Below are 144,179 nucleotides of genomic sequence, written 5' to 3'. Positions count from 1 at the left end.
TTATGAATATAGAATTAAAATAAATATGTCATAAAAAAACATAAATCGATCGATCAACAAAGATATAGCTTAAATGTAGCTTAAATATAGTATGATTACATATTTATATAAGTAAAGATCTCTATGCGATACGACAAAGAAGGAAGACACTGTATAGTGCAACTCAATTGACAATACTCACGTAAATAGTCTTGAACAAATTCGGTGAGCCATTCTATTTTTTAGTCTAGAAAATTGTATCGCTAAATTGAAACATAAATAAATATTGTACGTAAGAGTAAATGCTGTTTATCTTTTTTAATAGGGACACATTGAACTAAGAATTCCGCCCCATTCGCGGTGCATACTTGATTAAAAATGGAACGCACAAAAAAACTAATTCATATTTAAATAATAAATGTATATTTAATATATCAAAACTGTTTAAATAATTTATAATATTATTACTTTTTAATGGTTTTTGCAATTTTTTTATCATTTGTGTATCGATAAAAAAATATATATTGTATGGTAGAAATATTTACTCTTCAAAATAATAATCTGCGCATATTTACTCTTAAGTTTCTCTTTTATGATTTTTCCGGTATTTATCTATACTCTATTCCAACCATAACAGGTGAAAAACATCATTTGATAACAAATTGACGCGATATCATTGGCCGAGAGCTTAATTAATCTATGATATTCACTTTGGATTTTCGAAAAAATGGTGTTTTGTAAGTCAACGAAACTTGTCGGAATTTTGGAAGTTAAATTAAAGTGGATTAATATGGAAGCTAAATATAAGTAGTAAAGTGTAATAGTGTTGTATTATAAATAAAGATATATTAATCATAAACTCTTTAGTAATGTGCAATGAAGCTGACTTATTAACAAAACGCATGAAAAACTTGAATCTAAGGTTTATTTATCTTTATTCCTACTTCGATTGGAATAGGCTATGATGTGCTGATATGTGCAAAAATCAGGCCAATCCGCAGTTGCTTCGTCAAAGAAGAATATTCACATTAGAAGATTTATTATTTTTAAATTGTATATATTAATTACGTTTTATTAAAGATGTTTGTCAGATTCCAGTGTCAATTGTTGATCTTATCGACGTTGGGGATAATTTATATGGAAATCAAAAATATACGATGATTGAAAGTGAAGTTTATTTCGAGCCTTATTATCATATTCTGAAAGCTCTACAGGATCCGACATTTCCCGAACATATAGCAATGAAAAAATATATCGTCGATGTTGATGTAAGCTCAGTGATGTACCTACTTATTATATTGAAAGTATCGTCTAAAATAAGTACATTCTATTAATGAATTGACGTTTGTTTTCAGCCTGAACCTACTCATCCTGCGTATTTACAAGTTGATAAAACATATAAAGTAAAAATATCCGATTTTAAGAGCATGACATTTAATGTACTCGATTTTAATACGTGGCCATCTAATGATGACTTCGGATTTAATCAAAGTCAGTATGAAGCGTACAAAACCGCTTTGACCCGTGAGTTTGCCGTGATTCAGGGTCCGCCGGGGACTGGCAAGACATTTTTGGGTATTAAAATAGCACAAACATTGTTAAAGAATATTGACAAGCGCGGATGCGTGCTATTACTTGTGTGCTATACAAATCACGCTTTGGATCAATTTTTAGAAGGTCTTATACCGGTTACGAATTCAATTGTAAGGGTTGGTGGTCAATCTCGAAATGAGACTATGGCAACGTTTAGCTTAAATCAATGTAGGAAGCAATCAATGAGAAGTTCATCAAGTGCTGTTCGACTTTATCATGAGCAAAAAAACGAGTTAAAATCAAACATATTAAAATTACAGGCAGCTCAAAGTGAAATCGACTCCATAAACGAGTCCATAATTAGTTATACTTGCATGACAGAATATGTTCCAGGGTGTAGGGACCTTGGAGATTTATATAAAACAACTCTCAAAAGTGGAAAAGACCCATTATCTTTTTGGTTATTTGAAAACTTAGAATACGACTTCAAAGAACCTATTACATTCAAAGAAGATCAGACAGAAGAATGTATAAATAACGAATTCATGGACAATCATAATGAGGTCATCATGGATGATTTTGAAATAGATCACAATCAATTTTCTCATTCTAGCATTAAGAAAGCGTTTTCTTTAAAGATAGCAAAATGTCAACTATTATATAGCACTCAACAATATCAAAAAAGAAATTTGAATTCGACTCATAAACGTAATCTACACTTTGATATTGTTGCTCTGAGAGCCCGGATAAAGTGTTTTACTGTAAGTATTTATATATTATCTTATTTTATAGAAATAATAATAATGTAATATTATACCTTCTAAGTACTTACTATCGATCTTATCAGATATATCAGGTATATTAATAATAATAATGAATATATTAAAACAATTTCTGATACAAAATTAATTTATATTGGAATTTATTTGCTTTTAATTTAGAAGCTAATAAAGTTAAGCTACAACTAACGGCGTCCAAGACGTTATGTGGACTATGGTGTTAAAATAATTTGTTATTTCTTCTAATCAAATATTTGCTATTAAATGAGAAATTTTGTTTTCGTAATGCTTTAAAACCAATATTAAAAGTTTCAGTAAAAGATGTTTATTTATGATGTAAGAGCTGGTATCGGAGAAGGTATATAATTTTACTATTTAAGGGGACTAATTATTTATTTACAAATATTATATTTATTTACAAGAAAGAATAATAGTTATTATAAGAAAACATGAAACAATGAATTTACAATTAAAATTACAAAAAAATATCTAACGTAATGATGCGGCGAAAAGATCTACACGTCTGTATAGCATCAGGCCTCTGCCGGCAATTTTTGTACACGGCGTTTACGCACAAATACGTACGCATTTTGTTCGAAAATAAGAATATCTGATTTTAAAAAAAGTTATTGATTTTACTAAAAGAGTGACACACAGGTGAAATAGTATATTGCTTGTAGAATAATCTGACAAAAAACCAGAATTATTGAATGTATATAAGTATAGTTATTATTTATTAAAAGATTTTATTAGAGGTAACTTTGTGATTTTTTTCTATCGTACCAAATTAATTACATCATGTTTTCAAAATAACAAATAACTAGCATGTAACCTGAAGATTACCATATATTTTTTTCATTTGGTTTACTGCATTGGATCATATACTTTTTTGCATTATAAAACTTGCATTTAGCTCATGTAGTCCCCTTAAGTAGATGCGTAGATAATGTTGATGGTTAAATTTAGTTATGACCCCGCGTCAAAGTAAATCCTAAGGAAAAACTCACTATTACATAGAATGCAACACATTTACTTTTCTAACCTCAAAGAATTATCGGACCGCTTTATAAAACAAATGAAAGATATATTTTTTTAATTCGGTTTTTATATTAAACTTTATAAATGAGATGAAGCATTTTCATTGACAATAAAATTTACAGTTAATAATTTAATTTAGTTTTGAATACTCAAAAAACAAAATGTGTAGTTTTTACCCTACCCAATGTTAGAACACAAAATTATAATATATCTTTAAATGGTGGCCGTCTTGATGTAGCCGATACTTCGGTTTGATGGTTGGATTCCAAACTTCAGTGGAGTCCTCATTTATCGTCCCTGACAGGAAGGCTCAGCTCTGCAGCATACGCGGTTAGAAAAGTTAGACAACTAACTGATATTGATACCGCTCGTCTAGTACATTTTAGTTATTTTCACAGTATTATGTCATATGGCATATTACTTTGGGGTAATGCTGCAGATATTGAATCTGTTTTTATTTTACAAAAGAGAGCAATCCGGTCTATTTATAATCTTGGATCTAGAAACTCTTCGGGATGATTTTAACAAAGTAAGAATACTCATTGTTGCGTCACAATATATTTACAACAATGTTATGTATATTCACAGTAGCATTGATCACTTTGATAAAATCAGTGATAATCATTGTATGTGCACAAGAAGTAAGGATAAGCTTATAACGCCAAGTGTCCGACTCCGCAAAGTACATAAATCATTCTTGGGGCAAGGTATCCGTTTCTGTAATAAAATTCCGCAGACATTTTTAACTTCGCCTTTTCATAAATTCAATTCATTTGTAAAAAATACATTGGTAATGAGGGCATATTACTCTATACAAGATTATATAGATGATAAAAAAGCGTGGAGTTAATGCTTGTTGACATCCAGGCAGTAGACATACATTAATAATTGTACTAGCTGTTACCCGCGGCTTTGCCCGCGTAGAATATGAATATGTTTACAAATTACCTTAAAAATTACGTTAATGTAAGACCTCTTTGTATACCACATTGGTGTGTATTTCAGCCCTCAGGATAGAATATTCAGAAACGCTTAAATACGTATAAACTCATTTTTAATCGGTAGCCCAAAAATAATATTTCAAGCTTCTAATTTCAAACTGACGGACTTCCAGACTAACCTGTATAAGAAATGTCAACACATATTTTTCCCTTTACGCGTAAAATATCAAGAAACGCTTAAATACGTATCTATTTATTTTAATCAGTAGCCCAAAATTAAAGTTTCCTGCTTCTAACTTCATAAATGACGGTCTTCCAGACTATCCTATATACGAAATGTCAACCCAATTTCTCTCCTTAGGCGTAAAATATCCAGAAACGCTTAAATGCGAATCAACTCATTTTTAATCGGTAGCCCAAAAATAAACTTCATGCTTCTAACTTAAAAAAATGACGGACTTCCAGACTAATCTATATAAGAAAAGTCAACCCCTATTAAACCTCTTAGAGGTAGAATATCGAGAACCCCTCAATACGTATTTAATCATTTTTAATCAGTATCCCAAAAATAAAGTTTCATGTTTTTAACTTAAAAAATGACTGACTCCCATATATTTCACACTTTTAGGGGTCGAGTTTCCAAATATCCCTTCTTAGTGGGTGTCATGATATGTTATATATAGCCTAAAATGTAAGTTTTATGCTTCTAGTTCTAAAAATGACAATATTTTCAACAACTTACAACCTTTCATCCCCCTTTTCAACCCGTTACAGCACTTTTTGCCAATTAAAAAGTAGCCTATGTCCTTTCTCAGGCTCTAGACTATTTGTGTACCAAATTTCATTTAAATTGGTCCAGTAGTTTTGGCGTGAAAGCGAGACAGACAGACAGAGTTACTTTCGCATTTATAATATTAAGTATGGATTTATAATTGTATTTAACTAACTGTATTTTTTGATGTTAAAAAAGAGTAACTACTGAGTTTCTTGTCGGTTCTTCTCGGTAGAATCTACATTCCGAACCGGTGGTAGCTTTACTTTTAAATATTTTGTTAAATGACGATTCATGATTGATTTTTGATTTTGTATACCTTTCTTTATTATTACGGCAACGATTTTTCTAATTTTTTATATGTTTGTTTCACAGGAAATGAAAAACTATGATTTGCTAGGAACTCATACGACTCCAGTTGATTTACAAAATCTTCGCAATTTGCCTATGGTTGATCGGTGGCTATTGTACTTCCATTGGACAAAAATAGTTACAAATAAACTTAAAGAAGATATTAAACCTCTACAGGTAGGTAAACAAGTAAAAAGTATCTATAATATGCTCAGATATAGACTCCTAAACGGAATATCGTCTAAATTTCTATCAATATACCGTGCGAAATTCATGATCACGATTCACGAGTTAAACGTTTTCAAATACAAACGATTTCCTTGAATGGAACTATTTTTTATTTAAGCACTGAATAATTATCAATATCGAGTTCTTAGTCTTGTTCAGTTACTATTAACACTACATACTAATTCTTACTAGAGAGTTCAGTGACAGGTCTCTCTTTATCTCTCTTTCCCCCACTTGAAGTGGGGGGTATGTGGGACTCGCCGGTACCGGTGACACCTTGTGTGCCATAATTAATTATTGCGGGGAGGGGGGACGTGTAAAGTAGCCTCCTTGATCCTAAATCAGGACCAGTATGCATTGTACAAATTATTAATTATGACTCATGAAAAACGTATTTCAGGAGTCTGTGAAAAATGCGAATACTGCTTACGAAGAATCAAGAATGCTACTGGACGTTCAGTTGTTGCAGAATGTCAAAGTGATTGGCATGACAACTAGCGGCGCAGCGAGACTGAGAAAGTTGCTAATAGCGCTAGCACCACCTATTGGTGTGTTTTATATTTTTTTAGTAATTATGATTGTTTAGCTGACTGTACCAGTATTCGGAAGTAATTTTATAATAAAAACTACAACGGAGTTATAAAATTACCAGAGTTAGTCTGTAATAAAAACAATGTAAATAAATTTCATTTTACATTATTAGTTATCGTGGAGGAAGCCGCAGAAGTATTAGAACAGCATATTGTTACATCGCTCACTAAAAGTTGTGAACATCTAATCCTTATTGGTAAGAATTTTAAATATATTTCGTAAGTATCTCTTTTATGCTAAAAACAAAATTCCTATTAGAGTTTCACTTCAACTTAGACTTTTTATGTTCAATGTGAAAAGTTATATTTATACTAATATAAATGAGAAAGTAACACTGTCTTTCTATTGCTCTTTCACGGCTAAACTACTAAACAGAATTTAATGAAATTTGGTATGAAGCAAGCTTGAATCCCAAGAAATGGCGTTGACTAATTTTTATATCCAACACCTGTCGACCGACCCCTAAAACGAGAGCTAAGTCGGCTTCGTGACTACTAGTATAACATATAATACATAAGACACTGCGCGACACTACGCTCCGCACAACGCGACTCGCTTTAAAGTTTACGCAGCTCAATAACATGTAGATATATATATATATATATATATACATATACATAAACATTGACTATAACAACCGCTCAAGTCCGTGCGGTGTGGCAGGCGACCACCAGCAGCTGCGGCCGTCGGCGGCGCACATGCGGCTCGCCAAGCACTTCAACCTGGAGGTGTCACTGTTCGAGCGCATGATCCTCAACGCCGTGCACAGCCGGCGCCTGTCCGTGCAGCACCGCATGCGCCCGCACATTTCTGCGCTCATCGTGCCGCACATCTACGCCGAGCTGCTCGACCACCCGTCCGTCGCCCACTTCCCCGACGTGCGCGGCCTCACCGACAACGTCTTCTTCTTCTCGCACGAGTACCAGGAGGAGGTATGCGTTATAGCCTTATCTCATATTACCCGATACTTTATTTAATTGGTTTAATTTAATAATAAAAAAAATACCTAACCTAATATTATATACGATGGTATATTATATGATTATACTCTTTTTAATGGATAATTTTGTTACTTAATTATTATTTTTTAAATTATTATTATTATATGATTATGTTTAATTGTATAAAGTGTCAGCCAGTGGCGGTCTAAGCCCTACAGAAGTCCGGGGCGGCAAAGACGAACGAGCGCCCCCCCAGCTTTAAAAAAAAATAGATTTACAAGCTTTTTATTCAGTTTACATTTGTGTGTATGAAGAAGTTTTTGAACATATATAAACACTATATACATATATAATACATTATGAAGGTTCTAAGCATTTTTTTTTACTATCCGCACTAAAGTATCTAATTATAGTTAAAAGAACGTAATATAATATATTTTTTTAATAACAACAACAGCTTATAAATAATCCACTGACCACTGGGCTGAGGCCTCCTCTACTTTTGAAATGGAAATGATTTAAGAAATTATTTCACGACGCTGCTAAGGTGCGGGTTGATGACACACAGACTATTTTCATGCGGCACGTGTTTCCTAACGACGTTTTCCTTTACCTCATTAGAAACAAAACTGCAGGACGACGTATTTTGATTAATTAAATATTTTTTAATATAGTATGTGCAAAGCAATTATGGAAAATTGATTTTATCTCTAGTATGTTTTTTACTTTGATATAAAAACGTTAAATTTGATATTTTTGATATAAAATAGGTTATGTTAATAATATTACATTGACCACAACGATATGCTATAATGGGTGTTATACTTACGAGGATTTGGATTTTTGAGTAATGTAGTGTCACTGCCTTTTGCTTGTGATCTCGTCTGGTACGTTCGTAAGTGTTTCTTGTTATGAATTTTAGTTTTTCATCTAGGTCGTGGATGACAGTTCCAGTAAAGCGAACAAAAAAGAAGCAGACCTGACTCTTGGTTTCGCCAACTATATAATGCAACAGGGCTACCAGCCACAAGATGTCACCATTTTAGCCGCTTACTCCGGTCAAATGTTTTATTTGAGAAAAGTAAACAATCGTTCTAATTGTGTATACATAATTAAATATTTTAATGAGTTGAAAGTATAAATTTAAACCTTTCCAGTTTTGCAAATGTCATACTAAATAAATAAATGATATTATTTGTTAATACTTATTTAGTTTTTACTTACTTTATTTATCGGTATGCTCGACGCCTTTCAAAAAGAACATTTATCAATGCGAATCTGCGACTAATTTCGCATTTTGATAATTGAAGCCGTAGTCTTCTTTTGTACATTTATAAGTTGCAACTGTATAACTTCATATTTATTCATTTTTTAGCAAAGACTTTCATATGCGCATCTGTCTAAAGTGAAAATTACGGTTTTGGATAATTACCAAGGCGAAGAATCAAAAATCATACTACTTTCGCTCGTAAGAAATAACGATCAGAAAAAAATTGGATTTTTGGGAACGGAAAACCGTATCTGCGTTGCGTTATCCAGAGCCAAGGAAGGTGAAGCGTTATTTTGTTTAACATATACCAACATCATATATTTTATGAAATACTACTTTTAAAAAATCTATATTTATATAATATTAAGTTTTATTTTTTCTTTTTAAAGGGTTTTACATATTCGGCAACATCGATATTTTGAAAGAGAATTCAAAGTTGTGGACAAAAATCGCTGAAACCTTGGAAAACCAGGGATCATTGGGGACAAGCATACGTCTCAAATGTCAAAACCATCCGGATCAAGTAACGACCGTAAGTGAATCGTTTTAAATTTGTTACAAAATTCAAGATTTTGATAACATCTCTACCGCGGTACCTTATGTCGAAAACTCTTATTAGAAGTTTGTCTTACTAAATTTCAATAAACTCATTTAAATATTTGTAACACATTCGACATAGACCCCACTGTGTGTATATATATATTATAGTAGGATCCGTACATATTTATTTAATTTTTAAAGAATGTTTATTTCAGATTTCGTCAGTGAAGGACTTTAGTAAAGTACCTGAAGGCGGCTGCCTCTTGAAATGCAATTACAATTTGCCCTGTCTTCATGCTTGTCCACTTGTATGTCATAGCTATGACCGAGGACATGCTACTATTATTTGTCCGTTTAAATGTGAAAGGTGAGATTAATAAATTAAGGATTTAAATTTTTTCATTGATATGTGTTATTAAAATAGTTTAATTTGAATTTGTTTTGTTAATATTTGCCATAGGTCTAATTATATTTTACACATATATTAGACATCATTACCACACTAATCATATTATCAAGTAAGAGAATCGAAACAATTATATGCATGTTAACGTAAACATTGACTTGATATTATTTTTGGGCAGAATTATTTGTGACCTGAATCATGTTTGTCCCTTGATGTGCAAGAACAAATGTGAACCGTGCAAGCAAATGATAACGAAAAAATTACCATGCGGCCATAATAAGGAAATATTCTGCTATTTAAATCCCCAAGACCCATCGATAAAATGTCTGACTACCGTTTCTGTCAAATTAGAAAAATGTGGGCATGAGGTAAAATATTGATCTATATAGCTTTATTATTATAATTTTTATCTAAGCTTGATATATAACCATAACCATTACACCTATGGGTTAAAACCATCAGAATCTTCAGATTCATCATGAAAATAGTTACTCATTCAGTAAATCTTGCTTCCAACTGAAAATCGTTTCTCGTTTTAGGTTAACAAATCGTGTTATATGGACACGCACAGTGTGTTGTGCCCGGTGCCGTGCGGGCTGCTCGTGGAGCGCTGCGGACACGCGTGCGCGCGTTCCTGCCACGTCCAGGACGACCCCGATCACGAATTTGTAAGTATTGCAATAAATATGACCGCTTCGACTGACGGATGTTAATACCTTTGCGATATTGTCCCCTCGTAAAAACGTAAAAATAGACATGGGACTGACTTCAAATTGAAATAGTAATATTGACGTTTTTAATTGCAGTATAAATGTTCGAAACCTTGTGTAAAAGCTAAGAAAGGCTGCACAATGGACCTGGAAGGTGATCGCGGTGACCATCAGTGCAGAAAGCAGTGTCATGAGACATGTGACGACTGTAACATAGAAGTATGTTTTTTTTTCTTTTAGTTGAAGTTGAAAACATCCTTGAATATCGGGCTTAGAGTGTACCTTTACGATACATTCATATTTTAAGGAGTAAGATATTCCATTAAAATTACTTTAATAAATTGCATTAGCTATTGAAACTTGTTGTCAGATCAAAAACAAAAGTCGCTAGCTACGATCGAGTTCAAGATACTAAAATTATTGAACCTAAATATACAGACAGTTTTATCGTCCATATACGATGGGCATAGTAGTAAAAATATCAAACTAACGTCTTGCAATAATAAAAGAATGTCGTCTTTGTAACCTATATCGATATATGCAGAAATTACAAAGTCATGAAATTCATATATTCAGAGTGTATTTACTATATACTTATTATTATTATAGTCTGATCAACTACTGATTTAAAACAATGAGATTACGGTGTTTTACTACTTTTTACCAATTGATACAATATAAACAGGTTGTAAAGAAAAGAACGTCATGCAAGCACAAGGAACGTATCGCGTGTTCTAAGAACGTGGACGAGACGCTTTGTCGCAAGAAGTGCGCGCGAACGTTGCCATGCGGACACTTCTGTATGAAGAAGTGCTTCGAAAACTGCGGCGACTGCAAAATAAAGGTTCGCAAGCCATTCGTGTTACAATCTTTTTTTAATTACCTACTCTCTATCGCAGGACTGAGCTGCTTAAAAATCGGTAACTCCCAAATTACTGGATTAAAAAAATAAAGATTAAATAATGAAATTCATTAAGACAGGCTCGCCTTTCATATCTCGAGTGAGTGAGTGAGTGCAAAACTACAAAATATATTTTCAAAAGGTGAAGAAGCCGATCCCCGAGTGCGGTCACGAGGTGGAGGTGGAGTGCGGCGCGGAGGCCACGCGCGCGCGCTGCGGGCGGCCGTGCGCGCGCCGCCTGCGCTGCGGCCACGCGTGCCGCCAGCTCTGCCGCGACGCCTGCGACGCCGCGCTCTGCACCGAGCTCGTCCCGCACCACTTCGACTCCCCCTGCGGACACCGAGTGCAGCTGCCTTGCAACGCCTACTCCGCGGGAAATGGTGTGTAGTGACCTTGGAGTTTTGTTTTTATTTTTTGAATGAATATGATAAAGCTCATTAAAATTAAAAAACGCAAGGATATCGTACTAAAGTCTTAACGATATGTAATGCACTAGGCATACTTTCATCCGACACATGCAGTTTTCTTTACGATGTTTTCCCTCACTTCCTATAACGAGATAAATTATAAACACAAGTTAATTTCCTTGATTTGAACCCGCAATCTTTCTATTGCAATCACATTCTCTAGCCTCGGCTCATGTTCGGGTATTTAATGCAAATTCGTACTAACTAAGTGTGTCTGTATACGAAATGTCGCTGTAGCAACTATAATCTTCGTAGGAACCCCGAGCCACGAGACGCTATTGGAGCATTGCAGGGCGGTGTGCGGTGCTGAACTAGAGTGCGAACACATTTGCTCCGGCAACTGCGCGAGCTGTCTCCGTGGGCGTCTGCACCAGCCCTGCATGCAGCTCTGTAAACAGATCAATATCTGTGGACACGAGTGAGTAGACCGGAGTCGACAGTCGATTTTAGATATTTACCTTTTACATCATTGGCATCAATCAACAGTAAAATTTCCAAAAATAATTCATATCTTATGTGTTATTGTTATACTTGTTTTGTTATTGGCGATTAGAAACGGAACGATCGTATTTGTAGATGCGAGGAACCGTGCAACGAGTTGTGCCCGCCCTGCAACAAAATTTGCGAGATCAAATGCGTGCACGCGCGTTGTCCGCGACCCTGTGGCGCGCCCTGCGTTTCTTGCAAAGTGAGCGACAATCATATTTTGAAAAATTGTCATCCGAAAACCTTTTCCATTTATCATTAACTACGAAGCCGTAATTAAAGGACGCGTTGTAAGAATAATCTACTCGACTTTTGATGTTGCGAAGTTTAATTAACTACCGGAATTCGTAAAAAACATGTAAGGAGATTCTGAAGGGGAGATATTGTACGTACTAATTAACATGTGACAATGACCGTCGACGTCGAATATTGTCTAGGCATTCAATAATTGTTAAACAGTATAACAACAATTATCGGAAAACGTTGCCTTTTCTGTTTTCTGGCAGCAGAAACTCCGCTAATCATATACAATTCACATCGTAGGAGCAGTGCACACGTGCGTGCTCGCACGGGCGCTGTTCGCGGCGCTGCGGCGAGCAGTGCTCGCGCGCGGGCTGCTCGAGCCCGTGCCCGCTGCTGCTCGCGTGCGGACACGCGTGCCGCGGCCTCTGCGGCGAGAGGTGCCCCGACATCTGCAAGAATTGCAATCCGGACGACTTCCCAAAAGACTTTCTGGGAGACGAATTTAACGACGAAGCTTTGTAAGAAATGATTTTTTAACCAATATGCCTCGTTTATACTCTTTTCTACTTCTTCCTTCGAGTGACAAAAATTAAATTAAATTATAAATTTATGTCTCCATTATACATTTGACTAGTGTGTTCGGCCGTTTGGAACGAGCGATATTTCGAAAATCTCCCTTGTATCTAAAGAAAATAGTGATCTTTACAAACTCCCCTGCATCTAAAGAAAAGTGTGTCTAGCCGACTTTCAGTCAATTACCAGCAGTCACAGTACACTGATTACACTGTCTACTTATTCAATATGTTGTATTGGTAGCTTGATAAGGATGGGTATGTGACTCCTACTTGTATACCCTGTACAAGATAGTTCGATCTTTTTGAAAGATGTAAATTTTTCTGATCGACATAACTTTTCAATGACGAACATATTATTTTCTTAATTTAATGATTTTAAAAATTGTAAAAATATACATATAATACAAAAGTTCCTAAAGATTCAAGCGTTATCCGAAAATTTTAAGACCTTTTCTATTATATATTATTGCTTCAAAGTAAAATTTAAATAGAATCACTGAAAATATACGCTTGTACAATGTTACATTGGTCGGACGGTAGGGACGCGAATAACAGGTAGTAACTGCTACAAATATTGATTACAAAAATCCTTATTAAAGATCATAGCAAGTTATTGTTACGAACGGGGGTCCTTTTGGTTGGGGTCTCTTTAGCTAGTATAACTCTTTTTAGAAAAATAAGTAAAATAAAAATTGAATTGTAATTTGAATTACGCATTCCATCGACTGTTATATATGTTATATTTTCTGTTTCTCATCACTAGCCCGTCTGTCAAAAAGATCAAGCTAACTTGAACAGGGTATAGTAACAGTTGCTTCACAATATGCTTACAACAATATTATGTATAATTAAATAATATATAAATAATATTCACAATAATATAGATCTTTTTAAAATAAATGTTGACAATTATTGTATTAATACAAGAAGGAAAGATAAACTAATAACAATTAGTTACTTAATATGTCAAGTTAATACATACTTCTTGGAGTTATTATATTATTCGTTTCTATAATAAAATCAAAATATTCTTTATTCAAGTCGGCTAAGTTAATAAGCACTTTAGAATCATCATGTGTAACATGTGTTGATTTAAATGTAAGTTACCACCAGTTCGGTATGTAGATTCTACTGAGAAGAACCGACAAGAAACTCAGTAGTTACTCTTTTCTGCCATCTTAATAACAGAGTATTTTGATTTGATACAATTAGTGATTTTTCTTTAATTTCTATAACTCTGATATTGTGCTGAAGCTGTACGTTTGAAATACAAAATCATAATTTTATATTATGAAATATTGTGATACTTGTTAATAAGAGGATAGTTTTATATTTTCAACAAATTCATTATTTACAGATTTGTAGTTTTAGAAGATTGCGGTCACATAATGGAATTTGAGGATATGGAACATCTAATGAATTCAGAAACCGAATCTATATCTATTCGTGCTTGCCCGTTTTGCCGCAAGCCCATCATAAACACACCTCGTTACAAAGATTTAGTTAATAACAGAATGAAAACTGATATAAATCCTATCAAGGAGCGTGTTTATGGCAATGTAAAAAAAAATCTTGATACCCAAAATAGGTTACTTGAAAAGATATTAAAGTTCCAGGATGCACACCAAAATATATTATCAGGTAATTAATAAACTTTTTAGTGGCTAAGTTGGTAATTCTACTGCACAGGTAACTAATAAACTTTCTAGTGGCTAAAATGGGTAATTCTGCTCCGCAGGAAGTTTTGAATGATGTTCGTAAATATTAAACGAAATTCAAAAGTTTTTTCAAGAGCTCCATCCTTCAGTCTTAATACAATATAATGTTTTTTTTGCAGACAAACTACATTCAGATTGGAAAAATGCCTTCAAAATGTTGCAGATTTTCATTCGCAAATATAAAAAAAAGATTTCACTATTACAATTAAATATGCATTTTATGTATTTAAATGTTTTGGAAATGTTGGCAAAAATTTATGAAAATTTCAAAACAGCCAAATTGACAGAGTTGCAAGACGAGCTTGTTAAAAATATTTCACTAATATCTTGTTTTCTTATACGAAACGTAAGAAAGATTAGCCAACAACAACAAATGGATATCCGTAATGAAATAAAACGTCTGAATTCAATTGTACAGCTTTCAAAGCTATTAAGCAGCAACAGTTACAAGATAAGCAGATCTGATCCAAAAGTAAACGAAGCAATGGAAGCTGCGAAAAATATGGTTCTCGGAATTGGCGTTTACAAAGAAGATAATGCTATTAATGCACTCAATATATTTCAAGATGGTATAAAAGCGTCTGGTATAGTAACAAAGGCTGAACGTGATATGATTGTTCGGGCTATAGGTGCTAAAGCTGGGCAATGGTTCAAGTGTCCAAATGGTCATTTCTATAGCATAAACCGATGTGGAGGTGCTATGGTTGAAAGCATATGTATAGAATGTAAAGCACGTATTGGAGGAACTAATCATAGATTGCTTGGAGATAACAAGCACGCGCCTGAAATTGATAATTCGCAATTTCCAGCGTGGTCTGAAGAGGCTAACAATATGGCAAACTTCGATTTTGAAAATTTATGGTAGATTACAAATTTGAATTACAGACGCCGATTATGAAGTAGTTGTAAAATCATGCTATAGTTAAATATGGTCTACAGTGTATTGTAGAGATATTATTAGGTAAGTTTGTACTGCACCCAAATGTATCTGTCTTTTACAATCCTAAAACTTCTTGCGAATATCGCAGGACGTAATATAATTATATTAATGCAACTGCAAAAAGTACTTAATTGGGAAATTTAAATTTATATAAAATATATAATAGTTATTATGTCCCTAACAGCGGTGGCCTTACCCATTGCGAGGCTCCGGGCGGTAGGTCTTTGCGATGCGTCCTGTCCTCGGTGAAAAGTATGTATGTGATTCGAAAGTAGGTCTGGTTGTTTGGTTTGGGTATTTGTTATGCTAGACGAGTGATGGTAAAGTTATACAAATAAATAAAATTTGTGTACTTTTAAAATATTTTACATTAAAATAATTACAAAGTTAACAAATAAAGAAATTATATTTTCTTAAATTGATGTTTTTGGCGTCTTAGACTAAAATCTTTTATTAAAGCATGGGCCGAGTACTATGCGATTAAAATACCGATCTTCAAGTGTTTCGAGGTGCGATATATTATGTTTTGAATTAATAAATTAGTTTTAAATTTTTTATTTCAAACAAAAGTTTTAAATAAAAAAATCTATTTCAATTTTTTTTTTGCTTGGATTTCTGCGCGAGGCCCCTGCAAGAGCGAGGCTCCAGGCGATTGCCCCGTTCGCCACCCCCTATGGCCGCTGCTGGTCCCTAAGCTAACTAATACTTTAAGAACATAAATAATTTTTACTTATTAGTAGTTAAAGTGATACTTGAATAAGTTTTAACTATATTGCTTGGTTTTACGTAATTATTTAACAAACCGGTGCATTTTTACTTCTCCATTTAATTTTGAGAGATCAGTTTATTTCACCACTGCTACTTTTACTTTGTAAATTGTACTAGCGTTTTATTTAAATTTAATCAATTTGATTTAAATAAAAAAACCTTTAGATATATAGTCCCAAAAAGCTTAATTATAATATATTTCTTAAATTGGATTGTTTTAATTTATTCTTATTTTGTTATAATTTATATAATATTATTATTTTACATGTCTATTTCATTATTGTCTGTTTGCTTTCGCCTTTTCAAACTTACAAGTACATCTTTCCCTTGCATACTATATTCATATAATATGCACTCCCTTGCATACTATATTCATATATATTCATATAATGTCACTCCACTCCATATTTCTCTTCTTGAAATCTTACGCAATTTCATCCATTCTGATGCCTGAGCAAAATTTTTTTTTTTTTTTTTCAAAATTGTATTCTTCAAGTCTCTGTAATCTGTTCATTAGTTAATTTAAAAATCAATGTAAGTTAGATATAAATAAGATAATATAAGCATTAAAAAATACATATTTAAATACAATTATTCGTTTTTTTTTTTTATTTCCCTAAAATGTTGTTGGCACAAATAATCGATATTGAACATTGTTTTTAAAATTGAACATCGTTTAAAAAATCGATCGATGAATTATATTTCAACATCTTATAGAATATTTAACTTGATGGAAGACTAATATTTGATTTTTTTCCTTAACCACGAAAGAAACAACGAATTTTGAATATTATTAGAAAAAAAATTGTAACCGATTATTTTAATAAAATGTGGTTCGTTTGACGTCTGAAGTCCATTGTGAGAGTACGTTGTACTTGTTCCGCCGCCGGCCGCTAGATGTCTCCGTTTTCTCTCTTAAAGTGACTGTTCAGTGGCGCCCTCCTCTTACTTTGCAATGTTTAGTTCCACAAGACTCGGGCGAGAATATCCTCACAACCTTCATTAGAGGAAAATCTACAACTTTTCTCGTTAAACCTATCCCTGACACCCGCGGTGGTGACCTACCCGCAAATATTAATAAACTAATGGTAGGTGACATAGTCTTACTATCAAAGAACCAATAATTGCCGGTACAACGTTAGGATTTTGAAGACTGGAACTCTGTGCTCTATACCAATACACAAAAGAAGTACCTCGCGTTCCCGGGTTTCATGGAACTAAAAGTGAAGGAGGAAATGCGAAAGTTTGATGATCCTAAGCGAAGTTTTGCTGCGTTGTCCAACGCTGTTATGGCTGAAAATGAATCTGTAAATCAAGATTTACAGTCTCTCATTGATAAGTCGACAGAAAACCAATCTCAGCTCTCTCCTACATCCATTTTTTAGAAACTGAAAGAATTTTCGGAAGCCATTCACCCTATAAAAATGTATCACACGATATATTTTAAATAATCTGAAAAAAGGTGCAGAGGTATTGGAACTTTGTCATTGCGCTATTGTTAAGGCTATTAAAGGCACACACGTCTGGGAAGAAAAAATACCCCCTTAGCTGAATATATCTTTATCTGCATATGTGCAAAAAATAGGCGGACAAACTTCAGAAACACTATGCTGCGTCCACAACTACTACGGTTTCTCGGCCTAGATCCTCTAGCCCGTCAACTTCTAGGCAAGACAAGAATATTCGTATTCGCTCTGCAAAGTTTAATAAAAGGAACAAATACAACCATTACACAAGTAGGACTTTGTGTAAGCCCGTCTGGGTAGATACCACCCACTCATCACATATTTTACCGCAGTACTCAGCATTGTTGTATTTCGGTTTGAAGGGTAAGTGAGCCAATGTAACTACAGGCACAAGGGACATAATATTTTAGTTCCCAAGGTTGGCGGCGCATTGGTGATGTAACGATGGTTAATATTTCTTACAGCGCCATTGTCTATGAGCGGTAGTGACCACTTTCCATCAGGTGGCCCATTTGATCGTCCTCATACCGATATCGTAAATAAAACGGACCAACAATTGATCACTAGGGGATTCGCCACATTTACTAGAGCCCTGAGAGATTTGATTTACATCAACACTCTGAACACGATTTTTGAGTACGAAATTAAAAGATAGAGAGCGGCTTCTTTAATGCCGTAATGCCGAAGCTAACTTGTCTAGCCTGTATTTAATATTGCACACATTCAAAAACTTATAAGATAAATCTTACAAAATATCCCTTTAAGCATCTTGCGACTCCTCCCAGGGTCAAAATATTTTTAATTAGCTTAACACCAGCAACAGTTGTCGAATTGTACCCCTTGTCACATTTATTTTATAATCAGTCCTCTGCCCAAAGATTGCGTGAAAGTGATCACTACTTTAGCGAATAGGCCACCCGTTCCACCTCATGCAACTTTTTAAATCCAAATGTTAAATTTTGTTTAAGTATTGGGGTACAATAGAAAATCAGAGGAATGACGTTGACATTGGCTTATTATTATTGTATCGTTGACCTCAATGGTATATACTCTGTGTATCAAACTATAAATCGTCGTCTGTCATTTATGAAACTATTCAGTTTTAGAATTTAAGTAAGATATATTGTTTAATAACCTATTCAATTTAATAACAGTTTTAATTAAAAAAAAAATACAATAAAGTTACAATGGAAGTTGAAGAAAATGAAAACGAAAATAATGGTCCTATTGAAAATGCATGGGCTATGAAAATTCCTAAATTTACACCCGACGATAATCCGCATGGTCTTATTGAAGAAAGTAAATTTGCCACTTTATTTCCAAAGTATCGAGAGCAATATTTAAAGGAGTGTTGGCCACTGGTTCAAAAAGTGTTAAAAGATCATCATATTATAGCCGACTTAGACCTCATAGAAGGAAGCTTAACAGTAAAAACAACAAGAAAAACGTGGGATCCTTATATCATAATCAAAGCGAGAGACTTTATGAAACTGCTTTCACGGAGTGTGTCTTTTGAACAAGCAGTGAGAGTATTAGAAGACGAAATAGGTTGCGATATTATAAAAATTAATTCATATGTAAATAAAAAGGAAACTTTTTTAAAACGCAGGCAAAGATTGATTGGCCCAAATGGCGTGACACTTAAATCCATTGAATTACTTACAGAATGTTATGTTCTTGTTCAGGGTAACACTGTTTCTGCTGTTGGACCATACAAAGGTTTGGTACAAGTAAGACGAATAATTGAAGATACTATGAAAAATATACATCCTATGTATAATATAAAAAGTCTTATGATTAAAAGAGAGTTACTGAAAGATCCGAGACTAAAAAATGAAAACTGGGATCGCTTTTTACCCAAATTTAAAAGTAAAAATGTTCCAAGAAAACAACCTAAAAATAAAGTTAAAAAGAAGCCATATACACCATTCCCACCACCTCAGCCTGAAAGCAAAATTGATAAAGAACTTGCAACTGGTGAATATTTCCTTAAAGACGAACAGAAAAGAGCTAAACATTGTTATGAGAAAGAAGAAAAACAGGTGCAAGCTAAGAAGACCAAAGAAGAAGAGAGGAAAAAAGGTTTTATACCTCCTGCAGAAAACATTACTAAACAAAATAGTGTGGAAGAATCTACAGTTGACATAAACAAATTCAAAGCAAAAATGAAAAAAGTATCGAAACAGAACAAATCCCTAAACAAAAAAGTATAAAATTATTATGAAACAAGTAGTTTATGTTGTATATATATTTATAGCCTACTCAAAACACAACAGGAGTCAAGCCAAACTTTGTCATTGTATTAATGTGATGTAACTGGTTGAGATCTTAAGTAATCTATGATATAAATTCACAATTACAATCTGAGAAAAAATGCATGCTAAATGTTGACAAAGTTGTTGACAAACCTGAACTGTTTAAAGTATATAATATAGTAAAGCTATTAGCAAATCACATGGCATATTTTAATCTAAAGTTTATTTATGTTTACTCCTTTGATTGGAAGTTTCTTGTATCTAAGAGAATCTTGAAAGGAAAAAAAATTAAGCAAATTATTTGTAACAATTTGAACTGCTAGAGATTGAGAAGAACCTTAATTTATCATAATATGGTACAAGAGAAACAAAATTACACTTGCATATTTTTGTGTAGGTACTACTTTATATTATGTATTTACTTCAGTTTCATAAACATATCAGTACTACATTATTATATTATATACATTACAAATGCGATATTATTATATGGTACAAGTTAGCATAAAATTTAATTTTAATGTCAAATAAAAAAGGTATTCATTGATTGTTATTGAATAAAAACAAAGTGTAAGTAGAAATAATCAACATCTTACTTATTGTAGAGAATGAAGTTTAAGCATTGAAATTACTTTTTCTCACACTTAAAGTAACTCATTATAAAAAAAAATACATTTTCAATATTTAGAACTTGTAATAAGAACTGATTTGCTATTTATGGATTTACTACTTATGGACGCAAGCTTATTTTATGGATAAAATTGTAGGTCAATACATATTGTAACTTGTTTTTTTAAATGTAAATAAATACAAAATAAATTGTCCATTTATTATTTCTTTAATTTTATTAACTTTAATTTAGGTACTTTATTATTTTTTGTTATAATTTTTTTTCCATTCATAAATGGCTGTAATATTAATGGTATGTTAATTTTTCCTTTTGGATCTTGGTGAGTTTCAAGTAGAGTAATGAGCATCCTGGGAATAGCACAAGCTGTTCCATTAAGTGTATGTACATATTTCAGAATATCAACATCAAGATATTTTATGTTAAGTCTTCTTGATTGATAATCAGTACAATTGCTGCAGCTTGATATTTCGCCATAATTATTTCGTCCTGGCATCCACGCTTCAATATCATATTTCCTTAAAAATTTAATGCAATTTCAAATAATTATATGAGGTCCATACCACATGGCGTATTTTAAACGCGCAGATGACGCGCGTATACGCGCTTCAAACGAGATTTGAATGCAACATTGTAACCTCAACACATGGAGCAATCGGAAAACGTGCGGATACTGCGCATATACGCACAGATACATCAAAACAGACGCGCTTTAGTCGCTCGTAGCTTCCACGTTTTGGTCATAAACTCATCGTCAATTGTACAATGGCTACCTCTGCTCTGGCCCTTTGTACGATCGAGTTTCAAACGCATTATGCACGCGCGTTTGTATCGCGTTTTAAGCGCATTTTAATCTACAAATACGCAAAAATAAGCAACTAAGGCGCAGACGAAGCGCGTTTAAAATACGCCGTGTGCCTTGGCCTAAGGATCACAAAAAAATTATGTGAATATAGTGAAAACACATATGTACTTCAAATATATAAATAGAGCACTAAAACTTTAGTTATTGAATTAATAACAATAAAGTAACAAATAATACAGTATATTTCAATGAAATCACTATTTGCTATTTATCATTCCTGGTATTAGACTTATTTCACATTTCCTGTTTTAAATAATGTAAGATGATGCCTAGAACAATATTATAGTGTTTACCTATAAGCTGGAGCACCAAGGTCATGAGGTGGCATGTCTAAAACTTTCATGTGACAACCCAAAGGTGAAAACAGATCTTCCTGAATTTTTCTTAAGTACTCCAGCATTTCGTCTGAGTTTTCAGGTACAGTGACAGCAAACATTTCAACTTTAGTAAATTGATGAACTCTGAATGAAATAAAGATATTTCAATGGACCATAATTCTTACAAAAAGAAGTATACTTTTTCAGTTGTATGCTAGATCTATTAATATATAATAAATAAAAAACATTTATTATATTAATATTGCTTCACATTGATTTATAGTGTAATCAGGTATAACTTAACACAAACCTGTATGTTCCTCTTTCGTCAATTAAATTTGAAGTTTCAGCTCTAAAGCATCTACTCACAGCTGCTAACTTCAAAGGTAAATCTGCCTTAGAATGCACTGAATCTGTTAACAGACCAGCTAGTGACATCTCTGCAGTGCCTGATAAATATAAGTCTGGGCCATGATGCACAGGGTCTAATGAATATATCTAAAAGTTTTCCAAAGAGTAAATCTTTATCATAATTCCTAAAATTAATAAATTTCAAACATTGATTTTATAACTTTATAGTCAGTATCCTAAAATGTTCTGGTAGACTTAATATTTTGTTATAAGTCTTACACATATGTAAAACCTTTTTTTTTAAATCTATTACAATCAGTCATATATAATATTAAATACCTGGGTACGATCATTATTTATTGTCATTCCACAGCTTCTTAAAACATTGCTAGACAATATATCTGGAACAGACACTAGTTGAAAATTCTTTTTTAACAAAGATGAGATTGTGTATTTGATTAAAGCTTCTTCCAATTCTGCCAATTCACCTAAATAATAGTAACTTTTGTTACCACAAGTGTAACCTAATTTGTCTGTTCGCATTAGATTTAAGTGCTGTGTTATTTCACTAAATTCTAGGGGTTTATGTGTGCCAAATTCGATTTTCTGATTTATTTCACGCACCACTTGAGGTACTTCCTCATACTCTTCAACCTCAGGATGAGTTTTGTTAGGCAATTTTGAGAGTTCTTCATATAAGTTCTCCTTAATGGACAAATATTTGCGATCACTGATTGGCGTAACTTTGTACAAATTGTATAATTCTTGTACTCTATTAATATCACCTATACCTTTTCTACTTTTTATGTTTCTTTCTATGGGTATTATATTCTTTGTGTTACAGTAATAGTCAATATCGATATCAGGCAAAGATATTGTAGAAAAATATCGTAGCCGATTTGGTTTTTTTAGTAACCTCATTCTTTTAAGGTAATTTATCATTTTGGGCTTAACTAAACAATTTTCACATAACAGTTCTAAAGTTATAATGGCTTTGCTGAGTTCAGTACCCGTTACAAATATTTTTTTTAATAACTAAATAATATGTCTTTTTTGTCATTAACTTATGTATTATATAATTTGCATGTAATTGTAATAATAAATATCTTCAATCGTCGTTAATATTGTTCTGATAATCTGATTTCTGTCAAATCGGAAACGTCACTTTTAAGAATGATGTCGCCTGCGATTTCGCCGGCGCTTAAGTGGTTGGTTTGTCATCAAGTGTTAGGCATAAATTAAAAATAGGATTTGTATGCATATAAAAATAATAAATAATTAAAAATAATACTTAATCTAATCTATATTGGCTCATTTTTTATTTTGCTGCGGTGGTCTTAATAGGTTAGTACCAAAAGTAGCCTTCCCTGGAGGTCAATCATGCTTTATACCAAATTTCATCAAATACGATTCAGTGATTGGGCCATAAAATAGCAATAGATAGGCATACCATTAGTATAGCTTATTTATATCAAATAATATTAAATCACTTTATTTTATATTGTATGTTCATTAGTACAGCGACAGGGTAAAAAAAACTTTAGCTCAATCAGTTGGATGGAACAGAAAAATTAATAACTTTTTTATTTAAAAAAAAGTAAGGTCTATAAAAAAAGTCGACCAATAAAGAACAGAACAGTTAAAATAGCAAAAAAACATAAAATTTTGTCGCAATTGCTACCTGAACATAATAAATGTTATTTAATCGAACAATGTATAACCACTCAAAAAATATAAAGAGATAGGGAGAAAAAAAAATAGTTTATAGGTGACAAATTTAAACAATGTGTGATTAATGAAAGTAAGAAGTAGGTAGAGTAAAGTTTACTCTCATACCAAAAATAATTAGGCAAGACTGTTGAGCATTGGGCCTGAACTCGACCTGAATTTAGATTAAAAAATAAAATTGGCGCGCTTTTGGTTGAGTGTTGACTTGACGTGATTGTTGAGTCGTTTTGCTTTGACATGAAAAGTATTTTTTAATTAACTTTAATCGTAAAACTTTTTTTATATAGTTTCATACAGAAATATATAATCTAAAATGGATTTGTATAAACTGTAAAATTAAAATTGCCGGCTTCAATTACTATTTAGTAAAGTAAGTAATAATAAAGATAAAAATAAACACAACGATGATCAAAAATATGTTTCACATTCTCCAATACGCAAGTACGTTTGGTCCGATATTGTAATTGTGAACTTTTATATGATTATATATTTTGTACCTGTACGTTATTTGCAATAGATCTAACTTAATACTATTTTTAGCATACTTATTTTATTCTAGGTCAATACCAAATCCATCAATGAAAAATAATCAATTAAAAATTACCAATATGTTTACTATTAAACGCAGTAGAAGCCCTGATAAGGATTATGAAAAGAATGACTCTGTAAGTAAAGATTATTTTAATAAATTATTTCTAGAACTGTCTGAAAATATGAAAAAACACTCAATACTCCACTGAACTACATTAGTTAAAGTCTATACTTGTTTACTATTAAAGTACTAATAGTTTTTGGATGATCTTTACTTAATTTCAAACAAAAATTTTTTTTAAATTATATGTCAAAATTGAGGTCAGATACAATTTATTACAGTAAAAGTCAAACTTTTTTTAAAAGTTGTTAGCTAAATAAGATACCAAAATTTTACTTTAAACAATGTGTATATAATAGAATATAATGGAATATGTCTTTTTTTAAAGAAAAAAATAAAATTAGATGAAATAGATAGTTGTGAAACAAGTGGTGAAGCCTGTGATAATAAAAATGAAGAAAAGATTGATAATACTAATTCTTTTGAAGATTCCAATATCATTATAAAAAATAATAATGAAATTATTAAAGAAAATGAAATTACCAATAGTGATGTTAGGAGTATTAACAATGCTGATGAGAACCAAAATAAATTAAATGACATTGAATTAAATGTTACAAACAACACAAAAGAAGCAGATAAGTTGTTGAAGCAAAATGAAAAATTAAACATCTTGCCTGATATTGAGAAATGTGATATATGTGGGCAATTTTTGAACAACTCTGATATTATATACTACCAAGGACATCCACAAGACGCTGTAGAGGAATTTATAGCATTAACTAATGAAAAATTAGTTTTAGCCTCTGGTAAGAATACGCCTACTTTCAGGTTGACTGATAGAGAATATACTTATAGATATATCTTTAAGAATATAATTTTTTTATTCAAATTACAAATAAATTGTAAATAATGCATCAGGGCATCAGGTTCTTTTATTATCTGACTATATTTTATATACAAAATAAGTCTTTTCATATTTAATATTTTAATTATTAGATTGCAGTAATTTTAAATTGTATAGTTTCCTTAATAGATAAAACCTGTAATAATAGAAAGCTTTGTTATGAAATTTTACTCAAAAATGTATTATATAATATAACTCAGAATCGCCTATCAGCCATCCTCCCACTATTAATGGTAAATGGTCACGAATTATGGTACCTTATTCAGTCCTTTATTGTGCATCATTCAAACCGGAATGCAACAATACTATGTTGTGCTGTTTGGTGGTAGAACATGTGATGATATCAACCTACCTATTTGGTGGTTATTATTAATTACTAAGTATCATAAATACTTACACCCCCAAACCTCGCAATTATTATAAGTACTGTATGTTATAAATATATATTTCAGGTGAAGATGGTGATATAATGGAGAGACCACAAACAAATATAACAGGATTTTCAATATTTGATCAACAAGGCCATTTGTGTCCAATTGACGGAGGCCTGGTTGAAAGTGATGTAAGAATATACATGTCAGGTTACCTCAAATCTATTTGTTCTGACATACCTGATATTGATGAAGAATCAATACCAGTGAAAGATGTGGGGCCTATTATTGAATGGTAATATTTATTAATTTGATGGTTTTACAAAAGCAAAGTTATGAAACCTAAATTATTTTACAATTTTAATTTTTGTAGGTTTATACATGGTTTTGATGGTGGAACGAAAAATTGCATTACATTGTCTACAGAATTTGGTGAATACAACCTACTCAAACCCAGTAAAGAATATACTCCTTTAATGGACAATTTGTATGAAAAAATATGGCTTAGCAAAGTCGTAGTTGAGTATTTAGAAGAATATCATTACCTACAACCTACATATGAAGATTTGCTTGAAATGATAAGGGAATGTACTATTCCAGATTTGGATGATAAAAAAATGTCTGAGGAAATGCTGCACAAACATGCCCAATTTGTTTGTGATCAAGTCGTCAGTTTAGAAGCTGATGAAGACAATGATCCTTTAATAACATTGCCATGTATGAGAGAGCTTATAAAGTTAATGGGTATCAAGTTTGGAAAGAGAAAAGTTCGTGCGAAAATTGATTATAAAAAGGTAGACAAAAAAGCATGGACAAAAGCTACAACTACTCCTCTAGTAAGAAAGACGTTTGAAAGTTTCTTTACTAATCAGTTGGATAAGACAAACCATGAACTTGTATTAAGAAGGAAAAGATGTGGTGTATGCGAAGCTTGTCAATTACCAGATTGTGGAGAATGCAATGCATGTAGAGCAATGCTTAAGTTTGGTGGTCATGGGCGGACAAAAAAGGCATGTATTAGAAGACTTTGTCCTAACATGGCTGTACAACAAGCAGAAGACTCAGAGATTGAAGATGAAGAAGAATATCAACACGCTGCAGAAAAACGCCAGCTTGATAAAATTGATGATACTGTGCCAGTTAAATTAACAGGAGCAAACAATAAAAAACTGAAATGGATTGGGGAACCTATTAAAGCAGATGCCACTAAAGTATATTATGAGATTGTTGAGATTGATGGTGCAGAGTTAAAAATAGGAGATTTCGTAATGGTGGAAACATCACAACCAAATATTCCAGCATTAGTCTCAAGAGTCACTTATATGTGGAAAGAAATTATAAATCCCAAATCTGGTTATTTTCATGCTGAAGTTTTTATAAGATCTTCTGACACTGTCCTCGGTGAGGTTGGAGATCCTAGAGAAGTATTTTTAGGTAATAGATGTTGTCATGGTGCACCCTTATCGTCTATTCTACGAAAAGCACATGTGGAAAAAAGAGAAGCACCTAAAGATTGGTTTAAATTAGGTGGTAAAGAGGTGGTTGAAGATTATTTCGAAGATGATGGTAAAACATATTTTTATCAAAAATACTATGAAAGATTTACAGCTCGATTTGAAGATCTTCCACTTGACCCAGAATGTCCAAATGAACTTAGAAAACACAGGTTCTGTCCATCATGTGAGCGTAAAACCAAACGTGACGCGAAAGATATACCAAAGGTTTCTGTTAAACTATCAGAAAAATCTTCTGTTGTCCCTGAAATGAACAGAAGCGAATGGACAAGTGTTAGGTGGCGAGACCATGATTATAAGAAAGGATGTGCCGTATTTCTCAAACCTGGAACTTTTAAATTCAAACATACAAACAACAACAATAATAGTAACGGTAAGATGAAATTGGAAAAGGTTGATGAAGACATTTACCCTGAATATTATAGGAAAAGTGATAATTATTTACGAGGCTCTAACATAGACACGGGTGAACCGTTTTGTGTTGGTTATGTAGCTGCTATTACTGCAGCAGGTGAAGGTCCTCTAGTTGTACCTCAAGATATTTACATTAAAGTCAAGGTTTTATACAGACCTGAGAATACGAGTAGTAGATTTCCAAACCATGAAGATCTCAATGTCGTGTACTGGAGTGATGAAATAAAAGAAGTACCATTTTCGGCAGTTGTAGGTCCTTGTAAGTTAGTTTTTATTGATAATATTCCAGAACAAGACTATATCTACGATTGGCTGGAAAAAGATCCAAGTAGGGTTTATTTTAGAATGGCTTTTAATAAAGCTACCGGACAGATTGAAGATGTTCCACAACAAGCAAAAAGCATAGGACGTGGAGACAAAGGCAAAGATAAGGGAAAAGGTAAAGGAAAGTCGAGCAAACCATTAGAACCTAACATCGCGGCCATTCCGGAAATAAATATTAGACCTTTAAGAACTTTAGATGTGTTTGCTGGATGCGGTGGCCTATCTGAAGGGCTGCATCAATCTGGCGTAGCAGAGTGCAGGTGGGCTGTAGAGAACATGGAAGCTGCAGCTCACGCTTACTCTCTCAATAACAAGAATTGTATAATTTTTAATGAAGATTGCAATGCATTACTGAAAGATGCTATGTCTGGGGCAACCCATAGTGAAAGTGGCTTAAGGCTTCCAATGCAAGGAGAAGTTGAACTACTTTGTGGCGGGCCACCTTGTCAGGGTTTCTCCGGAATGAATAGGTTTAACTCTAGAGAGTATTCAAATTTTAAAAATTCCTTAGTGGCATCATACCTCTCTTTCTGCGACTTTTATCGACCTAAGTATTTTATTCTCGAGAATGTAAGAAACTTTGTAGCTTTTAAGAAAGGTATGGTTTTAAAACTAACACTCAGGACACTGCTTGATATGGGTTACCAGTGTACATTTGGTATCCTACAAGCTGGTAATTATGGGGTACCACAAACGCGAAGAAGATTAATAATATTAGCAGCGGCTCCTGGTTACAAGCTGCCATTGTATCCCGAACCGACACACGTATTCAGCAGACGCGCTTGCTCGTTGACTACCACTATCGACGGCAAACGATTCATGACGAATATTCAATGGGACGAATCTGCTCCACGGCGGACATGTACGATCCAAGATGCAATGAGCGATTTACCGCAGATATGTAACGGGGCCAACAAAATCGAAATAGATTATGGATCTATGCCCGAAACGTACTTCCAACGTTTAGTGAGAAGCAGAGACGAGACGACAAGATTGCGCGACCACATTTGTAAAAATATGGCCCCGTTAATACAGGCACGGATGAGTAGAATACCCACCACTCCTGGTTCAGACTGGAGAGACTTGCCAAATATATCGGTCACACTCTCGGATGGAACTAAATGCAAGGTAAGGATAAATACTTAGGAATTAACGCCACAACAGTAAAAAAAAATTGGCCAATGTAGTTAGGTTTTATTTATTTATTTATTATTGTTTATTTTTTAACCTAACCTGCATCTTCTGCATTCGCAGAATATTTTACCAAGTACCAAAGTCTCTTAAGCCGTGCTTACAAATAAAAGATCAATTTTAAGGTTATCACTATCGATACTATGTTCGAAACCTGAATATAAAAATCCTCGTATCATCTTTCTATTTATTTCTACAGAAAGATCACAACTTTTTTTTGCAAGGCAAATTGCGATAATTTTATTGATATGAAATTTGTGCCATTGTATTCAGCGTGTTTAGCTAAACATTATCTTCATTCAATATACTTGAACGTAAACGTAGCCAATAATTAAATAAGTAACTTAATAACTATATTATTAGTGGCGTGTTTCCGGACCTAATGAAAGAAAGTGAAGTAATTCCAATTTTAAAATCACCTATTATGATTGGCAATTCTTAGCAAAGCCTTTGAATAAAATTAGTACTTAATCAAAAGTTATTTACATTTCAATAAAAACTAGTTTCTACACGACAAATATTTTGGATTTACGGGATGTCGCTCGATAACTGTTGCTGGTGTGGAGCTAATTAAAAACAATTTTGAAGCCTGGGATATTTTGTAAGCCATCTAAAGCCTTCGATTGTGAGTATGAAATACTGGTTAGAAAGCTACGTCACTATGGCGTCAAAGAAGCCGCTTTCTGTCTTTTAATTTCGTATCTGAACTATCTAGTTTAGATCGTTTATGTTCCTACATGTCTTTAATATTTTTAATAAAAAAAATAACGTCAATTGGAACATGCCTGAGAAATAAATTATTGGCACTAACTGTATGTACAGTTATAATACTACATTGGTTAGGTGCTAATAAACTACTTCCATGTAACCAAAAAAAAACGCAATGTAATTTACTTCGAACGTATGATTTGTCAAAAGTAATGTCTTTTTAAACGAGGAATAAATTACAATGTTCCTCTCGTATTGTTAAGTTGGCAAGTAGTTTCAGATTTGTGGAATTTTCGGAAAAAAAAAAAGGATATCAAATGTTGTGGATACGGCTGGCCTATTGTGTTTTAGTTACTTTCATGGTATCATTATACTTTTTTATGAAAATTTATTTTGGGCTAATTATTAAAACAAGTTTTTCCTGCAGAAAACATATTTGCGGAATTTATAACATGGACTCTAAAGCTTCAAAAAGAAGTAAATTTATGGAAATAAAAGTATTGACTGTCGCTTATCAATATACATATACTCGCATTTTGGGGATTGGTCGTCAGGTGTAAGGTTTAAAATGTGGCCCATGCCCCTGTGTTTCAAGCAGCAGTTTCAAGAGCAACAGACAGCCAGAGTTACTTTCGCATAATTTATATTATATCCGTAAGAAAATAAATGAATCTCCTAGAAATCGTGTCATACCCGCTATTAATCCAAAAAACAAACAAACGTTTCGTCAGGTGCTACACTACCGCCACGAAGACAAGAAGAATGGTCGGTCCGCGCGAGGGGCGCTGCGGGGCGTGTGCGCGTGTGCGAGCGGCGCGCCCTGCTCGCCCGCAGACAAGCAGGAGAACACGCTCATCCCCTGGTGTCTGCCGCATACAGCCAACCGACACAACAACTGGGCCGGCCTCTATGGTACTAACTTTTGTTTTTTTGATTATTATTAGACGTGAGTTGAGGATGATATAAAAATTTCTCGGAACTTCGCATGTGTAGCGATCGTTGTAGTAATTCGGTTCTTAAGTTTGTTTTGTTTGTATTTATTTGTATGATAAATAAAAAGCTTTCCCCTGCAGGTCGCATATCTTGGGATGGGTACTTCAGCACTACGGTGACGGACCCTGAGCCCATGGGCAAGCAGGGCCGCGTGCTGCACCCGCAGCAGCATCGAGTCGTATCCGTGCGCGAGTGTGCTCGCTCGCAGGGCTTCCGCGACACGTATCTTTTTGCAGGCTCTGTTCAGGACAAACATCGCCAGGTAAGCCCTCTTTTAAAGATTATGTAATGATGAAGGATGATTAATAAATTTTCCGCGCCATTATTCATACTAGTATGATTTTATGAATAGTGTTTAAAGTAAGTACGAATGAAGTATTTTAGCTTTCTAGACTTTCTAGTTTGCATAAAAGTAACTAAGCCAAGATATGCATTTTTTAATTTTTGCCATTGTTTATTTTGTTAATTAATTTTTGTCACCTCTCTTTGTATACGAAGTTTGATATTTATTTCAGATGTGTTGTATTAATGTAGTGCATAAAACATTAATCAAAGTTTTGAAATATTTATGTCTTTGTCTTATCTACTAGTGATACACTGTCATATGTCAAAAACCAGCAGTTTTTGTGTATTTCTATTTTAACATTACTTTGAAATGACAATTATGATCTAAATAAATAATTATTATTATTTACCTCGGATAGAAGTTATGTGGCGATTAAAAATCGTCACAAAATATATCTTTAGTCTAAAATTAATATAATGTATTGTTTATTTTAACAGATTGGAAATGCAGTTCCACCACCATTGGGTGCAGCCTTGGGGAGAGAAATCAAAAAAGCATTAAGTAACTCAAATTTATAGCAGTGACATAGTTATTTTAATGTTTTATTATATAACTTATCACAATAATCATGCTACAATTACACTTTAATAATAGAATACGTCTTTTTTTGTTTTCACTATTTCATTAATTATAAGTTTAAAATTCCTGATATTGTCGTAAATTATTCAAATCTGATATCTGACAAACTGCAAAAAATCTGTATTTTTTTTGACATAAATTGTAAATAAAAGTCTAGTATAACAAAAAAAAAATTATTTATTTAATACATATTTTGTTTTTCTTTTAATATTTTTAACTAAAACATTTAGTTCAGTGTCTTGTTTTGTTTTCTTAGGCTTGTATTCAGATACTAAGTCCTGTTTTGGTCGCCTTTTTAATTTCTCTTGTATAATTTTCTCCATATTTTTTGTTTTCTTAAAGTTCGGGTCAGATGGATCAATGTTATAAAGATGGGAATCATATAAGGCAGAAAATCGTTGATCATTTAGATTTATTTCAAACTCGGGGATTGTTTGTTTTTGCTCTTTCATCTTTTCCTTTAATTTCCTTTTTCTTTTAGACTTCTTCGTAATACTTTCTGCTTCTTGAATTTTTTTCAGACTAAAATGTTCTTTGCCATCATCTTCATCTAATAGTAATTCTAATTCTGCTTTTTGTTTTTCTTCATCGTCGGAATTCGTACTATCTTTTATAGTAGGTTCCTTTTTCTTATTATTTTTCTTAAATTCTGGTTTATTGAATTCTTCAGCAAAGTATGGATCAGTCATGTCTACATCTGAAGGCAATTCTTCTGATGAATTATCATCATCATCAGATTTATTATCTTCTATTTCTTTTTTATTCTTTAACTTACGCTCTTTTTTTTTCTCTTTCCTCTTTTGCAATAGTTGTTCGAAAGGAGTTAAATTCTTGTCAACTGAAAAATATAAAAAAAACTTAACAAATTTTGTCTTTGTGCATTCTCATCGGTAGGTACAGCAGTATAATGTTTATTGTGTTTTACTTAATTTCGAACCTATTGTTTCCTGGAGACGATTAAGCCAGAGTATACAAGCATGATGACAATAATCAATAATGCACATCGATGGTGTAAGGAATATTTAATACACTTTATTTAATAGCTGATTTCTAGTCTATGGGCACAAGTTGTGATATATCATCAGGTCCATTGTGTCCTACTTGGTTGTCTGTATGTAAATTATGGTCATAACAACAGAAGCAAAAACATACCTTCATTAATTTTCTTTTTTACAAGTTCATCAGCTTTATCTTTAACTCCCAAGCCCCAGGTAATCTCCATTTCCATATCTTTATTTTGCTTTTTCTCTTCTTTTTTTTCTATATTTTCCAGCAACATTTTATATTTTTGTATAGGATCCTCATTTTCATCATCAGCCTTCTGGTCCTGCTCTTCTGTACTTTCATCTGTAAATAATTTAAACTCTAGAAAACATTCTAGAAAACAATGTATAATTTAATGATAAAATATTTTTGAATACCTTCACTACTGGAAGCCAAATATTCTCTTAGATCTAAATCATCAATTTTCCCATCTAATGCACTCTTAATAACTTCAGCTCTATTAGGATTTGTTGTATCCCATGTAAGATCCACCTTGGCCTGCTGCAAGGCGGTTGTCGTGAACAATCGAGGTTTGTATTTAGTCAAATCAGGCAATTTGGTACAAACTTCGCGTGGTTCCTGTGCATTAAAATATTAAATCATCACTGTAAGAATAATAAAAAGTAAAGTATGGAAGTATGTCAAAATTTTTTTAGGAAGTACTAATTGAAATAAAACCATTGAAATTGAAATTGCCTTATAATATTTATGTTGGTGTTAATGCATTGTGAGGTATCATACAGCTTCTGATATTTTATTGAACAACAGTGCAATACAAAAGTCAGAAGAATAACTATGATAATGAAATAAAATAAGTTGTCCTTTTTTTGCCTCTTTCTTTCAGTATATATTATATATAAATATAAGCAAATTAATCTAGGTCATTATTTTATTTATACTAATATTTCAAAGAGGTTAAATTTGCTTGTTTTTTTTTTGTATGCAGGGAATAAGCTCCGGAACAAAAGATCCTATTAAAAAAAAATCTTTTGTACTAAATTATTCCAGTGCCGTTGTCTACGACTTACATTTATGTTGTGCGTTTTAGTTAAGCTATTATAATTTTTATAAAAAATTAAATGATATCACTGATTCCAAATTATTGGAGTGGTTGGATGGAAATTTATTTTTGTACTCATACAGCTGGGGCCTGTGGCTAGTACTTATTATAAATAAATGATCACCTGGTCAAAAGTAGTATCATCTGGTATAAACCTCATGTCAAGCTTGGTTGCACTACTCTCATACTCCATGCCGTCACATTCGCTGTACAACTTATCAGAAGTTGTCACAGAATCACACTCCACTACAGCATAATAGTACTTTAATCTATTGAGCTGGTAACGACGTAGTTTTTCCATATGATATGTTGAACCTGAGAATGGCTTATGATTAATATATATTGACACAGAATTCACATTCATAGAGAATTTACATTCATAAGGTGAATAGAAATGGTGATCTTGTAAAATAAATATCTTTCAAAAGATTTTAACTCAGCCTACATGTATAAAGTATATTTATATCTTGAATTGCTAAATACTTATTTTGATTGTTCCAATTATAGAAGAGCCTTGATTACATAGCATTTTTATACATTTATAATGTAAATTTACCTTCTTCATTTCCACCATCATCTGAAAGATACTCTTCATCTACCTTTTGTGTTAACTCAATTGGCCCTCTTAATTCCTCCTCTTGCATCCTCTTTAATCCATATTCAGAGGGATAAATCTTAAAAATTAGAGTTAAATATTATTATATATTTTTTGTACCTAACTTGTGGAGTTATTATATAATATTTTAAGGTACCACACCCAAAAAATTATGAGATGACCCAGTACACAACACATGACAATTATAGCAGTACATTAAGGGCCCACTGAATTTCTGAAAACTGTGTTTAATGTGGTTAATTTATTGCTTGCTGTTTAAAATTCATTTTTTCCTTTGTGGTACAGGAAAACGTTTAGAGGAAACCTGCACATGTTAGATAAAATTCTGACACCCATCAACATGCACGAGAGAAGAAGAGATCTTTGTCCAGCAATGGGACATTTATGGGGTTTTTATTTTGCTAAATGTATTCTTAAGTATAGGTAAGGGTTACTTTGATTGTCATAAAGAGAAAATTAATCATAATATGGTTATTAATATTGTAACTAACAGTAACATGATGTATAAGTCCTCCTGGTGGTAAAAATGAACTGAGAAGAACCATAAGATCTGCTGCCTTTATATTATCCCAGTCCATATTGCAGATAGCAAGCCTGAAATTTAAAATAAAAACTAAGTTGATATAATATACTAATGAAATAATGTTTGGCCAAGTTTATATGGATCAATATTTGCCAACAGACTCTTGCAAGATGACAATGGGCAATGGTTTGAAGTATTTTTCTGAAGACTGGAAGATGGGATATATGCTACAATGCCAAATACATGTACATATACTTTATACTATATTGTATTGTAAAATACAAGGTTCTAGCAAGAAAACAGGAAGATTTTATTTGTCTTAAGAGTTGCAACCAATAGACTGTGTTGAAAACTGTTGGTAGAAGCCTGTATAGAGACACACTAAACTGTGAGATATTTTGCAAAGATAAAAATACTATAATATTAAAAAAATATAGTTATTTAAAGTACAGAAAACATTGTTTAGGGCTCCTATTCTAAGAAATCGTTAAAATATTTAATTAGTTAAGGTATTTAAGTCCAATAAATATTCTAAATAGGAAATCAATAAAATATCATAAGCTATGATATATATATATATATGATGCAATTGAAGTCTGTACCTTCGTGTTGATTCTTCAGTGGTTTCTGCATCAGCATCCAGCTGTCCCCATTCATGTTCTAGCTCATTTTCATCTTCAGATTCACTACTTTCTTCTTCACTTGAAGAGTCAGTCATGATCACTCCTGAAGTATTTACAAAAAAGTTCTTCAATTTACAAGAGGACAAAAGCTAAATAAACAACATTTGACATTAAATTGATGAGATATCATTGGTTCAGAGTTTGAATAATCTATGATATTTATTATGGATTTGCAAAAAATGACTGAGCGTACATAAAACTGTTGGTGGAATTTTGAAAGAAAAATAAATAAAGTTGATGAACTAAGTGGAAACATGTTTTATTATAAATAAAGATATATTGATCAAGAACTTTTAGTAATGTACAATATAGCTGAGCTATTCACCTATCACATGGAATATGTAAGTCTAAGGTCTGTTTATTTTCATTCCTTTGATTGGAATAAACTATATGTAACCACATTTATTCCATTAGAATATTACACAAAAATTATTAGCTTTCAACTAAACAAATTAGGTCTATGATTAAAAATGTATATTCTTCCCTACCTTCTCCACGAGCATAATCAACGTCTAAATCTAATAATCTTTTCTTAATTCTTTTGTCTAAGCTTCCCCGAATAAGTTTGTCATTTTTAAATATTTTTGTTTGATCATTCTTTTCGTTTTCACTCTCTTCGTCGTCACTTGGGAGTTTAGTAACAAAGCGACCCGGCTTTGATTCACGTGTATCTTCTTTCTCAACACTTTTACTCGTTTCTTCTGTTTTGTATTCGGCTTCGTCATCATCTTCGTTAGATACTAAGTCTTCATTATCAGTATCATCATTCGAATCATCCAAGTCATAATATTTTCGTAAATTTTCAGTGGATGTTTCGTTTATAGGTCTTCCTCGCTTATCCACTGTGTATTTAACTTTAAACTTATCATCTTTAAACATTGACTGAAATCTTTTATCTATTTTAACTTTTCGCTCATGTTTAGGGATTTGTCTATAACGAGGATCATTGAGATACTTAGCAAATCGGCTGTCTTTTAGTATATCACTCATCTTATTCGTTATTGCTTCTTTAAAATATAATTAAATACAGCTCAACCATATGACATAACCTTTAAGATAAAATATCAACATTCAACTCAAGGCAAACCGAAAAACCTATAAAATAACTCACTAAAACGTTTTCAACTCATGACTGACATCTTTCAAACTTCAAAGAAATTACAATGACACTTGACAGCATTGAATAAAGATAGTGTTGACAAATAAATTTCGTTATATTTCTTTTGGAAAAAGTATTTATTATATCCATTCATCCCTGAAGGCCCTATTCTATGACATTCATCACATCATCACAATCTCGAAATATTAATTTTGCTGTGAACTATAATAATTGCTTTTAGAAAAATGAGAACTAAATTGTCCACAATTTGTGCAAATTTTATTAAATTACAAGTATTAAGAAAGTTTACCGAGAAAAAAAAATCTTATAATAATTTAGCTTGGGTCTGACTTTGACAGAGCTGATACTCTAAAATGTCAAAATAGCCGATAAAAAGATCAACCAATATTTGCGATAATTATTGTGGCTAGTTATTTAGTTTATTATATAATATAAGAAAATAAAATGAATAGCATAGGAGAAGAGTGTACTGAATTAAAGAAAAAATATGATGATTGTTTTAATTCGTGGTTTTCGGAACGTTTTCTAAAAGGCGATCATGATGACTCCATGTGTGCTGGAATTTTTAAGGTTTATCAAGAATGTGTAAAGGTGACTCGTACTGTAGATTAGTACACATTATACCCTTTTTATCGATTCATCATTATTATTTTAATTTCAGAAAGCCATGAAGCAACAAAGTATTGATTTCAAAGAAGTAGACAAAGATGTTTTAGGGACAGATAACGAGTTCAAAGTTCCACCTTCCGAAAGTAGCAGTTGACAATCAGGAACCTGCAGCCTCCTATGTTCTTTTAGCCCAATTACTTTATGGCATGTATTTCATTCAGAAGTTTCAAATAATAATGTACTAAAGACGGCTATTACAGAAAATAAAAATTAATGTAGTTGGTTTAGAAAATTGAAACTATGCATTTATTTATGAAATAAAATTTTACAAGTACAAAAAGTATTGTTTAAAGTTGAAATAGTAAGTGCTTTTTATTGATTTACATTGATTTTTATTATGACAAAAAATATGTAATAATTTAATATTTCAAAATTTGTATTGTTAGTGTTGATGTTAAGATGTTTGTGCGGGAGCCTCATATTCAATTATAATTATTAATTAATGAACAAAATCCATGAAATAAAAAATTAAATAATGTACATTTAGTGTCTTCTAACCTTTGAAACAGTTTCTGAGGTTGTAATTTGTGTTAGATACATTTAAATTTTGGTGGCATTTTAAGATTAAATTTATCTTTAAAATAGACTTGTTTATTTAAATAAATATATTTTCAGCCTATGTACTCAGTATTATTATGACATAAACTGCTCACTTAATTGTAACCTGTGTACAAGAATTTATTATAAAATATCACTGATGGTAAAAATCTTAATACAGTTTGAATTGGTATTGCAAGTTCTACCCAAGTTTTTTAATTTTTATGAATTCAAAGATCCAAAACAAACAGTAATATATTAAAAAGATTTATTTAAATTGGTTAATATTGGTCAGGTATTGGTGTTAGTTATTTATCGTTGACTGGTATCCCGAGGTCTGTATGCAATTCCACGGCTTTTCATTTCCCTAATTACCCCTGCTGGGAGACGTCCAGATACTGAAATTGCATAAACTCCCTGACAAAATCGACCTGAAAAAAGTTACCCATTGTTTACATTAATTATCTTTGACTTGCATGTTATAAAGTAGAACATGGAGGATGATTGATTAAAATATTGTTAGGTTAATTGAAAAAGTATAAGCAGGTAAAAAAGTTTTTGAAAGTAGTAATGACACTATTGAGATTCAAATATGCTACTTACTAATTCTTTGCCATTTGCAAACCCAACTGTCTGCAGGTTTCATAACAGCAATCATACTGCAAATTTAAAATATATGTGCTATGTTATACATAGAACTCATAAAACAACTAGATCAGATTAAAAGTAAGTTAAAACAATAGGAAAATCTGTAATAACCATTTTCATGAATAAGTAATGTTTTGACTTATGGAATGAAGATTTCATGGCACTGTACCCAAATATTCATTCAAAAACTTTCAGAATGTCTAAATGCACTACCTATTCTCTAATTTACCTATATTCTAATTTACTTCTAAGATATTTTTGTAAACAATACAGAATACTAATTTAGAGCTGCCCTTTTTATGTTGATGATACAACATAAAAAGGGCACACAAAGGTAGTTTCACTTGAATTCTAAAAATATATAAAGTTCAAATAAAATTGGGTTGATAATGTGTGACCTTAGAATAAAAAAGAAAATGCATTAATTTATTATCCACCTCTAGATGGCATTACACTGACCCATCAAAATTATTACTGGTACAATCATATACATTATCCTTGTTATTTTTCATACGAAGAAATTCATCACAATTGTCGCAACCATCGTATTCGAATTGGTCAAATGTCTGAAAACAAACAAAGAGGTTATCAATAAAATACTTGAAACGAATTCTAAACTTAAAAATGTTTAAAATTACCTTAATTAAGGAACACACTAAACAGGCCCTTAGGCCTCGTAAATCTTTAGGTACTGTGTCTAAAGACATGGTAGATTTTAAGCACTAAACTAAAATATTAATACTTTGTATCCTAACAATTATTAGATCACAAATCAGATCATAAATTCTAAAATCATGTAGGTAAACCTTAAATACCATTGCCATATTATTTATGTCAAAGTCATCGTCAAGCTGACGGAATAGAGAAGTCTAAGATGGCAAATTTATACTATAGATTAAAAATAGCACAAGCAATGCTATATAAATGTTCTAAAAACTGTATTTATATCAAAAAAATTATATTACTTTAAAAGGCGTTAAAACTTTATTACAACAATTTATTATAATTTTATAAAGTAATAATTATTCATATTTTTGTCTCTAACAAAAGTCAAATGGAACTCGCGGAACACTAAAGCGGCGCCGTCAAAAAGTACAAATTCAAACTTCTGTTTGAATTTGACTGAGTTTATTTATTAATGTGCTCTCTTGTATTCAAATATTTTGGGAACAAGTTTTGGCAAAAAGTTATATATTATCTTTTCATGGATATTTTTTTAAATAATTGTTGATTATTTATTATTACTCACATAAAAAAAATATCGTTGGAAATAGGTTTTAGTAAAATAGAATAAAAAGCGTAGAAAAATAAATGGTTATAGACAAATTGTACTTGTTAAAAAAATTATTTAGCTGATTTAAAATGACAATATGTAAAGTTGATCATGTTCGGCTTAAAATTGGTATTTAACAATGGAGATCCAACGGATTCCTGTGTTGAAAATAAAAAATATATTAAGATACTATTTTAAGTAGCCTTAAAACATTCTTTCTACTTTCTATTGCAGAATTGAGATAGTGATATACACTCGGTGATACTAAAGTTACTTAAGTAATTAAAGCCTGCAATGTCGCACAGCTGGATAAAGGCCTGTTTTCGTTTTTTTAAGGAGCTTTTATACCTCGCAGTTCCAATGCGCGTTGAAACTGATAGATTTATATGAAATTGCCTCGTACAAAGCATAATTATACTTCCATATTCGAATAAGTGTTCCAGAACAAATATTAACAGGGAAACCAAAAAGAAAAATCGACTGTTATGTGTATTTACTTCCAAAGTTGATTTACAAGCTCTTCTTATACAAATCATCTTCGTGTAATTTTATGACTTGGAATCACCACTACATTGTGCTTATTAATATTTTTTTATTTGTCTTTATTTTTTTATTTAACCAAATTGATATAAGTACCAGTAGTACTGGAAGGTATTTTCTATTCACGCAAAACATAAAAATGGGCCCTTATAAGTTATAATAGAAGGCATAATAATTGGTTAAATTATTTAAATAAAAATTATTAGTGACAATTTAAGAAAAAATATATATTAATTAGATCTCTATCATATAATTATTAATAATTGGATTTTGGTTAAATTAGATCTTACGTTGAGATTTGTGCTTTTATGTTAACCTTACTTGAATTCTAGCGGCCTCGTTCAAGCCGGCTTATCTGCTCTCCTCTGATAACCTATACATTGATCGTAGGAGTAAGCTAGAAATCTATGAATGAATAGGTGAGAGGTCAAGCCCTCTGCTGATATAATGCGGGCACCGGGCAGCTGCGTGAGGAGGGCACACATCGTATCAAATTAAATCTAATACTGCGTAGTTTATTATTTTAATTGTACATAGTTTAATGGTATAAATAGTTTAATATTAAGAATTTAATAAGCTTTATACGCAGTTTAATATTTAATGATTTCATTATTGTACAGATAGTTTGTTATAAATAGGGCTGTATGTAAGTTAGTGTAAGTGAGGTTTTGAGCTCTAGACCAGAGACAATTAGTACCTAAGTAGGTATATTACAATTAAAAATAAATAAAGATTTAATTAAAACGACAAACACATTAATCCAATACTAGGTGTAATAAAAGTTATGAGTATCTACTTAATAAAATATTAAAATTATTACCTGACATACAAATCTTTAGATCTAACGGGATGAAAAATTTGTACAGGAATTCCTTAGGAACGTAGGTGAGAACTAAGGGGGTTTTAAAATTCTAAATTAATCACTTGAGGCGATTTACTTTTTAAAGTTTGTCATTTCTGGTGTTAGAAACACGAGAATGAGTGTTTGGACTTCGGTTTACGAGTAAAAAACAGTTTTGTTACAGCATTTTTGCCAATTAAAATAATTAAATTAGGGATAAAATTTTGTATGGATGTTCGCCATTTTTAATGTTAGAAAATTATTGAAAATAGTATTTTACTTAAGCAGAAATTCCTTCGCAGCATCTTGGCATGTATTATTGTGTTCCGGTTTTAAGGTTGAGTGAGTTAGTGTATCTAGAGGCACACAGAACTGAATATCATAGATTGATGATGTAAGAAATGGTTAATATTTCTTACAGCGTCGGGTGGTGGTGATTATTTACTATCAGGTGGCAAATCGGTTCCAACTACCTAATTTATAAAATATAAAAATGTGCCTGTTGTATAAGTTAGACGGTATTTACAGTGTTTTAAAAAAACAATCCCATAAGAAGGTGAATTTGTTGATAAATTCAAAATTAAATTGTTGATAAATTCAAAAGTTAATTTTTATTTAAGCTATGGAACAACCTTGCTTTAAATATTCGGGAGGCCAAATTCATAGATTCATATTTTTAGAAAACTTGTAAAAGATTTTTAGAACACTATTTGTCTGAAATGTCTTATCACCAATAATTTCTGTTCTTTTTTGTATTTTTCTTCTTTTTCTCTTTCTCGTTATGTTTGAAAACTTATCGTTTTTATTCATAAGTGTGTAACTGTATAGTACAGTAGGTACAGTACTTAGTGTGTATAACTTTATAGTGTGTATTTAGATTATATACTTGTAATTTTATATGTATTCATAATATATATTTTTTATTGAAATATAATAAGTGTATTCTATATTTAAATTTATTCATTAGTTTTACTTATAGATTAATGTTATTTTATTTATTATTACAGCACCACCCATCTCATATTATATGAGCTATCACCTACACCGTTGATTGCCTGGAAGAGATCGCTATGTAGTGATAAGGTCGCCAAAATTGTACGCTTCGTTTATTTGGGCTGTATCCACGTTTTATGTATTTATTTTCTCTTTGTGGTGTACAATAAAGTACAAAGTATTTACTTTAAATTATGGCATAGATCTTATTGAAAACGTGAAATGTTATTGATTGTTAGGTATATGATTTTAAAACTGAATATGCCTGTATTCAGCTTTAAAATAAAATAAATATAATGTTATTCCAAAAAAGAGTCCTTTTTTAAATCAGTATTCTAATTGTTTTTTTTTTGTATTTTCGGTGAATTTAGGTTTTCAAATTCTAATTCTTAAGAACACTCTGTAGTTTCTAAATGTTACCGATGGAATATCATATCGAATACCTACACAAGTTCATACTATAACTTAATATTAATAAATACCTTTCTTACCTAATAATGATGAAATTTTATAATAATTACCTTTTTGGAAAAATATTATTCGTGTGGAAAGTATAGTTTATTTGTAACCAAATTCCAAATATAATTTAATATTTAGATAATAATCGAATTAGTTATGATATGATTATTTTTGTAATTTCACATAATTGTTCAAGTCCACATACATTTTATATGTTGTTTTCCTGTATTATACTCTTACGCCTCTAGAATTAATATCATATAATTCATGTTTTTAGTTTAATTGTCATATTTGTACCAACATCAAAGATGTTTTACTTCAACCACTGTAAAAGTGACGCGATAACCGAGATTCCTCTTTGCTTATAGAAAAACAATCGGGGGGCGTGTGAAGTACGGAATTTAATGGTAGGTATTATAAAAAATAAATAACATGTAGAAGTTAGGCTTTAATAGTACTAATACTAACTTTCACCAGAATTTTGAAAAATGGGTAACCAAAGGCTGTAAACTAATGGGCTTGTGCTTTCATACACCTGGTATGATGTCTCCTTAGATTATTCATATATCTACATAGATAGAGTGTCGCACTATAAAAGCACTATAACAAACTTGCCAACATTATTATGTTAGTGGGCGTGAAAGCTAGGCTTTATACTCGCCAAACTTCATATTACTTTACTAGTGTACTAAGAACACTTAGTGGCCAACTATTGACCACTATTTTTTCAACGCGTTCTCAACTTTGACAATCCATCTAGACGTAAAAAAAATCAAAGACTGCGCACCTTGGGCTTTACAAACAACTCTAGAGGTATTGCAGACAAGACTATGCTAAATCGGGGTTAGGCGTGGAATTTTTCTACTTTTTATTTCATTTTCATTTGAAAATGAATTCTTAATCATGAAATTCGTGTTCAGCAAGTGACAATACATGAGTGTACAAAATTACAAGGAAAAATGTAGCAAAATTCTTGGACTGCAAATTTATAACAAAAAGTCTACATTGAAGTTGATGACGACGACTTCTGCATAGACGGAATTTTTCATTGTAGAATAGTCTTCCTTGGTGTTATTAGTCTCCGTGGGATTTGTCAGTTGGTCTGGATGGTGTTTCATCAGCTCTAAACTATTAGTGTTTTCTGTTATTGTTTTATGTATACTTTTTTATAATCCGTTTTTGTTTTTAATGTTAAATATAGGCAAGTATTTAAAGAGATGTGGTTCAATTTTTGTTAATTTTCTTTATGACACATATTTCAAATTGCAGTTTATAATAAAAAATTCTCTTATTTTTTTATCTCAGTGACATCTTTCATGACAAAATTGAGGATTTTTTTATGTTTCATCATAGCTACGTCGAATGACATTATTTTTAAAACATGTTTTTTGGTAAAGTAGGTCTGGTCTAAGTTCATTGGTAGTTAAATGAAATATAGGCAAATAAAAAAATTAAATAGATCCTTTAGAAATTCAACTGACAATAGCTTCGTTATGGTGAATATGAGATATAACACACCCACAAATTACATACGTTGAAATTAATGTTATATTACTTACGGACGCAATTATATATACAAGTTTCAGATAGCCGCTGAACCATAGCTTTTACGATAAGCACGATACTATACAGATAATAATTAATTATTATTTATTATCTACAGTACTATTACTGATATTTCAACGTTATTGAATATAAAATTAAGGCATTGTAATTTATGCAGTTCATTCAGATTCTATTGTTTTTTTTATGTTTATTTATTAGTATGAATATTAAAGGCGAGTTAAGACTCATTTTGAAATCATAAACTGAATCATCAAATGGATATGAACTGAGACCAATCAAGATTTTCCATGAGACTTCTCCATCTTCTTCAAAAACCTTTTATGCAAATAGCATAAAAAAGCGGAATGTGATAATTATTATATGATATACAATACATATATAAATTATATATACTTATTTATTTTATTTATTTTTATTAAACGTTCCATTTAATATTATATTATATTCCATTAAACCGTTTATCCTATACGACTATCTATGCAAACGGATGAACTATGAAATTAATTATACAAATGATGTGTTAATTAATAACAATTTGTTGAAAGAAAATCGACTAAGACAAGAAGATCTTTAATAAAACGGTCCCTAATAAAAGAATATTGAACGATATTCAAGTTTTTTTTTTCATAAAGGGCTAGTCGAGGAGTTTTACTATTTTACGCGTATTTTTAATAAGCGATAAGATGTTGCATGCTAAATTGGCCACTTTTTACGCTAATAAATTATAATCATTTTCAAAATAAAATGAATAAATAAAAAAATGTATGTACATAATATTTGACATGGTACCCTACATACACTACAATACCTACTAAAAAATTACGACCGTTGTTAGCTCGAATAAGACGTATATATATATATTTATACCTTCGGGTGTGGAATGTCTAAATGGAACTAATTTAGCATACAAGTTACATTTTCATTTCAATATTGTGGAGAAAGGTTGAGTAAAGGACGACTATTTTCGTGTTTAGATGCGCTTCTTTCATCCTTCAATAAGTTTAACTTAATGTGACCTCTCGAAGGAGAACTTCGATTTAAAATTCACTTTATATCGCAATCAACTAATCTAAGTATCTTGTTTAATATTTGCATTAAAAATTTAAAGGGTTATTGTGTCATAATAATTTAACATGACAATAGTTTATTTAATAAATAATTCTTTGTAATTTTACATCATCAATATTTATCAAATGTTTTAAAAAAATATATAAATATTATTGAATTCCATTCAATAAAACACATTCAGTCATTGAACTAACCAGGAACGATTTTTAGTTTTAAGTAATAAATAATTGATTATCTACCAAACCAATACTGGAGTAGAATAAAAGCCAACCTTCTTCTCAAAAGGGGAGGCCTTAGCCCAGCAGAGACTTTTAAATTTACATTTTATATTAATTATTGTAAAAAAGTACAATAAAATTCATTTCGAATTAATATTTAAAAAAAATGAAATATAGATATTTTAGTGCTGGAATCTAGACACGCGGTAGCGTGTCAGGCAAGTTCAAGTAACAGAACTGGCGAGCAGCACCGTGTGTAATATTACACGAACCATTTGGAGCCACTTTTGGCCACCTCATAACTCAAAAACTTTTTGAGATAAACGTGTCAAATTTGGCTCATATATTGAGACTCGCGTGATACATAGGTGTTCCAAATTTCATAAACGCATCTCAAACGGTTATTTAGATATGAACGTCTAAAAACCGTCATTTTTATCACTGATTGACCTATAGATCAAAACTATAACCTACTTCCAGGTGACCTAGAAAGTTCAAATTTGTCCTGCAGGTTGTTGTTGAAACTGGTAAATTTTTATCAAATATAACGAGTTGAATACCACCCTTAATTTTTTAATTAAAAAAATAGGTTTCGTGAGACTGTAGTAGAGTATGTATATCGTAATTGGGATAATTTAAGTATGTACTCTAGCGCTACAAACGGGGTTCCTTATAGCTTGGAAGAACAATATCGAGCAAGCATGCTGATGTCAGCAAAGGACTGGTGAATGGGTCCAATTGAAAAATAGAGAAGGTACATTGAGACGTTGACAATAGCAATAGCGCACGTAAAATAACAATTCAATTTAAACATAATTTAATTTGCGAACTAGAAAGTCAAAACAAGTTTCAGATATTAAGTAATGTATATGTTCAAAGGAAACAATTCTCTTTGCTCATTGACAGTGCTCTTCTCGACATAGGCTCCTCTATATTTAATAAAGAACAGGCTTACGTTGGCCTCTCCAGAGTTAAAACCTTAGACGGAGTACATCTTATCAATTTAGGTCCAAGTCAAATCAAAGCACAAGAGCGCTATATTGTAGAGTACAACCGTCGGCGCATGTTATACCGCCCCGACTTGGCCTAATTAAGTATAAACAGAAAACGCGTAAAAAAAATCCGGACACTGAATGGGCAATTCACTCGAATATTTCAGAGGTACAAGAAAATATAGAGCGTATCACAAAAAAGACAATTATACTCCGTTAACGTAGGAAAATAGAATAGTTTAACAAAAACCATTTGGTTTTCATTTTGTTATTAATAAGCACCTACTAATAATTTATATACAAAAAGTAGTGATATCCCATCAAAAACATAAATGTAAAAATGAGAGCCAAGTCCAATATTATGATATATACCTTGTTTGTTGACTTCAACGACAAAAGAAGTGAGATCTAAATGGGTGCCAAGTTCAATGGTCCTTTCTGAAATTTATTTATAACTATATAAAATATCATTTCTTCTTATAACTTAGGATAATATATTGTTGCCTAAGGTCTGACTTGGCTAGTTCTCATATACGAATTATATTATAGCCTTCGCAAGATCTAAGCCTGTTACAAATTAATTATAAACACAAATTAAGCACGCAAAAATTCAATGGTACTTGTCTGGATATGAACTCGCAATATCTGGTTAAGTTTCATGTTTTCTAGTGACTGGACCATTGCAGCTCTTAATGTTAATAACTAACTAACTAACTAAGCAATACTGAACTGTCCTCCATTCTTCTTAGATGTTCTGAGTTATAATTTGTTATTATAAACACAAACTACAATTTGTGTTTATGAACATATAGGTTTGTTAACCTTTTTAAGTTATTTTGAATAGACTTTTTTTCAAAATTATTTTGATAAAACAGTTAGAAGAGGATTTATCACAGTGAATCAACCGTTTTGCAAAACTGGGTGTACCGTTTACGCCTAAAATTAGGAAACAAGCCCTTTTATTTTGTGAGAGGTTTAAAATCAAGAATTCTTTCAATATGTTAACAAGAATGGCTGGACGCAAATGGCTCAATATGTTTTTGGCTCGAAACCCATCTATTTCAAAAAGAAAACCCGAGCTAATGAATCCAGATGGAGCTCAAAAAATGAATAAGCCCATTGTAAAACACCATTTTGAAGAACCTCACTTCTTAAAAAAAGAAATTGATAATAATTGTTAGTTTGGCTTTCTTAGGAACACTTTGGCCTTACAAAGTACGGACCCATAAGAAGGCCATTTTAGGTAAAAAAAAAAAGTTTTAAATTTTATTATAAAACGCGTTGGCACGTTATTTGATGTCAATATAATACTCATTACTACTATTTTTAAATAATTTCCATGAATATATTCTTAGTTATAGGATGGTGTTCAAGTAATGTTCGTTGAGTTTTTTATAGATGATAAAAACATATTGAGCATTTAATGTTTCGCTTAAAGGAAAAAGCTTATTATGTAATTTTAGTATAAGCAGTTAGTATAAATTTTTACAATTCTATTTTTAAGTTAAACGACTGATGTATAATATTGGCCTTGTTTGGAGCCGTGTTCCTTGCAAGGCCATTTGGGAGAGCTTAATAAAACTTAATTTTAGTAAAAAGTGATTAAAGCTAGGTTAAAAAAAGTGATTTATATGGTACACAATAAAACAAAGTATTACTTAATAATTTAGTTCCTTCATTTATTTAGTTAATAAACGAATAAAAAGTGCTTACTCGTTAGAGTGGCCTTCCATGGTCCACCCACCTTATGTTAAACTTTTATTTATAAGCTAACCGGTAAGTTCCTTTAAGTGAATGATGGTAACATTCTTTTGGAATAAACATTTTTTTCAAACCTAAAAAAAAACACTGATCCTTTTCGAGGTTTCTAATGTGATGTTGTAAATAAATATATTTTTGTGCTTACATTGCAAACGCTGGCTGAACCCTATATATAGATAGATCAAAATAAAGTACTACAGTATTGTACACCTTAAAAAGATCTACAAAAAAGACCTCGGTGGAATATTAGACATATGCGTCTTTTAGGGGTAACCCACAATAAATATTTTTTATTCTTTACTTTTTACGAAATATAATGGAAATATAAATAATACGATTTTAAGCAATATAGCGTTAATCCTTATACCTTAAATACATTTTGTATTTAATATAGATCAATATGGCTCTTTTAGCGTGTATTTTAAATGAATATTTTCGAAGATATTACAGATTTAAAATGCAGGGACATAGTCGTTTCTTTTGTGTAACGACAAAAAAGCTATGAACGTTGTTTATAAACATATTCTGTATCAGCATTGCACCCGTGCGAAGCCGGGGCGGGTCGCTAGTACAATATATAAATCTCGTTTTACCAGAGCAGTCGGTCCATGCTTCACATAACCAAATAGATGTTTGTTTATTATGAAATCCCAAAACGATTTAATATCTGTAATTTAAAAAATCGTTAATAAAATAACAACTTACTAAACTAAAATTTAGTTTTGATGATTCTATAGATCGTAGAAAGGCAAGAAATAAATAGACGTTTATAAGTTAATCGAAATCAAAGACTTCGAGCTACACGCATTTTATTATCCATGTATTCTTGTATTATGTAACTGAGTAATTAATGTATTTTTAATGTGAGATTTAAATTTATTAATGAACAAAAATAACTTTTGTTATGGACACTAAACGTGGTATCAAAAATATATTTATTCCTCAACAATTATTGTCGTTTTTATACAATGATTCCACAGATATTTTTAACTTGTAACTGATTCTATCAAAGTGATCTATACTATCGTGAATATAGTCAATATTGTTGGAAACATATTGTGACGCAAGGAAGTCGCGAGCCCGAAGTTTCTAAATATTCCGAACAACTTTCTTACAGAATGATGTAGTATATGAATAATATACCTATACTTATACGTAGCCTAAAACTTGTCCTAAAATTATTATTTATTATCAACATCAGTTAGTTGGATAACATATATATGTGTAAGGGGCAATGAGTCTTTCTTCAGTGGAATCCTCATTAATTGATTAAATTATTGAGGATTCCCCTGAAGTCATTACAAAACCTGCAGTATCGGCTATATTACGATCACATAACTATTTTTAAATTAACTTAAATATTTAATTGATCTCTTTTTTATATTATGAAGTAACACTATCAAACCATATATAATAAATAACTTTATTTTAACTATTGCCAGTAACTTAAAATTACTAACAAAGCATCGTGAAAAATTATTATCTATCAACTCGCAATGAACCAACACGGTGGAATAAGGAAATACTTTTTCTCAAAATATGTATAATAATATTTGAATTCTATTTCTCTTTCAATGATTATATACAGTAACAATAATATGTGTGATTTGTTAATTTAGATAGTAACTGGGGTTAATTTTGTCATGTCTATTTTCTGATACAACACTGTGTTGCAAAATATAATCAATTAATCAATCAGTAAACTCATTCTCGTCCAAATATTGCAAGCGTGTAAATCTATACGTATATAAGTATTGTATGATGTAAATTATATATGCAGTGTTTATAATATATGTTCCTATATATATTATAAAAGCTACTAACTAATCTAGGCTAACTAGCTGCTGCCTAAGTTTCACTCACTCGAAGATGATATTCATTTTATTGATAAAAAAAGTTGTTGAATACGAAGTAGTTTTTTTTTATTGAGATTATAAATAGTAGCGTGCTAACAATATTACCTTATTCAACACTACATATCTTAATCCTTTCAGGAACAGTACACAAAACACAGTGGCATAGGATATAGTCCTTTCCAATGGAAGTAGGAAAAAAGATAAACAAACCTTAGATTTACCTATTTCATGCGATTCGCTAATAACTCAGTTATATTGTGCACTACTAAGAGTTTATGATTAATATATCTTTGTATATACTATGCTATACTTAACTATTTATTACCACTTTAATTTTAGTTCCAAAATTCCCATAACAGTTTCGTTGACGTTCAAAATGCCATTTCTTCGCAATTCCATAGTGAATATCATAAATTAATAAAAATTATTATTTTTATTTATTATTATTAGACTTTTCTCCTCTTATGGTTGGAATAGAGTATATATTAATATTATTATGTCTTAAGGTGTATGATGTCTGAGAAAGTGTAAACAAAATTAACACTGTTATGTGAAATTTAAGAACTACTAAGCGAGCCCATTAGTTTTTTATTCTTTTGTTTAACTAACATTTAGTATATTTGATTTATTATATATGTAAAATATGACAGTACACTACAACTTATATCCTAACAGTTAGGATTCCGTACGCAGATATATTTCCATCTGCACACGCTTTTTTACGATGTTTTCTTTTACCGCCGAGCAAAAATCGACCACATGATAATTGTGTGGTGCGTCACCCGGTTTGTACAAGCAAACTGCGACTAAAACAACTTTATTTATAATTATTAAAGTTGTTTAGTAGTTGATTCGTTGCATGCAATGCAAGCAATGCTCTGTCATTTCGAACATCAAATCAATGATTACAGAAAGACAAAAGTGTTTAGCTAAACACTCGCTAAACGATGTTTATGTGTAAGACGGTATGTATTCATCTCAAAGTCGCTTAAATCATTTGAATATAACATTATATTTACCTAAGCTATAAGTATATAAAGGAAATTATTTATAATACTAGAAGACAAAGCCACTTCCGAAGCTCGACCTCTGGTTGTCCTAGAATGTACATAATCGAAGTATATAATTGTTGTTAATGTTGGCTGTAGACGTAGAGCCGGTATATCTGTGCGGTTTTGACCGACGCGTCGCCCTGCTGTCTGCGATCGTTTTACAAGTGACACGTGACTACCTATATCATAAACTGCCATCTCACAATCGGTTCAGTTAATGAATAGATTAATAATGCACGATAAGCTTACATGACTTCTATTCGTTTTGGTAAAAATGTATGTAAAATTGATTTACAAGAAACTTGGTACATTATCTATTTTCCGAATCGTGAAAAAATTTTTAACGAGCGAAATTTTGCATCCGAGATCTAACAAATATTTATTTCGATATAATACGAATCTTTATACAAAGGTATAGAATTAGTTAAGGTATGGTTACCATTTATTTTATTATCCAATATTTTTTAAAGTCATACCATAAGCATCGTATTAAAATGAAAATGTATACATATGGCAATTAAGTGCAAAATACTATTCTTAATCCTCTTTTCGCTTGTGACAGTCGAGAAACTAAAAGCCATTTTATAGCCAGCTATCTAAAATTAGTTAATAAGTTAATTTTCGATTTTAGAAATGTATGTAAACTTGTTTTATTAGAATCTACGTAATATATAATAAATATTAAAAATTGTGTTCCTAATTACAATAACTATTGATATTAAAGTCAATATTTTTTCAATTGCTATAAAAGGTGTATGTAATAAAAAATGTTTTTATTTCATCCATGATCAAGACATATAGTGGCCAATAATATATTAATACATTCGATAGGGCAGTGAACTGCAACAGTGAGCCAACTTATCTGGGTCACCTGTACGAATAAGCCGTCCAGGGACGTTTGTCAGACAGCCATGAAAAGATCATCAGGTGTTTGGGTGGGACGCCTAAAATTAAACCCACTCAATATAAGTAAACACACGAAGTTACGTAATGCGCAATATTATTTAACGGAGTTCTTTATAGCAATAGGTCTTTAGTCTGTCTTTTAAAACTATCATATTAAACATTGTTTTAAGAGTATCCGGGTAGGTACTTGACCGTACATTATATACATAGATACTGTCTATATTATTGTATTGGCGTACCTACTATAATAAGTCATTTCTGATTCTAAATTTGATGGATACCAATTTTTTACAACTTGGAAAATGGCATTTACGCGTTTCTACAAGCGACGTGGGATTCACCAGCGTACCATCTCCGTCTCTTCCGCCTCCGCTGAACCTGAACGATTACCGCTCGCCATGGCTTCCAAATTCAGTCACTGGCCACGACACCCGTATCTTTCTGCTTGATTTGAGTCTTTGGCGATCCGTTCCACCTTTGTTCCATCTCAAATATTAGAAAAGAGTACTAACTCTTTTCTAACATTTGAGATACAAAGTTATATCTGTTAAATACAATTAAATTTATATAATACATTCTGCTTGAAACTCAACAAGTATTAGCTCCGAGGGTTTTTATGTTATATACATACTGTCAAATAATATAGCGTCCACTTACCAAAATACATATACCTAATAATAAAAAAATGCAATTTGTTCCTTTGTTACCACCAGTAAAAGTTAAACTTGAAAACCTGACACAATATATAGACATATCATGACTTATATTTATCTTATTAAGCTTAAGGGTTTGGAACTCAGTTCTAATATCATACAAACCTTATTTAAAGAGTTACTTGCATAGTAACCAAGAGCTGCCATAGCAATGAACTGTGTACATAAAAGAACAGGTATTGAGCCCATGCATTTACACGTTTTATTACTTACGTATTTTACGACCCTGTTTGTCACCTTTGTTGCTGGGTCACATTTTTAAAAATAATTCATTTTCTCAAACGTTCAAGTAACATGTAATATGGGCTCACTGTAGTCACCGCTAAAGACTACCAAATAAATAATGAATAGCTTTTATAGCTTTTCTGCATATTTATGATGTTTTATAAAATACATTTAATTCATATATTTTGTCGGAAAGTCGTCGTTCCCGGGACTGAACTTCGGTCGTATCAGATTGCCGTTCCATCGAACAACGAGAGTGCACATTGCACTAAAATATGTCCGGCGTCGTTGGATGATTTGTCTCCCTTGAGATTGGCAATCGTGCCCGAAGTCGATCGGGACGTCATCATCAATATGATATATATACACGACTATAATACAATGACATAGACAGTAAATAAAGCTTTTAATCATTATAATAATTTCTAAACAATAGTGACTCCTCGGGCCGAATTTACATGTCCAACACAACGTGACCAAAACCTATTCATTGAAGTGGGCGCTTATAGTGACTAAAAATATATTTTACTGTGTTTCTTTTATTTCCGAAAAACTAATAATTTAATATAAATTTATATGTTAGTAAATCGAAATTTAATCGAGATAATAAGTAAATCTATCTTTATTTGATCTTTTTGGTTTTAGAATATGGACAGGCGAAGAGTGTAATTATTTTTAATAAACATAGTCGTTGTTACCTGCTTGTTGCTTTGACAACTATATTTTTATATTTTCAATATATTAATTGTATATATCTATGTAGTTTAAAAATGAAACTGAAACTAGTGATTATTTCAACATTACGTTTTTGTTTAAAAAAGGTAGTCAATATCATTATTTAATGTTTATTTTTAAACGGAGAGGATGTTCACATGTTTAAAATATTTAAAATGTAACTAGCCTGTCACGTTTTCTTATCTTATATTGTTGTGGTGTACACCACGTGAGACAGGATGTGGGTATGTTCACGACTGAGGGCGTTTCGCGGTAAACTGTCTAAATGCAAATGTTGCATGAAATACAAATACAAATACAAAAAGTGCACATTTTAAACAATGTCTCATTCTTTTCTGACCACTCAGTCATTCTTGATTCGTAGACGTACGAACAGACGGGGAAATAAATCACCAGAATTACTGTATTATTGTTGTTTGTGGAACCAGACGTGCACGACGTCGCACACCTCATAATGAGTGCTTTTTGTGGAAGTCGTAAAATTGGGAATTTTTGGTGAAAGACTGCAGCGTAGGTTAGAGCCTGGCAACACTCCAGATCGTATTATGTTGTTAGTCATCTGACGGTAATAAGAATTGATCTTAAGCCAAAGTGTCGTATTCAAAGACGCTTGTTGCCTTGATTTATTTAATCCACTCCTTAAAAGCAGGATATGTATTGAAAAGAGTACTATTTTCATAGTTTCGAGAAGTTATAATATCAGGGGGCTGCGAGACATAATGGCACCGGAGCCAGCATATGTGAACTTTACCTGTTAATTGCTAGACGAGTTTAAAATTAGATGTAGGAATGACGATTTTAAATGACTTAGTGCATATTTTTTTTGTTACACTTCATAAACTAAAATACAATCTAAATGCACTAATTATTTAATAATTAATAAAAAAAGTCAGAAAAAAAATCTTTACTTACCTAACGAAGTACTTTGTAATAAAAGTATTATATATAAATAATAATGAAGTATAATCGTAAGTAAGTGAAATTGGTGTTTAAATAAATAAAAAAGGTTTGAAGAACAAACTTTACTCTAGAATATTTTAAAGGAGATGTGTAACTTACGGCCTACAAAAGGCCTAAACGGCTCATAATTCATAATATTAAAAAAAACAGTATGACACTTAATAAAAAATCATTTGTTTTATTGTTTGTACAACCTGGGAATAGGTATTCTAAAACAAAAAAAAAAGATTAATACTCTATTTTTGACATCCGGGAAAACCTGGATGTTACCAATTCATAAAATAGGATGATAATTGGTACCTCTGGTAATTATTGAAAGCGATGTATGGTTTTACTGGTTATAATATTAAAATATTGAAACTATTATTATATGCATTGTATAAAGTTAACTATGGAGTTGAATAATAATAAGCTCTCATTGATTCAGTGTATTAATCTGTATAAATCAATAAAATAGAAAATCGCTTAATTAAATAAACGGCAGGACTTTTACATCAGTCGCGTTATAAGCTTGTTATTCACTTATGTGACTTTGTTACTTGGACACATCTCGCACATCGAATATTTTCCTTTACGTTTTTGTTTGTGTTTTCTGATATCAGTGGTTTACTTGTCCACCCAAATTATTATGGACCGAGGATCTACGCATTTAAAATTGAAAGTTAAAATTTAATTGAAGTACTACAGTTATAATTTCGTTCAAATAATTTCCTATAAACATGCCCTATAAATTCATTACAGTAACACTAATATCTTAAAAATATATTGTTTTTATTTGTTTGTATATTCTAGGCTGAGTTTATATGAAACCTAAAGGCACCAATGGCTGGAAAGTATACCTAATATGCTAATGAGACCCGGCTTAAAATTCATTTGTTGTTTTGTTTCTCTATTACTCAATTTAATAATGTTATTGAATTGATTGAATAGTTTTTATTAACATATACATACGAATGTCTGTTAATAATAAAATACAACTAAATTTATAGTGAGTGAAAAGTTACCATGCACTACATATTTTTAATTTATCTACATATTTATAATGATCTTGTATTGAGTAATACGTATGTATATGTGATTTGAACGCAGTAGTTAGTAATGGTTTGTTTGCATTTGTGTGTGTGTATTTGTTGTGTCTATATAATATTGAGAACAAGTAGTGATAACGACTTAAGATTACTTTAATCAGATGCTTAATATTATAAAAAAATCAAAAGCTTTTTTAAAAAAAATTCAACAATATACTAACAGATGAATATTATGAAAAAAAGTTAAATGAATACTTTACGTAGACTTAGAGAAGAAAAAATTTATGCACCTATAATGTAAGAACAATCATGCAAAACTGGAGAGTTCAGGCTTTACTTGATTTCCGAGGAACGGCAGTGTAAACACGACTATTTTACAGATTTCGGTATACTGTTGAAAATTGTTACATAAAAAACCAACCCAGCTTGATCCGGGTTCCAGGACTGTAGGATCTGCAGCCTTATAAACTACTATTATTATAAGCCACTAGACCAACGAAGCAGTCAATAATCTATGTATATTAATAAACGAGAAGATATTATTTGTGTGATCCAACTGATAAAACTAGTAAACCAATATGCATAAAATTGATTTAAAAAAAAAGATGCATTTCCATGAACTTACGGAAACTTTACCGTTATACGTATTAGCTTTTAAACGGACGTTGTCTTATCCTACAGAAATTAGACTAATAGTCAACAAATAACAACACGTCAACACGCCTACTCGTTTCGTAGAATTTTTCGTGAAATCGCTATTCATCGATTATTTTGCAAGATATTTCGGCGATCGTTTATTAATAGTAATGTATAAAGTGTCGACATGGATAATGCACATCAGTGCACTCGATTATAGTAACTGACGTTTGACTGCATTCGCTATTCTTGGAATAGACTCCCGGGGGGCTATATTTTCCACGGCCATGAGCACAATCAAGGTCTCAGTCGAAGCTTTTCCGATATTTTCCTTTGATGTTAAGTTTATTTAAACATGGTTTAAATTAATGCATCAAGCGTAATATGCTTTGCCATTTTTTTGCGTCTAGCTTTTAAATTATATCGAATATTTATGAAAATATTTATAAATTTCTTTAAAAGTTATATTAAAAAATAGATGAATAAATCTAGTTATATTTATACATATATATAAATCTAGTTATAGTATATATTCATTTTGTTGCTAAAAACATTTGACGAAGAGTTGGCACGCAAAAAAATATTTACAGACGCTGATGCCATAGATGTCACTTGTACAGATTTACTTACTATAATTTGTTATTTTTATGTTTGTGGGCTAAATATTTATCAGTTGCTTAAACAAAAATACGGTACAAAAGTTTTGTCACTTTTTAATAGAATCTTTTGAAAAAAAATTAATAAACATTACGGATTTTTGACAAATTTTATCTGTTAAAAATTAATGATTTCAAAAATCAAAAAAAAATCTAGATGTCAATGTGATCTGAACCCTAAAAAATGACTTGTAATTTCTGTAAAAAGTACATAAACGAGCTGATTGCCTTTTTTAGAATGTATAAAAAAATTTATAGCTATATTATTTTGGACAAAAAAGTATGATTAAGCCAAATGCATAATGTTAGCTACAAACTTCATGTTATTTTTACAAAACTACATCTTTAACCGAATAAATTCTTATGCAATTGTAAAGTTTAAGCCTGTGTTTACCAAAAAATATATCATTTTTAATTTAAATTACAAATAATTATAATTTATTTATTATTATTACAATTACCTATCAACATTGAAACGCAACGCCCAAATTGGCATTTGGCATTCTGTGCCGAGAACTCACAAAGGGTGGATGTATCGCCCATCGTCGCATGCCACACTTACATACATGTAGCTATTTTCTACGTACATAAACTGTCTCTCGGTACAGATATACCGCGGTTAAGACGTTTATTTTAACTCATATAAACTATTTCAGCTAAAAAAAATTATGTTTTCCTGATGACAATACATTTTAATCGGCTTCAAAAAAGGATGTCCGTAATTCGATTGTATTTTTTTTTTAAATTACAGTTAGTTGAGAATAAAGTACCACGCATTTGTAAGTTATATAACCTACCACGTACCATAAATTAAAAAAAAGAGATCTTAGTGTCTTTCTTTTATTGTATTTATATATGAACTCATAATTTAGTATTCATTTACTATATTACGAGTGTCCCAAGTAAAGGTAATATTTGTTTTTTTTGGAGAATTTACGTATGTTAAAAATATTTAATAATAAAATTTCTTAAGAAATCGTAAGCCGGTAAGCACCATAAATTTACGGTTACTATGAGTGACAATCTAATATTTTACTAAAAGTTTTTATTATAATTATTTCAGTTATTTATATTACAAATGAAAATAAAACCCAAAGAAAATATATATGACATAAATAATGTAATATATAAGGTTTTAACGAATAATAAAAACTACAAAATATTCTGAATTATTGAATTTACTGATCTTTCAAAACTATAGATTAAACCGGGTATTTGTATTTTCATTTTGTATCTGCTACAGTTGCGTCACTATACTGTTCCGATCGCTCCATCTGCCCTTTGTTCCATAATCTTAGGTCTTCGCTTAAACTTTATCTTTATCCGATTGTCTTAAAGTTTATTTAATATTATGCAATAAAATATTTACCAGGGTAAAATTATGCAAGTGTACTCGAATTAATAGATTTTCGCCATTATTGATAAATATATACATATTTATTCAAATGCTTTGAAGTTTGATCAAGCATCCGCATGAATTTTAAATAACATACATTACTACACAAGTAAGTACATATAATGCTACTTTTTTTATTTCGGTCACAGTTTCGGATAATGTACTGTAAGAATATATATAATATATATACAACAATGATAAGTATATTCACAATAATATTGATCGCTTTGATAGAATCAGTTACAATCATTGTATAAATACGAGGAGTAAGAATAAGCTTATAACGCCAAGTTTCCGACTCCGCAAAGTCATAAATCCCTCCTGGGGCGAGGTACATATATGTTTCTATGATAAATTTCTGCAGGTTTCTGCATAAATAAGGCATATTATCCGACACAAGATCAAATAGATTATAAAAAATCGTGGAGCTAATACTTGTTGAGTTTCAGGCAGGATATAGGATATAAATGTAATTGTATTTAACTGACATTATTGGATTTCAAATGTTAGAAGAGTTAATACTAAGTTTGTGGCAATTCTTCTCGGTAGAATCTATACGGAATTCTGAACCGGTGGTAGCTTAACGTTTAACACAATTCTATAAAAAGAGGAATCAAAAGTGCTTGTAAAAGCCTACTTGAATAGAGTGTATTTTAATTATCATTTGATTTTGGATAGACGATATTGTTTGTTTATTTCAAATATATATAGTATGTCTACATTACGTCTACGCGCATTGTATGATATGTTTGCCTCTGTAGCAACAACCAAAATGTAATAATAGGATTAATGTATGAAAATGATAATCAACGATAGTGCCTAATGATTTTTATTTCAAATATAAATACATCAAATTCGTCTGTGCATTGATAAATTAAAGAAAAACAAAAAAGTATGTTTTATAATATCTTACAAAACATTTAATTCGAAGGCTTTAATCTTACAAGATCTTAAATAAAAAAAATACCTTAATTGATTAATTATTTTGTTTGTGTTAAGGATAAAAAAAAGGAAAATTATTTATGTTTTTAATTTTTATATGAAATATTTTAACGTAGTTTTAAACGCATGTAAATTGCCTCATTATAGACAGTCCGGTTACATGGTTACAGCTTTATGTTTGTTCCTCGTATTAATAGTATTTGTGTCATCAAGCTTTTATTGTGTTTCTCCGAAGATACAACATTTTATCAATATCAAAGTTCCAGCAATCAGTAAACCCAAAACTTGAAACCATTTCATAAAAGTTTTGTAATGCCGTCTAGGACGAATTGTGTTCCGGCAAGACTAAATGTTCGTGACTGAATGTAAAGTTCAGGACGTGATGGAAATCATGGATGGATAGAATCCATGGTAAAATTTAAAAATAAATAATTTTGTAAAAGATTGTAATAGTTTATTTAAAATAAGTACATATATCTATTTGAATAAGTATGACTAAATGTTAGAGTTATGACGAAATAGCGTGAATCATCCGTAGATAAGAGTAATGGCGCAATTCTATCTGGCTGTTAAAATTTTCCTGTGATTTGGATGTGGAATGAAAAAACTAGAACGTTTACATTGATAGGTACGGACATGCTTATCTCAAATTTATAGCTGCTTTGATCGTTAAGCCTGTAAATAATAACTAGTGGGTCTCACGCGAAACTTCGCGCTTATTCAAAATATTTTTTAGGAATTTCGAAACCTATTATTTATATATATTTTACAGGTTTTGATTGATTTTATTTCGTTGTAAACTGCAAGTCACTCATCTACATTTAGCGCCAAAATGATGAAACCTCTTTAATATTATTTTTTTAAATCAAATAGAATACATTAGTTCCGTTAGAATTGGAGTTTGTCGAAGACAATTTACTTTAATTTTGTTTACGTTTTTAATTTTTTTCTTATACATCCATAGCGCAGCTCTCTAACCGGCTAACTTTTTTTAAAAGACTTTTTTTTTAATTCGTTATAATTTAGTAAAATGCCATCAAGATACCTCTCTAATTTTTATTTATTTCTCTTTAATTTCTATTTAAAAAAAGATATTTCTCCCTTTTTGTAGACATAAAAAATTTCGGTTTTCTATTGTTGACCTTTATAAAACCCAAAGTTTATATGTTTATAAAGTACGTTTTAAAACCTAAAAAAAATAATCATCTTAATTGTGTTTACGTTACGTTATAAATAATATCATTTTTGTTTTATAAAGTGCAACTTACAAATTTAGTTTTCACCGGCCTGGTGAACGGTGTTCTAAATTTCTTGATTACAAAATCATAGTATCTTCAGTTGCGAAGTATTCGTTTACATTAATATAAATTTTAACTTATAAAAATACATTGATATTTCAAAACGACTATTTATTAAGTCTATCTGACCGAGTGCTTTAATAACATATTTAGTAAAACAATTGTACGTAACTAAATTTAAGAGCTGAATAACTAATTAACAGTTTTTGAACTAACCAAATTTTTTTTTGTAGAATCAACTTCAATTTAACCTATTTATTTATATGCAAAATAAAGGAGCGAAGATAAAGATCGATCTTATATTTTATTTTTGACATTTGATATTTGACAAAATGCGTGATTTAAAATATTTAAGATACATATTTGATAAGAGATGATGAAAAATATTTTTTCAGCGAGATTCTCTAAAATTGCCATTTTCTTTATTTATTTTGTCCGCATAACTAATTATAGTCAGTAAAAGCAATACATAATTAATGAATTCCATAAACAAAAATAAAGCTATAGGATAATATCACAACGCATAGACTTACTGACGTAAGTCAGTATGAGTTAGACTACATTAAAAATATTAAATCATGGCTATGTACTTGGTTGTTGGTGGTTTTGTGTCCGTCTGAGTAGGTACCTGTATTTCATCATATATTCTACTGTCAAACAAAACTAAAAGTAAACTATATAATTATTCTTTCGTATTTACTAACGTGTCAAATCAAGAGAGGGGAAGATGACCTACCAAAAGGTTGGAGAAGACTTGTTCGTGACAGACACGAATGGAAGAAACTAGGGGAGGCCTATGTCGAAAGACAACCCGACCAACAAACTGGTTGCTGAAGATTCTACATACCACTTAAATTAAATAATTTTATTATAACTTTTATTTAATATTATAGTGTTATAAGTTATTCATAAGTATTTGGTCAGTGAATAAAGGCTTTTATTATTATTATTATTATTATTTACTAACAAAATGCTTCGATATTTATTTAAACCTGTGTAAAACCGTATCGTTATAGTATACCTTTATTCATCCGAAGTGAAAATAATTTACCAGGTGGTTTGCGACATATGTATGTACATGTAGTATTTATGTAGTATTTATAAAGAGACGGGGGAATCACTTTAAGAACGAATAAGAATGAATTTTGGTAAGTGATATGGTCAATATTGAGATGGGTAGCCCAGCGGCGTCGATTGAATCATTGTAAGCAAAAGTATCGCCCAATATATGATTGGATTTAACGACCAAGGCTCATCCAATTTCGATTGGATACGTTCCATACATTTAGTATATAATTCATAGTTCGAAGATCAGATGAGATTACCATACTCCAAAATACTTTTGATAAGAGATCAATAGATTTGTAGGTGGGTGGACACTTAAAGTCCTTAGTTAGTTCCTTAGCTACGAAGCCAATCAATAAGCGTTTGCTATTTATTTATAATACGACTTATTCCCTTCCTTAGGTCCTTTATAATAGATTTCAGTTAAAAAGACTTCACGATATTAGTGCTGTGTTGTTTCATTCACATGTTTAGATTTAAATAGCAATGAGAGAGAAGTTATTTCTTGGAGATTGTGTCGTAAAATATAACAAAATCGTCGAGACTTTCGACAGAAATAAATATTTTAAGGTCATCTGCATAAAGAAGACAGGGACAAATAAGATTATAAATGGTATGGCCAGGGGCCCTCCATATGTTACAGGGTTTGAAAGAGGTCCTTTAATTCTGACCAGTTGACTTACGTTATCAAGGTAAGATATACAGCGAAGCTAATTTCCTTGAATTACATAGCTTTCTAGTTTAAAATAAAGTAGGGAATAATTTATCAACAGTACTAGCAAAATCCGTGAAGAACCAGTTTAATTGACTATGTTTAGCAAACACACGGCTAAGATAGTCTTTATACTTCAAGAGCTTACTGATCGTCGATAGTTTATCAACAGAGCTATTTTTATGTGGAGATATGAAAGGTTTTGGGTAAGATTAAAGAGGATCATAAATTTATTCGAAAATATTTATTTCTGGAACAATAATAACGCAGAGAGGGGCAGTAAAATGTTCGGCTGTACCAATGTAATAATAATTGTCAGGAAAAAATACATCACATTGGATTGGCATAGCCGGTTTGAGAACAATCCTTCTCGAAGTTATTGGCCTTTCTGTGGTAGTTAGAAAATGGTTGCTGCACGCCGTCCGTGCGATGGGCGCTGATTGTGACCACAAGTTCAACTGGCAGACATCCGATAAGACTGATCAGAAAACAAAGCGGTGGTTTAGGGGGTTCAAGGAACGACGGTTCTGAGGGAGGTTCGTGCCACTAAGCAAGGCGCCGCGCTGAAATTTTTAAACTTCGGCCCTGCCTATACCGTGGGCCATTAAGGACTCGGCACAACACGATGGACTGCTGTGTTTGTACCGCGGGTTAAACTAGTTTTTAAAATATAAAGATATTTGCGATATCAGCCTGCACTGATTATATAATATTCCCTGTAGAAAACTACATATACAGGGTTATTGGTTATTCGACGTATTCCCGTTAGAAGGTGATAGGGAATGATTATTTGCGATAATTTTAACCCCCATATGCATGATGCAAAAGTGAACCATTTTTGAGTTATCGCATTATTTAGATTTTTTCAAAATAAGTCCAAAATGCCACTTCAAAATTTTATTTAAAAAAAGTATCAATTAAAATCTATTTTTTTCTTCTGATTTATAAAAACGATTAAACACTGGATATTTTTCAATATCAAACAATAATTATCGGTCCAAATTTAAAAATGCGAGACAGAAAACGATATTATTTCAATACATTTTTTATTTTTTTCCATCAAATATGCCTGAAAAAAAAAAAAAATCATTATGAAACTTGTTCTGCAGTTTATTTTACAAACATAATCGTTTACTTAACTTTCCGAAAATGTATAAAAACTAGGAATTTATTTCAAAATAACCGAAATAAAATGATCAGAAAAGACGCTGGTGGAAATTCGTATTCGAACATGACCGAATTCGTACTAAAGGTCGCTCTTTAAAATTCCCACAAAATTGATTTAAAATAATAACCAATGTAAAAAAACTTACTTATTTACTTAACTTACTTAATACAAATTTAAACTAAAATTTAGATACATAAACAGTTCAGTAGCTAAGTTACAATTAAGATATTTTGTAATTTAGCCTAGTTCTTGCTCGAAGTGACTTCCCCTATTGGGAACGCAAAGTCGCATTCTTTTTCTAAGTTGTGACTTAACTACCGAACTAGTCAAATTATTCCGCATTGTATTTGAAGCGTTCATAATTCTTATTTTAATTTCTTTTGCGGATGACACAGGCGAGACGTCATAAACTAGGGATTTCATGTGACCCCAAATATAGAAATCAACCGGCGTTAAGTCCGGACTGCTCGCGGGCCACGGGATGGGTCCCCTTCGGCCTATCCAACGATTAGGAAAATGGCTATCAAGCCATATCGCCTAGCATTGATACCAAAATGCAGGACATCTATCTTGCTGGTATATCATATTTTGCCTAGTAGCCAAAGGTACGTCTTCGAGGAGGCCAAACATTTTATTTGCCAAAAAATCTTCGTAAGCTGCAGTGTTTAGATTGCTTGGTAAAAAATATGGTCCGATTAAATTGTCGTCAATTATTGCCATCCAGACATTGACCGAAAAACGGCGTTGTGACTCTTTTGGCCTCTTTTTATTAGGGTTTTTGTCCACTTTTTCACTCCAATAATATTTATTGTGGTAGTTAGTAATACCATCTTAATCAAATTTGAATTCGTCGGTCCAGAGGATTTTTTTCAAAAAAGATGCTTCTTCTAAATCCTCATTAAGCATGAATTTACAGAAAGCAATACTTCTTTTAGCATCCTCTTGGTAAATAACGTGCACAGGATTAAAATGATAATACAAAATATCTTAATTGTAACTTAGCTACTGAACTGTTTATGTATCTAAATTTTATTTTAAATTTGTATTAAGTAAGTAAGTTAAGTAAATAAGTTAGTTTTTTTACATTGGTTATTATTTTAAATCAATTTTGTGGGAATTTTAAAGAACGACCTTTAGTACGAATTCGGTCATGTTCGAATACGAATTTCCACCAGCGTCCTTTCTGATCTTTTTATTTAGGTTGGTTTGAAATAAATTCCTAGTTTTTATACATTTTCGAAAAGCTAAGTAAACGATTACGTTTTTAAAATAATCTGCAGAACAAGTTTCATAATGATTTTTTTTATTTTTCAGGCATATTTGAGGGAAAAAAATAAAAAATATATTGAAATAATATCGTTTTCTGTCTCGCATTTTTAAATTTGGACCGATAATTATTATTTAAATATTGAAAAATATCCAATGTTTAATCGTTTTTATAAATCAGAAGAAAAAAATAGATTTTAATTGATACATTTTTTTTTAAATACATTTTAGAATATATCAATATTTTTATTCTCTTTTGTAATTATTATTATGGGTAACATAATATTATCTGTTCAATATTTATTATTGAATTATAAACATAGTTAATATATAACAGAGAAGTCACATAAGTACTTATAGATTTAGTGTAACATTTCAAACGTAAATAAGTAATGAATTGCGATTTGCGATGATGTCAGTAGCTCTGATAAATTAATAGCAAATTTATTTACATAATATAATACATTGTAAAGAATTGCTTTATTCATAGTACCTAGTTAAAATGAATCAATTTGCACAGCGTGGTACACATCTTTCGCACGGCACATGGCTTTTTTAATAGTTTTTATTTAACTTTATATGCTCAGTATAATTGTATTTAACTAAAATGACTGTATTTTTAGATGTTGAAAAAGAGAAACTACTGACCTAAAATTTTTCAGAAATTATTTGTTGCTAGTACTTTAAGAAAATCATGTAAATTTTTGAAGAGGAGCAGAAAAAGGAATGTTTTTAAAATATTTTTATTAATGTTATATGTTTGTGTTCTTTATTTAATATATCCAAATCTACAGTTAAAACTATAAATCTTAAAAGGTAAATGGTTATGTATGTACATGATTATCCATTAGACAGTGTAGGCAGGCATGGACTAGGGTCCACAAAACAGCCCATACTTTAGGTAATTTTTAAAACCAGATATTTCTTCGATTTGTACTGGATGATAGCATACCTTCGTTATATAGTAAAAAACATTATAATTGTAGATAAAATTGCGTTGTTCTAGAAATTTTATATTTTAGGAAACTAGAAAAGGGTAAAAGGGTCTTGAGAAGTACATAAGGGTCCCGACATGGATGGGTATTTACCTTTTTTTAATTATGTAGCTCTTCTGTGTGGGTATAAAACATAACGTGCTTACGTTGTAGTGGAATAAAATGGTATCTGCTTTTTAATGTTTTGGGTGCCGATAGAATTATAGAATAAATAGGATATATTATATCGTATGTATGACGACTATTGTATTTTTTTGTACTAAGAATTTCCTTATCTCATGATACATTTGACAAATTTGAGCTAGTTCGAAATAAGTGTGAGAATTCGCCCACCACGTTTTAATATAATCTTGATGGTGTCCTTACAAGCATATGTATGTCTATTCACGTATGTATATGGGTATATATTGATACATTAGGTGTAGACGTACAGCCGGTGCTCGAGCTGTATTTGTATTTTATAATTATTATTGCAAAATGATTATATTAAAACCTCAAAAAAATATTAATAAATTATTAATAAAAAAAAAATGTCATATACTCTCAAACGTTATAATTTGAGTTTTTATTTGTAATTCTTAGGTAACTATCCTTTACAAGTTTATTAGTCAATTATTTAAGTTACTTCAAAAGTAAAAACAATGCGATGTGGGTATCTTAAAAACTTTATTTAGCTTTCGAGAGCATTGTGCATGTTCGGATGACGCAATTCTACTGCACGCCTCGTCAGGGCACGCGCGAGGCGAGGGCGGGCGCGCATCCGACTTGAATTGTTGAATTATCATAATAATACTTTTCAATAATCCGATCCCTACAAATATAAATATTACGATAATTGGGAAAACCAAGTAAAATAAAATGATGTGGATATTCCAGTGTTGAATGAGATAAACAACTAACGCGCAATTAGATAAAATTGACGCTATATTTCTAGAATCAATAAATATATAATTTAACACGTGTTCCCAATAAATATTCCATTAAATAGTTAGACATTTTTGGAAATTCGTAGTACTATTTATTTTATTATGAAAATAATATTGAATGATGTGATTAATTTAAGATCATCGATCTCGTAGTACTCGTATAGAATAACAAACAACTCACTCTGTATATTGATCGACCGCGTGCGTATCATCGGTTATCGCGAGTAAACTCAAATAGGCTTGTCCATTCATGTCATTTAAATCGCAATAATAACAAGCGATAACTTCTGTCAACTAACCAAGTCGTAGTGGTTTTACGCTGTGATTTATTATGAAAAATCAAACTTAACCACATTTTCATAGAGATATTTAGGCCTGAGTAGGGTTGAATTAATTTGTTTCGACAACTATATTTGGCATTGAATTTGACCATTTTTGAATTATGCCTGTGGAATCGCATTCGTGCAAGGGCTCCAACAAGCGCCTGGCATAAGAGTGTAACCTCTCCATTAGAAAAATATGGTACGGCACGCTGCAGCGGTGGGGCCACTCCAGCCTACTTATAACCGCTGGTCGCCCGCCCGCCGCCGACACTCCATCACGCTCCGCCACCGCGCACACCGTACGCTTCTTGTTGGAACTTTAAAAATCGTGATTTTAACTACCCGCATAAGTTAAAGAGTGATGATGAATCGAGTACTAATCGTTTTAGTAGCTATGTGCATGTTCACAGTCGCCATGGTTCCCAAGAACAGGGTAAGTTGTATATGTTAATTTACTATTGAGCTTATTATATATTTATATATATACATATATATAAATTTTACAAGTTCACTAGACAAAGGTTTTTATTTTTTAATTTTTTCAATATAAACATTGAATTTACTTAGTCATTTGTACTTTTTCTCACACTAATAAGGTCTAAAGTCCAGTTTTATGATTAAATATCATTAAATTACGACGCAATTTACGTGTCGTAAACACGTGTTAAGCTTTAGATGGATTTTTGTTTAATGTCATTTTAAAATAACGGGTTGTTATGAATTAATTGTTTATTGGAGTGATAGTTGATTTTGTTTACAGAAAGTTTTTCATGTACATTGTGTTAAATAGGGTGTGGGAACAAAGCAGTTCCCTAACCGATTATAATCCAAACGCATTTTAAATATAGACTTTAATTAAAGCTTCGATTGCTGTGTATATAGCAATGACGACATTATTCAGAATATTTAAGTTCATAGCGATTTTATTTATCTATCATTATTGTTTCAAAATAACTTTACTCGTAGTATTTGAAAATATGTTGAAAACGTGTCAGTTATACATGACGTGTTTTAAGAAAGTCATCAGGTTTTCTATGAATTTAATTGTCACTTCATGCAGCTATTGCAATGACGTCATACTCGTAGTTCGATACCTCGACATCCCTGACCTACACCAATGCTGTAATTTATTTTTAATATAAAATAGTGCTATTATTATAACAATTTCTATTGCAAGTGGTATTGATTAATGCATCGTGCACGAAGTATTGCTTATACATTTTGAATCTTTAACGGAATTTTGGATAAAACATTAAATTTAAAAATATAGATATATATATGTTCGTTTTCACATAAACATCACAAAATGATTACTACATACATGGGGAGTAAGTTCAAAGACTTCAGACGTTATAAGAGATAACGCTAAATAAATATTTTGGCCCTTCGTATTTATGATTTAGGACGTGACGCAATTCTCATTTTTATGAGATCATGTTGAAAATTCACCATTATTCAATATTACGGGGAACAAGTCGTTTATGTATTTGTAAATATTTTCCTTCGTTTAATTTAAAAATATATTAAACTTTTAAAATTACTTTTTTATTAAAATTTTATGTAAAATTTGCTTAAAATTATAAGTATATCCTTATTTCATAAATCATCATTAAAAGTGTTTAGTGATATTAATCGATTTCCAAGTATTATATTGAGTTATGTATTTCAAGTCGGCACAGTGATGTTGCTTTTATTATTTTTGGCACGGAAATCTTAAAATGTGGTATCATCTCGGAGAAATTGATTGATGACGGGATGCCGCTGAGCGTCGTGACTAACATCACGTACCTCAGTTTCATCTCACCTACATAGTACAGATCAAATGCATATAATTATAATTACACTCCGAACGCTTGAAGACCCGGAAACATCGATAGTACGATTAATTTTCGTTATATCTTTGATTATGATTTAAAATACAGTTTCTGAAAATTCTTAATTGGTTTTTTTTTTACATTTATGTCTCTCTAATAATTATATTTTATTATATATAATTAGGTACTTGTTTTATTTTATATTGAATATTTTTTGAATTACTGGAAAATGTCTCATCTAAAATCTGACACACTAACCGCTATTTCTATACAGGAAACACTTTTGTTATATTTTCTTGCTACTGTTTTTCACAAAGATATTTTAAATGTTTTTGTCTTATTGACTTAGTTCAGATTTTAAAAATATTTTTTTAACAATCGAATTCCGTATTTTTTAAAAACAAAACAATTTCGCGTTTGCCAATATTTTAGTATGTATGACAACGCCTAATTTAATCTAATAACTTAAGTAACTCTTACTTTCATCACACTACATAAAATAGAATAAATGTACTTACGACGTACATGTAAATTATACATACCTTGTATTCAACTAATTATATCTATATAACGTTATTTTATACGACGTAAATGTTTCTGAACGGAAAATTGAATTCTATGAAAGACTTAAACTTATGAATGATCATATATTTTTCTTATCTGTGCAGCGAATATACTGCGTGAAGCGCAAAAAAAACGTAGGTGTTGTTTGTGTGTTATCCAATATTGCATAAAAATTTTAAGCGCAAATAATAAAACAGCTTGGTCAACGACCTTCTCTACTTCTTACGCAGTAGTATAATTTCCTGTTTACAAGTTATACGACCGCGCTTCCACGTGATGGTTGTGTATTTGATATCGCCATTCATTCTGTGATTCGGCACATACCTGCGCACACAGCTACGGTTACATTAACAGCATATATTCATCGTTCACCACACCTTATTTCTATTAACATTGAAACTTCCTTAAAAAACGTGTTTAAAAAAAAAACCAAAAAGGAAAAAGCTTTGCATTTACGAATTTAATCATATAAAAAATAATATATTTTATATAAATAATAAATTTACTTAAATGATAAAATAATGATTTGTAATTGTTAGTTTCTATAAGCATAGATTACGAATTTCATTCTAATACGATTTATATATATATATATATTGGCGTCAATGGTGATAAAGCTAATTTATGATCAGCGGTTTTAACTTGTTGAGATAAGATTACTCCCTCAAATCCCGGTTTCGGAGCAGGCGTGACAGCTTAAGAACTGTCGTTGTGTATTCCTTCCAATTTAGTACATTAAATTAAATTTATGGCAGAATATTTGATAAAAAACACCAAAAATTATGCTAGTTAAATATAATATAGATTAAACAGGTGTATTAAAAAGCCACTTCTCAAATAAATAAAGTTACTCGATAGTGTGCATGTTGCCTAACAATGAATAAAACGTGGCGTGAGGTGCGCCGGTCGCCGGATACGCTCAAGGGCGCATCGTACGACGTCGTATGATGACATCACTCAACACACACTTTTTAAAGGATACCCTCACAGGACAAGCTTTTCAACTTTCTATTTTTACTTTTACTTATGACGATTTTCTCTAATAATTACATATCATGCCATTTACTTTATACACCTATATCTAAACTGTTTACTACACTACACTACTACACTATTTTTGAAATAAACTGAAACAAACTACTAACAAATAATAAAAATAACTAGAATTAATTGTATGCCATGCCCTTCGTAGGGTTTTATTCGTAGACATGCTTTAATTATAAATTTAAAACACATAATGTCTGCATGTAATGACGCTTTCATATGACAATTTCTACTAAACAAAAGTTATTTTTCTCTTAAGAAAAATCATTTGGTATACATATGATTTTTCTTAAGAGGCTCTTATCTAGCTCTAGTAATTGAATAAAATTTTATTAAGTGTTTCATTTAATTAAAAAAAAAACATTCAATAAAATATATACAATCGAATCTCTCTCGAAACTTAAAAGATCAGCAAAAGCGTAGGTTGTACGTAAAAAAGCCGAAACGTGTAAATTTACGCGCTTTGAAATAACGTATATAAAGTGTAACGGTTATATTCCGGGCGTTCCCAGGTTCTATTTTAAGAAGACAAGGGATATGGTGCGTCTGTACAAATATTATTATGAAATTCTAGGAAGATGAACCGTTATCTTCATAGTGCGTCAATGCTCTGCAAGAAGAAGTTAATAGATATCTTAGATATCCCAATCAGATATTTTTTCTTTTGGTTTTTGACACAATGATGTTTATATACAAATTTTAAATATGCGAAAATCATGGTGCAATAGCACGTTATTTTTCAAATGAGTTCTGTCGCATCCGAGATTGCTGTCTCAATCAAACGGACTTGCGAAATCGCCTTTCTCCGCATAACTTACAGAATGATTTGTATCATTTTATAAGCTTATAAAATATAATTTGGTGTATAATTCGTGAAACTTAGTACCTCTTTTTAGCATATTATACGCACGGAGGAACGTGAGTTTTGTCATAGTTAAAGTTTATATAGAGAAAGCTAAAATGTATACATAATGTGTTACAAATCATTCTATTAAATAGAAAAACATTCTTTCTTTGGCTTTTATTTGTGCCAAAAAGGCACAGATTATTTCTCCAATGTCACGTGCGATAGAAAAACATCAATAGTTTACGTTCATACTGCCAATGACAACGATGACAACAGTCAAAATTAATAACCATCTTTATTTTGACATTTTTTTAATTTTAATAATGACAAGGTATCGTCCAGCAGAGCAATATTTTTCCTATTTTTCTAATCAATTTAATATCTTATTTTTGAATCAGCAATGGAATTATCGATTGAGTTTAAAATTTTCATGAAGGATAAGTTACTACAAGTAACTTGGACTGTTTGTTATCTACAGAACTAACAAAATAATATAGGGAAAGTATCTACGAGTACATGAATATGTTGATAAATATAAATGACGTCAACGCCTTATGTTAAAATTACCGATTCATGGAATTAGTTGTTTGTTTTTATAAAATAAGATAATTTTACTAAATAGTGCGTAATACGTTATTAATTGTGTGTATCTTAATGCGAACGTATTTTAAAAATGATGATCAGACGTCCACTATTATAACATAATAAATACACACTTAAAGCAAAACTGTCGTGACTCTTGACAGTCGAAGTTTTAAACTTATATAGCTTAGCTCTCAATAGCCAAGTGTAATGTGCGATAAGGCAAATTGTTCCAAAAAAAAGGTAATCCCGAAAAATATCTATAGTTATAATCTTGAATTCGAATTTGGCTCGTATGCTGATATATCTTATGTATAAGTACCATATAATTCATAATTTTTTTTGTGACTAAAAAATATTAATATAGCTTATGTAATGTTGTATGGTGATTTGATAAATAATTAGAATTTTCGCGAAAACACTGATAATAATGGTACTGGCAAAAAAGAAAACTAAAAATTAGTTTAGTTATCAACAATTCTGAAATTTTGTTTTGACATGAAGTTTTAATCGAACTCTGTTCTTTTTATTAATATGTTAATACTATTAATCTTAAAAAAGATTTATGTAAATTAAAATTGTCGCATATTTATAAAAGATAGCTATTCCTGACTTTGTTTTAGACATTTTGGAGACCTACAATTTTGTACTACTACTGTTAGGTTTTGGTTGAGCCAGGAAAGCGCCTTAACCGACATTTTTATCTTCGACTATAATACAAAAAAATACCCGTCCGTCCTGAAAAAACTATAGTAACATAAATATTAATGGGATAAGTAGTTCCTAAGTGGATCGAATAAAATTAAACAAACAAAAATCACCTCTTTATAATATTGCTATAAAGCATGATTTTAATACACATATTTTACATTTATTTAAGTATCTATGTAAGCTTAGCTTCAAGAATACGTGAATTTTTGCCGAATATTGCGGTTTTCTACCCGAAGCATCATGGTGGAATAGGCCGTATAGGCTTTTGGCAAAAGGAAAGGAAGGATAGTCCACCAGTGGGATATTTACAGACTGTTACTTTTCATAGACGAGAGATGTCCGGTCTTTTTATAATCTTGGAGCTTAATATTCCCAAGGGATGTTTTTAACAAAGTAGGAATACTTGAAGTTGCATTACAATATATTTATAACAATGTTAATATCACAATAACATAATTTTGATAAAATCAGTGATCATTACTATATAAACGCAAGGAGTAGGATAAACTTATAATGACCAGCTTCTAACCCCGCAAAGTCAATAAATCCTTCCTGTTGCAAGGTATTCATTTCAATTTAAATATTCTGCAGATATTTTTAACTTTGCCAATTCATAAATTAAAATCGTTTGTTAAAACATTAATAAATCAAGGATATTACTCAACACAAGATTATATAGATTATAAAAAGCGTCGAGTTAATACTAGTTGACTTCAAGCCTGATATATTATATACAATTAATTGTATTTGATTGTCTTGACTTTTGTATTTCAAGTGTTGGAAAGTGGTAACTTCTGAATATTTGCCGGTTCTTCTCGGTAGAATTCATTCCTTACCGGTGGTATCTATACATTTAATACAATTCAGTTAAATGACGATTCAAAAGTAATTGTAAAAAGTATATTTTGGTTTTGGTAGTACAGAGGCCGGTTAGCAAATAAAATAATAGACATTGAAAGTGTGATAATTTAATAAGTATAGACTAGTAAACGACCAGTAACGTAGTTAATACAAATGTCCTTGTTTATCAATAGTTATTATTGGTATCTAATATAACGTAGCCTCCACTATTCTCACGATAAATTGTACATTGCTTAAGAAATAATATAAATTGGTAATAAGGTATTTTATTTTCGTTACAGCGAGCCCTCAATTCTGAAGAAGAAAAAACCAGACGTTCTTCTACAGAAAACCCTACACAAATCTGCGCCCCGCGAACTCCCTGCGGCTGGTCAGTATACAAGCCCGTTTCAAGGATGATCGAATTAAACATCACGAACACATAGTAAGTTGGTGATCATAAATTGTTTTATTATAATATATGCTTTAACATTAAGAATTACGTCTAATATAAGTGAAAAATACACTACATGAATAAATAAATTATTCACTGAAAAAGATTCGCTTGCATCGTTGAACTAAGTATACCTACACAAGTTAAGGGTAATCATGTTTTTAAAAAAAATTAACAATAACAAAAAAGTATAACAAACTACTCTTGTTTATATTATATGAACAAAGTCACTGTCTTTGTTTTCGTATAATCACGATAAAATTAAATGTAAATATTGCTCTAGCTATGTAATTGGTAATAAATTAATATATTTATCACTTCTGTCGATAAAACCTCTTGACGTTGTTCACAACATTGTTTGTTGGGATTTTTTTTGTGCGGTCTATTACTTATCAACCTATAATAAAATTATTTAATGCTATTTTTGCTAAATATGATGTTAAGTAAATACCTCGTAAATAATATAAAAGTATTACTTCTTTTCGTACGTGAGAAACCTGACACTTAATATTTTAGAGATAGGTCTACTGCGAGATGTTTTTTTTATATAATTTTTTTTAAATACGAATTACACAAATTTAAGATGTTATAATACCTTTTTTTTAAGTTGCCACTGTGGATCCAAAGCAGAATGTAAAGTAAGTGAAGATGACACAGGCGCGAGCGCATTAATTCTGCGATGCAAGCTTCGCGCTGACTTAATCGAAACTCCCGAAAGCTAGCGAGCGCTGTGCTTTGGGATATCGTCCTACGCCAGATGACGTCGCTTGTTCGAACCCGAAATTTATAACAAACAGAAGAAAGACGAAACCTGGTTGAGTCATTTTCAATGGTTAAAATAATGTATTTACAAAAAATGTACCACAACCGAAGGAAAGATTCCACTGATCACAGATTAATTTAAGTGACAAAAATTATTAGAAACTATTTAATGACACTGTGATTTAAAATATTTCAAATATTCCAAAATATTTCATCTTGTATACCGTAATTGATGTAAAAACTTGTCCAAATTTAATCATTATTTCTTGTAATTCGCCTTGCTCTTATGTTTATAATATTATTGGCACTGTATATTATGTTAAGATAACGTTTTATATCGTGATGAACAAGTTACGATTAAAAGTACTTATTAGATTACGTATTATCGTTTGTTAATGTTTTATTGAATACTTCATGTTCATATTTAAACGAGATGAATAAGCACGTCACATTAAAGTTCCTATTTTGATTATGTATTTTTATTGTCTGTAAAGTATTTTACTTAGGTAAAAAGTAAGTAGCTAGTATCGTTACTTCTGTGACATAATAAACGCGTATTAAAAATTAGAAAACCAACCGTCGAATTAATGATCGTTGGTGTTAGTATTTGATTTATAATAAAGAAATACTTTTTAAAAGTTTTAATTGACTTTTTTTAAACCCTAGCCATGTTCCTAATAGATTAAGTATTGAGAGAAAATATTTTATAATGACGTCTTCCTAAATCAAAATCAAAATATATTTTATTCAAGTAGGTTTTTACAAGCACTTTTGAATCGTCATTTAACAAACTATACTAAGTAAAACTACCAGCGGTTCGGAATGCAGATTCTACCGAGAAGAACCGGTAAGAAACTCAATAGTTTGTTACTCTTTTTAAACATTTAAAAATACAAAGCCATGTTAGTTAAATATAATTTACTACCTATGTATATAATACATCCTGCCTGGAAGTCAACAAGTGTTAGCTCTACACTGTTTATAATATGTACAATCTTGTATTGTATTGCCTTCTTTACCAATGTATTTTTTGCCAATGTGCGGAATTTTATAATAGAAACGGATACCTTGCCCCAAGAAGGATTTATTGACTTTGCGGAGTCGGAAACTTGGCGTTATAAGTTTATCCTCAAGTCTCGTGCATATAGGTAAAATGATTATCACTGATTCTATCAAAGTGATCAATGTTACTGTGAATATACATTATATTGTTGTAAATATATTGTGACGCAACAGTGAGTATTCCTATTTTGTTAAAAACATCCCGAAGTGTTTACTTCGGGTAGTAAGCTATTACAGTTTGACATTTTAATTGATGTTGAAGATTACCCACCGGTATCACGTCATAAACGTTTCTATTACTTCCGGTGTCTATTACTATAGTAAAGTTGCAGTTACAGTCAGCCAGCGGAATCATTTAAGATCTTAATAATCGTAGTTGTATAAATTTAAGTTAACAGATGATATCATGTGTCATACCAATATAGTGGGAGAGATCAATGGTAACTTATTAACATCACAAACGTGGACTTGTAGCAACGTACATTAAAATCATAGTTAAAATACTAATCAATGACCAGAGCCGCCTTAAGCTTTGCTGGGGCCCTTGGGCATCCATGAATTTGAGGCCCTTTTGGTAGATATTTACTACCATGTACAAATAATTTACTTATGGCCAGGCCTTAAGTATAGTTTCAAGTAAACGATGCGGTACTTTTCGTAAATTTATAAGAATCTTATTGGTTGTACAATCTTATGGCTATTTTATAGTATATCTATTTCTTTCATGAAGAGCGTCTTTCTACTTTTAATATCGACTATCTTTAATAGTCTTTTTTGATAAATATGTTAGTTGTTTCTTACAAATATATCACTTTCGAAAATATATAGCAGTCAACGTGAGCACAAACGTGTGAAGGAAATTGTTGGTTCTTCTGGGCCCTCTCAGGATGGGTTGCCCTGGGCACGTGCCTCATGTACCCTATGGTAAAGACGGTAATGTCAATGTCAATGAGATTTAGACAAATTTATTAAATTTGATATATGCATAAGTAACAAAATTTTGAAGAATTCGCATAGCAGATATAACAACGGAATGTCTAACAAAGACAAATATGAAGTTGTAAAACAGTGACTACTCTTCAATACTTTGTGTACCTATCATAAATAATATATAAAATAAAATATTTGATAATATTACAAATATTTATTTTATTAAAGTAAATATTTATTATCGAAAGTGAAGAGTCTTTTTAAATTAATTTTGTTAAAGAAGTGGTGGAGTATTCCATAACTTCATTCTGCTGTCTTTCTTTTTATGTTGTTTCAGTTGACTTATTTGGTAATTGAATATATTTATACGCTTTACGTTTTTAATAATACATTTTTTTTCATTTGGAATACGGTTTTTACAGAGTTATTTACTGCGTCACGTCGCATAACTTTGGGTAATGCATCGTACTACGTACCTAAAGTTCTAACTATTAATAATTTTAATAACAAAAATCATAACCTACGAAATTTACTACATGTCTAACTCCTAACTAATATTATAGTCAATAAAAAATGAGAAATTTAATAATTCATAAATCATTCAACTGATGCGATTATAATAAATTAAACTTACGATTTCTTAGTGACACACCGCGAGATCCTTCACAATTTCCTAAATAATACAACAACAAACATTACGGATGCATCTAGAAGTTGGCCACATATTTGCTGCCCCTTCGAATGTATTGAAGTATCATAATACGATATCAATAAATCTTGAATTCTCTTTTTTTTTTATGGCATTGATTGGCGGACGAGCATATGGGCCACCTGATGGCAAGTGGTCACCACCGCCCAAAGACAAAGGCGCTGTAAGAAATATTAACCATTCCTTACATCACCTATGCGCCACCAACATTGGGAACTAAGATGTTATGTCCCTTGTGCCTGTGATTACATATACATTATTATATATATTATTATATATGTGTTATATATGTGATTATATATTGCCTCGCTTAACTAGTTTCACACAGTGTGTTACTAGTTAAGCGAGGGGACTCGTACTGGATTGAAATTTTAGGAAACTTCGAAATTATATTAAATATAATCAAACGCCGCTGATAATATTTACTATTGTATTAAAATGTAATATATCTATCGGAATACTCTTTAGATTATAAAATATGGTATTACAAATTCCATGGGTTGTTTCTTAAAAGAATAATCGACTGTTTATTGAATAGCATGCGTATATGACAATTAAAATAAGAATAATAATAATAAAAAATTGTTAATTTTCTTGTGATAATAATAAAAACAATAATTTATTTTTGTTTCTAATTAAGTCCTTAATGTATAGTATTATTATTTATATTTTATTTTCACTTTTCAACTTCTGGACAAAGAATTTTTAGAAATTTGTCAAAAATGGTGTCCCTATATATTCCAACCACAAGATAACAAAAGCTATCTAAACAACATTTGACATCGATTTGGCGCAATATACTTACTTGCTTGAATAATTTTTTGTTTATCCTTATTTATTAATTGTAGCTTCAATAATCTATATCATTCATTATGGATTGGCGAATAAATGGCATTATAACGTCGATGAAGCTGTTTTCGAAACTTTGGAGTGGACATAAGTAATAAAGGGGACTAGTGTTGTATCATCACTACATAGTATAAAACAAAGTCGCTTACCGCTGTCTGTCGCTATGTATGCTTTGTTCTCTAAAACTACAAAACGGATTTTGATGCGGTTTTTTTAAATAGATAGATTAATTCAAGAGGAAGGTTTATATGTATAATAGATGCAAAATATAGTACTGAAACACTGATAATTTTAGAAGTTTCTCAAGCGATGTCATAAATAAACACACGTTTTTGTGCTTACATTGCAAACCATGGCTGAACCTTGCGAGATAGATCAAAATAATGTACTAAACTATTGTACACAACATTAATTCTTATATACATTGCGTACCTTATTCCAGTACCTTAAATACATTGTGCATTTAATATAGATCAATATAGCCCTTTGCAGCATAAAATTTAACTGAATATTTTCGAAGATATTACAGATTTAAAACGCAGGAACATAGCGGTTTGTATTGTCTAATGACAAAGCTGTGAACGTTGTAAGACATTCTGTAGTATATTTACTATCAACATTGCACCCATGCGAAACCGGGGTGGGTCGTTAGTTAATAAAGATGCATTAATCAAAAACTGTTAGTAATACACAATATAGCTGAGCTATTAGCAAATCGCATGGGCTACCTAAATCTAAGTTTTGTTAAGGTGTTTATCTACATTCTTTGGTTAGAATGGACCAGATCTCACTAACTTTTCTTTAAATTTTATATGCCAAAATACTCAGGTCGTAGGTAACAAGACTGTCTAGTAGTATGTAAGAGAAAATTATATTTGTTTAATATAAAAAGTATAATTATTATAATAAAATAACATTTAAAATGAAAATCTATCGTTGGAGCAGTAGTGTAAAATCCTTCATTAAAATTAAAACATCTTGTCTGAATGACTCCACTGGGAGGGCTGGTTCATTTTTTGCTCAGAGGATTGGACATCATTCCACGCAGTCATGATTTGTACAGTGAATATTTTTCAATGCACTCAATGGTAAATGTCGAAAAAGGTTTACGATTGGAATTTTTACCACCATTCAATTGGTAAAACTTAGGATTTACATTAAAGGCACGGTAATTCTTGAAAGAATAATTACTATCGTTTGATACTTATATAATAATAAGTACCTAAGTTTTTGACTAACAGTTAATTGAAATATATGATTATTTGTTTTATTCCTAAAACCAACATCCACCAGCTTACAACGGTAAAACCTAGCATATACTGAATTTGAGAGGTAAAAGCCCGAAAAAATCGTCCCATTTTCAGAAATACTTATATTTACCAACTCATGTCGGTAAATCCTAAGACTTACTTTTAAATCTTAAGATTTATCGTAGTTCGAGCTTTTACAGTAACATCTATACAGTTAAGGCTTAAACGTTAATAATTGTTATGTAAATAAATAATGTAGGTATTAACTGATAAAAAAAAAACAATATTTTTATTAAGTAAATAAAATAAAATAAAGTAAGTCTGTCTATCTGTTTGTTGATTTCACAGCCAAATCACTAAACCGAATTAGCGTTTGTGACGTTTGTGTGCTGAAATTTACTTTAAAACAACTACTATAACTAGTATCTATAATACAGATCGTTTCAAATAACAATATATATATATATATATTTATTAGTGCACAATAAATGTAAATAAAATAGTTCAGGGCTGACGTATTTCTTTCCGAACCAGTAGACAAATATTTGCAAGCCAATAAATACTTCAAATAGTACTTCAAATGTATTTGATCTTGAATTAAGGCTTTGCTCTGCCTGAATTATATTTGAAACGGTTAAGTAAGTCTTAACCGTTTCAAATAGAATTCAGATTAGGACACTACATATTATGGTTACAGCATAATATGTAGTGTCCTAGCCTTTGGATTCAGCTTCGTCCAACTTCGGCCAAACGTTCGAATCGGTTCAAATGGGCTGAAATTTTAGGCGAAGCTGAAGGTTTCTAACCACTAACGAAATTGAACGAACTGCTACGATTGCGCGGGAGCGCAAGGAAAGAAGTGATGTGCGGGGAATGGGGGTCACACTGAGATGCGCCGGCCGGACGCCATCGCCAGTGGAAAAACAAAACAAGTCCGTACTCATATTTGATTATCTTATCGATGTAGCTTTAAATAAGAAGTTCTTGAGAAGGCTAAATAAAAATATTCTGTAGCGAACCTCACTTAATTTAATCTAATGAAGTTACATTTTTGTTACTTATTGTTTGTAAACATCAAGTACTGCCCCTAGGCTCCTAGCCTGTTCTCTGCCCCTAGGCAGTTAGTTGCCCACACTGTCTGATAAATAATACGGCCTTGCCCACGGGTTGAGTGGTTTGTTAGGGCATATACCGAGCCGGATTTACCGGGGCTGCAATGTAATTAAGTAAGTTATGAAAAACCTATCTGACAGAAATGCTCGGGTCATCCAAATTACTAAATTTGGCCCTGAAAATATACTCTATTCTTATATTTGTTAATTCGACTTTTGTTATGTTAATATTGTATACATTTGCTTAATTACTTTTCACAAGTTTCATTTAATAATATTGTTATACTTATTTATCTTTGTATTATGCATCCTGGATTAAGACGGGCCTGCACTATCCATAAATAGACTCAGTAATAGACTCCGCAATATACGCGGTTAGAAAAGGCTATTTTACTGTGATTGATATCGCTTTATTAGCGTATCGTTTATTTAAATAGTGGTAATATTGTCTTCTGTTACATCAGTATCAGTATGCTATATGATAAAAGCTGAATGAGCCTCATAATACAATTAATATCCATTATTTGATAGTAACATTGTTTGACTAAAAAAAACATATATATAAATGTAACGATAAACTTGTTATTCTTAGTTTAGATCCCTCAAAGTTGTATAATAGCTGCCAAGCAAAATTTCATTTATTCTTTATGTGGCAGCTATTAGTAATAATGTGTAAATAAAAAAATAAAAATGTTGCAACAACAAGGTTAGCGTCTGCCATTGTAGTGCTCCGCATTAAATACCTTCTAGAGCCTAGAATTTGTTAAAAAATGGGGTAAATTTAGTATGGTTATTTCTCGTATTTTTTGCTCATACATACTTTTATCGTAAGTTCATGTCTGCCTCTGACGCTGAAGAACGGAATCCTTGTAAAAACAAAAAAATCTTCATTAGATTCCATCGATTGGCATCCAGACTCCAATACTCTGAATTTGTAGTAGTATTTTTTCGTGATTTAAATAATGTAGGTATATAAAGTGCATAAAAATCAGATGGTTTATACGATTAGAAACGATGTGTAAGACCACAAAAAACTGGTTTGTCATAATGAAGTAGACATGAGCAGATTTACTTCTTTTGTTTTATTATTATTTGTAGCACTGTAATGCAATGTCAATTATATTGATTAATCTTAATATGCTGAGTTAAATCGACTTGTATTGATCTGAACTTTAATTCCTATCGAATCGAAAAAAACATGTGTCAATCATATAAGGTATTACTCACCATTTTAAATGTTTAGTCTTGTTATTTTTAAACGAAAACTATGAGTGGCAAAATGCTTTTTCCCATTGAGGCAGTGGCCTAAAACTCTCATTAACTACTTACGACTTGACGAATACCTATTAATTTATTTCACCTATTCTCCTTCTACTTAAGATAACATCAGTCTACTCTTTTTCATAATATTTTTATTAGAAACGCCACATATCGATTTTTATGAAAATTTTATTACTTATTGATTATTTAATTATATCGACTTAAATAAATCTGTATTCATATGTATATATTCTGTACATATGTAAAAATTCTATATTAAAAAAAACAACTAATATAAATAGTTCAGAAAACGACGATACTCCAGTTATAATGGGAAGTTAAAAATATTAAGTTACAATTAAGTATTAATTTTTAATTTCTTTTAATTGTAAAATTAAGTATTAATTTTTAATTTCTATTAATTGTAAAATTAAGTATTAATTTTTAATTTCTATTAATTGTAAAATTAAGTATTAATTTTTAATTTCTATTAATTGTACAATGTACATATCCACTTTATTTTATTAAGTAGCCAATTATTATGTTAGGGTTAAATAAAAATGAAGGTCAACTTGAACTCTTCCTTCACAAACGCCATTTGAATTTTGAATAGTAAACAAGTGCAACATGTTTCTAAAAGTGGGTAGTTACAAATTCATAGCAATAAGTAAAATTGTTCATTAGTTTATCTTTACAAAACAATAAGGGGGTGTATATTACTGTGGATTAGTAATAATTATTTATATTAACTACACTTATAATAATGCCTTTAAATTTTTTCCATAAATTTGATTTCATATATTTTTTTCAGCTGTTATGTATATAACATAATAATTAAATAAAACAATGTTATACTTAATTACTATAGTAATTTTTACAAATTTTTTGTCTATTTTTCAAAAGTGTCTAGATTAATGTTTATATAAATTGATATATATATATATATATATATATATATATATATATTACTGTCATCGCATCTCTTGATTTCTTGTTAAACTATTTGTAGCATTCAAAATGCATATTATTAATTTATTTTATATGTACCTAGCCTTAAAATAAAAATTAAACAACAGTAGCTTAAGATGCGTCATATCAAAGTATAGTTATGATAAAAAAAATATTTTAATTGTATTCAGCTCAGATAAAAATATCGAAATTGTATTATCTAATGTACCTACTTATCTAAAATACTTACTCTTAAATAAAACCACAAAACAAATTCAAGATTTTACTTTTGAGGATTTTTTTTAAGGAGAAATTTTATTACCAAGGAAAAATAACAGTGTTGTCTAGGTATGTAGTATAATATATCATAGGTATTTTTTGACCGACACTTCTTTTAAATCATGTGTCTGCTAATTAGATATAAATACTTAACTGTAACTGTGTGAAACTTATGAAAATCCTTTATGAAAGCAAAAAGCCTTGAATATAAATTTAAACATTTTGCTTATAATATTCGTTAGACAGAGTTTTGATAATGTGCGTTTTGATATTTTATTTTAACTTTGAGGGTAGTTTGAAATTATACATGCAAAGTCCTTGATACTGCGTAATTATGTTGTTTATAGATATATCTATATACCGTTGAATGTTTTGTATATATATTGTGCATCGTGGACTGGAAAATTCTTTTGAATTCGAGAAGCGGTAGGCATTGCACGTTGAAAGAACATTATTTGTTGAATAATAACTACAATTCGTAATTTGATTTCATTGTGTTATGGATTCATTGAAATTTAATTATAATATGGATGAAGGTAAGCCTATATTCACCACCGCGTGTGATAGTCAAGCGACCACAACGACGGTAAGCATTTTGAATTTATTTTAAATTGATTATTGTATCTGGTTTTTCCTGAATACCTTCAATATTCGGTTTTGATGATTATAATTGGACTCCATAACAAATAGAAATTGTTAAAAATTATTGTTGTCTCCTTCTAATTAACTAATTTCTAAATAATTTAGTATGCATTTTATATAGTATTAATTGTTGTCTTATTTTTTTATAATATTTTTTCTATCATAGTAATATAGTAATATCACAAAGCATTGGAAACTTTTTAAAAGAATAGATTAATATTTGTTTTTTTATGAAAAATAGAAATAAATAAAATGGTGTCGCAATATTATCAGATTAACAGTTGCGTTTTTATTTGCATTTCATAATCAAGGAACCCAAAAATAAAAAATTGTATATTATAATATTATGTATAATAAAATAAGAGAGTTTAAATATAGTTTGTTTAATTTTATTTGTAAAAAATTACAATCAAGATCGCGGACTCGTAGCTTTAATATTAAATTAAAATACCCGTTCTTATCGAACGTAACAAACGGTATAATGTGACTGGGGTAGGACCCTTATCGTGGCTCCTTTGGAGATATCCACTCCCTTCGAGTCTACTATCATGGTAAAGCTGTTCTGATTTAACGATAATATGATTAACGCAGCACTTCGTGAATTGCCGTGTCTATAGGCGATGGTAGCCATATAACAATTGTTTTTTACTCTCTTCATATTTATTTAATGAATGTGCGGGAACTACCTTATATTTAATCCAGTAAATGGCAGTCCTCTACAGGGTAAATAGCAGTTTCACTTTATATACACAAGCCGTCCCACGTGTAGCCCCCTGTGTATTACGATCGTTTCAGAAACTCAGTCGTGATTAAGTAAAGATATACATTGCTTTTGCATTTACTGTATCTAATTGGTATTAAATTATATATATAAATTATTTAAAATAAAAGCAGGAGAGTTTCGCGCCGTCGGACAACAGGGGCAGCATTAATTGTCAAGATAGCGGATTTTCTCCACTGGCTGCTCCTTTCCAAAGCCGTGTTGGCAACGAACTTTTATCATTGATTACTCAACAGGAACCCAGAGCAGCTGACACGGGTAAGCGAATAATCTAAATTTCCGCCAGACTTAGGATAAGCAAAAACACGCTTTCATTTGTACCGATTTCCTCAATATTTATTCAAAACTTATTCTCTTTTACTTCTCATCTCAAACTTGCGAAGTTATTTCGTATAGTCTTCTATATTTTAATTAAAAACAATTTCAGTCTTTATTAAATTAATACATGTAATGTTTTCCATTTTAGTACCTTACTTTCACTATAATTGACTGTTTTGCTAAATGACAAAAAAATATTGTCTGTATGTTTATTAGAAAAGTTATTTAGAGGATAATTTAGAAAGTAATTCAGTCCAAAACAATTATACATTTTTTATATTTCTAGCGCCGTCAGCCGCTGAAATCGATGATGTATTGATGAATCTTCGGTTAAACGGTTCAGATTTGTTGTTCGATGATGTCGATCATAATCCTCAAAACTATTATATGGGTAAGTTTTGATGTATTTTAACGCTTTCTTATCAATAAGAAAAACAATATTTAATTGACTTTATTTAATGTACAACCGTAAAAACTTAGTAAAACCATAAAAGTGAATTCAAATGGCAAACAAGGTGTACCTATATATAAAATAAACTCTGATTGTTTTCACAAAGACATTGGCGCAGCTCCAACCATTTTTCACTTATTTCATTTTCTATTTTACAAAATGCTTTCTGCGCAGAGATATATTGCCCTGAACAAAATTTATGACTTTCGTAGTTATGAATCATTTTCGAAGTTTTATTTTCTTTTGGCAGGAGGTAGGGCAGATCCGGTTGCAAACTCCCACCCCAATATTTGGTCAGAAGGATCTGGCCCAACTGCCAGAAACGGCGAAATGATCGATACTTTCGATTTCTTGATTAAAAGTAATTGAAATTTAATATTAATATTATTAATTACAAACACATTTATTTTATCAAGATTTATCAAGGTTTGTCTTTAATTTGCACAATTTATACGATTTTGTTTTATCGAGAAAAAGTTAAGTCTTTCAAGTGTAAACTGACAATGTTTTGCATAATCTTGAGTTCCTATCCAATTATCGTCTGCTTTATCTAACAGGTTTGTCTTCGGCCAACAACTACGTGTCTATGTTAACGCGCGAGCAATTGTCTGTGCTGCGCTCGATCCGCCCAAGTCTGCTTTACGAGTTCTTGCAGGAGGTGGCCAAAGTGCGTAGCGATAAACGGATGCGGAGAGCTCTTCCAAATGTACGTTTATCATTGACTACTATTTTAAAATATTTTGCAGCCCGTCGAACTGTAAAATCGTAACTATTTTTTATTGACCAAAACAATATTTAAATTGCAAAACTAATGACTTGCTTCGATTTAACGTAGAAAATACAATTCAGTTTTAAAAAACAGGATTTAAATATTGATTATAATATATTTCTCAAAAATGTACAAACTCGCGCACTTTTATGTGCTGCTTATACATTTCCGGGTCAGGGCTATTTAAGTTAAAAAAGAGTTTTTCGCTTCAGTGTCCCCGTTAGGGACGTACCATCCATCACACATATCAGGTAAATTTGTATCAGTGTAGACTGTTTCAGTGTATGACGCATCCCATATATATTTTTTCTTAGAATTCAAATTATGTGATTCTAAGAACTTTTTGTAAAAATCACGTGCGTCAGAACGTGCACCAGATAAAGTTCGTACTAATCGTATGAAAGCAATTCTTTTCCCGTCTATGATTGAAAACTCAGGAGAGAGAATCAGGAAATGGTGAACAGCGCCTTAAGCAATGGAAGTTTAATTTTATGTAGGAGTGTGCCTTTTGCAAAAACAACGGTGAGAATGAAGAGAGCTACTCGTCGCATGCACTGAAGGACTGGCGCGGGCGCGTGCTGTGCCCGGTGCTGCGAGCCTTCCGTTGTCCGCGTTGCGGCGCCACGGGCGACCGAGCGCACACCATCAAGTACTGTCCAGAGAACTCTGAGACAGGTGCGAACAAATGATTTATTCTTTACAATATATGTAAACGATTAAGTTGCTCAAATAAGAGTTTAAATTTAAGTAATTTGTTTATGTAGAGTATCCTAGAGGTCCTTAGGGTCTGTGGTCGCTACCTATTTGAATTTAATGTCCAATATTTTTCATAGACATTGTTGTAAGTCTAAATTCCCTCTTTCCGTCCAGCATAAAATAATTCGCTATGCAGTACCTATGGCTGAATGGATAGAATTTGTTTTTAAACGATTTATTCTATGGTTGCGGATTCAGACCAACAAGCACCGCTTCGTTCTTAAGTGTAAAATTTAAAAATAAAATATATAATTCGGCCAAATATATATTCGCAGTGGAGTATCGTATACGCTTCAAACCTTTAATCCATAATGCGTAGTCGCCTGGTACATAAAAAAACTGATAAACTGTACCACCAGCTTTAAGTACAAATGTGGAATTATTTATTGAATTCATTTTTTGATATTCAGAATTAAAAAATATTTGTGACATCTCAATTATAGTCGTAGTTTTTACTTAGCCTAGTAAGGTTTGTTTTATATTAACAGGTCTCGAGCGATCAGGCAGTCTGTTGTCGCGCCGTCGCATGGCTTCGTCAGGCTCGCTCGTGATTGGTGCAAATACGCGTGTGTCTGGCTGCGGCGCGCCCACGACACCCGCGCCTTCGCCGTCGCCCGCTGCTTCGCTAAATCATTCCTCATTATGGTCCAGTTTCGGCATGAACTAAATTTATTAGGCAATTCAACTATATAAAAGATATTTTCATTCAGTCTCATAGTATATCTTTATATAATAATACTTTTGAGAACTATAAACATTCATGAATTTGAAAATCTATGAAATTTAAGTGATCTGAAATGTGTAAGTTTACTCAATGCTACATAGTAGTTTTAGTTCAGTCTTATATAAGCTTTCGTACTTTGTACGTCGATGTTGTCTTTCAGTTTGAGCAAGTTAATGTTCATTTTACTACATTTTCCAAGTAGAAAAGTGAACAGGTCAAGCGAGCTTAGTGTTGATCACTACTTATTCTGATAATAGTATGCTGGCCATACTTTGTTTGAAATAGTCAATAAAATCAACAGATTAGATGACTCGACTCTGTTTTGTAAATTTTTCATTGGGTTATAGATTGCTTATCTTCATTCTTTTGTTTTAATTATTTAATTTATAACATCATTCTATTATAAACAATTAAAATACAATCATTGCAATCCTAAATTTTCAATGAATTTATTGTTAATGTTGATGAATAATTTATAAATCTATTAATTCATGAAAATTACTTATTTACCATCATACTGTTTTAGCTTTGGCAAATTGTATCCATTACAATTTTATCGACATAGTTTTACCAATGAAAAATGTTCTTTCTCGTCTCTTTTCGGTGTGGGTTAATTATAATATATTTTTGGGTTTTTAAAATAAAGTTAGTGTTTAAAATAATATGTTTTATTTTATTTATCTAAACAAGATTGGTAATTCTTATAAAAAAAAACATTCAAATTTATTATGCTATGCTGTATTCACATTTACAGACCATACGAAGTAGACATACATAAAATTATTCACATTTAATGAACGTTAGCGTAGTATATTCGCACGAGAGTACAGACACTGACTTAGCACCTACATAGACAAAACATTCTCGCCGAGAATATTTGCCTACGTGGATGCGGTGCGGGGAGCCTAGCGATGTCAGCACGGTTTGTATAAATGCGTCACGTCCACCGGTAATAATAATAATGATGATGATGAAACAACTACTTTAAAGTTTACAATAAATAATTTGGTTCTGTAGTCCTTCAAAAATAAAAGGTTTTCGAACACACATTACACTTTGCACAATACGCCGATTCGACGCCAACTTATTTTGGAATCAACTTGCACTAACATATTCTAATGTGTACGTTACGGATGTATATCAGCATCTAATAAAAAGAAGTACCTACAACGCGTGGAACGGGCGTGGTCCACGCATCAACATGGCGATGGCGTGAAGCAGACAATGAGTCTACTCAAACAGGAAAGTTTTCCACTCGTTGCGAAGGCAAAATCATAAATTTATAAATTTCCTTAGATTCACAAATGGAAATTTCATTTCTAGGTAGTCAATATACCGTCACAACATTAAAGTAAAAGTGGATCACGATGTTTATATTCTGGCGCGTAATAAAGCAATACCAAGGTCACTGTGTTTAAAGGCGCCCGCCAAAACTTGCGCGTGTGTACGCTTTTATTATCTGTTTTTAGAAATAGTATTTTAAGAGCAAGGGGCACACCGGATGGAAAGTGGCTACCACAGCCCATGGACATCTGTAACACTAGGGGCTTGCAGGTACGTTGCCCAATTTTAAGAAATGAGTAGGCTTTCCTTGAAGATTCGGAAGTCATATCGGTTTATCGGAGATCGTGCAAGACAGAAAATGTTTTAAAAATCGGTAGTGGTTACGTGGACATCGAGTTGGTATGGAAGAAACGCGATGTCTAAAGGTGAAATTCAGCGGCCGGACATAAAGAGGGCAATAACGATTGAAACGAAATTAAAGCAAATGAATTGGACAACTATGAAAGCAATCGAGATAAATGTAGTAAGCGATCGTCTTTTTTAGTTTCTCTTTAATTTTCATTATAATAATTATTTAACAATAATTGGAATTGGTAATTAAAATTACTATTTCAAATTGTGATGGTTCGAAAATAATAGTATCAGTAGTGTAAAATTGTAAAAGGCACGCCCAAAAAAAACCACACTCAAAAGTTTTATTAATGTTTCATGCGTTATTAGTGTTACTGTTTTTATTGTATAATATTAATGAGTGGGGTATACTTTCCCAGAAATTTAGGATTCAGTCTAAAAAATAAAAAAAGCGGGGTCAAGTTTAAATAGTTTATTAAAATACAACTAAGTAATAATGTTTAATACATCAACAGCGTAACGGAGTATTTAATATTTAGCGTTAGACATGATTATTATACACAACAAATATAAAGTTTACACACCCTATCATTCTACTTAAATTTAACTCTTAAATTTAGAAAGGTATCTCAAATGTACTGGTATTCAAAAAAATAAGTCATTGAAGCGGACGAAGAAATGTTAAACCAAAACCAATAAGTTATCTATTTCCACAGCTCTGCGTTTAGCTTCAGTAGAGACCCATAATCAGCTCCGGTGGATATCATGCTTAGGGCATGTTTTTGGAAACAATATTTAAACAACAAATTCCAATATTGATGGCGACGTACACAATTCCTAATAAAATTCCTTTGCCGTATGAGATTAATAGTCAAATCAGAGAAACTGTACCATTAGTGTAGAAATAGCGTGCATCAAAAACGGTACCAATGCAAACTAAAGCACGGTGTACATCAAAGCTCAGAAGAGAGGAAAAGGAGTCTTCACTGGGCACGACAATAGGAGCAACATTGAGATACAACTTTCGAATGTCAGCAGTCTATAATATTCCAGTACCGGTTAAAATCCAAAAATGGCACTTTAATTCTCAATTCATTTCATAGGCTCTGAATGTATATATCTATACTAATATATAAAGCGGAAGAGTTTGTTTGTTTGTTTGTTTAAACGCGCTAATCTCAGGAACTACTGGTCCGATTTGAAAAATTCTTTTTTTGTTGAATAGTCCATTTATAGAGGAAGGCTTTAGGCTATATAACATTACGCTGCGACCAATAGGAGCGCAGCGACAGTGAGAAATGTTGCAAAAACGGGGAAAATTATTCACATTTATGGACTTTCGATGCGTGCGCAACATAAACGTTTTAAGTTACTCAAAAAATGTGTATGAAAGATATATTCCTCTTTTAATAATAAAAAAAAAGTCCGTGACACTATATGTCTATTTGTTAAGAGTGTGCTAGCAGGCGGGTCGCGGCGGCGGATGAGGGGGAGGCGGGTCAGCCCCGCCGCCGCGCTCGCCACTCTCACCCGCGGGTGTAGTTCTGCGAAGTAGCAATGCACATAACGACTTAAAAAAATTAACATTCTTAATAGTTAAATTATTTATCAAAATTAGGTTTTGTTATCAGCTTATTTGCTCATTATTTTTTATCGTTTAAAATCGATTACATTTAAATCATAATCTGCTGTAGTTTTAACTTACGATATAAGATAAAATTTCAATGAACATTCCTTCGTACTTTGCAAGTAAACAATTCAAACGTTTCACGGTATAAATAAGGTATAAAAATTACATTACACACGTAAAAAAGTTCAAAATGGCGAGCGATACTTTCACCGATGCAGATTAATCATCACTGAGAAAATAAATTATGCAAATAAGCAAATAGGTGAATATCGATTAAAATGACTACACAAATAAATTAGTAGTTCAATATTTCAAGTAAATTCTATTACGTTCAAGCATATTCAACACGGTTGTACTATAATCACCTTATGGAATAATAACACCAAAGGAGAAACAATCTAAACTTCTTATTGTTCGGTTTGTTTATCTTATTACGTTTAAGTTAATATTGTTTGTTTTCAACCGACTTCAAAAAGGAGGAGGTTATCAATTCGTCTGTATTTTTTTGTTTTTTATATGTTTGTTACCTCATAACTTTTCACTGGATTTTGATAATTTTTTTTTGTTTGAAAGGTAGTGCTTCCCGTGGGGTCCCATTTTAATTTTATCCTGTTACGATGATGGTATCCCTATGAAAACGATATAAGTCTTAAATGTGCATTATGTATGTGCGCGATAAATAGGTGAATAACTCAAAATTGTGCCAACCAATTTTAATGATCCTTTTTTTATTATAAAGGACAATAATTTTATCTATAATATATTATCGTAATAACTTTGCTGACTTTTAAATAGTCTAAATATTTTTAATTTCATTTTACATAGTTTAAATCTAAAAAATATTGTAATCATTGTTTGTTATTCATAGGTTTGTGTTAAGTTAGATTTAAAGTGGGTAGGTACATACTTATCTCCCTGCGTGGAAACACAGAACGTACCTACATATTGGTAAGTAGAATAAGTTACTTGATTATTAAGTTGTAGAATAATAAGCAATTATTTTTTACTTTTTAGAGCATATTATTTTTTTTCTCTTTTGAAGTCGGTTTTTTTTTTTGTCAAAATTTTTGTTTATTAGAAGTGGTTGTCATCTGCATAATTATTCTGATTTGGTTAGGTTTTTGTTTATTAAAACATATATGGTTTTTTTATTACGATAAAATATCGAAATAAAAAAAAAAATTAAATAACCTTTATAATACTTTTTTTTTTCAATACAGATTTCATTATATTATCGGGTACTTAATTATTTACCATATGTTTGTTTTTATTGATTACAAGATACGTTTTGGTTTAAATTTAATACCTACATTTTTTTTATCTTTTTCGTCACTATAATGCCTAGAAAAAGAACTAACCTTTCTCGGCAGACTGCTAATGCAAAGCGTCTGCGGCTTTTGCGTAGCAATGAAACAACTGAAGACAATACGCAGAGGTTAGCTAATCAAAGAACGGTCAGTGAACAACATCGTGCTAGGGAATCGAGCGTTGAACGTTCACAGAGGTTAGCCTTACAAAATTTCCGAACTTCGGTGAATCGACAACGGGAATCAAATCATCCTTATATTTTGCCAGCCATCTTACCCCTTATAGTTATGGAATAAATTTCGCAATGATTTATGTGAAGATATATTAAACAGAATGCGTAATGAAAATCAGGATATAACATTAACCTATACTGATAACGTATACAATGATAGACTTATCTTAATTGAAGATAAAATTCATGAAATTTCAGATAAATCATTGACTGATTTTGGGCTTCCTGCATCAAAAAGGAATAATTCACATAATAATTTAGATCCTTTAGAAGTAGCACTACGGAAGCCGTATGATGTAAATGAATTAAATGAGTATATTACTGAAAATGAACCAAAATTAGTTAATGACCAGGTGACGGCGTACAATCGTGTTATGTGCAGTATTCGTTTTAACGAAGGAAAAATATTTTTTTTGGATGCTCCAGGTGGAACTGGAAAGCCTTTTATTACTAATTTCATATTAGCAAAAGTAAGGTCTCAGGGAAAAATAGCCTTGGCAGTTGCGTCGTCAGGAATTGCGGCAACTTTATTAGCAGGTGGACGCACAGCTCATTCCACTTTTAAACTGCCTCTAACTGTTTCTTTACAAAAAGATAGCGTGTGCTCTATTCGCAAAAATGGCCCTCTGGGTAAAGTTTTACAAGACGTTTCTTTAATTATCTGGGACGAATGTACCATGATCCATAGAGCTCATGTAGAGGCTCTAGATAGAACTCTCAGAGATATTAGAAGTTGTGATAAAATTATGGGTGGGATTACCATTATGTTTTCTGGGGATTTTCGACAAACTTTACCGGTAATTTTAAGAGGAACTAGAGCAGACATTGTAAGGTCTTGCCTTAAAAGTTCACCGTTATGGAAATTTGTCCATACCTTAAAACTATCTACGAATATGAGAGCACATTTGGGGGGAGGAAGTACAAATTTTCCTTCAAAGTTACTTTTAATAGGAGATGGAAAAGTACCTCATTCTGAAAATAAAATTGAAATTGATCGCGATTTAGGAGAAAAAGTGACTAGCATAGAGGATTTAATATCAAAAGTTTACCCTAATATCGTCGAAATAGAAAATAAAGATTACCAATGGATGTGTCAAAGGGCAATATTGGCGGCGAGAAATAGTAGCGTTGACGAAATTAACGACCTAATTTTAACCAAACTTCCAGGCGATATAACTACCTACACATCTATTGATAATGTAATGGATCAAGAAGATGCAGCCATTACCCACAAGAGTTTCTCAATTCTTTAAACCCGAGCGGCCTTCCACCACATTCCCTGAAGTTAAAAATAGGTGCTGCGATAATTTTCCCGCCTTCAAGTAAAATTCCTTCGCAATAACGTGATCGTTGCAACAGTTTTGAATGGTCCGGCAGTTGGTCAAACAGTGCTTATACCTCGCATCCCAATGATTCCGAATGATTTACCTTTTAATTTTAAAAGAATTCAATTTCCCATTAAGTTATCTTTTGCCGTAACCATTAATAAATCACAGGGCCAAACATTTAAACACGTAGGAATCTATTTACGTCAAGACTGCTTTTCACACGGCCAACTATATGTCGCGTTGTCAAGATCGGGTTGCGGGCAAAATCAGTATGTTCTTCTACCACAAGAAAAAAAAACTAAAAATATAATCTACGCTGAAGTACTGTAAAACATATTATTAAATCTTATTGACGATTATAATAACAAAAACCAACGTGAGCAATCAAACGATAATCATGATAGTGTTTCCGACAACTACGCGAACGAAGTCGCGGGCACAGCTAGTAATAAATATTATATCAATGTATATATAATAAATATTATATCAATGTAGACATAATAATTAAATTTGTTTCATATATAATTCATTTGAGTATATTTTGTAAATGGTACCATGTTGTATATCTTTTTATTATATTCAGATCAGATGGAAGGTTATATTAATAACCGGTTATCAAACTCAGTTTTCAACGTTAATGTAGATCGTTCAGTTTATTGACCTTCCGATCAATTTGTACGACAAAAGCAAATATTTAGCAACGCATATATAATATTATAATACGATAATAAGTGAAAAATATATTTGAAACCAATGTCAAATACAAATATTTAAGTATTACTTTATTCGTACTAGATAATCCAGTCATAAAAAATTAGGTTTAATTAATCTTGCAAATTACTATTTAAAATTGCTTGTAAAAGTCTATTTAAATAAAAAATATTTTTATCTATACATTGATATATTTCAATTTATCAAACTAGAATGTAAAATTGTTGATTATATTATAATAAGTTTACAACGTCTAACGTTTATTTCCAAACAAATCCTACGACATCCGTATCCCTTAAAAGAAGCAACTTTAGCAATCACAGTATCACAAGCTCATGATATCAGACAATTTTCATCCAGTAGACAGCGTTGAACGCTCATTATCGTTGTTTTTCATGTACGGCTAGGATTTGAGCTCGACATAACAGTTTGGTATTATAATAAAAAATTTAATAGTCATATTAAATTATATTCATAACCGCAAATAGCATATACAGATATTATGTATATTATTTAATTTCAGCAATCAATTTGTACGTTATGCACTGTAAAAGCTGCCTTCTCTTATGGGACACTTTGTATATATATTTTATATAACTAATAGTTATTTCGCGGCTAGGCCAATCACATGTATTAGATCGAATTAAAACCGTATCGTTTAACAAGATTTGCATTATAAATTGCTTTAAAATCAAAATCATTTTTGATATTCAAACAATAACAGTTTCAGAAAGTAATTGTTGAAATAATCAAAAAAAATTATGATATTAAATACGAACATATTACAATAATTCATAATAACAAAATATCTAACATCACATAATGTTATGGTTATCTACATCTAAATAGTAAATTCATCGAAAGGAATCTTCATTTGTGATTCCATTTATTATACGTTTTCGTCGAGTACCGGTTAATGATGAGTTTTAGTCAGTTACTATAATCTATTTAAAAAAAAATGATGGTAAATGGTAAAAAAAATTGAATAGACTATATGATATACCTACAATACACGAATTATTATATAACTGACACAAACTAAGTGTTATATACCGGTTCCAATTTATGATTAAAAATATTTAATAGATATTTAAAAATACAAATTGGCATATTTTGTTTTACAATTGGCAAGCGTAGTATTGTGACGAATAATTTTATTTACAATAAAGATATTAAAAAAAAAATCTTGCTACTAAAAATGAGATTCAACATTTTACTCTTTTTCGTTGTTAAATACATTGGAATGGATTAAGGATTGACTTACGGACGTAAACAGGAATGTATACATATATAGTAAATACAATTGAATTAAATTTGCGAAACGGGATGGTGTTTTTTAGATATTTAAAAAAGTCAACGAAATAAAGGAGGTTTTAATCGTTTTTGTAAATAAAAAATAATTGCGAATCTTGGAATGCATTATTACCATTGAAATTATTGAAGAAAAAAAAATCTTAGATAGCTATAATAAGTACTCTTATTAAAAAATAATGAAATAAAATTAATAAAATCATGATAAACTGTCACGTGATTTTAAGTAAGATAAAATGGATCCGCTCACAACAACAAAATATTGTTTGACGAGAATACTTTTTAGACGTTATCATGAGAATACTTAACGCGATTTATTGTACTTTTAATAACACCTCAATCTGATTTTCATACATTTTTTTATTTATTATAATAAAGAAAAGATTTATAAATATCGGCATTGTGTCGTGCCGTCTCGCTCACTCACTCGCACAATGTTCGCATCGGTGTAAGATAAGATTTCAAGAGATTAAGGAAGATTTTTTTAACTGATCTTGTTGAGCAAATCAATCTCAAATTCATGTCTTTACCTTTTTTAATATAGGTGATGAATTTATTAATTCGACATAATCTTATAAGTGACTTTAATTTACTTTGTTATACATAGTTATATCAGTACTCTCCGCTATTTATAAATCTTTTCTGTATCGGCAAGCGTTATATGTAATAGTTGAGTAACTGTTCCCTGACCCCAAAGCAATCTTACAACGCTAAGCCTGTATCCATACATAAACAAATCTTTGGTTTAATATATAAAAGCACATCACATAACCACTTATATGGCATTAAATATATAATTATATTAAGGTTATTTATACATATTTTTCCGGAAGATATGGTGAATAAGTCTTTACATTAGGAATTTGGCAGCTATATTTTCTCCGTGATATTTTTTTAAGCCTCAATTATTTCTTTAAGAGATCACTTCCATAATTTAATACCAAAAATAATAAATTTTAATATATACTTGAAGTATATTAATGAGAATTTTTTTTTAACAAATACAGCTTTTTTTTTATATAATATCTATCATAAAATATTAAAGTAATTCGTTATTAACGTTTTCATTCACACATTAATAGACAATATGGTGTCACATCACATTAAAATAAAATCGATTATTATCTGACATCGTTATAACTTACAATTTATAACAACAATCGATATACTGCAAACATAATACCACCATTTTATGTATAGTGTAGCGAATTGGCTTATTTTTACTTTTAAATTATAAAACAATGGTAAACGACAAGCCATTCGGATTATATTCGGTTATTATCGTTCGTATGTATCAGACGGTTCAATCGGCTCGCCACCACAGATGTAGTCGTCGCAACTTCTTCTCTATTCGTCATTCACTATTCACCTGTTCACCTGAAGTAATAACAAGAATATGTTAATAATTTTTATTCCTTTTTATACAATAATTTGCCTCTGCAGATAGATATTTCTATTTAAGTATAAACCGTTTTTTATTTTGTCACTTCAACGCAAAGCAGGCCATCATGTATGTCAGTTGTCACTAGTGTGATCACAGTAAAATCCTTCAAACTACAACACATGGTATTAATGTCTGACAATAAAAAAATTACGCATCGGTAGATAGACGAGCTGAGAATTTGCCAAATGTCACCGGGATTGACATATGATTACATTAAGCACGCAAAGCTTTTGGTCGTGCGCTCGCTCTATCCGGTCGGGTCAGATTTACCATCCTATCGGATTATTAGAATGAGGAACAAATATAGCACCTGTATTGGCGCACACACTGTGGCACTACAATACGTCTGACGCGAATGTCTAGTGTCTCTTGAGCCGCATTAGCAGAAAACGGTCAACGGGACGTTGTCATTATATCGATAGTATTAGTGAGCAAAGATTAATTGTGAAGTACTATCGACATACCGTCGTTGTTGTTGTGCTTGGCGCGCACGAGCCGCTCGGGGTGCGAGTGCGCGAGCTGCGTGTAGTCGCGGAACACTTCGTTGTACGTGTCGTCGTTGGACGACATCTCACTTTCCCGCATCTCTTCATTCAGCTTTGTTAATCTCAATCTGTTTTATTTATTTTTTTGTTATAAAAATAATTTAATAGCAATATTTTTTCCAAGGTATAATTAAATTTTCCTATATACAAAATGGGACTAATAAAGACAATAATCAATTAGCCCAAGTTCAATCAATTAAAGTCTAAACGAATATGCTTTTTATGTTCTATTAAGCATTTTATAAACTATGTTCCAATGGCAGAAGAAGTAAAGATAAACAAATATGATATCTACATATTCCTTACGTTTCTCTAATATAAACAACAATCTACTCGATTAATATATCTTTATGAACAATACATTATTCCACTTAACTAAATTTCAAAATTACTTCAAGTTCTGATAAAAACATACCGTATATTCAAAACGTATATTTTTCACGAATCTATAATAACATCCACAGATCATATTAGATCAGGACCTTGAATGATGTTCTGACAATTCAAGGTCATCCGCCCCTGCCATTGGAATTGGCTACTTAAATAAGAGCGGGACGTACAGCGTGACGATGTCCGCGTTGGCGTGCGCCACGGCGATGTCGAGCGGCGTGCGGCCCGCGCCGTCCGCCAGCGACTGGTCGGCGCGGTACCGCAGCAGCAGGCACACCTGCACACACCGCACTACCGTCAGTCGGGCCACACGCGTTTATTTATTCATTTAAAAACATTGACGCGGAAATTACATGCACCAGCTTGTGCGGATTTATTTCAATAAAAATGTATTGTAATGTTATAGTAAGGTAAAAAACATACCTGTCCGGTATGACCGGCTTCGGTTGCGAGATGTAAGGGAGTCATGCCATCTTCGTCTTGTGCATTAAGTTTGCTTCCATTGAGTAGTAGAAACGAGCACGCCATCACAGAACCCTGTCGTAATCATTTAAGTTTACTCACTCATTTAATACGCAAAGGTATAGTAGACAGGTGCGAGGTATCAAATATTAAGTGCAATGGAAAGTTTATCCGTTTCGTTTATGTTCTGTTCATTATATGAGATCAAAGAGGTATGAAATCCGAGGTCTACTCACACTGAGCACGGCGGCGTGCAGCGGCGTGCGTAGGCGCGCGTGCGCGTGCGCCACGTCGGCGCCCGCCGCCAGCGCCGCGCGCATCACGCACACGTTGTGCGCCCGCGCCGCGCGCGTCAGCACGGCGTCCGCCGACAGCGCCGACATGTCCTCCGCGCCTGCCCCGCGCGCGGACTGGTTAGCTTATATTCCCGTCTGACCCGCAGATGTGGTGGTGTTTTACGGGCACGAGAGACCTAACATCTTAGATCCCATGGATGGAGGCGCATCGTCGACGTAAAGAGCTGTATGTATTCCTTACGGTACCCGTGTCTATGGGCAGAAGTGAACGTTCCCCACCAGATTCCCCTCTTCAAATAGAAAATATAATTCTTTAGTTCCTAGAATGTGCAACTGAGCCGGGAAAGAGATTCGGTGACATCGATGGAATTCTCGTAAGGGCCGGTGGGGTGCGATAGATACCGATGTCGTCGTCCTCGCCCTCCGTGGAGTCGTGGTCGGAGGGCAGCGCCAGGTCCAGCGCTCGCTCGGCCGCCAGCTCCGTGCCGATGAGCAGCACGGGGCTGCCTTCAGACTTGCTCGAACTCTCCGACGCTGGAATTAGAATTATCATCATTCAATTGGCCTTATCTTATTAATTTGGTCGGTTAGAATAGGGCGATTATTATAAAACGGTACAAAACGATAATAGTTAATGTATTTACCGCTGGTATTACTATTGACGTCACTTTTCTCGTCTTGGATAGTTTCCGGCACGACAGGCGGAGCGCGTACTCTGGAAGTGACATAATTTCAATTAAATTGCACACGTTAAATTGCACAGTCGGAAGAATTTTCTTTTGCTATTACTTCTCATTTAGATTACACTATAACGCACCTCCGCCTCGCTCTCCGAACGGACCACCGTCTGCCATTTCGCAAAGGTGATTCTTGTATGGAGTCGGACATTGTTGTGTTCACTATATTTTTTACGAATTCGAGCTTCACGTATTTTGCTCGAATCCATGCTTCCCGGACGGAACTGTGAACAAAACCGTTTACATGAATCTTAAACACACAACACACGCACGACTACACGCGCCTGCTAACACTCACATAGACACCTTCGTACCGCCACATACACATCAAGGAACACAAATCCATTACAGTCGAAGGAGGTAAATTTATATTTTACTGCCGAGCAGTAATATACTATTGTTGAGTTCCGGTTAGAAAGATGAGTGAGACAGTAACTATAAGCACAAGGGACATAACATTTCAGTTCCCAAGGACACGCATTGGCGATGTAAGGAATGGTTAAAATTTCTTACAGCGCTATGGTTGTGGGTAGTACTGACCACATACCAGTGGCCAATGTGCCCGTCAGCCTGCCTATAACGCGAGCACGTCAATTCAAAGTTGTTATTTACTTTTTCATTGCCTTCGATTAGAATAACCCACGCAGAAATAGTGTTGCTTACACAAAATATTAAAATGTATTTAAAGATTAATTTAAACTGACATACATATTAATTTAAATTATTTTAAATTAATTCACAAACTCACGTTTCGCAATCTGGGGTGGCTCTAGTGATGGTGGTCCCTTCTGTATTAGCTTCATATATTAAATTGACTATTTTGTTGCCTAGCTCTGCCATAACCTGTAAAGTTCATTTTATGATTTTTTTTTAATACAAATACAAAATAATATTCTTTATTGTACACCACTAAGATAAGATGCACCATAGGGCGGTCTTATCGCTAAGTAGCGATCTCTTTTAAATACTCTTATGGCTTCGGTAAAATAGTCTAATTTCATTTTAGTTTGCTTATATTAACATTTTGCTGAAAAAATATAAATCCAATAAATGTTTCTTATTTATTTAAAATTTTAAAAATATTCGTAATTCGTAAATAAATCGTAAAATCACCTTAATAATATCTGGTTCCCAGTCGTCTAGAGTGAGAGATCTTACTTTACTAACGTGCACGCCGAGCGAACGATGGATACCTGAACATTCTAGAACAAAAACATTACATGGTAGAGTTCAATGCAAAAGCAATCTGCCATCAATTTACAATCAAAAAACTTTAGATTATTATGCTGTCGGGTAATAAAACCATGTACGCACATGAAAATAACATCAATCGAATTATAAATAAGAAACAAAAAGGGCACGGACAGCGCGTCTGTAGAGAAATTCAAATAACATTAAAAAAGTCTAGTTTTTAGTCAATTTTTTAAGTAAATATCAATACAAATATTATAAATGCGAATGTCACTTAGTTTGTCTGTCCGTTGTTTCGTTCATAGTAAAACCACTGAAACGAAATTGATAAAATTTAAGGAAGGACTATTCGGTCATTCGACGTTTTCGGTGAGAGTCGGCCGAATATAGTATATTGAATCACTATTCGGTTGAATATCGAATACTTCAATATTAGCGCGCTATAAAATACTCAATTTAAATCTATTAATATTCAATGTGTATTGGTTCCGTCACGTTTATCACGTCACTTTACAGCTGAGAGCAATGTATTATAAGCTAATAAAACTTCATAGCAATTCTGTGGTGCTTGCCAGGGTTAAAGTTCTATCCATGAAATTATTACATCATAAGTCAAGCAATTTGTCTTCCTTGGATGTTGTATCAACTCTTGAAGTATCAAAGAGAAACATTATATACATAATATTAATAATAAATTTTCATGTGCGTACATGGTTTTATGTATATAAAGTAAATAGTACAAACCTATACATAAAGTTATTCCGAGATTAATACTGGCCCAGCGCGGGTTCGGACTGCCGCAGTCGCAACAGTAATTATTACCAGGTATACTAAGTAATTGTTCCCATATTCTGAAAAAAAAAACGAAAATTAGATAGAATAAATATATAATACATACAATAATACAGTTGTAGGTAATAAAAATAAAGGGTCATTGCATAGCATATTTCAGAAATTCAACCTACATACGGGTTGATTTTTTATTGAACCTTTTAATAGTTCACGTACACACTTTCAAAATTATTGGTAAATGTATTTTTTAGTTAGACGATTCTAATGCTTATTACACGATATAAAATAATCGACTAAAGTAAAATTACATTTAATATTATGATAGTTTATAGTGTTTTTGATCGGTAGTGTGATTGTTGCTTGAGGTGGTGGTGGAGCTGTAAGTCGGTGGGTCGTGTTCCGAACCTGATCTTCTTCATGGCGGGCGCGGTGGTGCGCGTGTCTGGCACCAGCACCATCTGCGAGTCGGGGTTGTCGCGGCTCTGGCCCTGCTGGATGGCGGAGCGGATGCCGTTCTGCAGCGCCGAGATCCACGACGTGAGCATCTCTTCCGAGTCCGCTTGGAGCATGTGGCTTCTGCAATGGTCGTATTACTCAAACGGGTTTCGACTACGGAACGGAGCACCCCCTTGATCCTGATCGTTTCGGATATTATTGTATCGACCCCGAACAAAAACTTTAAAATATAAATAATACTTTGAAAGTCTTTACAAAAACAAGATAACTTTATATCTGCTATGTCTTGAATTTAATCTTTTAGAAACATAGTATGTTTAGTTTAGAAAATCTATATTAAAGCTACATCCAATATACTCGACATTTGTAGTACATTATAATCTAAAATGAATCATCTCGTTACTTGGAAGGCGACAGGACTTCGAAACAGAATCGCCTCTCGCCGTCGAGCACCGGCTTCACCGTGCAAAGTCTCAGGTCCTCCTCCATCACCGTCACGTTAAGTTCGCCTGTTCGTTTCCTGAAAAACAAGTGTAACAAATTTTGCAATACAATCGATAATCAATTACAATGGATATTCGATCTCTTTGAACTCGATTCGATCGACTTTGTACTCGTGTATTTTTCTATAAATCATGTTTTAAAAAAATATATTAGTATAAGCTGACAAAGTTCAAATCTTTTCTGAATATGAAATTGATAAACTTTGGAATTTCTTTCGATCAATTTGTTAATTTGTTTCAGGTAAATATTAATTTGTGGTTCGCTGTAATACAGCCGAATCGAATAAAATAACTCTTTCATTACTTATATTTCTAGATAGACCGTCAAGACGAGGAAATAAATAAATGCCAAAAGTTGGCCACTGAGTACACGCACACGTCTAAAGTAGTGTGACGTTTGGCGAGTGTCACGCACACCAACATAATAAAGTTGACCGGTTTGTTTTGGTTATTTTGTAGTGCGACACTCAATCGTGATATATAAATAATCTAAAAAATAACACATAGATTTCAGAAGAAATAACAAGGAAAGAAAGGCAAAGAGGGATAATCCGTATCGCAATCGTAATAAAAGTCGACTTATTTTCGTATGTGACAAATGGATATGATGTTTTGAATTTTATTTAAATTTAAAATCTTTAAACTAAACATCCCTATATCTCATAAATTCAAATTATTTCATAATGACCCATTATATTACAATTACCTACAATTTAAAAAACAATTACGATCAAACAAATATTGCGCATATTATGATAATTTTGAAGACCCTGACCATCGTTCACGTCCCACTTAACCAGCCTTCAAGCTCTAGCGTGACGAACGACTGTAAACACTCACCTATACACGAGGCGATTATCGTACAAATAGAACCATCGTCGATTCCATGTCTTGAAAGCATTCGATGTCCTTTTGAACAGATAACCCTGCATTCTGGGCAAATTTTTCAATGACGGCGTACTCAAAAGTCCATCCTTACTATCTCGTTCAGTGGGAACTGATTTACAGCTCGGTAAAACGGTGTCTTTGCTATTGACAATCGTGTGTCGATTTTCCATCTCCTTGTCAAGTATTTTTGTATCGTTGCGCATTGTTGCAACCTGAAATGCACCAATTAGTCAGTGTCTGGCGTTAAATTGCTTGTTATTAATACTTTCTTGATCGTTCCATGATATGATGATTAGGATTTGTAATTAATAATAAGCAAATATGTGTTTAATTTTAATTACACTCGCATTTGTCTAGTATTGGCTGTAATAATGCTAATTATCATGCAACTCTATAGATCAGTGAGTTTTCGTGTTTGCACTCAATATAATACTTTTACGAAAACATTTTTGTTGCCTGTTACTTATGCTATCAGCCTTGATGGAATTCTTTATTCATATTTCATAATTGTGTTGTTTTATATTCACAAAATGAATTGTAACAGTTATAATATAAAATAAGGACCATATAAGTTATTTATGAATCAAATAGTTTTTGAGATTATTGACCACGAGCTTTTCTTTTGTAATAAAATATCTTCGATTTTTAAATATAATTATGTATTTAATTAAAAAATAAATTTTATTTTAAGATTAAATGTATACTATATGAAACTAAAGAATAGCAATTAAAATAAATAAAAATTGATTATTTAAAATGACTGTACATAATTCATAAAGTTATTCATGAGGTTGTATAATTAAAAATATGTAAATCATGTTAGCACAAATTGAACAATTATCTAATACTTGTATGACGCCATTGTAAAACCCTACTTCCCTTGCTCGTCACGCACTGACACGCTATATACGTCCATCAGGACATTATTGCGTGACTTTTTATGGTCCATAAACATATTCAAAACCTTTATTATGATATTAATTAACATATTATTGCTTTAACTTTCACCATAGACTTTAATAATATTACCGAATTTTCTAATTTTTCAATCACATAAATAAATAGGCAAAGAGAAAACAGTTTTCAGTATTCTTTTTTTGCACTGTTTATAAATCAATTTTCTATTTTTTTGCTTTATATTATTTTAAGGGGCTTTAGTGTTACCAAGTAAAAAAATGATAAAATAACAATTAAAAATAAATATCGCATTATATATATATATATATATATACATATATATATATATATACATATATATATATATATATTTATATATATATATATATTTATATATATATAAATTAATATATATCGCATTAGAATTTTAAAATGAATGTTTTATTTTCGGTATTGGTTAGGTCATGTGGCTATTTTTATCTGATTAGATAAAGATATCATTGGTTTTCTATAGTATACTTTAATCATTAGTGGTGTATGTTATTAATTTTGAATTGTATTCAGGGTTAAGCGAATATAACTTTTCAATAGATTTCTCCTTTACTTAATAAGAATTTGAATGAACACTGAAGCGGTATTCGAAGTTATAGATTAGAAATCCTTTAAATCATTATCATCACAAGCCATATCTGAATAGATGCTGTCGAATTTGAACAATAATAAATTAAATTAAATATAATTATAAAATATATAATTAAATATAATTATAAAGTTAAATATAATTATAAAATTGAAATATGGAAGGGTCTTACCTCGTCAGCTGTCAACTTAAGAAATGGTTCCAGGTCTTCTGACAGATCGGCACCCTGGTGATGGTAGGTGCAGCACGCTTGCAAATACGACAGGAACTGAAACACAGAGATTATCATTATATCGATATATTTACTTAATTAAATCACTATTTATCGAAGTCAAACACGTAAGACGCATTTTAGGTATAGTCTTCTTGTTGTTGGAAGCAACATTATGGGTAATTAAGTAAAAAAAATACCTTTTTTTTCATAAATAAATTTACAAAACTTCTTTCACGTTATGTTAGAAAACCTTACAGTTATGCAAGTTAGAAACCGTATGTCATATATTTGATTTCTAAGAAAAAAATGACGTGATAATGTTGTCCAAAGCGACACAAGTCTTTAGAGTTCATTTAATAACCATTCAATATTACGTACAAAAAATTACGTATAAATATTATTAAATCGATGACGCACTTACTATTATTTCGGATCACACATCACGATACTACATTCGTTATTAAAACGTAACAAATTAAATACTCATAATTACAAATATTCACTGCAATAACGTATAAAATTATTTATTTATCAACACAATTTCATTTACGTGAAATAAACATTTAAACAAACTGTCGCCACAAGATGCCGTAATCTGATTGCGCGGTACATTAGTCACTTGGGCACAACCTCGCAAGTTGCGATCGACGAAATCTATTAAGCAGTGATTCGTAGGAAGACTATCAGTGACTAATTGACGATTACTCGATACGCTATCTTTAATCGAATAAATAACGTTTCATATACAATATTTTAATTTCAACTACACTTGAACAAACAGTTATAAAAACAAAAGTAATCAAAAACAATATCACAATCCAAACAAAATTAAGTAAGGCTGTAAGTGGATTGCTGATAAAATAAAATCTAATCGGTAAGAACTGACATAATCCGCTAGAAGACTTAACTATATGAAACTTAACAGAAAATTCCAAATTCAAACACAAGTATCCACTAATATGTCATATGTATTACATGTATTTATAATTCATCTTGTGCTCGGCATGAATATCTAACACATTTGCATCCACCACACCGAGATGTCCGTTATAATTAATAATAATGCAGAATAAGTTTTAAAATCTCTCCTCAAAAGGAAAGGAGGCTCGAGTCCAGCTCTGCTACATATGCAGACTATTACTTTATTGGTGATGGTACTCACTGATGGTACGACTTTGGGCAAGATTCTTTAGGTATGTACCACCTACTCATAAATTATTCAATCGTATTTTTTGTTTTTCCCTTTGACGTACTTTTTTTTTTTGTTATAGGTGGCAAACGAGCAGGAGGTTCATCTGATGGAAAGTGATTACCTCCGCCCATGAACATCTGCAACAGCGGGGGGCTTGCAGATGCGTGCGTGCCGGCCTTTAAGGAATGAGTACGCTCTTTTCTTGATGGTTCCCAAGTCACAAGAAAGTTACACAGAGTGGTTGTGCAAGAGAAAATGTCTTAAAAATCGTGCTGTTGTGGATTTTCGGACATCTAGGTGGTGAGGGTGATGAATGTACTAATATAATAGCAGAGAGGACAAAACATTGATGTTGGGAACTTTTTGAATTATTTTAATTGGTATAAATATTACCTAATTTCACTTGCAGTATTAATATTTAATATTTAAGGTTAATAGTGACCACTCACCATAAGGTGGCCATTTTTTTATAATAAAAAAAGAGTATCGTATTCTGATAAGTTATTTTAATACGTTAAACAAAGTATATAGGGTCGTTGTAATCAATTTTTAAGAATAATTATAAACAAAATATTTAGTAAATGTAATTACTATTTGCACACACAATACAAAGGTGTTAGCGGTTTTTGTTGTTATTTATCCGTGTCATAATTAACCAGTTAAAGTTAAAGTAGCTGTTTTTTTATATATAAAGCTTACAAGTGTTTCTATTGTTTGTGTAATTGTGACAAAAAGGTGGCAACCATTTTCTTAATTCACCTACGGCGTCGTATTATTTAGTTATCGTTTTAGAAAACGTTATAAATTAATGAACGTTCGTTATAAACTAATTACTTCTTACCGAAGATCATAATCGCTTAAATTATATTGTTCATAAAAAAAATTAAAATATATGAATTTTTCAATACTTAATAAAGTCAAAAGTTGCCTCGTTGGTCTTGCGTGGTTCCGGCTGTTTTATGTAAGATAAAATATTTATGTAGTTTCCCATGGACACGGTATGAAAAACATCCTCCATGCCTCTTACATTTTTATTGTCGAGATGAATATCACTAGCAGCTCCAGGGAGATCGTTTAGTATACTTATTTAATTCAAAGAGCTGTATCGCAAGACTACTTTCTTGACTATAACGCTCGTATACTGGTGTAAGCAAGAGATGGATAAAACGTAATCCCGATTGTACCGTAAAGTATTTATTTTAAATAACGCGCAGGTCTGTCCACTTTACATTTCTGCAAAGAGATGCAACTTACTAACCGCGGTTTGCCCACAAACATTTTGCGTTTACGTACACACACAAGCACTATATGTCCTGGGAGATTCATCATTATCATCATTCATCCGCAGAATGTCCACCGTAGCTGAAATCTTCCACAATTGATGCGGAAATCGGTGTGCTTTTCGATTTATTATCGTTTTTAATTGTGTAAACCACGAAACGTTTTTTAATCAACAATATTTCATTAAAGACCTCATTGATTCAAATTTCATTCGTTATTTTATTGTTACATATTTCTTCATAATCGTTAGGTGGTATAGTCAAAGGATCAAATTTTAGGTCCGCTACTAATATTTGTTGTTAGTTATTAAAAAAAATGTTAAAATAACAACATCATGGTATGATAAACGCCACAAAAGTACAATGTATTTTTTATACTTCATTTTCATATAAAAGGAACTCATATTTTCTAAAAAAGTTTAAGTTTGTTGTCTATGACAAAATTATTAATATTCATAATATTTCCCGGTTCCTAAAAGACCATGGGCGTTATTTAGAGTGCTTATATTCCGTATAGTGTATACTTGTGTTATTATATCGTCTATTCCAATCGAAGAAGGAATAAAGATTAGCAAACCTTTTGTTTACGTATGCCACGCGATTTGCTAATAACTCAGTTGTTATGTGTACTACTAACAATTCTTGACGAATATATCTTAATTTATAATACGACGCTATTCCACTAAACTACTGATATCCACTTTAATTTTACTTAAAAAATAAATAGAATATCATAGATTATTCAGGTTATTGACCAATGATCGCGGCAATTCGATGTCAAACGTGTTTATTTGGCTTTTGGGCTCTTGTGGTTGGAATAGATTATAAGATTTTTCACTATCGTATTTGCTTTAAAGATAAATGAGCTCTTAATATCTTTCAAAATAATTCATATGTTACATTGCAATGATTCTCAAAGAACAAGTAAATAATTATTAGCAATAGCCTTGTACGTTCTTTGTTCGTTGTTTGTTCTTCTAATTATTTTAGAACTAAGAAAAGGATGCAAATTGATGTTGGTATTATAAGATTTCGTTTGATAATTATTTCGACCCCATCAATTGCACCACAAGGGCCAATTTCAAGAGAGACCACCCAACTACGCAGGACATCTAAACTAATATTATAAATGTAACTCTGTCTGTTTGTCGCTCTTTCACTACCAAACCAATGAACCGAATTTGATGAAATTTGGTATGAAGCAAACTTGAACTCCAAGGAAGGACACAGACTACTTTTTTGGCCTAACACATGACAATCAACCCCCTAAGACGCGAGCGAAGCGGCGGTCGACAACTAGTATTATTATATATAATTATTGGTGGGGTGCACAAGTGCACAGGTGTGTTTATAGTCCGATGGAATAGCAAACAGCGAGCGCAAAGACTCTGGAACCAAAAGCTTTAAGAACTTTCCGAGGCATGGAAATGTACGCATTTCGAACTTTTAGATTCGGCATGTTACTGAGAATCTTTCGATAGAAAAATCCTATAACTTTTTATCGGCCCAACTTGAGATATGAACTGAGGACCTCGGGTCTGTGGCCTTATATCTAGCCACTAGACCAACGAGGCAGGATATGTATTAATCTACATACATACGTTCCCTTATAATCTAAACAAATAACTATACTAATATATTGAGTATACTAATATTATAAATGCGAAAGTAACTATGTCTGTCTGTTACGCTTTCACGACTAAGACTGAATTGTTTTCGTTGTTATTTAGTACGAAATGTGCTTGAACTGAAAGAATGGACATGAGCAAATTTTTTTTTTTAATTCGACCCCTATTTTTTTTATGTTAGGAATGAATGTTTGTGTGCAACTTCTTCAATTTTGAGGTCGAAAATGTACAAATGATTTATTTCAGTGCGTTGTGTCGTCACAAAATAACAGAACATGTATTTTGATCACAAATTGAATATCAGCTGGTACTTAATAAATAGTTTTGCGTCCGTATTATTAAAAAGTGCATTTATAATTAATATTATTTTATTATGTTTATATTTTAAACAAAATATGTAAGGTATAGTACTTAGTTCAAATAATACATTATTACTACGCAAGTAGTCATCACTGCCCACCGACACTGGCACAGTTAGAAATTTTAACTATTATATAACCCTAAATTATTAAATCGAATAAAAGAATACTAAATATCGCTGCTTGGCCGTGGAATTAGTAATAATTAGATTTTTTTTATTTAATACGTGTTGTTATTTAAATGTTTGTTTGTATTTTGTTTTATTTATATAACTTTTTTTTAATTCATATTTTTATATAATTAATTATTATTATGTGACTGGGAAACCTATTTTGTCCTATATACAATATTTTATTTAGATAATATCCCTTAGTAAGACAGCTCCGTGGCAAAATAGATTAGAAAGGTTACCTTACCTTAGATACCTACCTAGTAATATTTTAATAACATGAATGGTTACCTAAGGTAAACCATTCATGTTATTAAATAAGGTAAACCATTCGTTATTAAAATATTACTTACACATGCTCTTTTTTGTGTTTTATTCCGTATAGTGTGTAAACACTTTCGATTAGTCTGCACTTTGTGTAATATTTTCAACATCGTATTCCCTTTACATGCGACTAATCTCTTTCGGCGAAAATATAAAACAAATATTATATTGTAACGATTCTCCAATTATTAAGTTAGTTACATATTTTATTTAAAGCAATAGTGATTTCGTCGAAAACGGAATAAAATGCATCGTTTTTTTATTATTTTCAATTGTATTTATATTTAATATTACGAAATAAAGAAGACATGCTGCGCCGACCCCAAGTAGAGTTGGGATAAGGGCAGGAGGATGATGATTTAATATTACGAAATTGTACGTTGTTCGCGAAGTCATCTTCATATCCCTAAGTATATTACTATTATTGTTACTAATTTATTACTTTATTCAATCGTAAAGGATTATGGAACATCAATAACTATAAAAAAATATAATTAAAACCCAACCATATCGAGCAAGTAACTGTGTACAAAAAAAAAAACACCGATAAGACCGTAGTTATTTACCGAGTGAGATAGTTGCGTAGCCAATTACATTCATTGTTGTGCCACTGAGTCACGCGTTTCCGTCTAAATTATACAGCTTTGATTTACGTAACATGCACCTGTATCATATATTTATAATTATATCTTTTATTTGCCGAGTATCTTTTTACAAAGAATAAAATAACAATTTGTAACCGGATAATACATTTTTTAAATCATAATCCATATAAAGTAAGACACTGAGTACGAAAAGAATATACCTATGAGAGCTTTTAACGCAATCAAACCACAAACTGTAACTAAAAATATTTCCTTGTATGTATATTTTTTTAATATACAAGACAGTTTCTTATGTTATTTTGATATAGTTAATTAAATTTATATATTAAATGGCTCAGGTTACGTTAATACGATATTAGCAGTGATGTTAATCGTGTTAGTTTATTCGATTATATAAGTTAAAAACATTAGCACTTATTAACTAATTCGCAAAATATCATTTTTATTTAACATGAACATTGTATGTGATAAACATTATGTTTAGACAATAATTAGTTGTAGTGCTGGTAATGGTGTAACATGAAAAATAAAAATCGTAACAATTATAAAATCTGAAGTTTTAATATTTTTTAAAGGTTTGTTATTGTATATAAGTGGAGTATATTTTGCAGCGCGTTACGGAGGTTTTAGTACATAATATTATTATACGTATAAGAAACTGCACTTTGCTGTTTCTGTTGTTTGTATTTTTTTGTTAGGCACAAATGCCTTATATGGTTGATTTGGTTCCGGATATCCGATGTAAAAACAGAATTCATATAGAAACGTTCTTTTGTTTGTCTGTCCATCAATACAGACTATTTTCTCCGACGAACGAAAACAACAGAATTTAGTGTAACAAAGGAATTTTAATATGAAGGTGAAATTACGAGGGGCAAATTAGAAAATTGCTTATGTGTGGAACAAATCTTGTAACTAAATTTTTCGCCAGTGTCCATCCAACCGTTTGAGATGAGATTCAGCATGAGATTAAAGGAGTTGGTGACACTATTATCTAGCAGTTTTAGGACATAAGAGATTTAAAGGCTTTTTTTTAATACAAAGGCATCAATTTCCACGTTATATCAAATTGAGTGTATTGTTTTTCTCTCTTCATTTATCGTAAGGAGAGGAACCCTCACCACGCGAAACTCTCGAACTAAGCGAATTTTCTTTTTATTCATTTATATTATTTTCTACACCCATTTTTTTTTTAATTATTTAATTATGTGAATGAAATATACATTCACACATACTTCTACTTAAATTAAGTTTAAGAAGCTTAAAAAGACGTAATGTGACAAGTATTCTTACATGCACCTGATGATAATATCCAATGACAATTATTATATTTATTACTATAGGTGTATAAAAGAAACTCACAGTGGCCAGTATTTCGTGTCTCTTCCGAGCCTGCAACATAGTAATCTTCTGCACATGATCTAAGGCCGTATGACGAAAGCAGGAACGAGTTGCTAGTAAGAGATTCACTACTTCCTCCACATCAGTTGGTTTATGTCGAGACACCTGTTTTTTATGGTAATAATATGTTAACAGTGAAACTTTTCATATAAAACACACATGGCTAAAATATCCAATAAAGAAATCACTTCAAATTCAGTTTTACAATCAGAGAATTACATATCAAAAGTATATAATTAATATTATATTATGCATGTCTTATATGTATTTGTGTATATACGCACACATAAAAGCCTACATTATTTTATTGAGAACATACTTAATTACCTGTGAGTTTCTATTTAAAGCTAAATCCAGATCATTTGAGATTTTATCGAAGTGATGTTTACTTTCCTTAACACCCTTTATATCACTGAAAAGAAGGAGCAACATTCAATAGGGTGTGTGTAAATTATATCAGTGACAGGAATGTGTCAGTCTGTAGAAATTTATTATATATGTTTATATACTTGAGTATGACTAACTCTATTTCAAAAAGTAAGCTTCATAATTGTTGGCATTGTTTTTGCAGTATATATATATATATATACTGCAAAAACAATATATGTATAAATATATATATATATATATATAAATAAACAAATAAATAGTAATAATATGTTAATAAAAAGTATTCAAAATGAATAAAACAATTTTGTATCTTAATTATGCTGTCTAGAATATTCCAAGATATTGTTAAACTTTATTACTTAGTGAATGAACTTTAACACAAACATATGCTCCCTTGTGTAGCGTAGGAAATCTAAATATAAGCAGTCAATCTCCAGCCAAATTTTATGATGTCTCAAAGCATTGAATATATATACAGGATTATTGGTAATTCGACGTATTCCCGTTAGGAGGTAATAGGGGTGACTATTTGCGATAATTTTAACCCCCATATGCATGATGCAAAAGGTAACCATATTTGAATTATCACGTTTTCTAGTTTTTTTCAAAATAAGTCAAAAATGCAACTTCAAAAATTTATTTAAAAAAAAGTATAAATTAAAATCTATTTTTTTCTTCCGATTACAAAAACGATTAAACACTGGTTATCTATCAATATTAAAATAGTAATTATTCGTCCAAATTTAAAAATGCGAGATGGAAAAATATTACTTCAATATTTTTATGATTTTTTTTCCACAAAAATGCCTTAAAAACTAAAAAAATCGTTATAAAACTTGTCCTGCAGATTATTTTAAAAACATAACCGTTTTCTTAGCTTTCCAAAAATGTATAACAACTAGGAACTTATTTCAAAGCAATCGAAATAAAATTGTATTCGAACATGAGCGGATTCCGACTATAGGTCGCCCTGTAAAATTCCCACAAAATTAATTAAAAACAATTCTTGCACGAAGTAATTTCCACTACGCGCATGCATTATTTTCCTAAGTTGTGACTCCACTACCGAACTAATCAAATTATTCCGCATCATATTTGATGCTTTTTTTTTATTCTTATTGTAAAATAAGAATAAAAAAAAAGCATCTTTCTATTCATATTTTATTCAGACATAGAAATAAACCGGCATTTAGTCCGGACTCCTACCAGGCCACGAAATGGGCCATTATGAGTTAGTAATCTCATCTTGATCGAATTTGGATTCAAATAGTCCAGAGATTTTTTTACAAACAAGGGGTTAAAATTATCGCAAATAGTCACCCCTATTACCTCCTAACGGGAATACGTCGAATTACCAATAACCCTGTATATATATTACATTTATCACTACCTCTTTGACTTATCTTATGATTAATATTTATTTAATTTTTATTGAAGATAATAATCAAAACAAATACATACACTTTGATGAAAGCTGTAAGATTCTTGAGTATGGTTCGCGATGCCTGATCCAACAATATTGAATGGAACTTGGTCATCTCTTGCAAGGCATGTATCATGCGGTTGAGTGATGCTTGGACCGTTGCATCCTCTGAGAAGGTGCTTGTGAGGTCCCATAGTGCATTTGTAAATGTGCTGTATTAAAATAAAATTGAAATCAAATTTATGTCAAGAACAAAGTTAAGTTAAAAGGTAATATAATATGCTAAAGTATTTATTTATATACTTAAAATAACTTAAACTAGTTTAAAATCAAGTTTGCGTTGATATATAATAAACTTCATGAATATTTAACATCAGGAGAAAAACAATAACAACACAATTAAAAAGCTTACCTTCTCTGACTCATGTATGTTTTGCCTGTTTCGATCATAACAGAACAATTCTTTAGAACTTTATCGAGCTTTTGTTCTAAAGCCTCGATACTAGCCTCTTCGGTTTCCAGCTGTTCCCTGAAGTCATATAATGTTAGAAGCAATTTTTCAATTAATAAACATAACACGTACAAAATTTCACTTTCTATCAATAAGAAACTTTCATTGCTTTCTTACCTAAATTTTGGGGAGTCTCTGAGACATTCATCGAAATCTATTAGAGGCTTCATTTTTCGACTTATAACAAATTTTTTGCGCGAACTACACAAGTTAGAGACAATTATTCATTGTCTACACTATGTATTTATTTTACTGGTTCTGATAAATCTTGAGAAATCTTCCTAACACGAACAAAACTGAACCAACCAAACCACAGACAAAAAACTGATTATGATAAAAATTAATAACACTAAAATGACACAACTCAACAGACTAAAAATAAAACATTGTAGTTAGGGATATTTGGATTGGTGTTTGGTATGGGTACTGATAAACAAGACCATATTATTTTGCTTAGAGAAGAAAATAAAATATTTGGATTCTCAACTTAAATTAAGCTTATCTAATCAATTTTAATTATGTTTACAAAGATCAATATTTAAGTATTTGAAGACTTAATAATCGTTTACAGTGCCTGTACTTGTAAGCTGTAGCATATTGCAGCAGGCATTACACACTGGGCCAACGTGCAAGCATACGGTATTTGACGAAGGTATACAGGTAAATTTGAGTGTTTATCATCAGCGGCAAGATTGAATCTAATCAAACTGTGCCTCGAGTACACATTGTGTCAGTCTGCTTGGCTGACGTACAATAACGCGTTAATATAATAAATAAAATTAATTGTATAGTTTCGTGATTTATGATGATTAAAGGATTAACTAAAGATGTATGTAACTTTGTATATTAGCCATTCCAATTTGATCTAATTTTGTAGTAGTAGAGCGTGCTGTTGAAATATAAAGTGCTGTAAAATATAATGTAGAAATATAAAAAAAAATCAAAATGTCTAGCAGAATGAACTAGACGTACGTGATAGTTCAGTTGTTTTATTGTGACTCAATGTGAACTGTAGGCTTAATGTTTATCTATAACTCAGAACAGCTCAGCTGTTGTCAACTTGTCAATGTTTAATAATTGTCAAATAATTTAAAACTTATTCATAAATTTTTAGTGTTTTTAATTATTTTATTTATTTTATTTCACAAGTTGAACTATACATTAAATTAAATATGCACTAGGATCTTTATTTTAAGTAATTAAAAAAGAATTAAATAATTTTGATGTTTGCATTTATGATTTCGAAATATTTATAGTTACGGCCTTACCGTGTCATCGGTCATGATACAAAATAACTGTGATGTCTAGCATAAGCATTGCAACAGCGGCTTTGGTTCACGTATTACAAATTAACTGATACTATTTATTTTTGGAAAACAAGTGCAAGTTGACAAAATGTCTGACAAAACTGAAGAAAAATCAGTCATGAAAGAGAAGATGGTTTTAAAAAATAATCATATTTTAACCGTTCTTTTTATCACCCTTGCTATACCATTATCAATGTCAATGTGGATTATAAATCTACTTTATTCAAAATTAATATTAAATACACAGGGACTTGATGGCAAGTTTTATTTAAGTAATAATATTTTTGGAAATAATTTGAATGGTTTTAATTTGTACAATTCACTTTTATTTCAGAACCCATAGTCATATCACCAGCAAGATGGTTAGCTTCTTGCTTAATACCTATTCCTATAGCAGTGTCAGGTTACAGAAAGAAAAGTTTGAATATGAGTGGAGCTCTTTTGGGATTAGTAGTAGCATTTGTATTGATTTTGGCCAATTATTGTTTTTTGGCAGACTTGCTAATATTTTTCTTATCATCATCAAAGGTAACACATTTTAGACCTCACATAAAACGAAAGTTTGAAGAAGATTTTAAAGAAGGTAGTAATGAGTTTGTTTAGTAACATTATTAAATGTTATATTATGTATTCCATACTCTCCACCACATGGAGAGTATGGAATACATTTAACATTGTGTTTATTTTTCTCTCTTAGGTGGTCAAAGAAATTGGATACAAGTACTATGCAATGGTGGCATGGCTACCCAACTTGGACTTCTTTATTTATTAGATGTTGGTGCATCTGAAAGACCAATTGATTTTGTAAATGACTACAGGGCTTCTTGGCTCAGTATTGGTGTACTTGGTAAATTTTAGATTTAACGTTTACCTCCATACCTATATAAAAATTAAATGATATCTACAAATAAACAATAAATTTAAAAAATATATTATATTTTTATATTCCAGGCGCATTCGCCTGTTGCAATGGTGATACTTGGGCTTCAGAATTGGGAACAGTTTTAAGTATATCTGATCCAGTTTTAATTACAACATGGAAGAAAGTGCCTAAAGGCACTAATGGAGGAGTAACTCTCATTGGAACAATCATTAGTACTGTAGGAGGGCTTGTGATTGGGTTATCTCACTATTTAACTATGTTGTACTTCACAGACAGAGATTTATTGATGTATGCACCTCCTCAATGGCCAATTATTCTATATGGAGGCTTGGCAGGTTTTCTTGGAAGCTTAATAGATTCTATTCTGGGTGCAACTCTACAATATTCTGGTAAATAATATTTTCTTATGACAATACAAACTATTCTTAATATTTTGACAAAATATTTTCTTTAAATTAATATGTTAATTGAATAAAACATTATGAAAACATTTAATGTTAAAAAAATTAGAACAGGTACAAAATTAATAGCAGCCCATAGCTACTTAGGATACTTCAATTATATTTATTAAAATCCTTGTTATTCAACTTATGTAACTAACATAATTGTTACTTTTTGGTCATGCCATTGTTGAGCAAGTGCCAAAAGCTGACTTAAATGTAACTTACAATTTATCAATGTATTTTAATAATTACATTTATAATTACAGGTATAGATAATGATGGAAAAATTGTTTCACACTCAAGTTTAACAGTGAAACATATAAGTGGAAGAAACATACTGGACAATCACAGTGTAAATTTATTGTCAACAATAATAATAGGTTTATTGATGCCAACTATAGTTAAAAACTTATAGTTTTTATCAGCTGTAAACTTTATTTTTACTTAATTGAAATGTTGATAATTTTGTAAATGTGACTTTCAAAGTTATTGAAATTCTTTTATCTTTATCTCAACTTGTTTAAAAAATCCAAGTACTTATAATATAATAAATAATATATATATATATACTATATAAAACATTTTTATTTTTATCAATCATGTTTAACCTAAAACAAAAAAGAAATATTTTGTTTAAAAATACCATGTAATCATATTAAATTAAACAGTTCTTTTTTATAATACTATGTTACAGTTGCATAAAGTGTAATATTTTATAATAAATCAAGGTTAATTAATAAGATAATAGATATCAAATGGTTAAAAGGGCAAATCGATGTTGGTTAATTCTTATTGATAATACACATTACGTATTAAAATTATTAGATATATAATATACTGTTGTAATACAGATTAATACGTACCGAGAAGATATGACCTGTATTATTTTTTTAATCGAGGTCCAATTATTTTATTAATAATGTTCAATAAAACAAGAAGTCCTAATTTTTCATATTTTATTATATATTAAATTATTAACGAGGATTTCTAAACTTAAGTGTAAATTTGACAGCATACACGAATTTGACATGACATTGACATTGATATTTGCAATTAACGTACTGTTGTGAATTATTTGACATTTGGAAATTTATGTTTTCTTTGTTTATGTACATTATACATATTCCGCTAAAATCCCATTTATGAGTCACCCGTATGATCTTTTACTGAATAGTAAATAAGTAAGTTTAAATATATAGAGTTAGTTTATAAACGATTAGTGATATTATTGATTTAAAATCGAGGAATGGTGATTTAATCATGCCATCACCAGTCGAAGAGAGTTCAATGATAAATGCTGATATAGAAAATGATGTCACGAGTAGCCACAGGAATCTGGTTGAAACAGAAGCAGGTAAATAAACTATAATCAGAAGCTTTTTAGCTCCTAGATTATCATACACCATTTCTTTAGAGCATAACATTTCTTTAGAGCACAATATTTCATTATTATATGCATAATTGTTATTCAAGACACTAAGAATGACATACTTTTAATAATTGAAGAGGTTATTGTTGAAAACACGTAACTATTGTTTACTTATAATGCACACTTTATTTCATGAGTTTGCTGAGCAATTAAATTTCCTTCTGAAACCAAAAAATATTATTTTTATAGAAATTCTATTCATATGTATGTAGAATTTAAGATAAGAATGGTACCATAGCCTAATGAATGTATAAATGGCATGGTCATGGTTCAAAGCATTCTCTTTACATTTTATATTAAAAATTTAAGCTTTAATCATTCACATAATCATAATTAATATTTATATTTTTTTTATACAGTTGAAGAAACAACAGGATGGATAAAAAGTCGAACAGTTTTGGGTATAATGGGTTTTCTCGGCTTTGCCAATGTATATGCGATGCGGGTTAACCTGTCCGTTGCCATAGTAGCAATGGTCAACTCGACTACTCCTTTACCATCCAATGACTCATTGGATGTTTGTCCACCATCTCCACCCAGTAATAGCTCTATTCCACCTGTAAGTTTTTTTTATATATATGAATAAAATATTAAATTCAGCAATTATGCATCTCTTTACTTTTTTATATGAAGGTTTTTTTGAAGAGATTGCTTCCTTTAAGCAATAAGACTGCCTTTGCGCAAAGCATTAATTTTATCACTGTAACTTTTTATTTTTTATTTTACTCTTTTGTTCTACAATTTTTTCAATATCCTAAGATCTTATTACTATTGTATAAGACCAGCAGACCTGGCAACACATTGTTGTGACTATGTTATATGTTGCATTATTTCATATAAACACATTCAATATAATAGTACAGATTTCATGTCATAATATATAACAGTTTTTGTATGATGCATGTTTATAAAAAAATAATCTATTCATGGATATAGATAGATTGCTAGCCTAAAGTTGTAACTTTCAGAGACCCGGTGACTTTAATTGGACAGCTGAACAACAAAGCATTATATTAGGATCTTTCTTTTATGGATATGTTTTAACCCAGGTAAATATAGACTGAAAGAATTAGTTTTTTATTGTTCAGATACAGGAAAAAGGTTTCAGTCAGATAAAAAAGTAAATGTTATCTTACTAAAAGAAAAAAAAAACCTTGAAATCATCTTCCTATCTGTTAGTAATATAGGTCAAGGATAAATAACATTCTTAAATAATTTTTTGTGTATTTACATCATAGATACCTGGAGGAAGAATAGCTGAATTATTTGGCGGCAAACTAGTATATGGAGTTGGAGTATTGTTAACAGCAATTTTTACAATATTAAGCCCAATAGCGGCTTTTGTTGATTTTAAGTTTTTCATTGTTGTACGGGTGCTAGAGGGATTAGGAGAAGGTGTAACATATCCAGCTATGCATGCAATGTTGGCAAGATGGATCCCACCCACGGAGAGATCTAAATTTGCTGCATATGTGTATGCTGGTAAGTAAACAATTACTGTTATTCAATTTATTATTCAATGAAATTATAAAATACAGTCATTGCAATTATTATAATTTTTGATAAGCACAGTTGATATTGATATTTATTGTTGAAGTATGTATATTATTATGATATTATATTCATTATTAAATTATGGTAATTTGATATATTATTTTACATCATTTTTCTATATACATCTTCACTTCTATAAATGATTGAAGAAAACTGTATGGATATAATATTAATAATTAACATTTATTCAGAGTTTCTATGAGCAAATTTAGTAAAGAAGTTATCGGCTAATAATTTTATCACAAAAATAACATTCGTTCTAAATAAGAATTATCAAAATTTACCAATACAACAAGTTTTAATAAAACAGCATTACAGTTGGTTATTTATTAACTAATTATAATATTTATTTTGATGACAGAATCATTTATAAAAACTATCTGGAACTTTGTTTTCAGGATCCAACATAGGCACTGTTATTTCGTTACCTATATCTGGGTGGTTATGCACTCTCGACTATGCTGGTGGATGGCCGCTTTGCTTCTACTTATTCGGTGGCCTTGGTGTGTTATGGTTTATTGTGTGGATGTTTTTAGTATACGACACTCCGCAGAAACATCCCAGAATATGCCCTAAGGAAATTGAATTTATAACACAGTCTATAGGAGCACAGGTAAATCTAATTTTCCAATATAAATTAGTATGTCTTGAATTTGTTTTTTTATCTATTTAAATTTAAGAAATAAATAATTTAGTGTGATTATGATGACAATATCCTCCTTACTGTGTCTTGGAAAGCGTAAATGCGTTGGTTTACTCAAATCGGTTAAGAGGACATAATTTTTATAAAAAAAAAAAATCGATAATGTGTACAATTTGTGAATATATATTAAATGGACAAAAATTATCGAAGCTAGGGTATTTGTTTACGACTCAGTGATGTAACTACGTCATAATAAGTTAATTTATTCGCTTCACCACAACGCACTGTTACGTAGGTAATATGATACAGAATTGTTTTGTATTATCATTAAAGTGGGACGGTATGATTCACTTTATTAATTCATAAACACTTGATGTCATTCGAGGATTAAAATTTAAATAGAAGTTTTAGGACGCATATGGAAGACAAATCTCTTTATTGATCATTTTTTATAATGTTATTGATTAAATATTACTTTAATCTGCTTTTTAGCCATTGTATCACTGGTATCACTATACCTTTGCTCAGTGCTCACTGGTGCGAGTGTGGTGCCATTTACATTTCACATGTTCCATTATGTTTTTTTTTATAATATAATGCAATAAGTAGACAAATAATCTAATTTATTTTTATAAATTTATTCAGTTCTATTAATACTTAAAATATTTTTTTAAAGTGTGATCTTACTAGTCCTATTTTAATGATTTTTAACCAAATAAACTACTAGGTTACCATATTTTTTTATAACCTGTGTTGGTGGACTAGCACATCAGCCACCTGAAGGTAAGTGTTCACCACTGCCCATAGACTGGCGTCGTAAATGTTATATATTATATTCGTATAAATCAATTGTGTGAACTTTTTTATACACTCGATTGACTATTATTAGTTAAGATAATAGTATAATTAAATAGTAGTATAATTTAATGAAAAATGCAACCAACGTTAAAATATAACTTAAAATAATTTATCATTTAAGAGAAAATATAATTTCTTTTTTACGTTTTGGTTTTGTATATATAAACTTTTTTCAATCGATCTTCATTTTCTTTATTTAAGATATCAAATTAATATGACTTGCAGGAAGAAGATCAGGGATTGTCAATACCGTGGTGTAAGTTCCTCACTTGTCTGCCGCTATGGGCCATTCTCATCGCGCAGTGCGGTCAGTCTTGGCTATTCTACACGCAACTCACAGAGCTACCCACTTATATGAACAATATTCTACACTTTGATATCGTTTCCGTAAGTGCCATATATTTTTTAATTGCACTATTATTATTAAAAGTAGAATATCAGTATGTGGTACTAAGTCACGCAACGGTCGGTTATTTTCTAAATATGCGACGGTTTTCGTTTCGAGCAATATTTGTGCAGAGAACCAATTGTAATATTACATATAATATATTTTAATCTCACTCACTCCTAGTAGAGCTTCTCTAAGTTAGCATCCGAAATACGCATGTCACGATATTTTCTCTTCAATCTTCAATTTACATCCGAATGTATAAATTCGGCTAAAAATGCACATATTTACATACACATACATATATAGACTATACAATCATCGATAGGTTATGCTTAATTTATTTAAAACCTATAAGTACTAATTTGGATTCGAAAATGACCATAATGTAGGACGAGTCTACATGATAAGATATAGAATAAAATTTTATACTTTATAAAAGTAGCAAAATCCGTATGAAGGCAAGTCGCATAGTATGCTGTATTTAAGATATGTCTTGTATTATAATAAAAAATGGTTATCATTATTGCAACTTAATGAACGAACATTATTATTTAATTAGTGTCATTCTATTTAATCTATACACCAGAATGCAAGGCTGTCTGCGTTGCCGTATCTGACCGCGTGGGTGGCGGGCATCTTGATCAGTATATTCGCGGACTGGCTCCTCGTCAAGGGATGGATCTCGAGGCTCAACAGCATGAAGCTCTGGAACACCGTTGGTAATGAGATTTGTTTTTTTTTTAATGATTGACTATTTTAACTATTCGGTTGTAGGGCTATGTGCAGGCCCAACTGGGTACCACCAACTATAGTCCACCTTAAAACGTATATGTACCCCGTAAGTGTGTTTGTGATATGTCGGTTGGTTTTATCCCGTGAGACTCCACGGGCGTAAGAGACGATTAAGTGTGCGTGCGAGTGACGGCGCAACCTTCGCGCGGACGGCCCCGCGCTCTTAGCAAACATTCAAAATAGTTAAATCGAATCGCGTGCGCGTCAGTTTCTTGCATATCGAGTATTTGTTACGTGCGTGGCACGTCGTCACTCACAAGACACACTACACTAAGTGATTTTCGGTGAGCGTATCCATCAATCGAGCACGTAAACGTCACATAAAAGATGTTTGTGTGTAACATCGTAAGGAAACCTGCAAATGTCTAATTTCAATTAAATTATTTCACGTACTAAACTACAGCACCACATTGGAGCAGCGTGGCTCCTTAACTTCTCATAGGTAGAAAAGCTGATCATAATGAATGACCGTAACGTGTGCCGGCAGCGTCGTTCGTGCCGGCGCTGGGCCTGCTGGGCATCGCGGGCGCGGGCTGCGACCGCGTGGCCGTCATGGTGCTGCTCAGCGTCACGTCGGCCTTCGGCGGCGCCACCTACGCCGGTTACTGTTTTATTACTATATACATACATACTTATATATAAGCAAAATGCATAAACCGTCTCATCGCTATAACGGTTTGTGACGTCATAATGCGAATGTGCTGATAATAATGTATCGGCTAAGAATGCAAATTAGCTGACCACCACAAAGGCGTTCGCCTCTAGATACGTAAGGGGTGCCCTGATTACATGTCTATAACAATAATGCTGACGCGAAAAAGCATGTTCAGTTTTATCTTTATAGTTTTACTTTACATGGTAAACGACCTTAAATTAGGAGTGTATCATATTATTAAAAACTAGTAATTTTGTCTAAATCTCTAATAAATAAAAACTTTTTATGTTTGATGTTTATCGCACAAGAGATATAACATCTTAGATCACATATCTAACAGTGGTAAATGGCATAATTTTGTTTCAGTACCTACGCTTGTCTATGACAAGAGTTACCGACCTCCTAAGATGAACACCGGTTTTGGACGGTAGTTAAAATGTTGTATTATTGTCCAGGTAACCAAATGAATCACATCGACCTGTCGCCGCAGTTCGCCGGCACGATGTACGGCATCACTAACGCCGCTAGTAACATCTGCGGGTTCATGGCGCCTTACGTCATCGGACTCATTATAAGCGATACGCAGGTTACAAATTTTCTAATACTTTGCCTTAACGATATTAAATGATACAGGAAAAATTGTGAAAATCCTAAAGAAAAAATAATCAGCCCGACTGCTGCGATGAATAATTCGCAGTTTTGATCCTTTAGCTATTGTCGTCTCCATTTTTTATACGAGATAAACACTTACTTTATGGACAAAATGATAATGCTTGAAAAATATAGGACTGACGGGTTAAAGAAAACTGATGGATTCGAAAAAAATTACTACAGATCTGAGAACTAACGAACATTACTTGGGATTTATACCGAAATTAAAATTAGGAACATTTCATTTAAATGGTTCTTTCGAAACAAGACATTGTACGCATACTAGGATTAAACATGTAATCTTAGTACATAACATAAGGTTATGGAATACATATTGTTATGTGTAGAGGTGTTGTGTGACCTTGAATGCACATAGATTGAAGATTGCTAGGAAACCTATTATTACAGTTGTCATATTTTTCAATGTAACAGAGACTTAATTATTTTTATTTTATTTTAGCAAACACTTGGACAATGGCGGGAAGTATTCTATTTAGCGGCTGCGATAGATCTCGGAGCCAATCTTTTCTATCTATTCTTCGCCAGCACGGAGGAACAAGTACATAATTATATTCTATTACGCATTTCTAACAACTATTAGTAGTAACTAAGATAATTAAACGTATTTAAACACAAGAATCATTATATGTATAGATCTTCTGAAGAGCCGAGATGGCCCAGTGGTTATAACGCATGCATCTTAACCGATGATTTCGGGTTCAAACCAAGGCAGGCACCACTGAATTTTCATGTGCTTAATTTGTGTTTATAATTCATCCCGTGCTCGGCGGTGAAGGAAAATATCGCGAGGAAACCTGCATGTGTCTAATTTCAACGAAATTCTGCCACATGTGTATTACGCCAACCCGCATTGGAGCAGCGTGGTGGAATATACTCCAAACCTTCTCCTCAAAGGGAGAGGAGGCCTTTAGCCCAACAGTGGGAAATTGACAGGCTGCTAATGCTAAAAAAAAAAATCTTCTGAAGGTGTCATTGAACTCCTCCTTAACAGTTTGATACATTTTGAGGACTTTTTGTGTGCTTGAGTTTGGTTTAGATTGTTGAAATGGCACTGTTAGGTGTATTATATAACAAAACCATCCCATATCAATCTCTGGGTGTCGCAAAAGTAATAATAATAATAAATATTGGACAACATCACATACATTACTCTGATCCCAATGTAAGTAGCTAAAGCACTTGTGTTATGGAAAGTTAGAAGTAGCGACGGTACCACAAACACCCAGACCCAAGACAACATAGAAAACTAATGAACTTTTTCTACATCGATTCGGCCGGGAATCGAACCCGTGACCTCGGAGTGGCGTACCCAGTACGTGGCATCGTAGTTATTACAAGAATGATGGCAGGAATCCACATGGAATTCAGCTCCCAAAGCATACTCGAGTACGCTGACATCAGGCAACCGGCCGTAAAAACTGTCAAGTCAGTTCCGAGCTAATCAATACAAATAACGACTCATTCCAGGACTGGTCTCGGGCGGACGACGACGACCTGACGGTGTCGGCGCCGGTGGAGAGCCTCATGTTCCCCGAGTCGTAGTACGGCGACACCGCGCTGTGACGTCACGGCCGCGCAGTCTGCTCGACGATACCGCTACACTTGAATACGTACACACAAGCCGGTGACCTTGTACCACAGAGTGGCTATTGGCAGATACTGGGATATCGAATTGGTCGCTCGGCGATGTTCTTGATTAAAAATTGAGTATAACTATAACAACTTATTAATTCAAAATGGTTTTCATATGTTTTTTATTATTTAAAATTTTCTCTTAAACCAACAGTCATTTGAGAAGTTAATCTTTTGGTAACTTTTTAATAGGTAGGCATATCCTATTCAATAAAAAAATTAAAAACGTATCAAATATATACTTTTGGAGTATTTTAATATGAAAGAGATATTTTGTTTACTGTGCTATGAAATAAATAGGATAAAAATATGTTTTTCATGTATATTTTTAAATGATTTAATTCTTAAAATAATTGTATTTATTAAATAGAGCAAAATTATACATTTTTTATAGAACTACAAAAATCTATGGACATTTAACATATTATTATAATTAAATCTCAGAACAAAATAATTATTTAATGAAATAATTTTTATGTACGATTTGTTTAATTTTGAATTATATCATAGTCAAGGACCTTCGGTTATATAAGTAGTAAGTACTAAGAATACTGACAAATTAATCACCATCCAATGATAGAAAATTTTAAATAGATATATGTATAATATTAAGGTGCTTTTCGATCACTGTTTCAGCCAAACTGTCAACGGTCAAAGATTTGGATTTTATACTACAATACAATGTTTTAAAAGTATTAATTATTAATTTAAAAAATAAAATCAATAACTTGTAAGTATGTCTCGCGTCAAACAAGCTTTGCTCTTTTATGTATTCTACCAAACAATCGCTCAACATTTTGTATTTTTTAATTTGGATTAATAGTGTGTAACAAATCAAGTAAGAATTTAACGCTAATACTTATATAATTATATATTTCATTTAAATATCGATAATATATAATAGTTTTTCCAGTGCATGCAATGTAAGAACTAATTTCGTATATATTTCGTGAAATTTTAAAAATCGAATTCGGTTATTCCTTTTTATTCATTTAAATGTAATAATTATTATAATGTTCTATCTGACATTTCACGATCGTGTTCTACGTTGACATTTGAGTTTGTTATTACAGAGTAGGCTTACTGGAATAATATCAATTTAAGTTAATATATTGGCGTGAGAACATTCATCGCGTAAATGTGAAATTTTACATCAATAAATAAACTATTATTAGTTGATTGTTGATAATATCGTAATAATTTGATCGCGTTTCTTTTGTTATGTTCATATTATAAACACTTATGTATACTAAATAAGTTATTGAACCCAGTTTCGGTCTTATTCGGTATTCATTTTATTTAGCATGAAATTCCTAAGTAATAATTAAGTTTAAAATCTTTAAAAAAATTAATACACTTTTGATTAATAGGATTCAACTATCAGTTTCTTAGACTAACGAACCAGTGTGACTTATTTTTCTTTACTATTTTTATTTTTCTTTATAATTATTATATAAGATGAAATTGAAACAATTTTTCATTATTTATAAATATAGTCTGTGATCACGGTTTTACAGCTGTTAGCGTAACTAAAGATAACATTATTTAATTCTAGCGCAATTTTTAAAATATTTATTTTATTACGAGAGCTGAATGACAGCATACTTTGTATTGCCAAAATCGTATTCATTTTGTGTTCATTTATCAAAACATATTTTGCCTGGTATACCCATTAACCGAATCGATGATTTTATTTAAAAAACAAAATAATAATATGAGATTTACTGTCTACAAGAAAAGACTATAAAAATGAGTGTCTGAAAATTTTAATATGTCGTAAAATTAAATATAGCTTTATTACCAAAATGAGTTAAACTCATATACGGCTGTAAATGTTGCTTGGGGGATGTGGATGTGGGCAGATGCTAAGTACCTTATGTGCTTCAGTTTGCCCCTAAGATCGTGTTTGAAAAATTTTATAATGATCAGTTGAGTAATTAAGGCAAAATCAATTTTGCATTTACAATATTAAAAAATAATTATTAATTATAATGACAGAAAGTGAAAAGTCCTTTTTAATTAAACATCCGCTAAACAACATTTGGAAAGGTCGTAATTGTTCTGCCTTAAAAAAAGTTAAAGAAATTCAATTATAATTCTTTTCTATCAGTATATCTTTAGTTAATTCCGTTGAGAGAAATTGAGTAATAATTTTTATCCCTTCGGTCCAAAGGACAATAAAATATGAATGCTATCATTCCATTAAATAAAATATTTATTAAATTATAGAGAAATTAATAAAAAGACAGTATTCATATACGATGACGTTTCATACATATATGATATATTTTTTTATAGTTGAATTGTTTTAGAGTTTTTGTTTTACAGCATTTGCATTTTTTTGTTGATTGTACGAATGTAATGTCGAACAATCATATGTGTGTACACGGAAATAATATAAATATTCATATGATAAAATACTGTTGTTTTACAGATGTTTTTTTTTCGAATCTCTTATTTCTGTGTAACGTATGCAGAACAGTCCTTTTGTATTAAGCTGCTGTGATTACATTTATTTAAATAAAATATATGTAAATAATATCGTAAAATTTGTATCTGTATAGCAAAATTAAGTTTATTCATAAGTAATGTATTTTTGTAGAATCCATTCAAATATAAATATTACACAATTATTGTAATTTTATTTTCACCTGCGCTGATTATAAATTCAGTTGCGACGCCAGTGGAGGTTAATAATGGCATGTTAGTTTTTTGTGGGTCCTAACATCTCGCCTCGCTTTGAGAAAATTATAGATCGCGTGTTTCAAATAAGGGTTTGAACGAATTTCGACCGCAATCTTTACACTACCGCCGCCGCGTCGACCGTGGCGCGAGGTAATTACAAAGTGTGAACGACCGCGATAATACTAATATTTGTTTTCAACCCTGAGTAAACGTTTTTTCTCGCATGAAACATTATAACGTAACGAGGTGTACCCTAAAATTACGTCAGGCTGTTATGTTTGAGTAATTCCGGCGAAATCTGCAGGTGCCACACCACACCGCACCAACTTAGATGGAATCGATAAATAGAAGCTAAAGTTCCATGAAATTATTTTTTTATTCACACTCAAAGTCAATAATTGCTTTAAAAATATTATAATAATTTTTAATACCTACTTGACTTAAAGTATATCTTAAGGTTATACGATGTAGTAAGTGAGGAAATAAAACTAATCTTTTTAGTCCGGTCTCAATAGCCAACAAACATAGTGTAAGCTTGTAATAACCCACAAGGCTGATAATTTGTACAGCTCTTAGGCATAATATTGCAAACGAAATACCAAAAATCATTACAGTCCAACATCTGATAAAAAAAATATCCAAGGCCAAAAGTATAAATATTTTTAGATTTTTCTCGTAAGTGTTGTACAAATAGGTGGACAAATACTTTAGCTCTTGCAATGTAAATTATCTACAGAATTATTCATACCTACACGTTATTTTCCTAAAACAATATTTCGTGAGATACCTTTATGACACTTCATTCATTCATAGACCGAAAAAAGCGTGTTAGTAGGAATTTATAATTACTTAGTTGTAAAAAAAAATGTGTAGCTTTCTTTCTTTTCTAGGTGTTGCTTCTAGTCAAAATAAATGCATTCTACACATATATTAGCCGGCCATGATAACTGAATAAATGTAAATAAGTGACATCAATGTTTTGTAGACGAACAGTTAAATAAAAAAATAATTTTAAGTTACTTAATGAATGCATATATCGCCGTAACAGTAAATACCGGTAGAGTATAATTTATCTCGCGATTGTCATTCAACATTCAATAAAGTATAATTGACCGAAAAATAATGCGTAGTATATTAAGGTTCACAATCTTTAAGACAGTTTACAAGTGCAGTTCATGAGATTTAGTAGTAGTAGATGCAGAGCAGGTAGGAATCCTAGACCTAAAACTTACAGATATCATATATTTTTTAGATGTTTGTGTAGTCTGACAATACAAAAATGAATACTGGTGCTAATTCCAACTTCCTTGTGATAAACTGTCCTTACTAGGGTGTACTGACTCTAGTCTTCTATCTATTGCTGGTAAATCTAATAATGTTAAAAGCTCTTTCATTAATGTCTACTTGAAAGTCACGCACCATAAACCAAATTTGTGATATTATTTCAGGATAAATTTTCAATAATTAATAAAGTTCTCTATCTTCTAGGCAACTACGTAATTCAACTTAATACTTATATTTGAGTTTTCGTCTGAGAGTAGGTAATCGTACAAAAGTTTATGATGATTATAAAAATATGGAATGTAATACGTGGATATGGAAAATAATAAAGGTTCATTGTTTGTGCAAGATAAATAATGACATAGTCATAAATGAGATAACATAAAAATTATATATTAGTTCTTAGATGTATTATTTTCTTAAATATAGATCTCATCGGTTAGGATTATTTTTTATTGGCGAATGTATTGTTTATCCATCTCTAGTTCAACATAACAATAACGTAAGAAATCAAGATAACGCCGTAATTTCATGTCGTATCGATTTTTTTTTTAAATATTTTGTCCTCAACGATTGATAATAATTTTATTAATTTAGATTAATATTCATTTGCAATGTAATATGATTAAAAAAGATGTAACGATATAATTACACGAATAACTTTTAGATTTAAGCAAGAAAAAGTTTGAATTCGTGAGTATTTTAACCTGTTTCTGAGATAAACGTTACTAACATTTATTAATTTGTATATACAGATAAGATATAACAAAGTATTTGCCGACAGATCAATAATAAACAATTTGTATACAAACGAAGCTATCACTGTTTCTTAACCAAACTATAACCGTTATTTTTTTGTGCAACAATATAATAGAACAATAGCTAAAGGACGCAACGGACGTGTAGATTGTAAGATGCTGTTAAATACAGTCATAAACAGCCCGATCGTTAAGCTTTGTTAGGAGCCTTTGGCGGCTCATAAACTTTTTCACAGCTAAAATTTCAACTTTAATTTTTGCAGTAAAATTTACGGGTTGAAAGCAAATCAACAAAAGGACAATTCGCCTCAAAATATTTGCCAACACGCGCTGATCCCCGCTATATACATTGTTAACGGAGAAATGCAAGGGTTCGTCAATAACAACCTTTGTTAAGTTTAACTTATTAGTGAGCATTTTTACGACGTCACATAAAGGTTTAAAAGTATTGAAATTAAAGTTTAAAACGTTTCGCATAAATAAAAAATTTATGTTAAGAAAATATTATGCAATAAATGTTTATTTTGAACTGCCTACACTCTATCCTGCTGAATGACTACGTCAATTACACCCTCATTACAATTAACAGCCGTCTGGCGCTGTGACTAATGTGCGTTTTGGTTCGCATGGTCGATGTATAAGTACTAATTTATCAAGAAATAACTAAATATTTAAGTTTATTTGAATTTATTTAATTATTATACGTTCCGTATGGACAATCGAATTAATTAAACAAAAGATATCAATATGGCTCTTGTGCAACTTTGTTTCATGAGCCAGCATGAGTACATAAATTCAACTACTTGACTAAAATGAGAGTTCATCTGTGCACTACGGATGACAGTTTTTTTATAATCTATGTAAGTAGACGAGTGGTCACCATCATATAAATTGGCGCTGTAAAAAATATTAACCCTTCCTTACATCGCCAATGTAACAACGACTCAACACAACAATTTTCAGTATGGTTGTTTGGCGGTAAAATATATGATTAGTGGATGATACTTACCCAGACGGACTTGCACAAACAAACTGAACTCAACCAATTTAATCGAAATATAGAAACATTTCTGTTCACATAATTTGGTTATCGTGATATTCTAAATACTTTTTAAATTATAATCTATCTCTGATATTGTAAAGTCAGTAGCAGTAAAAGCTATCCACTAGACCAAAACTTACAATTGTAGCTAAGGCTGTTTGAAAAATAAAAATGTTATAAAAGTAATTCACTTATTTAATTGTGTGACATTTTTTAGATATTGACTACAATTTTAAGTTTTGGTGTTCTTAAATATAGTTTTTCTTAGATTTTTGTTTATTTTAAATGCCTTCTTTAGTCATTTTTTTAATTGAAAAGGGAGTTTATCTACATTTTATACTAAAATAAGGTAAAAAAAACCTGAAATAAAATGAATATCTATTTATTAAAGTCGATAAAAATAGATCATCACAAATTTAAAGAAACCTAAACGTAAATTTTCAGAACTAAAACAGCAATGCAATCATAAAATATTTGATACACTTTTGAGATTTTGTCCCGGTTGTACAAATAGATAATATAAAATATAACAAACAATAGAAGATAACGGACTATTTTTCCTTTTTAAAAATTGTTTCTGTTTTACCGCTAGGATTGGCTTAAACAATAACATTGCTCTATTTTAAATGTTTTAATCATTCATGTAGAGCAGGTTGTAAAACTTCTTTTGACTGCTCAACACAAGATTTTTTTAACCAATTTTTAGGACATTTTTTTATATTTACCTTAGTTTTATTTTGAACACATCTTATGAATTACTATTAAAGACCACGAAATGTCAAAATAAATTAATATTTTATGTAGTTATTTTTAAACCCGTATAAAATAAATATATTTGTTTCATATTTTCTAAAGATTAGGAAGTTTGAAGGATTTTAGGAGTTTAATATTGCAATAAACCCGAATTGAATCAAATCCTTTAACGACATCTTTAGGAAATCCTAAAGATTAAATAAATATATTTATTATTTTATATTTCGTCTCTATATTATGTTTGTATCTGTTTCACAATATTCCCGTTTTAATATAATGTATGCAGTACAATTGTTGTTGCGGTGTTTTAAAAGTATTTTTTTGACTTGTCTCGGCGTCAGGTCTGAAGCTAATGACTGTCTTCGTTACATTGTGTTCGACGACAAGCGGTTCGCTTCGGTTCGTAGCTCTACCTACCTCTCACATTGACTGTTTATTTTTCTTCAATATATTCAGCTACAGTGGTTGTGTGGTATTTCAAGGAATTTTAAAATAAACCCTTTTGTCTCTCAGACTTTTATTGCCACCGAGACCAAAACGATTTGACGTATTCAATGACAGGGGTAACTCTATTGCGATTTAGTAAAAATGTACCGCGAAGCCCACAAAATAAGTCATTATATTAGTCACGGTGGAGAAAAGTTTCAAAGAAAGTTTATTTGTTTAACTAATTATTTATTAGGATGACAAGTAACAATGACAGTTGTATCTGCATTCTGTATCATGTCTAAGACGTATACAACCGGCGGCAATAAATTTAATTCAATCATGTAAAATGACAATTAAAAAGTCGCAAAAGCTTGCATGGGTCTACTTTATTGAAGCAAATATTTTGATTTGATTAAATGATGTCAATAAAAATCAACATTTTCCATTTTACCTAGGGCTGTGACGTCTAATTTCGCCTCGGGTTTATTTTTCTCAATTTTTTATATTTGACACAAGAAGCCTAGGAAATCTAGTTAAATATTAAATATAGCTCGTAGTTGTTTTTTTACAGTTAGTGTCTATGAAAATATGAATTATAGTTGATACACCTATTTAATAATTAGTAAATATAAACTGAACGGTAACTATTTCACTAGAAAGTAACTATATTACTGTAACTGAAAAAAATATTTAAACTGTGTAATATCCAAGTGGGTATTATTTTGGCAGAACGAAAAGTGATTTTGAAATTATCGGACGTAGAAAAATGTGCCTATCTGTTGTTAGAATGCATCTAACAGAATACCGTACTTCAAATGTAAAATGCCATAAACACATTTAAAATAGAGCACTGTCTTACAAAACCATTTAAACAGCTTAAAAACACAATGATCACAAATAAAAGAAATATTATTTTGTCCGTTAAATTGTAACAACATTTTTTATAAGACGGTGGCTAATTTTCTAAGAATTTTTACAGTTTAGGCGTGTTTTAATTTTGTGACTTAGGTACTATTAATTTTAAAACGTTCAAACCATTGATGGATGTGGCTTAAATAAACATACAACAAATATGAAAATCATATAAGATTTTAAATTAACATGGTTATTTTTATTACTACAAGTATTTAAAACGGGATATTTACCATAACATCTACCCGAAAACTTCAGCCTCGTGAACAAGACATTCGTAAATAATGTCAAAATATCGAGATCCACTAAATAAAAATAAAACACATGGTAAATATCCCGTTTTAAATACTTGTAGTGATGAAAATCATAGTCATATTTGATTTATACTTACTATATTTTATTATACTTTAACCAGAGTTGCATTAATTATATATTAAAATGATACAGATCTTGTAAGGAAATAGAAAAACGAGTGTAGAGCCTCAGCCTCATAAATATGATTTGATAAAGCATCGACATAAGAAATATAATGATTCTTTTAATATATTCAGACTTAAAAATGAAATAATTTGGTTATGGAAATTTTAATGAAAATTTCAGATTTGGCGTGTAATGGGCTGTGTTCTGATTCCGAACAACGTTTGCATATTATTATGCAAAGCATCTGTCTAGAGAGCAGACTTTGAACTTTGAAGTACGCCGCGCGGCCAAGGGGCAAACAACTAAGGAGCAAATGAAGCTAGAGTCTGCGGTGGCGTCGAGCGATGTCAGCATTCAACTCTATTTGAATTAGGCTAAGCATTTTTCAAAAGCGATGATTTTTTTTGAATGACAAATATATTTATGTTTTGTTAAAATAATGAATTAAATTTTATAAATATAATATATTGGAATGTAAGAAAATGCTACTTCCTATGTAATGTCATATTATATAGGTATTTAGATTTTACTTGAAATATAAATAATTTAATAAAAAAAGAAAATATTTTTTAAATAATAATGACATGTGTCCCGTGTCGTGCTCAAACAACCTAACCGGGCACGCGACTGCAACACGCAGGTCGTACGCGTGCCCTCGCCGATAGCTGCCGACTCGCGCCAGGCGTGCAGCGTGCCAGTCGTGCGACGGCTAGCGCGAGCGTTACACGCGTCATAAGACGATATGCTGTGACAGTTCACACGATTCGCGTGTTCAGTGATTGTTCGTAATGGTGACGGGCATCGGCAGCCCCCAGCAAGGGGTGTCCAACGTGGCTATGAGCCCAACAGGAATGCAGGAGCAGAAGAAAACTGGAGATAATAGACGAGTAAGTTTTTCTTCTCTGTTATTGTAACTACTCTCATGTTATTACCAAGCCTGGTTACATTTTTGTTATGCTAGTCTACTTTTTTAATCATGTTATGTATAATAAATCTCCCAAACTAAATATTATTGCACGGCTCGAAGTAACGACTTTTATTTTGATATTGGTCACTTATTATAGCTTTTCATGGATAAATATATGACGATATGAAAGAGTTCAACGCGTAATTTCAATAGCATTTCTAAGTATTTAAAACCCAAAAGGTTTTTTTTCGTATGTTAAACATTCCTATTTCCTAACATAATGTTTGTTTTATTCGTATAGTTATTATAATTTCTATTCTTTAATAGAAATTATGAATTATTTATCTTTACGATAAATTATATTACACAACCTTGCAACAAAAATATCTTTATAAACCGTAATAAATATTCTCAAAATTACACTAAATGTAAAAACAAATCTTTTCTTGAAAACATGATTATAGAATCACATAACCATCCCACAAACATAGGACAAACACTCGTAGCGATTTTTTTCTTAGTTCAATTTGTATGTAGTTGAAACTATATAATATATACATTTTTGGAAGGCTGTATCTGATTTACCATGAAATGAGTATTGTAAATCATTTTTCCGAATTTTAATGAAACAGAATTAGATGATTTTTTTATGTGTTTGCTACGTAAGCATGTACTTTATTTATCTTACGTTTATGTCCACACGCTTCTGGTTAGCAAGTCGATGTAAACTGCGCAAAGCGAAACGTCACGATTGCAGAAGAATTATTCCACGATTCCTTTAAACCTTCTTGTTTAAATGCTATACAAAACACCTACTATTTGTATTCCGTATATTATTTATAACATTATTCAATTATTTTGATTTGTGACAATATCAAATCCGTTGTCTACGGTTTGATCTCCATCTAAATAGCACAAAGCGAATACTCACCGTTTATCGTGTGGTGTCTTGTTCCATCTCAAGATAAATTGGTTGTCTATTCTTTTTAGGTTTGAGAAAACAAATGTATTTTGTAGCTATTGTGTAAGAACAAACGCGAATTTCGACGTAGAAATCGATTGTGGATAGTGATAATTGATTAAGTAATTATCAATATCTACAGACAAATTTATAATTTTTCATTTTTAATATTTAATACATACCTCTTTACGCTTAAGCTTTTTTTTACATTCTACTGTTAAGTCTAAAAGGATCTATCATGAAATAGGAATTTTAAAGAATTATTCTCAAGATTATTTCATTGCAAATAGAGTAGTTTTATGTCATATTAGGTATTAAAGAGTAAATTCAAGTAGTGAGAAATTACGCGGGCGCTATGAGTCAATGTAAGTGGGCGGCGTGGGCTTCCGTGGGCTAATTGTCGTGGGAACGTGCCCCCGCAACACATTGATAATGTTCGTACACGTCTCATCAAACTACTTATTTCCCACGTACAAATATTTTAAAATGTAATTGCTCACAATGAATATAAAGTCGACACGTGACTGTTCATCGTTAATACAGTAACCGATTATTTATTCACAATAAATTAAAAGATCCAAAGTAAACAAAATATTATTGAACCACTTGAATGGCTTAATGTCATTAATATTCATTAATAAAGGTTTACGATCTTATTATCATAATTAAGAAAAATATTTGTTGCAAACGTTTATTCTCATACGTCATATATTTTGCTTGTGTTTAATGATATAATTAAATCAACATAATATAGCTTATTAGAAAAGCAATTATACGGCGGTGAACGACCAATAAATCAAGAACGCTACATTAAGCACTATACCTGTATAATATATGGTACTATAACAATCGGACGGCGACGAGGGTCGTAAACAAGACGCGTGTAGGAAGCTATTAGAGTAGGCGTACGATCTATCATCGTGCGATAAATATCATCTCAGCAAGATTAGACGGCGGGCGATGCGGCCGCTGCGCCTACGCGCCACTCTCCTGCGCCGCCTACAACGAACAAATGGCCACAGATTAAATTAAACGTTATCGCTCACAATGCCTGCGATCGCATCACATTTGCTTATGAAAAAATATATATACAGTCAAAATCTGTTATAACGACATTGAAGGGACTACTCATATTTAGTCGTAAAAACCGATAGTCGTAACAACCGGTGATGCTTATTTTTTTATGAAGTGGTATTATTGAATGTGTAGGTCATAGGTATTAATAGGCAAAATATATATATTAATGTATGAAATTAAATTATATTTCGTTTATTTCAATAAAAACGTATACGTATTAAGAAAGAACAATGTAATTTTCCTGTATGCATAAAATCTGTAATTTTAGTTTGTTTGGAACACTTCTGTCTTGTATACACATTTTGTAATTCACTTTGGAGTTTAATCAGCGTATCGTTATAATGCATGTGAAACTGTTCATTAAAAAGAACAATCTTGCGTAATACACTAACAGCATTGAGACCATCATTCAAAGTTGCCACTGTAAATTGTTCATCAGTTCGTCATTTTCTTCTTGAACTTCTCGTACAATAGTATAGAAGAAAATCATCAAATCATCTTTCGTAGCCGGTGCACAAATCGCAATAGACCTATCTACATCAATTCACTCGTCTGCTTCAGTAGTAATTGTTTACAATACGACTCAGCTGGTTGTTCTACAGATATAATTCTCCAAAATATTAGCCAAATGTGGTCGTTTAATGCGGTATTTCGTAGTAAGCAATGTCGTACAAAGCAATATTTTTGATGACAGTTATATAGCATTCAGCCGGGACTTTTGATTTTGGTCAATATAACCGATATGCTGTTCTAAACGATGTCGCCATAAACGGTTTTAACTGTATATATATTTTTCACATAATTTGAATTCTTAATTTCAAAATAAATTTATCTTATGATGGCAAATTAATTTTATTTTAATGAACTCTTAAAAAACTCGTAATAATATGTACATAATTCTTGTAGATGTTGTATGTATATTATTACCTCCTATAGAAAATATTTTGACATGCCTGTAGCTTAATGATGATATTAAAGTTTTTAAACGCCATTGGATTTATTGTCGCATCCATGTGTAGCGCATTGCTAGCGCGTGCCGGAAGCGGCGTCCGCTCCCACGCCTTGGCACGCGTCGGGCAATCGCATGCCAGCGGCCAGCGCCGACTCACCCGCGCGTCCTGCCAACTAATGCGGTACATCGCTATTGCGTTCCGACGATGATATTTCGGGCCTTAGACGTTTATTAGTGCAATGTAATGGATGTGGTTTGCAGATTAGCTCAAGCTATTTAAGACAAGGATTGCACTACAATTTATAAATATAAATAAAGTGTAAGGATTTAATTTTAAACGAGATGATAACAAATATATTTTTATTAAAAACCGTACAAGCTAAATTTGGCTCTAAACATATTAACTGTTACTTCGTTTCAAATTCCATTCAAAGTATGATAACTCGATAAAATTGACGTCCATATGGAAAAAGGAATATGCCCAATGCCAGTGGGTATAAACGGAAAATGTGTCACCGCGTCATAGGAGAGCACGCGCGCTAGACGCACGTGTGTCAGCGATGGGTGACGCGGCCGGCGCGGCGCCTCGAACTAATTCCGTGCGCTTGGCGCGTTACGTAAACCTTATATTACCGTCTGAGACTGTTTCTTAACAGACGAACAACGTAAAATATTCCTTGCACAGATTTACGCTACTTTTATTCGACTCATAAACATTGACAAGCTACATTACGGTATTTACATTGTTTACAAACATTTTCAATTAAAATGTAATTGATGGTCTCATTGACAAAATAACTTCGAAAGTTAAATATACCATAACTTTTCAATATGACAATTTATTAGAAAATGTACCATACACTTGAAACTAACTGATATGATGTGTCTGCTTGCTGTTTTGTATCATGCTCGTCACTCCAGCGAGAGAACTTGCAAGGAAGTAGATAACAAAGCGATACTTGATAGTGCGGGCGTGTTACTGCCTTACAGCCGTATCGGGCGAGAGACGCGGGCGCCACGTGCCGCCTTCACGTCCCTCAATTTCAAAACCAGGGCTGTACTTGTCAATGTATGATAAATTCCAATACTAAATATTATATAAAAGTCATGATATTTTTTTTATTTTTATTTTTAAAACAGGCTTAATGTCGATTTTGTAAGAAAATACCGTAATTGAAGGGTGATTGATGTTTATTAGTCAACTTAGAAACGAGAAATGCAAAATAATAAAGGTTATTATTTTACTTCATAAGTTCATTCGAAAAGAACGCTACGGTTTTCCTCGTTCCTGAACCAGTATTCTTGAAGAGCATAGGTAATACAGAGCGGCTCTATGATTAAAATACGCGGCAGAAAAATCAATACATGTGCGTTTGTAGATACAATAGTGACGTATTCAAATGTAGCAACTACAAACACATGCTAGTTCTAAAAGCTGTCCGTCATTTGACTCCTTTATTTGTTCTTTACAAACACGAGTTAGAACAAGGCAGGCCCGTTTTGCTAATCCTTATTGTATTCAAAATTGCATTGTCCTGTCAACTCCATATACAAACTTGACTTAAAGCAAGATAAGAAGAGCTAGCACTTGCATAGTGATAGTGACATCACATTAGCTCTTTACGGAGGATAGATAAAATAATAGCTTCATAGATTTTAGCTTTATACCTAACTAAGAAAAATCTAGTAAAAAGAGAGTCTTCTCTTTGTAAAAATGTTTAAAACAATTTACAGAAAAACCTTTTACATTGCCATAGACGATATATTAATTTTCTTTTTTTCTTTGAAATTATTTTAAGTGTACCTCGTGCCGATTGTAATTATAATAATTTAGAGATTGAGTTAAATTAATGAATGTAATTTATATTAATATACAATACATAAAATTATGTCTTAAAACTGTTTTGTTTATGATATTATTGGTTGTGTATTTCTTTATTTTTATTAATACTGTTTGTGTTTATTCCAATAAACACAAGTAGGCATTACTTGGCAATATTAAGATAAAGCACATTTCATTTAAATTGCTCATTGAAGTATCAACTGATAACAAACCTGACATTAATAAAACGTGATCACCCGCGCATCGGAGGTCGGCTACCAATGTTATCTGCAACTCTGTCTTCTTATAAAACGTCATTAGTTATAATCGATATGGCTGTGAAGAACTTCATAATCTCGATTTGAATATCAAAGATAGGAAAATAAAATATTTAATTTTCGTATTTTTAACTTGTAATGTTCATTATCATTTTTTTTATATACTATATAATTATTATAGGGCTGGCTAGTAATTTCACAGTCGCCAATTCAATGCTGACCCTTAATGCTATTCTTATTTTTTATTATGATTCTAACCATGATCGTTCAGGTCAGTTGTTTCACATCTTAGTATGTTAAGATAATGTCGGTAGCAAGTTTTCTTTCCTTACTATGTGGTTATTTAAGGCAAATAACGATAAATATAAACATATTTAATGATATCAAAGGAAACTTGATAAATTTAAATACACAATTACAAATAAGAGTTGATAGATCTTTATGTTATCACGCGTCATCATAATGTACATAAAGATGACAGGTGGAACATCAAAGCCTTGTACGCTCAGCGCATACGAACATGAAGATAGGCAAACATGAATCACATGTCGCGCGTGACCCGGCGTCACGTCCGCGCCAATCACGGCCTTCACCTTGAGCTGCGCACGCGCTCATTATTGTAGATTAATGGATGCTTTTGTCACGCGTTTTTCTTTAACTTTACTGTTAAAGTAGGATGATAATGGTCTTTGGCAAAATTTTGGTGTTTTGACATAATAATATATTACATCTATTATATTATATAAACTTTGAAAAGTTTTTTATTTAAAATTGAGTTGAATAAAATTCTTTAACCAAAGAGATTTTTAAGTGGTATTTATAACAAATTCGAATGGATAAAAGTTAGCAGTTAATTAGAGAAATATATTTAAAAAAGCATCTGCCTCAATCTAGAATAGAGATGTTTATTTTACAAATTAAGAAATGTACTTCTATGATATACATATTGTAATTACTTTTTCGTCACATACATTAGCCTAATATTTATCTCTTTGTTGCAGAGTAATAAACCTATAATGGAAAAGCGACGTCGGGCGCGCATCAACAACTGCTTAAATGAACTAAAAGCACTTACCCTTGACGCGATGAAAAAAGATGTAAGTATTTTTATAGTTATCATATTATAAATTTCAATATGAGAATACTATGCCCCAAAAGAAAAAATATCTTTCAAAAAAACCTTTTTTACAATATTTTCAAATAAAATTGGTCGAATATTTCAGTTCGAACAATTTACTTAAAAGTATAAGATTTCTACGTTCGACGAAAATAATTCGTTTAATTCCATTACTAAAATATATTGCATTATTATAAAAAAACTCATTGTTTCAGCCGGCTCGCCATTCAAAACTAGAAAAGGCAGACATTTTAGAAATGACGGTGAAATATTTGGAGGGTCTTCGTTCTGAAGGTGCTGGTTCACCGGATAGATTTAAGGCAGGCTATAGGCACTGCTTATCCGAAGTCGCTAAGTTTCCTGGTTTAGATTCGGGATTGAAAAAACGCCTTGTACGACATCTCGAAGGATGTGTGACTAGTCCCGGTACTAGGCCGTTTGCGGCGCCCACGCCCCCGTCGGATATAGAAGATGCAGTTGTTCCTCCTCAACATTCAACCATATTTATTTCGGGTAAGCATATTTGATATTAATCGAAATGTATTGAGACTACAATTGCGACAATTATTTAAAGATTGAGAAAAAAATAGCTACATTTTGAATTAAGAATACCTACTCTTACAAAATACGGTCAGAGTTTGTAGCCCATAATACTGTATTTACTACATTATTCATTTAGACATTGATTTATTTTATTTTTGAACATGAATGAAAAAAGCAAATATTTTAAAAATATATAAAATAAGTAAATATAATACTTTTGAAATATGTTTCATAATTACTTTATTTACAGCTGGTCCCGGTTCTGGAGTTCGACTTGTTCCAACGAGGTTATCAAACGGTGACATTGCTCTCGTATTGCCAGCTGGAGTAAGTGCGAGTACCATCGGCGCCGTTCCTACACTCGTACCACTTTCCCCACGAGATGCCTCTTCATCGTCATCAGAACCTAGATGTTACTCCCCAGCCAGCTCCGGTTGGGGAACACCTCCTCCCCCATCAGAGGAACCCGCGCCCCTCGCATTGGTTACAAGACGACAACCTCAAGAGGAAAAACCCTGGCGACCTTGGTGACAGCCCATTCCCTGTTTATTTATAATCTGTGATATTTGTTTGTAATTGTATGATACAGATTATGTATGAGTGATAGATTTAAAAAGTTCCTATATAAATAAACTATTTTAGAGATTATATTTAGTTTTAGATTGTTCGCTTGGTCAGTACTTGTTCTGTGTTATAACACTAGGTTTTATTAAGCGGTGTTTAAATAAATAAGCCATTTAACTAACAAATAATTCTAGTTTTAGTCTTCCTTGTAAATTAAACTATTGTAGATTAAGAACAATTGTAAATTTCAAATGACATCTAAGGCAGTATTTCATAAATGGGACGGTTGTCCAATATAACTAACTGAATTAAATATATTTTATATTTTAATGATAGCACTTAGTGCCATTTAAATGCATAATATTTGATTTATACGTACTACTAGGTTTGATCATGAAAATATAATATAGGGAATATGTTTTTATAAATCTTTAGAATACAGTACAGTATAATTTGTTATCTAGTGGACTTCTCTGTTAACCTCCATATTCAATAATTTACTTATTTACAGTAAAATATTATGTGTTATATTAATTTGAATAAAATAATTTAATTGAATATTATAGAATTCTTTGTGCCTTATACAGCAAAATCGGATAGTCTTCCAAGTAATATTAAGCATGCGAGTTATATGTATATATTGATGTTAAATAATAGCCATTGAATTAAATACCTAACTATTATTTAACAATAATAGTTGAACAAATGAATAACCTAATACTTATAATTTGTTTAAATAAGAAAATATTTCGTTACCAATTTCATGACAATAAAGTCTTCCATTTTAGTTACCGATTCGTGGACAGTTGTAGAATGAAAATCAATTAACATGACTTTTAAGGGAAATATCTGTAACAATAATCTCGAAATTGTAATTTGCAAATATATTATTATGCTTTGAATATAGTTTTATAATTAAAGATATTTAAGTTTTAAGTGTGTAAATAAGACGTATGTGTAAAACTGAGTTATAGACACAAATGTTTAGTAAAGTGATATTATTTAAACTTAAGATACTTTACCTAAAAGACATATGCCATTTTATGTACAAAATAAATATTAAAACAATCAAACGATTTTTCTTCAAATGCATAATCAGTAAACATGTACACCAAGCAAATGGGAGTCAACAGAAGTAGAGATGAGGAAGTAGACAAACGAATGGAATGAAAGAAAAAAAAAATATAATAATCATTAAAAAAAATCATGAATTTGATTGATTTTTAAGACATTTTCTGCCTCGCACAACCACTCTGTGGAACCAGCTTTCGCCGACGGTTTTTCCGAACCGATAAGACTTGGGAACCTTCAAGAAAAAAGCGTACTCCTTCCTTAAAGGCCGGCAACGCAATTGCAAGCCCCCCGGTGTTGCAGATGTTCATGGGCGGAGGAAATCACTTTCCATCAGGTGAGCCTCCTGCTCGTTTGCCCCCTTTAACATAAAAAAGACAGCTGTTTAGAAAATACGTAGATATACTATTCTTTATCAAAAAAGCATTAGACTTCAAGCGTCCAATGTTGAAAAATTAAAACTTAAATTAAATTTATATGGACATAAATGCCGACGAATGTGTGTACTTATTGCTAAATTATGAGTCTGCTATTGTATATAATAATATAATAACTATTTGTAAGGATTTAATGTAAATAAAATATATCATACCTTATAGCAGATACTTACAATCGATTTTGTTGTCATAAATAAAAAAAAAAACAAAAATAATTATATTGCATCGACATAAAATACTAAAAACAAAATCAGGACGCCCGGGCAGTTGTGGTGGTCGGACTAATTCGTCAAGAGACGTTTAATTATATCTGTTTGTTTGCACTGTCCCGACACTAATAGCAGACTATTGAAAAATTATTGCGG

General features: G+C 31.4%; 13 protein-coding genes across 15 annotated transcripts in view; 9 read left to right on the top strand and 4 right to left on the bottom strand.

Annotated features, from left to right (window-relative positions):
* LOC113397855 (NFX1-type zinc finger-containing protein 1-like) overlaps positions 1-15,413 on the top strand; it is a 20,660-nt gene extending 5,247 nt beyond the window's left edge. Inside the window, exons 7-26 of the mRNA XM_064216611.1 lie at positions 1,071-1,247; positions 1,335-2,273; positions 5,418-5,570; positions 6,022-6,169; positions 6,325-6,408; positions 6,876-7,144; positions 8,088-8,234; positions 8,529-8,703; positions 8,813-8,955; positions 9,179-9,330; positions 9,548-9,737; positions 9,909-10,037; positions 10,176-10,298; positions 10,765-10,923; positions 11,123-11,360; positions 11,703-11,865; positions 12,024-12,135; positions 12,477-12,694; positions 14,109-14,392; positions 14,589-15,413. Coding sequence (XP_064072681.1) covers positions 1,071-1,247; positions 1,335-2,273; positions 5,418-5,570; positions 6,022-6,169; positions 6,325-6,408; positions 6,876-7,144; positions 8,088-8,234; positions 8,529-8,703; positions 8,813-8,955; positions 9,179-9,330; positions 9,548-9,737; positions 9,909-10,037; positions 10,176-10,298; positions 10,765-10,923; positions 11,123-11,360; positions 11,703-11,865; positions 12,024-12,135; positions 12,477-12,694; positions 14,109-14,392; positions 14,589-15,334 — 4,749 coding nt within the window. The 3' untranslated portion in view covers positions 15,335-15,413. The remainder of the gene's footprint in view (positions 1-1,070; positions 1,248-1,334; positions 2,274-5,417; positions 5,571-6,021; positions 6,170-6,324; positions 6,409-6,875; positions 7,145-8,087; positions 8,235-8,528; positions 8,704-8,812; positions 8,956-9,178; positions 9,331-9,547; positions 9,738-9,908; positions 10,038-10,175; positions 10,299-10,764; positions 10,924-11,122; positions 11,361-11,702; positions 11,866-12,023; positions 12,136-12,476; positions 12,695-14,108; positions 14,393-14,588) is intronic.
* A 3,339-nt stretch (positions 15,414-18,752) lies between these two features.
* LOC113397862 (KRR1 small subunit processome component homolog) lies at positions 18,753-19,880 on the top strand. Its single transcript, XM_026636383.2, has one exon. It carries the CDS (start codon positions 18,831-18,833, stop codon positions 19,854-19,856), a length of 1,026 nt encoding a protein of 341 aa, XP_026492168.1. The 5' UTR covers positions 18,753-18,830; the 3' UTR covers positions 19,857-19,880.
* Positions 19,881-20,724: 844 nt separating this feature from the next.
* Positions 20,725-23,045, bottom strand: LOC113397860 (serine--tRNA ligase, mitochondrial). The gene is made up of 4 exons (XM_026636380.2): positions 22,399-23,045; positions 22,019-22,206; positions 21,685-21,852; positions 20,725-21,044 (listed from the first exon to the last, which is right to left on the bottom strand). Exons 1-4 carry the CDS (start codon positions 22,999-23,001, stop codon positions 20,729-20,731), a joined length of 1,275 nt encoding a protein of 424 aa, XP_026492165.1. The 5' UTR covers positions 23,002-23,045; the 3' UTR covers positions 20,725-20,728.
* A 960-nt stretch (positions 23,046-24,005) lies between these two features.
* Positions 24,006-31,762, top strand: LOC113397856 (DNA (cytosine-5)-methyltransferase 1-like). Its single transcript, XM_026636377.2, has 8 exons — positions 24,006-24,228; positions 24,347-24,452; positions 24,768-25,188; positions 25,739-25,952; positions 26,031-29,037; positions 30,540-30,720; positions 30,882-31,063; positions 31,585-31,762. The coding sequence occupies exons 2-8, from the start codon at positions 24,366-24,368 to the stop codon at positions 31,663-31,665; spliced, it is 4,173 nt and encodes a 1,390-aa protein (XP_026492162.1). The 5' UTR covers positions 24,006-24,228; positions 24,347-24,365; the 3' UTR covers positions 31,666-31,762.
* Positions 31,763-31,890: 128 nt separating this feature from the next.
* Positions 31,891-36,744, bottom strand: LOC113397857 (ESF1 homolog). Its single transcript, XM_026636378.2, has 8 exons — positions 36,141-36,744; positions 35,572-35,695; positions 34,938-35,040; positions 34,387-34,504; positions 33,955-34,145; positions 33,148-33,349; positions 32,879-33,073; positions 31,891-32,564 (listed from the first exon to the last, which is right to left on the bottom strand). The coding sequence occupies exons 1-8, from the start codon at positions 36,640-36,642 to the stop codon at positions 31,900-31,902; spliced, it is 2,100 nt and encodes a 699-aa protein (XP_026492163.2). The 5' UTR covers positions 36,643-36,744; the 3' UTR covers positions 31,891-31,899.
* Positions 36,745-37,101: 357 nt separating this feature from the next.
* LOC113397865 (TP53-regulated inhibitor of apoptosis 1-like) lies at positions 37,102-37,772 on the top strand. The gene is made up of 2 exons (XM_026636386.2): positions 37,102-37,363; positions 37,434-37,772. The coding sequence occupies exons 1-2, from the start codon at positions 37,217-37,219 to the stop codon at positions 37,533-37,535; spliced, it is 249 nt and encodes an 82-aa protein (XP_026492171.1). The 5' UTR covers positions 37,102-37,216; the 3' UTR covers positions 37,536-37,772.
* A 460-nt stretch (positions 37,773-38,232) lies between these two features.
* On the bottom strand, positions 38,233-39,457 carry LOC113397864 (transcription elongation factor SPT4). The gene is made up of 4 exons (XM_026636385.2): positions 39,265-39,457; positions 39,086-39,192; positions 38,582-38,637; positions 38,233-38,409 (listed from the first exon to the last, which is right to left on the bottom strand). The coding sequence occupies exons 1-4, from the start codon at positions 39,331-39,333 to the stop codon at positions 38,291-38,293; spliced, it is 351 nt and encodes a 116-aa protein (XP_026492170.1). The 5' UTR covers positions 39,334-39,457; the 3' UTR covers positions 38,233-38,290.
* Positions 39,458-67,392: 27,935 nt separating this feature from the next.
* Positions 67,393-74,908, top strand: LOC113398018 (uncharacterized). The gene is made up of 3 exons (XM_026636576.2): positions 67,393-67,628; positions 73,900-74,042; positions 74,659-74,908. Exons 1-3 carry the CDS (start codon positions 67,557-67,559, stop codon positions 74,771-74,773), a joined length of 330 nt encoding a protein of 109 aa, XP_026492361.1. The 5' UTR covers positions 67,393-67,556; the 3' UTR covers positions 74,774-74,908.
* An 8,696-nt stretch (positions 74,909-83,604) lies between these two features.
* Positions 83,605-88,313, top strand: LOC113398008 (uncharacterized). Of its 2 annotated transcripts, none has more exons than XM_064216813.1 (7): positions 83,605-83,798; positions 84,749-84,893; positions 85,240-85,344; positions 85,655-85,765; positions 85,962-86,110; positions 86,671-86,848; positions 87,418-88,313. In XM_064216813.1, the coding sequence occupies exons 1-7, from the start codon at positions 83,712-83,714 to the stop codon at positions 87,594-87,596; spliced, it is 954 nt and encodes a 317-aa protein (XP_064072883.1). In that variant the 5' UTR covers positions 83,605-83,711; the 3' UTR covers positions 87,597-88,313. The 2 variants fall into 2 exon arrangements, with proteins under 2 accessions (XP_064072883.1, XP_026492351.2); XM_026636566.2 differs by having other exon boundaries at positions 83,606-83,798; positions 84,746-84,893.
* An 8,059-nt stretch (positions 88,314-96,372) lies between these two features.
* Positions 96,373-114,878, bottom strand: LOC113398000 (arf-GAP with coiled-coil, ANK repeat and PH domain-containing protein 2). 2 transcript variants are annotated; one of them, XM_026636556.2, is made up of 20 exons: positions 114,664-114,878; positions 114,448-114,564; positions 114,074-114,247; positions 112,550-112,634; positions 112,184-112,327; positions 105,222-105,317; positions 103,465-103,724; positions 102,525-102,641; positions 102,071-102,241; positions 101,618-101,724; positions 100,796-100,884; positions 100,431-100,525; positions 99,763-99,906; positions 99,590-99,660; positions 99,348-99,479; positions 98,886-99,043; positions 98,611-98,724; positions 98,358-98,464; positions 97,717-97,865; positions 96,376-97,185 (listed from the first exon to the last, which is right to left on the bottom strand). In XM_026636556.2, exons 1-20 carry the CDS (start codon positions 114,714-114,716, stop codon positions 97,163-97,165), a joined length of 2,406 nt encoding a protein of 801 aa, XP_026492341.1. In that variant the 5' UTR covers positions 114,717-114,878; the 3' UTR covers positions 96,376-97,162. The 2 variants fall into 2 exon arrangements, with proteins under 2 accessions (XP_064072703.1, XP_026492341.1); XM_064216633.1 differs by lacking the exons at positions 112,184-112,327; positions 112,550-112,634; positions 114,074-114,247; positions 114,448-114,564; positions 114,664-114,878 and adding an exon at positions 108,313-108,331 and having other exon boundaries at positions 96,373-97,185.
* An 866-nt stretch (positions 114,879-115,744) lies between these two features.
* LOC113398007 (transmembrane protein 19) lies at positions 115,745-117,746 on the top strand. The gene is made up of 5 exons (XM_026636565.2): positions 115,745-116,110; positions 116,188-116,436; positions 116,551-116,700; positions 116,805-117,125; positions 117,446-117,746. Exons 1-5 carry the CDS (start codon positions 115,942-115,944, stop codon positions 117,592-117,594), a joined length of 1,038 nt encoding a protein of 345 aa, XP_026492350.1. The 5' UTR covers positions 115,745-115,941; the 3' UTR covers positions 117,595-117,746.
* Positions 117,747-118,251: 505 nt separating this feature from the next.
* LOC113398004 (sialin) lies at positions 118,252-126,026 on the top strand. Its single transcript, XM_026636560.2, has 11 exons — positions 118,252-118,533; positions 118,968-119,167; positions 119,577-119,657; positions 119,847-120,090; positions 120,561-120,775; positions 121,889-122,050; positions 122,641-122,773; positions 123,334-123,447; positions 123,957-124,087; positions 124,613-124,711; positions 125,641-126,026. Exons 1-11 carry the CDS (start codon positions 118,440-118,442, stop codon positions 125,713-125,715), a joined length of 1,548 nt encoding a protein of 515 aa, XP_026492345.2. The 5' UTR covers positions 118,252-118,439; the 3' UTR covers positions 125,716-126,026.
* An 8,698-nt stretch (positions 126,027-134,724) lies between these two features.
* LOC113398010 (protein hairy) lies at positions 134,725-143,379 on the top strand. The gene is made up of 4 exons (XM_026636568.2): positions 134,725-134,972; positions 141,084-141,179; positions 141,415-141,712; positions 141,993-143,379. The coding sequence occupies exons 1-4, from the start codon at positions 134,874-134,876 to the stop codon at positions 142,271-142,273; spliced, it is 774 nt and encodes a 257-aa protein (XP_026492353.1). The 5' UTR covers positions 134,725-134,873; the 3' UTR covers positions 142,274-143,379.
* The last annotated feature ends 800 nt before the right edge of the window (positions 143,380-144,179 follow it).

Source organism: Vanessa tameamea, chromosome 13 (assembly GCF_037043105.1).
Source record: "Vanessa tameamea isolate UH-Manoa-2023 chromosome 13, ilVanTame1 primary haplotype, whole genome shotgun sequence".
Lineage (NCBI taxonomy): Eukaryota > Metazoa > Arthropoda > Insecta > Lepidoptera > Nymphalidae > Vanessa > Vanessa tameamea.
Note: the sequence above shows the minus strand (reverse complement) of the source record. Positions and strands in the feature narration are given on the sequence as shown.

Bases quoted from the DNA above. Each gene is read 5' to 3' on its own strand.
- LOC113398000 (XM_026636556.2), bottom strand. From the start codon at position 114,716: ATGAAGCCTCTAATAGATTTCGATGAATGTCTCAGAGACTCCCCAAAA. The intron at 112,328-112,549 runs GTAATTAAGTAT...CATAAAAAACAG, and splicing joins CTTTAAATAGAAACTCACAG to GTGTCTCGACATAAACCAAC. The intron at 99,661-99,762 runs GTGCGTTATAGT...TGTCACTTCCAG, and splicing joins GTTCGGAGAGCGAGGCGGAG to AGTACGCGCTCCGCCTGTCG.
- LOC113397857 (XM_026636378.2), bottom strand. From the start codon at position 36,642: ATGAGTGATATACTAAAAGACAGCCGATTTGCTAAGTATCTCAATGAT. The intron at 34,146-34,386 runs GTAAATTTACAT...AGCCATTCTCAG, and splicing joins TGATGGTGGAAATGAAGAAG to GTTCAACATATCATATGGAA. The intron at 32,565-32,878 runs GTATGTTTTTGC...TATATTTTTCAG, and splicing joins AAAAAAGAAAATTAATGAAG to TTGACAAGAATTTAACTCCT.
- LOC113397864 (XM_026636385.2), bottom strand. From the start codon at position 39,333: ATGTCTTTAGACACAGTACCTAAAGATTTACGAGGCCTAAGGGCCTGT. The intron at 39,193-39,264 runs GTAATTTTAAAC...GTTTGTTTTCAG, and splicing joins TAGTGTGTTCCTTAATTAAG to ACATTTGACCAATTCGAATA. The intron at 38,410-38,581 runs GTAAGTAGCATA...AACTTTTTTCAG, and splicing joins TTGCAAATGGCAAAGAATTA to GTCGATTTTGTCAGGGAGTT.
- LOC113397856 (XM_026636377.2), top strand. From the start codon at position 24,366: ATGAAAAATAATCAATTAAAAATTACCAATATGTTTACTATTAAACGC. The intron at 24,453-24,767 runs GTAAGTAAAGAT...CTTTTTTTAAAG, and splicing joins ATTATGAAAAGAATGACTCT to AAAAAAATAAAATTAGATGA. The intron at 25,189-25,738 runs GTAAGAATACGC...TATATATTTCAG, and splicing joins AAAATTAGTTTTAGCCTCTG to GTGAAGATGGTGATATAATG.
- LOC113397865 (XM_026636386.2), top strand. From the start codon at position 37,217: ATGAATAGCATAGGAGAAGAGTGTACTGAATTAAAGAAAAAATATGAT. The intron at 37,364-37,433 runs GTGACTCGTACT...TTTTAATTTCAG, and splicing joins TTTATCAAGAATGTGTAAAG to AAAGCCATGAAGCAACAAAG.
- LOC113398010 (XM_026636568.2), top strand. From the start codon at position 134,874: ATGGTGACGGGCATCGGCAGCCCCCAGCAAGGGGTGTCCAACGTGGCT. The intron at 141,180-141,414 runs GTAAGTATTTTT...TCATTGTTTCAG, and splicing joins TTGACGCGATGAAAAAAGAT to CCGGCTCGCCATTCAAAACT. The intron at 141,713-141,992 runs GTAAGCATATTT...CTTTATTTACAG, and splicing joins TTCAACCATATTTATTTCGG to CTGGTCCCGGTTCTGGAGTT.
- LOC113398007 (XM_026636565.2), top strand. From the start codon at position 115,942: ATGTCTGACAAAACTGAAGAAAAATCAGTCATGAAAGAGAAGATGGTT. The intron at 116,437-116,550 runs GTAGTAATGAGT...TTTCTCTCTTAG, and splicing joins TGAAGAAGATTTTAAAGAAG to GTGGTCAAAGAAATTGGATA. The intron at 117,126-117,445 runs GTAAATAATATT...TTATAATTACAG, and splicing joins TGCAACTCTACAATATTCTG to GTATAGATAATGATGGAAAA.
- LOC113398004 (XM_026636560.2), top strand. From the start codon at position 118,440: ATGCCATCACCAGTCGAAGAGAGTTCAATGATAAATGCTGATATAGAA. The intron at 118,534-118,967 runs GTAAATAAACTA...TTTTTTATACAG, and splicing joins TCTGGTTGAAACAGAAGCAG to TTGAAGAAACAACAGGATGG. The intron at 124,088-124,612 runs GTTACAAATTTT...ATTTTATTTTAG, and splicing joins TCATTATAAGCGATACGCAG to CAAACACTTGGACAATGGCG.
- LOC113398018 (XM_026636576.2), top strand. From the start codon at position 67,557: ATGATGAATCGAGTACTAATCGTTTTAGTAGCTATGTGCATGTTCACA. The intron at 67,629-73,899 runs GTAAGTTGTATA...TTTTCGTTACAG, and splicing joins CCATGGTTCCCAAGAACAGG to CGAGCCCTCAATTCTGAAGA. The intron at 74,043-74,658 runs GTAAGTTGGTGA...CTTTTTTTTAAG, and splicing joins TTAAACATCACGAACACATA to TTGCCACTGTGGATCCAAAG.
- LOC113397862 (XM_026636383.2), top strand. From the start codon at position 18,831: ATGGAAGTTGAAGAAAATGAAAACGAAAATAATGGTCCTATTGAAAAT.
- LOC113397860 (XM_026636380.2), bottom strand. From the start codon at position 23,001: ATGATAAATTACCTTAAAAGAATGAGGTTACTAAAAAAACCAAATCGG. The intron at 22,207-22,398 runs GTATTTAATATT...GAAAACTTTTAG, and splicing joins TAAATAATGATCGTACCCAG to ATATATTCATTAGACCCTGT. The intron at 21,045-21,684 runs GTAAACACTATA...TAAATTTTTAAG, and splicing joins CTTGGTGCTCCAGCTTATAG to GAAATATGATATTGAAGCGT.
- LOC113398008 (XM_026636566.2), top strand. From the start codon at position 83,712: ATGGATTCATTGAAATTTAATTATAATATGGATGAAGGTAAGCCTATA. The intron at 83,799-84,745 runs GTAAGCATTTTG...TTAAAATAAAAG, and splicing joins GTCAAGCGACCACAACGACG to CAGGAGAGTTTCGCGCCGTC. The intron at 85,345-85,654 runs GTAAGTTTTGAT...TTCTTTTGGCAG, and splicing joins TCCTCAAAACTATTATATGG to GAGGTAGGGCAGATCCGGTT.